Source organism: Engystomops pustulosus, chromosome 5 (assembly GCF_040894005.1).
Source record: "Engystomops pustulosus chromosome 5, aEngPut4.maternal, whole genome shotgun sequence".
NCBI classification, from domain to species: Eukaryota; Metazoa; Chordata; class Amphibia; order Anura; family Leptodactylidae; genus Engystomops; species Engystomops pustulosus.
Genome location: NC_092415.1, coordinates 165,810,598 through 165,926,905, shown reverse-complemented (window position 1 = coordinate 165,926,905; position 116,308 = coordinate 165,810,598). Strand labels below are relative to the sequence as shown.

General features: G+C 42.3%; 1 protein-coding gene across 2 annotated transcripts; it reads right to left on the bottom strand.

Moving 5' to 3' along the window:
* Positions 1–15,974: 15,974 nt before the first annotated feature.
* Positions 15,975–114,793, bottom strand: ANKRD28 (ankyrin repeat domain 28). Of its 2 annotated transcripts, none has more exons than XM_072153687.1 (28): positions 114,167–114,793; positions 80,844–80,927; positions 64,215–64,293; positions 61,110–61,180; positions 53,718–53,918; positions 51,713–51,800; positions 50,739–50,881; positions 47,586–47,798; positions 44,253–44,331; positions 42,128–42,242; positions 41,053–41,135; positions 38,245–38,308; positions 36,386–36,454; positions 33,939–34,079; positions 32,576–32,687; positions 31,985–32,011; positions 29,578–29,652; positions 26,569–26,770; positions 25,672–25,759; positions 24,333–24,450; positions 23,777–23,996; positions 23,237–23,324; positions 23,060–23,143; positions 22,755–22,900; positions 19,255–19,337; positions 18,046–18,128; positions 17,580–17,671; positions 15,975–16,781 (listed from the first exon to the last, which is right to left on the bottom strand). In XM_072153687.1, the coding sequence occupies exons 1-28, from the start codon at positions 114,191–114,193 to the stop codon at positions 16,504–16,506; spliced, it is 3,153 nt and encodes a 1,050-aa protein (XP_072009788.1). In that variant the 5' UTR covers positions 114,194–114,793; the 3' UTR covers positions 15,975–16,503. The 2 variants fall into 2 exon arrangements, with proteins under 2 accessions (XP_072009788.1, XP_072009786.1); XM_072153685.1 differs by lacking the exon at positions 114,167–114,793 and adding an exon at positions 82,902–84,092.
* Positions 114,794–116,308: the final 1,515 nt, after the last annotated feature.

Genomic DNA, 116,308 nt, shown 5'->3' with positions numbered 1-116,308 from the left:
CCCCCCGAAAACGGTTCGGGGGGGCCGATCGTGGGGGAAAGACCCCCCAGATGCTTGTTAGATGCCGCGGTCGCGCTGACCGCGGCATTTAACGGGTTAAGCACCCGCGATCGGAGACAACTCCGATCGCGGGTGTTACACTGGGGTGCCGGCTATTAGTTACAGCCGGCACCCCGTGTTTCCCGATGCCGGTTCGGCTCTGATCCAGAGCCGAGCCGGCATAAGCGCCGTGGCGGATATATCCGCCACTGAGCGCTAAGTCACTGCGCTCCGTGGCGGATATATCCGCCACGGAGCGTGAAGGGGTTAAAGGATGAAAGACTGTATGCAAATAAGGGTAAATGCCCTTTAAAGTGGTTTTCCCACCAATCAAGTTAGGCTCTATCCACTGGATTGGCCCAAACTTGCTGATCGGTGTCGGTCTCAGTGATGAGACCCCCAAAGATCACGAGAATAGGGGGTTTGTCGAGGTCCAAGGTACGTCCGTCGGACCCCTTGTCGCTCCGGGAGATGAATGGAGGAGACAGCTGCATATATCCGTTCTGCTCCATTCATCAAAGGGAGTGACGGAGAATCCAACAGAGGTACCTTGGGCCTAGTGAGTCCCCCCATACTCGTGGTCTGTGGGGGTCTCATCACTGAAACCCCCACCGATCAGCAAGTTAGGTCCTATTCTAACTTGATTAAAGGGATTTTCCCACCAAAGTTGAGCTCAGGTTAGAAAGAGTTCTAGAATCCACCAAAGAGAGTTTAGGGCTTAGAATATTAGTAGATACCGTTCATCAGATCTATCTTAATAGGTAGATTCCTGATGGTAGGTTTCTTTTAAAGGGACCCCAAGTTGAAGCTGCAGTTGATTGTACTAGTCAGTGGATTTGTAACTTTGTCATTTGGTTGCCAAGAGAAAAATCTATTTCTCAAAACAAAGCAATTATTATAAAGAGCGCTGTACTTGTGTTCTATATATATCCTGTTTGTCTCTGCACATCTCTGCGCTGTCCACACTGGCACCTAGGAGATTACAATAATGATCCTCTTCTTATGTTCTCCACAAGGCATATAATGGCGACACTCTACTACCATTATATTCCTCCACTTCTACAGGATGAATCATCAACACTTCTGCTCCATCTCTAGTTTTCTCATAATAGATATTTAGAAAGTAGTTCTCCCATAATGGATGTCTAGAAAATATTTTCTGTACTTCAGTTCTGTTTTGTGTAGCATAAAATATTTTGTTGTAGGTTACCATTCTTTTTTTCATTTCATCTTAAATTGGTTGTTCTGAGTTAAACTTGTGTTATTTATAGCATTTCTCTCTTGAAAAACATGTCTGATGGGGCTAAAACACGCGGCAAGGGTCAGTCCGCGAATCACATTGTCCCGTTTTCATGGACTGACTGCAGGGATTCTCTGCATCAAAGTAATATATGATACAGAGTCCCTGCTTCCCCCCCAAAACAGCAGCGCCAAACTGCAATCATGGTCCACCTAAGCTTTGTTATACGAATGGTTTACCTGAACCACTGCTGGTTCACATATAAACGAAACATACCGATGCAACATTATGCATGTCATTTGGGATGCTCAGGTTTTTCTTTTGCTATGCAAGTGTGAAAGTATCCATATTTGTAGCACCCATCAGTGTCAGACTGAGGTATCTAGGGCCCAGTGGAACTGATTCTAGGGGCCCAACCTAAATATTACCTGTATTGCAGGAGTCCGGATTCTTTCTCAAAATAAACTTATACCCCATTCCCTCCTGTACATTTCCTCATCTTCTACTACAACTTCACATTGCATACATATATTTCAGACCATCACCGGCCCTGGGCTGTAAAGAAATTGTAGCTTTCCCAAGGGTCTAGAGAATTTAGGGTCAATATCTTTATTAAACAGACGGTTGTACAAATCTTTTTACAGAAAATGCAAAGAACAGAATACAAAATACAATTATATTGGTGCTTATATTGGTGGATTGATTTACATGTGCGGACCAGTTCTTTTTTTTGAGCAAGAGTACATATATCAGTAGTAAAACGCATTCTTCTAATATAGGGGAAGCTGCTGAAGATTGTTGTCACACTTGCCGACTCCTCGCAACAACGGTTACAATGTATGTGTATAACAACCATAAACGTTTGAGTAACGGCTGACGTATATATGGCCGATACACTTGTATGGCCTCACGACCCTGTGCGGGACATGTCCTATCCTTTCCCGTGTAACAGCCCCGTGCGCCATATGTTCCTATGGAGAGGGGCAGGGGGTGAGCAGCGCTCACCTCCTCCTCCTCTCCCCGCATGCTACAGTACGGCGGGCAATGGCAGTGTGCATGTAGCCTAAAACAAACACAGGGGATACACATGAGGGAAGGCGGCAAGGGGAAGGAGTAACTGTAATATCCTGTTTATTTCACCTGCTGTTGAGTTCCACATTGTATGAAATATAGCTGAATTATCATCATCAATTGCTTTCAGTTCTTCCATCCTAAAGATATGATTAAGTGCACTGATCCAATCTGTCCTCAAGGGTGCTGATTCTATCCGCCATTACCTAAGGGATTGCCTGGCGCATAGCCATAAGGAAATGTCGCCACAGGCTCTTCTTGATTTTGGAGATGTGATCGATTAGCGGAAATGGTGAATTAGTACTCATGGTAATTCGGTTTCCATCTAGTATTCCATGACGGCCCACCTGGAGGATGCCCCTTGACCTCTGTAGGGACTGGAAGAAGAGAGGCTTAAAAGCCCCACTCGCATCCTCCTGCCAGTGGTCTACCAAATAACTACACCAGTGGAAGGTACAACTAGTTTTTTTCGTATGTTATAAATTCACATACATTTAAGGCAATCAAGAACAGAAAAAATAGGGAGGGAATATATAGGCCCACCTGGAGATTTACAATATAAGTAGAGTGCATTAGGGTGGGATGACCGCTTGCAGAACCTTCCTTCCGTAGGAGAGGTCCTGAGAACTTGGCAACTCCAAACGATAATGTTTGATGAAAGTAAACGGTGAAGCCCAAGTGGCTGCCTTGCAGATTTGCTCCAAAGATGTGCCTCTTCTCTTGGCCCAGGAAGCCGACATGGCCTGATTGGAGTGGGTCTTCATATAGGAGGAGCTTCTTTACCCTGTTTAGAATAGCAGGTGATAATAGCTGACTTAAGCCATCTTGCTATAGAAGTTTTTGAAGCCTTTTTCCCCTTATTTCTTCCCTGAAATTGAACAAACAAGTTATGGTCAATGCGCCAAGGACTCGTGGTCTGAAGGAAGGCTAACACTGAGCGTCTTACGTCAAGTGAATGGCACGAGGATTCCCTACTTGAGGAAGGGTTGTTGCAGAAGGATGGAAGGGTAATCTCTTGGTCTCTGTGGAACTTGGATACCACTTTGGGGGTAAAGCTTGGATCTAAAGTAAGGATGATACGGTCAGAGAGGATACACATGTAGGGTTCTCTGATGGAGATAGCCTGTAGCTCCCCCAGTCTACTGGCCGTAGTAACTGCGATAAGGAGAGTGGTCTTCAGTGTTAAATTTTTAATGCTAGCGCAGTCTAAAACTCTCTAAAGAGAGATCCAAGGTTGGAACCTTTTCAAGGCTCTGGGGTCTGATCCTGGAGGTGGCTAAGATAAATAGTTTGACCCACCTGTGCTATGCCAGGGGAAAATCAAAGAATGCGCTGAGAGCCGAAACTTGTACTTTCAGGGTACTAGTAGATAGCCCTAGTTCCAAGTTTTGGGATAAATGGCAAAAGTGACCTTCTTTCTACTTGCCTTGAGTGTGGTCACTACTGCTTTGGAGAGACCTTGAGCTGTCAAGAAATCGGACTCAGGATCCAAGCTGCCAATTGAAACTTCCCGGGGTCTGGATGGAGAAGAGGACCCTGGTGCAGAAGATCCCCCCGAAGAGGTAGCATCACAGGTTGTTGTAGGCACAAAGACTTCAACAGGGGTACCAGCTTTTCTTTGGCCAATTCGGGCAGATAAGGATCACCCTTGCCTGGTCCATGAGGATCTTTCTGAGGACCGTAGCGACCAAGGGAATAGGGGGAAAAGCGTAGGAGAGAGGCTCGTTCCATGGGTGGCTGAAGGCATCTAGACGTTCCCTCGGCTCCCTTGCTTCCAGTGAATAATACTGAAGACACATTTAATTCTCCCTTGTAGCAAAGAAATCGATCTGATGATTGCCCCAAAAACTTGTCAACTGAAGGAAGACCTCCTGGTTGATGCACAACTGTTTAGGGTTCCTCTTAGGTGAGTTGCTGATAGGGAGAGGATGTTTTTTTCTGCCCAGGCAAAAATAATGCGAGATAGGGAGGAAAGGACTGGAGATCTAGTTCCTCCCTGTCTTCTTAAGTAGGACACTGTCGTAGCATTGTCCGACAATATGTGGACGTGACGATCTTTTAGGAGAACAGTATTTGTTCTCAGGGCATCCCAGACTGCTCTCAGCTCCCGATAGTTGGACGGTCTCTTTAATTGGGAAGGGGTCCATGATCCTTGGGTGTAGTGAGACGGGAAGACTGCTCCCCAACCCACACTGCTTGCGTTGGTAAGACGCGGAAGGCAGAGCCAAGGAACCCCTTTTTCCAGATTTTCTGTCTTTAACCACCATTGTAGGTCTCTCTTTATTGAGGACAGAATGGTGACTTTTTTCTCTAGACCCAAGGTACTTAGATTCCAAGATCTGAGGATCCAGTTTAGCATGGTGCGAGAGTGGTATTGGCTCCAGGCTACCGATGGAAGGCAGGCCGTAAGGAGACCCAGGATCTTCATTGCTCCTCGGATCAAAATGGAAGTCCTTCTCCTGAAGGAATGAACTTGACGTCTTAAGTTCTCCACTTTTTCGTGGGGAAGGAAAGACATTTGGTAAGCAAAGTTCAACATTACTCCCAAAAATTTCTTGTGAGTGGAGGGGATTAAATCTGATTTCTGGGTGTTGATTAACCTCCCCAGATCTGAGATTTTCTCGATAGTAATGTCTCTTGCCGCAATTAGATTCGATCTGTCTTTCCCTATAATAAGAAGGCCACAACCTCCACCATGATTTTTGTGAAAACTCTCGGAGCTGAGGAGATACCAAAGGGAGTGCTTTAAACTGAAAATGGAGGATAGAACCCTCTGGAGAAAAAAACGAGAACCTGAGAAATTTTTGAGATGAGGAGTGAATTGGGACGTGATAGTAAGCATCCCGGAGATCTATCGTGCACATACAGTAATTGGTGTAGATGAGTTGGGTAGCGGATCTTACCGACTCCATGCGAAACTTCCTGTAGGTGATGAAGTTATTTAATGACTTTAGGTTTATGATCAGCCGGTTTGATCCGTTGGGTTTCTTGACCAGGAACAGCGGAGAATAAAATACAATCTTTTCTTGGTGTTGGGGAACCTGGATCACCACTCCCGAATGAATGAGGGAAGAGACTTCCTGGCAGATGAGAGAGTGAGTAGAAGAAGAGGTAGAGTATGAGGGGGGAAGGAATCTTGAAGGAGGGGGAGCACTGAATTCTATACTGTAGCCAGATCTGATGATGTTCAGGACCCAAGGATTTGAGGAGATACAGTATGTTCCCATCGAGACATGAACCCTAGAAGACGCCCCCCCCCCCCACTCTGACGTCACTGCTTCTTCCCCCCGACGTTGTTGGACGAACTGGAAAAAAGGAATCCCCTTCCTCTACCCCCCTTGGGATAGCTCCAGCGTCCCACAAAAGGAATCTTTGGGGTTCTTGAATGGACGAAAAGAAGGTTTCTTAGAGGCAGTTCTGTTTTCAGGAAATCCTCTTCTTCTTATCAGAGGCTTTTTCCAAAATAGGGTCCAGTTCTGGACCGAAAACAAAGTCCCCTGTGAAGGGAATGCTACAGAGCTTGGATTTTGAGCGGATGTCCCCGCCCCACTGCTTCAGCCACAAGGCCCTTCTTGTCGCATTAGTTAAGGGCCATTCTTTAACCGCAAAACGAACACCTTCGGCAGGGGCATCAGCCAAGAAGGCAGTGGCGGATCTCAGTAATGGGATGCTTTCCAGTAGAGCCGCTCTGGGAGTACCTTCCCTGATGTGTGATACAAGTTCATTCAGCCAGAAGAAGAGGGTCCTGGCTACCGAAGTAGCGGATAAATTAGACTTTAAGGTTGTCATGGAAGTTTCCCATGCTTTTTTAAGAAGGGCATCAGACTTCCTGTCCATAGGATCTCTGAGCTGCGCCGAGTCTTCAAAGGGAAGGTCCTTTTTCACTACTCTGGTCACCTGAACATCTACTTTAGGAACCGTGTCCCAAACCTTAGAGACCTCCTGGTCGAAAACAAGACGTCTTCTAAAACTTTTAGAGATCTTTTCTGGGTCCTTCCACTCTTCAGTAATTAGTCCCATCAATGTGTCATTAACTGGGAAGACCCGCTGTTTCCTGGCCCTTAGGCAACCAAAAAGCTTGTCCTCCCTAGACATTGAGGGGACCTCTTCTTCAATCTTGAGGGTCTCAAGTATAGCCTTTAATAGATTATCCAGATCTTCAACCTGGAAGAGATGACGGGAGTCAAGCTTTTGACTGAAATCCTGGGAATCCTGATCCTCTGTATCCACTAGAGAGCAGGACGGAGTCTCTGAATCATAATTTTCTTCATCCGAAGAAGAAACGGCTGTCAGTCTAGGCTTTTAGGAGGGAGAATCCCTTCTATAAAAGATTTTAATTCGTCCATAAACAATGTTTCTTCTTCCCGCATAGACCCTTCCATACAGGGTCTGCATATGGGCTTCACGTATAAGATGGGCATAGGGTGAAGACACATGTTACACTTCTTAGCAGCGGTCTTACTCTTCACAGAACGATCAGACTTGCTAGATTTTTCAGATCTTTCCGATCTATCCTCCTTTCCCCTTGACCCTTGATCCTTATCCTAAGGGGGGAAGGCAAGGAAAATACTTAGGCTACATTCACATTGCCGTTGCCCTCCCGTACCGTACCGTACCGTAGCGGGCAACGGCAGTGCACGGGGAGAGGAGGAGGAGGAGGTGAGCGCAGCTCACCCCGCCCCTCTCCATAGGGATACATGGCGCAATGCACCGTATTACGGGTAACGATAGGACAGGTCCTATCTTTTTCCCGGTTACGTCCCCCATACTGTAGTGTGAATGCAGGCTAACTGGGGTTCTAATACACAATAGTAACATAGTTAGAACATGCCATACAGCACCACTTACATGACCAGGAGGGTGGAGTAGGCCCATGTCTGGGACAGCACAGGGTACAAGCTGCACACCTATTAGACCTCAGATCAGCATGACCTGCCGCTGAGCAATTGAATAAATACCTTATTGGGGAGCCCATCCCTTGCAGGTGGCTGCTGTAACTCACCAGCGCTTCCGTCGTCACGGAGCGCAAAGGACTCCTGGGAACGGAGTCGGGCTCGCGACCTCGCGTAGGCTGCATCCGCGCGCCACCGGAGAGGAGGCAATCCGGATCCTCAAGGCCCAGGGAAGGAAGCGTCACCACCAGCTCTGACCGCGGACCCGAATCAGAGGGAAACTACAGCCTGCAATAGGCCGGCGTAACCCCGGTAAGTGAGACGTCGCTCAACCCCCCCCCCCACACACACTTGGAGGAGAGAGAGAACCTCTCTTGACCTGACCCCTGTAGGGACAGGAAGAACACTGGTGGGAGGATGCGGGTGGGGCCTATTAACCTCTCTTCTTCCTGTCCCTACAGAGGTCAAGGGGCATCCTCCAGGTGGACCGTTATGGGAGGACATTATGGAAAAGGGGGTTATAAAATTGTCTGATCTACTGCCATAGAGGGCATATGGCAGCTCCACCATGTATATACACGTAACATCAAACCCTCCTCTCCCCACATCTCCAGCAACAGCTCAGCACTTGAGAGTATATCTGGCGTAATTTCACTGGGATGCAGTAACATTGTGATAGTATTTTAAAATTACGTTCTTGGAGGTGGCATGAGAGAGACAATTTGTGGGTTAGGGTACATGCAGTGGACCATTGTTCTACTGCGAGATCCTTGCCCAATACAGTTTCCCATGCTCTGGCGTAGTAGGACTCTGAATCCTGTCTCTCCTGCCAAAAAGACCGGGTTGAGTAGTGAAAAAGTGTGTGATGGGGGGTTCCGCAGTCAAGCAAAGCTCTTCAAATGTCGTCAGGGTTTTTGTTAGAGCAGGAATAGGAGTTAAGCCATGTCTAGAGTTTTTAGATGATCTAATCGTATTACATCTCAATAGTACAAGAACCAACCTGCAGCTGGGCTTAAAAGATACGTTGCCAGAACCAAGATTACTGCATAGATGTCACCAGAACAGAGCTTACTACAGATATAAGGTAGCAAACCCAATCTTACTATATAGATACAGCACCTGAACAAAGCTTACTACATAGATACGGTACCAGAGCCAAGATAACTTCATAATATTTTCATTGCTTTGTATATCTGTTTTATGCAGTTTGACATGAAGGGGACTGTGTTCAGTTAATGAAGCAAATAATAATAATAATAAAAAATAAGATAACTATATAAATACACAACAGGGACAGAATAAGTAGACTTTTTTTTTCCAGACCTGCCTCAGTCCCCACAGATTTTTTTTTTTTTGCAGGATCCATAGAAAGCCCCTATAAAGAAAACTTACACTACCCTTGGAGAAAGCAGTGTAAACCCTTACGCCACACATACGTTTTTAGTATTTGTTCGGACATCTGCTGGATGTACAATACATTGGTCTCTTCAACATGTCATTAATGTAACAAGATAAAGTCCTGAGTGGCTCAGGATCTGTTCTGCTCTAATCTCTCCACTTTGTTAGTCATCTTATGTATGAGTACACGGTAATTACAGATAAATAAACGATTCCCGGTCTATAAAAAGAGTGAAGTGGTTCGTGCACAGTGAAAAAGAAACTATATAGTCATTTGAATGTAGAAAATCTTCTACAAGTATTATCAGGTTTGTTTTCTTAAAAGAATTTTCCAATTTTTAATACAAAAACACTTTGGCAGTGTATGTACTATGCTCTGTGGGGACTGGCGGAGTGCTAAAAATGGCTCTCCTGGTGACAGGTTCCCTTTAAGCAATTACCCAGCCTTTCCGTAAGGTGTTAAAAACCTCCTCCTGATGCAAACCAGCGCGGTGGCTGTGGGGTTGGTACACACAGGCTGTTGTCTCTGTGTGATTTGGCAGTCATGTTCCATGTGGAGGTGTTCTTATAAAGGCTGAATTTCTGTTTACATTCCACATTACACGCAGGGTAGTAGATATGTTTGCCAAATACAATTTAGAGAACCATGATGTGTGTATGAATCCCCCGTGCATCAGATCTTATTCAAATATCACAAGTTGCATATTTGTTTATGTAGCATTATTGGCAAAGACCATAGATTTTAACCCCTTCCCGCTCTGCGTCCGATATATCGGACGCCGAGCAAGGTGACATAAGATCTGAGCTGAACCGGCATAGGGAAAACTGATAGCCGGCACCCCAGTGTAACACCTGAGCGTAAGTGTAACATCGGAGGGGGCTCCGATCACGGGTGCTTAACCCGTTAAATGCCGCGGTCAGCGCTTCCATGGGATCTAACATGCCTCTGGGGGAGGTCTTTCCCCCACCCCAAATCATTGCTGTGGCATCACTGGGGTCCGATCTGGAAGAACCTGCAAGAACTGCAAGTGCATAGGCTGACACTGCTAATACCCTGCAATACATCAGTATTACAGGGTATTATCATGAACAAGCAATCAGATGATTGCTTGTTCATGTGCCATGCTAGAAAAAGTGGAAACATTTTTTTAAAAAAAGTTATTCAATAAAAAATAAATAAATTAATAAAAATGCCCAAAAGCCCCATAACATATAAAGAGATATATAACCCCCAAAAAAGTCTATATGTGGGGTTTGTGTTATCATTTATAGTATCACCGCGTCCGTAACAACCCGTAAATAACAGTAAATAATTATTGAACCCGCACGATAAAACGCCGTAAAAAAAAAACTGTTATAAACCCTCCAAAAATTATGATTTTAAGTAACAATATTATGCCACTTGGAAGACGGCAATACAAAAATGACAGATTTTTCCCCACTTTAGGGTTTTATTTGACAAATTTAGTAAAACATAAAAAATAATTCATGTCTTGTTTCCCCGTAATCGTATCGACCCGTAAAATAAAGATAACACAATTATTAGGCTAAACAGGGAACACCAAAAAAAAAAAAAAAAAGTCAAAAATCCGGTACAGAATTGATGCTTTTCTACTCCTGCCCTCAGAAAAAAAGTTCCTACATTTTTCAACAATAGGGGATACCAACCCCAAAATGGTAACACTGGAAAAAGCATCTCATCCCGCAAATAAATGCCGTCACATGGCCCCAATAACGAAAAAGCGAAAATTGTATAGCCTACAAAAGGGGCCAATGAGGAAAGTAAAATCCTGGAAGTTGCAGGGCGCTCCTTCCCTTCTGTTCCTCAACGTGCGCCCATAACACAAGTAACGGCCACATGTGGGGGGGTCTCTGGACTCAGGAGAAATTGCAGAACAAATTGTATGGTGGTCTTCTCTTTTTATCTTTTGGAAATGTGTAAATTTTAGGGCTAAATGAACGTATAACAAACTTCCTAAAAGCCATTTCTGATAGCTTGAGGGGTGCAGATTTGAAAATGGGTTGGTTATATGGGGGTTTTGATGGTAAATATGTAAACATTTCATTCAAAACTGTATTTATCCCCAAAATAGTCATTTCTGAAAATCCGGAAAAGCGATATTTGATTTGTAAGCCGCTTGACTTCAAAATAAATTATCCAGACATTTCAAAAATTATGAAAATGTAAAGACGACAAATGGGAAATGTTGTTCAGCAATTTATTTAGGTGGTAAATCTATCTGCCTGAAAACGCAATGATTTCGGATTTCAAAAATGCTAAATTTTTAAAAAAATTCACCATTTCTTTTTTTATGTAAATAAGCGCAAAACTTATCAGGCAACATTTACCACTAAAATGAAGTACAACATGTGGGGAAAAATAATCTCAGAATCGCTTTGATAAGTAACAGTGTTCAAAAGTTAGAACCCTATAAAGAGACGCAGGTCAGAATCAAAAAAAAAAAAAAAATTGGGCTGAGCCTTAAGCTACAAAATGTCTGCGTCCTTAAGGGGTTAAAGAAATCTCCCATTAAAATCCATCATGATAAACCAATGACACTTACTCATAGATCTGGGCACTGCGACTGTGGTAATCTTCTTATATTTGTTATCCATGATTCCTTCCTCTTAAAATTATGCTAATAAGCAAGTAGGGCTACTCTGTGTTTTATCTTCATAGGCTGTTACACTGCTCCCTCGTCATTTCACAACAGCAGAGAAAGACTCAGCTCACAGTAAGGAAGGAGGGGAGATCAGTGCTCTGCGACTAGAACAACGACTAAGCTGAATCACTGAATACACAACCAATCGAGGTTCCTCTACCCATCTACAACTGGTATAGTTATACTCAGTGACACCAAGTGAGATCTTATAACTTGGTCAACAAAAAACTAAACTACAATAGTACTGGTTTATGAAAATGTATGTAGGAGGTGGGGGTTACAACACATCCACATGGAGGTCATGAGTAGGAGCATGAAATGTGTTAAATTTGTACATATCTTCAGGATCTGCTGCATTAAAAGGATGGAATTTTGTCTCCAAAATTGACTTTAACGTAAGATAAAGAAGGAATTTTAAAATTCCACATTGGTGCTGGAATGGATCACTTTGGTAATTTATACCCCTACAGTATGTGCCATATCCAACTCCACCTTTTACTAATCAAGATTCAATCCAGATTTAGCAAGTGAGACTTTTCAACAAAAAGCGCAAATAACCTTCAGCCCCCTCCTCGCATAGAGAATACTTAGAAATTAGCTCCACAAAGTTTACTACTTCTTTGCATTGGATTTGAAACTTTTTGTCAAAAATGTGCCCATGAACAATCACCCTGCCAGGAACCTATGATAGTGTTCATGAATACAAGATAACAGTCCTGGCAGGGCAATTGTTCATGGACAGGAATGTCTGGCTGATAAGGTAAGAGACAGGAGGCTTCACTTTACATATCAAGAAAGCAAAGCACAACTTTTATTATTGGTAAATTACCTAAAATCCTGCCCCCACATTTACACACACATTTAAAAAAAATATGAGTGACCAACCCTTTTAACCACCCTAAGCAGTTAATTCACTATGTTAAATGATACAAAAATCTCCTAAGAGACTAAAAATACTGGCACAAGAAGCCTGTCTAATGATTAAGTTCTTGACAAATGTCAGTTTTTTTTTTTAAATAAATGCAAAGCATTTCACCCAATCCCCCACCCCCCAACTAATATTCCCACATGTAGGGACAAAAGGCAGATTTTAAATTTTAAAAGCAAAATAGAAAAACTGCCTTTACACCTTCCTGACATAGGGAAAAGTTAAGGGGTTAAAAAAAACAAACAAAATACATCGCCACGGAATCAAATCATTATTTAAACATAACTCACATTTTATTATACTCCATAAAATATACAGGAATTTCAATGTACTGAAAGAGTGCAGGTAAATACAGTATCCAAGCAGTCACTATTTCTATGTACATGCCGATATTGTCTTCAGAAGAAAAAAAAAACCTTCACAAAAAAAAAAATTTCAAAATACTGTCACATTCTGTTCATAAAACCAGCAGATCATTTACAATTTAAAAGCTTTCCAGTTTCACATTACAGAGAAAGAATTTATTTTTTTTTAGTTGGCCTGGAATTTTTTTTTTTTTTTAGTTCAACAGAACAAAGAAAATAAAAATGACATTTGCTCATAAATGCATTAAATGCTTTTTCTTTCTGCAGTTTCAATTTGTAGGTAATAAATCTTTCTTAAATTTTTTTACATTTTGCATTTTACAGCAAAACCAAATGCTTTGCGTATTTACAGGTCCTTTCTCCCCCCATTGTTCCCCCAGATTTTATGAAATTTTTTTTTTTATCTCCACCTAGAAATACAAATAAATACACAATAAATAAAGCAATAATCATGTGGTTGAAGTGAGTGACTTCTCCTGACCGCTTCCCCGGCATTATGCACCCGACACGCGACAATCTGTTGCCAGAAAACTTGGTTATAAAGGAAAGTTGACTGAAATTCCTTATACAACGACGTATCTAAGAAACGTGATGATCAATGCTGGATTATACGCACAGTCCTAATACACAGGACACGTTTGTGGCCTGAAATTGTGCAGGTTTGTGAAGATGCCCCAAGATGTAGGGGTAGGCTAGTTTGTCAAGTTGTGTTCCTATTTCTCTTATTTCTCTCCAGGGTTAAAGGGCAAATGATTATTGTGATCCTGCAGAAATTCTATTTTGTTCATCAATTAATGATTAATTAATGTGACTGGTGGCTAGAGAAGAGCAGACCTGAACTTTAGGTTCAGGTCCGGGATTCAGGTGCCCCCGATCAAACCCGGACATATTGCTAGACAATCTGACAAATTGACACTCCAAGCCATAGCTGTGATTGGTCAAGGGGACAGCCCTTGCTAGTAGTTAGGGAGGATCAATTTTCCAGATTGGCTTCGCGGTCACCAATCCCGCAATATGTCCAGTTCATGAGGGACAAAGCCAAACCAAAGTTCGCTTCAGCTCATCTCTACTAGAGATACATATTAACAAATCCCCAAATGTTACCGTGAACAATCCCACAAACAACATTTGGTCCAGCTTTGCCTCTTGCACACTGCCGTGGGCTCGTCTGCACTAGAGGAGGAGGGGGGAGCATCGCCACGGAGAGGCCGGGGAAAAGATCAAGCATTCTCCTATCTCTTTCCTGTCCGCGGATCGGTGGCAAATGTGTGTGTGCACCATACTGCGGCTGGGCGCCATATATGTCCCCACAACATCTGTGTGAAAGGCGCATAAATGGTTAAAGTCCGGCTACAGAATATTTATAGCCTCGGTTACTTGGGTCAGAGAGAAAACATGACATCTTCTAGCCACTTAGCAGGAATCATACCTCCTAGGATTGCCAATAATTAGCCCATGTAAAGGTAACATGGACTGCTGACAACTCATTGCCTAATCAGATGGGGATGATTCCTATACTCCCAGACACCAGTGAAGATTGCTGCATGAAAACCTTCTAAACTAATGGCCACAACTACGCTTTAGTAGAAAACCTTGAGAAGTGTCCATAAAGGTTTATTCATACATTGCCAATTTGTGGTAAAAAAAATTGCTGACTGAAAAATCTGCAAGTCTCAATCGAATGAGAAAACATCCTGTGGGGCATTAATAAGGGTATCCTGGTTCCTGAGAAATAGTACTACACAAAAACGGTTACATGTTATGAGGCTGGAAACACACATACACCTTTTGGTGAAATTTGCCGTAGTCACTTTGGCGCAAGAGAATTTATTCAAGAGGATTTGGAAATATAAAAGGGAGGACTTGTACTTTATCCTGAAGGCTCGACTTTTGTCTTTGGCTAAAAAAAAAAATATATATACAGGCAGCCCCCGGGATTTGTATGCAAATTCGGAACTGTATAGTTTTATAATTGTAAACCCAGAAAGACTTATTTTTGGTCTCAATTGACAATTGGATTGTAAAAATGTTGTATTGTCATAAGAACCAGAATTAACAATAAAGCTTATTTGCAGACGCCTTTTATAACTCCTATAGCTGATTATTGTAGCATGGGGCTAAAGTTCAGCAAATTACTAACATTCAAAGGTGAGTTTGTAACTAAAGGTCGCCTGTAAGTCGGGTGTTCTTAAAGAAAACCTACCACTTCCGATGGTGGTTATAAGCTGCAAATGCCATGCAGGGTGAGCTGGTGCCGGTGCTTACTTTCGTTATGTTTTTAAACCGATGTAAAGCGTTTAAACACTTTAGTAATCTTTATATACAAGTAGCTTGACCGCACTGTGGTCCACGCTCGGGGCACCGTGCGCGCGACCACTTTGTGCGCCTGAATAGGAAGTGGTCTGCGCATGGTGCGCCGAGTGCGGACCATGGTGCGGTGAAGTTACTTGTATATAAAGATTACTAAAGTGTCTAAACGCTTTACATCGGTTTAAAAAAATAACGAAAAAAAGCACCGGCACCAGCTCACCCTGAGCTGGTGCACGGCATTTGCAGCTTATAAGTAGGGGACCGCCTGTATATTTCAAACATTACATTTGCAGACACTATGGAGCCTTATGGCAGAATTCTCTTCTCCCCTCACCGCTTCCTGAATCATTTACCAATGTAAAGAACATAACAGATTCAGAAAAATCCAACCCATTGCAAGAAAGGTGCAAAATAAAAAAAGTTAATGAAGTCATCGAATCAAGGTCATTCTTTAAAGGTCATCTACCACCAGGTTGAAGGACTGTATGCAAATGAACCTGAGGGGCTCCAAACTCCATAGGTGTTAATGGAGCCTGGAGCCCCTCGGGTTGATTTGCATACAGTCTATCACCCTGGTGGTAGATGTCCTGTAACAAGAAGCCATGATGCCGGTGTGCAGTGGTTACTCGCCTTCACATTTCAGTTAAATCATAGTCCGGTTTAATGACCAATAACTAAAAATATTCATTCTAAATGGTCATAATTACATTTTTTGTTCAGATTTTATTCTAACTTAAGACCAAACAAACACGAAGAATCCTGCCACACGTGTTCATTCCTGGGTACATATCACTAGCACCACTTAAAAGCCAGAACAGAAAAACACAACAGTTATTGATTCCCCCGTAACAACATTATAACCAACATCACGATAAGAACAACCGGGAATCGCTTCCACACATCATCCTACCCGGCTCCTGCTATCCAAGAAGAAAAAGAAATCCTATTAAGGACATTGCCTCGGCATGGACAGAAAGAAACAAGACCTAGAAATAAAAGATCAGATGCACGGTTCGAGATTAACGGATTCCAGTCATCTTTCATTTAAAAAAAAAAAAAAAAAATTGGTAGAAAAAAAATTTATTTGGTCCTTTGGCAAACGGATGTACACACAATGCCAGATGTACCAAATTCATTTATTGCCATCAAAAGTGTTTCATTTTATTTATACAATGTATAGTGTTTGCTGTACAACTCTAGGAGGAGTCTGCTGACTGGTCTGCTATGCCCCGTATTATAAAAGATCCTCTCGACAGACAATAAAACTTTAAATAAAACGGTAACGACTGCTCGATAGTCCTCCCATCCTCCGGGCCCCGCCTTCTCTTTCCTTATGACAGGTTTCAAACTTGTAAAAGGACATTAATTCAGGTGAAGAAAGGAAATTTTTAACCAACAAAACGGGTCAGATTAAAACAGTTGCAAAGTTATTCATTAAATCAGTGTATATTTAAAAAAAAAAAACAAAAACAAAAACAAAAAAACATTTTGTGATAATTTAATCCCTCTATTTCTGGCCACTGTGGCAGAACAGGGAAGAGAACTCTTTCGGGTTGCACAACTGAAAGAACTTAAAAATCTGGGCTCTTGCAGAACCTCAGTAGGTCTCAGAGTCCGAGTCATTGAGCTCATCTTCCTCTGTGTACGGATACCCGTCTTCCCTGCCGATATTGTTGAAACTACAGTAAGAACTGTGCTCGCTCCTCATGATGGGCAAAGAGTCAAAAGTGACAGTCTTTGAGGGATTGGTGTAGTGATTTAAAGTTAGGGTTGGCATTGTGCTGCATGATGAGACCGGCATCATGGTGGCCAAGATGAGAGCCAGGCAGTCAGCAACGTCTTTATTCGGAGCACATGCCAATGCTGGTGTGTAGCCTGCATGGAAGAAAACAATGAATTAGAAATGTAGCATCATATAAAAACAAATATTATAAAATTAAAATGGAACCGGTCACCAGATTTTACCCAGTTAGAGGAAACCTACGACCACCTTAATAGATAGATCAGTAGTAGGTGCATCTAACATATGTAAGGATAGCCCTTTACTCCACTCTTTAATCTTTTATCGGGGTGATATGCAAATTTTCCAAAGAGTCTACTGGGGCGTGGAGTAGCCGAAGCTGAGACTACACCGCGCGGCTATTCCACGTCCAGTGTACTCTCTGATCCTCCTACCCAGAAATCTTCAGCACTCGTCCGCTAAGCCGGAGTTCTGCATGTGCACAACACAGGGTGCGCAATCTCTCCTCCGAAGCCAGATTTATTGCAAATGCGTAGAACTCTGGCTTTGCAGACGAGTGCAGCTGGAGATATCTGGGTAGGAGGATCAAAGAGGTTACTGGGCGTAGAATAGCAGAGGCGTGTAGCCATAGCTCCGGCTACTCCACGTCTCAGTAAATTTGAATATTACCCGATGAAAGATTATAAAAGATAGAGGGGAGTAAAGGATTAGCCCTAAAAAGGGCTATCCTTAAAAATGTTAGGTGCACCTACCACCGGATCTACCTTTAATAGGTAAGTCTAGTAGTTTAATGGGGTAAAATCTGCCCCCCTTTAAATCATAAGTAAGTTACAGAAAGTGATGGTGAGAGGAAAATAGAAAGAGGAGGTGCAGAAGAGACTGTATGGGAAAGAAGTAATGCTTTTTTGCAATACATTAACATAATTTGTTACCATTTTCATCGACTGCCAATACACTTGCTCCTTTGCCCAGAAGTTCTTGGACAACAACCGTTAACCCATTTCGAGCAGCTACGTGCAAAGGTCTGCAAAACATAACATGCAAATACTTAGACCCCCATACAGTTGTGCACGTGGGGTCTGTCATACAGCCCCACAATTAGTGCTCATAACACAGCCCCCACATATTACACCCTGTAAGGGGACGGTAAGATCAGTGTCTCGCAGCACTGCAACTGTGGAAAAATACAAATCGTGTCCTATATCTTCCGGTTTTTACAGTGGCGGACGCTCGACTTTCTATAGAGAGGGGAGAGGTTAGTAGCGTCCACCCTTCTGGCTGTGAGCACAAAGCCGACAAATACAAAAAGCCAATAACAGAAAAGTGGAAAAAGTTTGCATTTTGAGGTTGCCCAAAATGATACAACAGGTTCACATACAAAGTCGATAAACCACTTACGTTTGCAAAGCTGAATTTGTTGCATTGATGAGGTTTCGGTCAGTAATTTGCTCTAGTATTAACAAGGCACTGGTTTCATGACCCTACAAAGAGAAAACATAGTAAATGCATCATTTAGTCCATTTGCAAATACTTGGCCTAATTTTTTTTTTTTACTAAAGTGTAAATGCCTCCTGTTTCACAGTATTTGAAGTTTTACTTGTATTCCCAGTAACTATTCAGAATACAGAAGTAGGTTTAATATAAGAGATGCCTCCATGTAATGCAACCCAAGTGATTGCTTGAGACCCGACAAAGTAATGGGATGCAGTAGATTCGCTAAGACAATTTCAAAGAACAATAGAGACGCCAATACAGTTCAAGGACGTCCCTGCTCTAGCATTCAGCGTGGAGCATTAGGGAACCTCCCAGAATAAAATTTGCCTAAAACAATGATATACTGGAAATGTTCCTATTTTAATAAAATATGCCTAACCCTCTTATCTGCAGCCCTATCCCGGCCCCTGTGATGACCTCTCCACTAATGCATGTGACTGCCGAGCCAAGTCACACAAGTGCCATTTTTGTGCAGGCTCTTTCAATATGGCAATAGCCAAAAGCATCAGCAAACTGCTATAAGAAAAGGAATGATAATTCAGTAATAAAGACAAATTTCAGGCTTCTTTTAATTTTTATTTTTCAGCAGTTAAACTGTCCCGTTAAACCAAGGGACTAAATTATGGGTGTGGTCACACGTTGCGTTTACCACATGCGTTTAAAACCGCATTGGAATAGCTGAAGAGTGATTTTCCTAATAAAAACAGCTGTTAACACTTGCGTTCACTTTGTTAACATTGTGGTAACAAACGCGATGTTAACACATGCGTTAACGGTTGCGTTTTGCAAACACACATGTTAACAGCTGTTTAATTAGGCAAATCACTCTTCAGCTATTCAAATGCATTTTTAAACGCATGCGGTAAACGCAACGTGTGACCGCACCCTATATTTTTAGATTTTATTACCCTTTTTGGGAATCTCATTATTAAGAAATGGGGGCCCTAATTCTCAACCACTGAGCTGCCAGTGTAAGTACTGACACCTTCAATATGAATAAGATGCAGCTGTTTAGGCAATTCAAGGGCTGAGAACACTGACTAATCTGCATAATTACTAATATAATAGATGCACGGTCACCACTACTTTACTCCACCATCCATAGCAACGTACCTTACTACATGCCAAATGTAGTGCAGTATTCTTATTGTTATCCTGCAGGGTTAGATCCGCTTTAGCGCTGCTGACTAGCACCTCTAAGAAGAGGGAAAAAAATAATAATCAGTACAACACACATTATTTTGCTGCACTCAACCAGTTCACAATCGTCCATACCCTAGTTCAGTGGTGGCGAACCTATGGCACGGGTGCCAGAGGTGGCACTCAGACCTTTCTGTGGGCACCTGGGCCATCGCCTCACACACCAGACAGGACTCAGAATCTTCCTGCAGTTCCAAGCAACTTAAAAGATGCTGCTTCCAGTCATATTCTAAAGTGATACTTGCTTCTCTACTTGGGACTGCAGGAAAAGGGAGAATGAGTAGACAGGGCCGAATTATCTTTGGAGGACCTTCTGCTGCTCCACTATTCTCTGTGTACAGAGGGACACTGGAAAGAAGATAAAATGATGCAAATTTTCCATCTTTTCCTCAGGAGGCCAATATGATCGAAAGTTGTTGAAAAACGGGGAAGTTACTGCTTTAATTTTTGGTTGGCACCTCGCGATAAATAAGGGGGGTTTTGGGTTGCAGTTTGGGCACTCGGACGCTAAAAGGTTCGCCATCACTGTCCTAGTGGAAGACACATCTGGGGACGTTTATCAGGGGTTCTACACCACAAAACTGGCATATAAGCCCTGAAATAATCACAATTACAGGCAGTCCCCAGGTTACGTACAAGATGGGTTCTGTAGGTTTGTTCTTAAGTTGAATTTGTATGTAAGTCGGAACTGTATATTTTAGAGATGTAGATCCAGTCCAATTTTTTTTGGTCCCTGTGACAATTGGATTTTAAAAATGTTGGATTATCATAAGAACCAGGATTATCAATAAAATTTAATAGCAGACACCTTTGATAACTATTACAGCTGACCATTGTAGCCTAGGGTTAAAGTACAGTAAATTACCAACATCCAGAGGTCCGTTTGTAACTAGGGGTCGTCTGTAAGTCGGGTGTTCTTAAGTAGGAGACCGCCTGTACTTGTGAAACATCAGTAATTCATATTATTTTCCCCTTCAAACTATCTCCACACCAAGAAGTAGTGGAAGAGATGAGACCGGCAGACTACCTAGACCAGTGGTGGTTAACCCATGGCGTGGGTGCCAGTGGTGGCAGAGTTCACCAATCTTCCTGCAATCTCAGGCAATTTCAGAGATGATGCTCTCATGTGCTATGATAAAGCAACACATCCTTAAGCTACTTGGGACTGCAGGAAGAGTGAGAAGGGGTGGACAGAGCTGGATTATATTTGGAGGTCCTCCTGCTGGTCCCACAAGTCTTTCTGCACAGAGAGACCCTGGGGAGAAACTACTCTGACATCCAAAATTTGACCTTCATTCAACTGTGTCGGTGTCCTCAAGAGGCCGATACGATTGAAAGGTGTCAAAAAAATTAGAGCAATAAGTTACTGCTTAAATTCCTGTGTTGGTAAGTAAGTGGGTTTTGAGCTGCAGTTTGGGCACTTCTCCCCTAAAAGGTTTGCCATCACTGACCTAGTCCATGCAAACTGTCACCTAGCTGGTGTAGGCTTTGCCGCCGGCACAGTCACCGGCCTGATACACTAGGAGGGCGGAGCCTCTCGATGTATACGTCGCCACCAGAGGTGCAGGGCTTCCATCATACGCCAGCCCACAAGTGCAGTTGTATGATAAATCTACCCCTTCATCCTGGTCAGCTTCACCATGAATTATTAAGATTCCCGTTACACTATAATTCTTGGTGCAATGATATTGAGACTAACAGCAAAAAAAGTTGTAATGTTTCACTCCCAGTAGTGTATTTTCTTTAGACACAGTTTGCACAAAGTAAGCCAGTGTGTAAAACGGTATATAGCGGCGTGTGGCGCTAAAGGAATAGCGTCCGCCACAGGTGAGTGCTGGGCCCTCCGCAATTACCATGAAATCTCACGTGCAGCAAGGCTCAGGCTGTTTTTTCACTTTTTTTTATCTCTGCCAAAGGTTCATATTAAAGGGGTTGTTATTAACTCTGAAAGAGGAGAGATTATAAGGCGAATCTGTACTGGCTTTCTGACAAAATCCCAAACATTGGAAGCAGCAACCAGTGTGATTCTTGGTTGTTTTGTAGCTTAAAGGTTACAATTGCAACAATATAATTCTCAACAGATCAATTAGACAATGAAACATATGACCAGGGGCAAAACCTGAGAGTGTGCAGAGAGTGCGGTCGCAACCCGGGCCCAAGAGGTTTAGGGGGCCCATAAGGTGTCAATTTCCCATATGAGAAGACTATTACTATAAACCATACATTATATACAGACTTTGCACTGGGGCCCATCAGCTTCAAGTTACGCCACTGCATATGACTGTCAGGTCCTGTGTGAAAGTACTGTATAGGCCAGTGATAGCAAACCTTTTAGACACCGAGTGCCCAAACTACAACCAAAACCCACTTATTTTTCGCAAAGTGACAATTTGACAATTTAAGCAGTAATTTATTACTACCTGCTCTTTCACAGGTTTAAATTGTTTAGGCACCCGAGGACACCAACTCAGTAGAAAGAAGTAGAAGAAGTTTGGATTATCATTGTAGTTTCATTCTGGGGTCCTGGGCTGCCTGGGAGTACAGGAGGCCTTGAGTCCTGTCTGGCAAACTCTACCCTGGGGTGATGGCAAGGGTGCCCACAAAGAAGGCACTGAGTGCCACCTCTGGCACCCGTGTCATAGGTTCACCACCACAGGTATAGGCTGTATATGGGGTTCAACACATATTAATTTACTCTATATGGTAGTGTCCAAAAGACCAAACAAAACATTTATTACAAATAAATGGTACATGTCTAGAAATTAAAAGGTTGCTTTGGACACATAATATTTCTGATGTTTAAAATCAACTTTATAAATTTTGATGAATCTAGCTGGAAAACTTGGTCACCGATGTCCTTATTGGGCATAATATTTAATAGGTAATGGGGAAAACGCTGCAGTGGCACTGTTTTATACTGCCACCTACTGACTAAATGTGCAGTTGCAATAACTGATGGAAATAAGGCACTTTAAAGCCCATCTTCATCCTGAAAAGGTGATAATTACATATTGCAAGCACAGTATTGGGAATCATACAATCCAGAAAATAAGAGGCCATAGCATTGATTGTCCAGTTTCATTTGTGTAATGAAAAGTTAAACAATTTTCCAATATACTTTCTGCGTCAATTCCTTACAGTTTTCGAAACCTTTGCTTGCGGTCATTCTATAGGAAGCTTCATTGGTTATTTCCTGTAGATACAAATCTGTCCCTGGTCATGTGATGTCACACTAGTGCACAAGTGGGTGGCATCATATCACCAGGCAAAGATTTATATCTACAGGAAGTAAACAATAAATCTTCCTATTGAATGACAGCAAGCAGAGATTGCTGAAACTGGACAACCCCTTTAAATTTTACTTCTCGGGGCCACAAGAATTATTGTTGAATTATGTGGTCAGACATTCTTACCGACTGCATTAGTTTGCCCATTTTCGGCAGCCATCATTAGTGGAGTTTTCCCAGAAGAGTCTACGGCATTCACTTGAGCGTTATGACTGAGCAAAAGCTGCAAACATTCAACATGGTCTGTAAAGGCTGCAGCATGAAGAGGAGTCCTGCGGAGAAATAAATAATATACGCTGTAACAGTACTGGAACTGGACGGACTACAAGATGCCTGCAAGATGTGAACATCAGCTTATTTCCTTAGTGCAGAGTCGGCATTTAAGTAACAAAAAAATAAAAACCCTCTAGAATTATTATTTATCTACTTACCGTCCTTTTGAGTCCACTGCATTGACTATGCTGGTCCCTAACGTGTCTATTAACATTTCTGCAGCACCTTCATTGTCATTAATGCTATAGAAAACAAAAGGAGACAAATAATTACAATTGGAACTGGAAGTTTGTCAACAACTATACAAAGTCCTTTCTACAGGTGGATCCTCTTACACTGCACAATGCAGAGGACTGAAGGAGTTTCCTTCCATTTTCTGAAATACTTCTTGTTCCAGCAGCAGCTCTACACACGCATCATGGCCTGAGATGAAATAAAATGGGGGACAAAGTTTTATTCTTCTGCTTTTTATTACAAATATCTATTTATTTTACTATACAAAAAAAGAAAAAAAACAATTTCATACGTATAACAATGTTTCACATCACAACCAATTCCTATCACTCCACTTGTGTAAAAGAAAGAACAAGAATAATTATATCTCACAGTCTATTGAAGCAAATAGTTATGTTATTTTGTCCATTTTAGTTAACAGTAAAACAAAAAAATGTTGGATTTGCAGTTTGTTTTTTTAAATCCCCTCTCTGAAATAAATTTGATAAAAATATATTACACAGATTTTATGCACCCCCCAAATGGTAACAATATAACTGGGGCCAGTTATATTGAAGAAGCCCTCATAAGCTTTGTAGAGAAAACGATTAAAACGTTTGACCTGCATAACATTAAAAGCCAATAAAATGACGACTGCGTACCATTATAACAGGCCCAATGAAGGGATGTGTATCCGTGATTGTCTGCTATTGCTGGAACAACATCTACAGATACAGCAGTCTGAAGGAGAGCCCCCAGAACAGCTATATGACCACAAGCTGCCGCCAGATGGATAGGGGTGCGACCTCTGCAGTCCCGCAACAAGAAATTTGCGTTGTGCTGGAGCAAAGCTTCCACGCACTCCTCATGTCCGGTCACTGCCTAAAACACAAAGGGAACATTGGACTCTCGTCAGGAACCAATGTACACATATTACTGCACATTAAGAACACAAAATAGGTCTACAATAGTAATGTCATGCATGAATTATGCCCAACATCAATAGGGAACATGTATAAAATTCCCTATGGAAGATCATCATATGAAGCAAATATACTATTATTGAACTATACTAATATCAGGAACATACTGCTCTGTCCATTATGATGTAAAATTCATATCTAACATTAGAAAGCAGTACAGATACTACACTTAATGTTCTGGTGCTGCCGCAGAGACACACCCATAAATTATAGGTCTATAACAGGATAAGCATACCCCACGGTGCAGCGCTGTCCTTCCCCATTTATCTTTGGCATCCACATTGGCTCCTTTGTTCAGTAACGAATAAACGCATTCTGTGTGTCCGTTCAGTACAGAAAGCATCAATGGAGTCCTAAGCAATACAAGGTACAAATGAGAAAGACACACGGCTCTACAGGAAAATGCATCAGTCAGCAGAGCGATCCCTTTATGGCCGACATCCAGCGATGCACTTAAATAAGAGAGGAAGCAGATTCCAGCACAAGACAGACGGGTCAAGGATGTGGGAAGAGAAGTGCAGGAGAGGAAAGGGCAGCAATTACTTTGCTAACATATATTATATAACATTATTTATGCAGGACGATCAGATCAGCAGACAGAACAGCCTTCTGCATTTTCTAGATTAGTAATACTTGCTTTAAAACTTTGGCAATGCCTGTGTCACTCTTTGGTTACTTAGATTTTCCGACGATATAAATATATACAATAAGAATATGGATAACACAGTGACAATAGGTCAGGTGGTAGGTCTGGCCCCAGCCCAAATTGGGAAGGTGTTTGTTGTGTCTTTGTTGTGGGTTTCCCATTAATTCCCTCCCCACCACAAAATCCAACAATTTGTATTTATGACCCTGAATACGAAGTTTGCTAAGCGTTGATTCCACTGCTTTTCTATAGGTTCACACACATGGAAATGGTATCCAGGGCCCACATGGGAGAAGACTTCTCTACTGAGATTGGCGAGTGAGCAGACCTCACATGATGGTGCCAAAACGGTCTGTGGTCTGAGATTACACATACTATAGATCGGAGAGCCAGGGAACATGCTGGACCCATTACTCCACCCATTAGTCAGCAGCGGACTCCCGTTCTCCGAAATACTGAGGGTCCTTTCTAGTCATCGGTGGAGGTCCCAGCTGTCAGACCCTCATGTGGATAGAGGATAACTTGCACATCTACCCCCCCCCCCCCCACCATGTGACTTTCCCCTGACATTCACTTCCATGGGACTGATGAAGATCCATACTATATTACCTTGGACAGCCACATACAAGTTCATAAAGCTGCCACACATATTCAAAGCCCGACTTTTTTTTTTTTTTTAATATTTTTTTTCTCTATGTGGTTCCTCCTCCGTGCTCTTCTGTTGTCCATCAAGAGGTCCCAGACCACCAAAACCGTGTGTATAGTGTAGACCAAGAAGCTGGTAACCATGTTAGAGGAATGATGAGAGCACTGGGAATCAAGGAACTATCCCAGAATTATGTAAAATAAGAGTTTGTAGTATTATACTTTATTAACTATCGATTATGTATTTATTTTAACACAATTTACTTAAAAGGTTTCTACTTACTGTCCATTTCCATCTTGAATATCCACTGCAGTCTGAATGTCAGCATTTCCTATGAGAAGCCTCAAACACTCAGAATGTCCATTAATTGCTAAGAAACCAAAAAAAAAATTTTTATTTAATAAAAATAAACCTGAACCAAAAAATAAACCTTCTGTGATTATTAACACAAAAAATTTACAAAAAAGCGTTATAGTTATACCATGGTCAGATGGAAAAGTAGGAGTGAGGTCCTGCGTGCAAGAGATTACAATCTACGAGAGCACTTGTATAACAATGTACCGATGAAGGGTCTTTTCAACTGCAAGGTAATATGTAATACAAAAAAGGTCCTGCTGTACGTTAGAGTCCTCCTCCATTGTATCATCTGACAATGTTCTTGGCGTGTAAGATCTAATTGCATCTGTATATGTTCCCCATGACATGTAGAGTGCTGCAGAATATGATGGTGCTATATAATATAATAAAACCACGTGAAATAAAACTATATAGTCTGTTCCAGAATTATCATAGCTTCTGACACTAGATGATAGATCTGGTGTAGTTTTTGCACACAATCGTAATGGGTGCCGTGACCATGAAGGCTAATTTGTGGCCAGATCATAGCGCCTATAGAGGTCTATGACACCGATCACAGTGAGGCGAGTACACAGAGTGCCACCTCACTGTGACCTGGCCATGCAAAATATGGAAAATAAAAGTAAGTGTGTGTGGCCATTTTTGTTGAAACCTAGAGCAAGCCTTTTTACGGAGGTTCGCAAAATTGTCTGAAAACGGACTATTGATTAAAGTGCTGCAAGTCGTTTTAGAGGATTTGAATTTGGTCATAAACTGATAAACCTGCTCCAGTGGCTTTTGCTATGAAGAGATACAACTGTAGTGAATACTTGTGTTCTATACCTGCTGAATGAATAGGTGTCCTCTTAACAACATAATCCTTAACTAATATTGATGCTCCTTGATTGATGAGAACATCTACACATTCAACGTGTCCTTTGAAAGCAGCAAGATCCAGTGGAGTTCGGCCATTGTTGTTCCGTACATCGAGGTCAAGTAAAGACTGAACTAAAACCTCTAGGGCTTGATGGTGCCCGTGGTAAGCCTAGAAAACAGAAAACAATTACTGAGAAATCTACAGAAATAACACTGCATGAAATCATTGAGTTGATATCTCTTGGCACCAATGACCATGCCTTATTTGTCTCTGCTTTGCATAATAATCCAAACCCTTCAGTTAAAAGGCAAAGATGATATCAGTTTTCTTCCTTTTAGCAAGGGGGATTTGCATATAAAATGGAAATTAGACAGTCTAAAATAACTTTGCTATAGTTCTTTATGTTTCATGAAATTTCTACTACTCAGTGACACATCAGGACTATAGGGAGGTGTGCAGAGTTTGCTAGCCAAAGTAAAATTAATAGGCAAGACACAAACTAAGCCAGATACCAGTCATAATACAGGATCCATATTTAATAAAGTGATGATCAATGGGGTGTAGCAAAGAAGAAGGAACAGGTATTAGTGCGTCATCCTCTACCATTTGTAATAAAAAAAAAAATAAGCCAACCTCAAACTCCACTATGCAAGAAATTTCATTAGAAACTTAATCCACACTGATATACAAGTTAAAATAATCCTTTAGTCCCACATGTGCTAAATGCTATTAAGGCTACATTCACAACATACGACATATAACGCTTAATATATCCATTGATACTGCAGGCATGCTTCTTGCCAGCATATTTCCCATCCTGCAAGAAACAAAGGATGGTAAGGCACAGCAACTTTCCATCCTGCTTCCTTCTGCTAAGCAATGCATGGGGGATAGATGCGACTGAATTACATCCGTCCCCAGACTCCGCCAAGCATTTGCAGGGAAATGTTCTAGTACTCTATCAGGAATCAGCCCAATTTATTCTTACAGTGATGTGAAGGCAGCCTAAGGCTACTTCTTTTACACTAACATGCAAGTTTGCAGCTGGATGTACGACCCCTGCCGATCAGTGTGAAAGGGGCCTAAGGGGGTTTTTGACGAGGTTGTATCCAAATACGAGTTTCCTCCTTCACAATTTTTCCGACTCAATTATTACATTTTGTGCAATCAATCCCACGTGGTACGTCCTCAAACTCCCGCACGGCATTTGAAAATATCTGTATAAATGACCCAATCGGTAGAGGAACGGTCTCTCTGCTATACGGTCTATGCGTCCCCTGCCGGCATCAAGTCATGCTTTACCGAACAGTGGGAGTCTGACTTGGGTTTCCAGCTCTCCCTGCCAAGGTGGAGACACTGCTGGAGCACTCTAGCGAAAGACAGCCAGCAAGTTTTGTTAACAGAAACCTCTCTAAGGCCGGCGTCACACGTGGCGCTTTGTCTGCGCTTGCAAACGCAAATAAAGTCGCGCCCACCGGGGCGGGCCTCGGCCCAATCGCATCGGCGTTTCTATGGAAACGCCTGCGATCGGGAATGAGCCGCCGGTGTTTTGCGTTAATTTTACGCGAAACACCAGCGGCTCGTTCCCGATCACAGGCGTTTCCATAGAAACGCCGATGCGATCGGGCCGAGGCCCGCCCCGGTGGGCGCGACTTTATTTGCGTTTGCAAGCGCAGACAAAGCGCCACGTGTGACGCCGGCCTTAGGATACTCAATAGAACGTACTATGTTCCCACAGCTCTTACCAATATGTTCCCCCCACCTGCTCAACAGTAGCTTCCAAGGCTGCTATGCCCTGGGCGATATCGCACATATATGGTAGCACTGCCCATAGTTGCCTCCCTTTGGAAACGCGTGAAAACCCTCATCTGCTCTCTGTTGGGTAACGCAACACCTGTAACCCCAGCAGTACTCCTACTAGGAGTTAAACCAGCAAAGGTTAAAAACGGAGCCCATCGTTTAGTCCAATTTATAGCTTTAGCAATTCACATAGCAGCTAAATGGAAATCACAGAACCTATCCTTTTCCGTGGTTAAGAACAGAATCAACCTACTGATTGTTTGAGAGAATTGAGGCGACTAGGACAGACACCTTCCCACTGTTTGAAGGGATCTGGTACTGGTGGATCACTTCACAAGGCTCCCCCACCCTCTAGAGAGCTCTATCCTTGTCCCCTTAATTGTCCATTCATTATGCATCAACATGGCTCCAGCACCTCTCCACACAGTCTTGGTCTATCCATATTTTACACTATACAGATCTGGCTACCTGTATGCTTTTGAACCCCCCCCCCCTTGTGTCCTCTTCCCCATTCCTGGTTCCCCTCTTTCATAGTTTTGAACGATACAGAAGCTGGCTATGTATCAAATCGCGGGTACACCTTGACCTATTGTAAGGCATTTTCAAACAATAAAACCTTGTTGAAACCAAGATTTGGGTTTTTGGTGTATCAGCATTTTCTATTTTAAGAAATCTAGCAAACTTGTATATGGGGTAAGGTGAAGTTTCTTACATGAACTGAACAAGTGAATCACATTTAACAGGTTTAGGGTGCAGTCACATGTTGCAGTTAAAACTGCATCGCAATCAGCTTTGAGGAGGTTTAGGTGCCGTTTTGTCAATTGAACAGGGGAAAGACATGAACTGAACGAGTGAATGACATTTGTGGAGCAGGTTTCCCCTTCAAAATCAAATTCACCCATTCATTTCATGTCATTCACCTGTTCAATTGACAAAACTGCACCTAAAACCACCTCAAATTTGATTGTGATGCAGTTTTAACTGCAACGTGTGAATGCACCCTTAGGATCTACACCTAAAAACACACTGATTACGATGCAGTCAAGATGCAGTTTTAACTGCAATGTGTGAACACACCTAGAGTCTACTTTTCATTAAAACACAGCCCCTCAGCCATATTTGTTATTTATCTTTACACATTAAGTTCAGTGCAAATGACATTTAAAAATACTTACAGCTAAGTGCAAAGGACTGATTGGTGCACGAGTATCTGCATCATTCAGCATGTCTGTACCTGAAGTTTCCATAAGCTAAATAAAAATGAAAAGCACATTAATAATAAAACACATTTTCTCAGCCATAATGAAAGGGGTCATTACACAAATCCCTTTACATATGCTCTAGAGCAGCGGTTCCCAACCTGGGGGTCAAACGACCAAAACACAGGGGTAGCGGCTCTATTAAGTTTTTGCCGCGATTCGCGGCAAAAACGGAATAAAACGTGTGCAATAAGAAGCTTGAGGACCTGTGGTGATGTCATCATCACATGACCCTATGGCTTCTCCGCTACACAGACTCCCGCGGAACAGGCTGCTCTGCTCAGTGAGTAGAAACTGCAACTTGAAGCAGAACGAGGGGGGGGGGGGGGGGGGTCAGGAGGTGGTGTGAAGGCGCAGAACGGGGGGGGGGGGGGGTCAGGAGGGGTGAAGGCGCAGAACGGGGGGGGGGGTCAGGAGGGGTGAAGGCGCAGAACGGGGGGGGGGGGGGGGTCAGGAGGGGTGAAGGCGCAGAACGGGGGGGGGGGGGGGGGGGGGGTCAGGAGGGGTGAAGGCGCAGAACGGGGGGGGGGGGTCAGGAGGGGTGAAGGTGCAGAACGGGGGGGGGTCAGGAGGGGTGAAGGCGCAGAACGGGGGGGGGGGGGGTCAGGAGGGGTGAAGGCGCAGAACGGGGGGGGGGGGGCGGGTCAGGAGGGGTGAAGGCGCAGAACGGGGGGGGGGGGGTCAGGAGGGGTGAAGGCGCAGAACGGGGGGGGGGGGTCAGGAGGGGTGAAGGCGCAGAACGGGGGGGGGGGGTCAGGAGGGGTGTAGGCGCAGAACTGGGGGCAGCAAGGGGTGTAGGCGCAGAACTGGGGGCAGCAAGGGGTGAAGGCGCAGAACTGGGGGCAGCAAGGGGTGAAGGCGCAGAACTGGGGGCAGCAAGGGGTGAAGGCGCAGAACTGGGGGCAGCAAGGGGTGAAGGCGCAGAACTGGGGGCAGCAAGGGGTGAAGGCGCAGAACTGGGGGCAGCAAGGGGTGAAGGCGCAGAACTGGGGGCAGCAAGGGGTGAAGGCGCAGAACTGGGGGCAGCAAGGGGTGAAGGCGCAGAACTGGGGGCAGCAAGGGGTGAAGGCGCAGAACTGGGGGCAGCAAGGGGTGAAGGCGCAGAACTGGGGGCAGCAAGGGGTGAAGGCGCAGAACTGGGGGCAGCAAGGGGTGAAGGCGCAGAACTGGGGGCAGCAAGGGGTGAAGGCGCAGAACTGGGGGCAGCAAGGGGTGAAGGCGCAGAACTGGGGGCAGCAAGGGGTGAAGGCGCAGAACTGGGGGCAGCAAGGGGTGAAGGCGCAGAACTGGGGGCAGCAAGGGGTGAAGGCGCAGAACTGGGGGCAGCAAGGGGTGAAGGCGCAGAACTGGGGGCAGCAAGGGGTGAAGGCGCAGAACTGGGGGCAGCAAGGGGTGAAGGCGCAGAACTGGGGGCAGCAAGGGGTGAAGGCGCAGAACTGGGGGCAGCAAGGGGTGAAGGCGCAGAACTGGGGGCAGCAAGGGGTGAAGGCGCAGAACTGGGGGCAGCAAGGGGTGAAGGCGCAGAACTGGGGGCAGCAAGGGGTGAAGGCGCAGAACTGGGGGCAGCAAGGGGTGAAGGCGCAGAACTGGGGGCAGCAAGGGGTGAAGGCGCAGAACTGGGGGCAGCAAGGGGTGAACTAGACCTGGGGGCAGCAAGGTGTGGGTAAACTAGAACTGGGGGCAGCAAGGTGTGGGTAAACTAGAACTGGGAGCAGCAAGGGGTGGGTAAACTAGAACTGGGAGCAGCAAGGGGTGGGTGCCTGTAAATAGGGGGCAGTTTTATAGTAGTTATATTCTGGTACATAGGGGGCAGTATCATAGTAGTTATATTCTTGTACATGGTTTGGGGTCACTGCAACATGAGGAACTGTAATGCAGGGTCACAGCATTAGAAAGGTTGAGAACCTCTGCTCTAGAGGATGAGGTTTCCCATTCCTCCATTCTTAAGCGGCTAACAAAGTGAGACTATGATGGGCCCCGCCAGTCCTTATTAAAAGGTGCTGTCCTGAGGGTGAAACACATTACTGCTTTCTTCAAAATACAGCGGCACACCAGATTATGGCTTCTGCCACAATTGCAACTCAGCTGCATAGAGATGAACAGAGATCAGCTGCAATACCGGCACAAACCATGGTCATGTGTGGCGCTGTAATTGTAAGAACGCAGCCTCCAGAAATGAATGGGGATGGGGTATAGCCGCAAATTGCAAGTTCTCTTTATAAAGCCGAGCAAAGATCAGAGGAACCATGTGCTGCTTGTAATCTGAAAAAGGGCATAACAATCAACTTATCTTATTTCTACACAAGGAAAAGGATTTACTTACAACATCTAAAGGTGTTTCTCGTGCAATCTGTAAAAATAAAGAAGAACTAAATATAGATAAAACACATAAGCAACTATTGTTATTTTCAGTGTTAATTTAAAAATGGTAAAGAACATTTATAGGAACAGAGAATTAAGGGTGCATCCACATGTGGCGTTTGTATTGCAGTTACAAAAAGCAATGGAAACACCTGGGGGCGCGGTGAAGCCCAATGACATCTGGGTTTCCATTGAAACGCTTGCAATCGGTAAACATCAGACGGTGTATTGCGTTGTTTAAATGCAAGACACTTGGTGCTGGTTAATCATTGCAGTAGTGTCAGTGGTCAGACACCCGCCTGTCCGTCTGATGGGGCTGAGACCTGTCCCTGTCGTTTCCATTGCGTTTGTAAAGGCATTACAAACACCAATTGTGCCTGCACATTTAGAAAATAGCTTTATATAGATACATTGCATATCTTGCACAATATGGGTTGATTTAAAACAATATTCAGCAGTGATAGGAAAACCTTCCAATAAGGAATAGATCAATGGAGGATGTAACCCCTCAAGTTAAATCAATACACAAAGCGAAAATATCACATACACATACCAATTCTAGACATAAACGATGACCATAGGCAGCAGCGTAATGCACTGCATTATACCCATGCTTGTCCCTGATTCCTGGGTTTGCATCATTTCTTAATAAGTATTCCAGGCACCTAAATTGATGGGGGAAAAAAAAAAAAAACTTGTTTGCAAAAAAATACTTTGACTTTGTGAATTCAAATTCTTTTTGGTGACATCACAAGTATATCAGTATATATTTTTATTATGTTAATGTTTCAAACTAGAAAATTCATATCATAAATAAAGAACTTAATCCTTTAGTCCCCATCTCAACCACTAGATGGCAGGAGCGAGCCATTGCAATTCAAAACAGAAGCTGGGATTCACGTGGCGTTTCTGCGCCTGCGAATATTCTACAAGGTTAATAAAGTGCAGATGTAATATTCCAGATGGGTGCTGAATTGTATAATATCCTGGGTTTATAGCATAATAACTAAATTAAAAGATGATAATACACTTCATATGCTTGATATTGTTGCAGAACTATTTTTAACCACATGAACAGTACACTTCTCTGTGTAATTTTTCTTCTTTCTCCTGCAGGGAGCAGTGTATCTGAAAGTCATGTGACGCCACAATCACTTGTTGCAGTTAAACCTGCATCTCAACTGTATCACAATCAGTTTTGATGTGGTTTTAGGTGCAGTTACCTAAAGGACATCTACCATAAGTTTAGAGGTGTCCTAATAAGGATGTTCTTCAGGACTTCTGTGCATAAATTAAAATACAAGGCTCCCGGGCAACGTGAGGGTGTGGTTAGACGGACAAGTACAACTTTAGATAGGACCGTAGTGTGGCTGGATTACTTAGAAACACAAAAATCCAAGGCAATTTCAACCTTTTATGCAACTTTTATATGAAATATTCTAAAATCATCAAAAACAAGTGGAATGAGTGGATATTTAAAACTCTCAGGATAGGGATCAGACAGTTTATATGTGTCCTATAACAATCGAGACTCTTTGTGAAGATTTGCTAAAAAAGAAAAAACAAGCACAAAAGTTAAATTCTAGAAATGTAGGGCATATTTTTATGGAACCAGAATCAAGAGCTGCCTTTTAATCACAGAATTTTCCTCAGTGAGGCTGAAATTACTTTAGACAAAAAGGGCTAAGTAAGGAGCCAAAACAAGTGGTTCTTTGTGAATGTGGCAGGCAGCGTGACAGTAAGGATTGGCCTAGGGAACAAGACAAGAACACCCCTTCTTAAAAGGCTACATTCCCTGGAATTACCATAAAGAGACAAATGTTCCACCAGCCTTGGCATAGTCTTCATGAGACCACTCAATCAGATGAAATGTAACACAAAGGCATAAATCATATGGTGACTTGTACACAACTTACTTGCCATCGGTGTCTGATGTAGCTGCATAGTGCAGGGGGGAACAGCCCCTCTCGTCCAGATCATTCACACTGGCTCCAGATCCCACAAGTGCAAACAGGCACTGATAGTTACAATTGGCAGCGGCGTAGTGAAGTGGAGTTCTTCATTTCACATAGGAAGTGAACACACAGTTATTTCAATAGAAAGCATTAAACACCTTAGCAGAAAGAACACAAAACAGGGAATTTTAAAAAGTCAGATTTTGAACTTGTAAATTTCAGGAAAATCTCTGACCCACGTGAGCCCTGTATAGAAAGTTTAAGGGTTCTTTAAAGGACACCTGTCATCAGGTCTGTGTCACTAGTCCTGTCACTACTACCTGTTGGAGCAGCTCACAAGGATCCCATCCCAGCCTTTATCTAGTCAATCCATACATTATTCATTGTAAAATCATCTATGTGATTTTGACTTTTTATCATGTAAATGATGCTGGTCACATGGTCAGAGGCAGTGATGTCACCCCTGTTACCCCTCCCCTCTCCTCCCCCTGCTCATGTCTGTGTGTAATGTATAGTAAATTATTCTAAACTATGGACCTATTATCACGGCAGGGATTAAATGACCACTTTTTGCATACATACGTCCGCTCTAGGCGGCGCAAGATTACCCATATCCGGACAGGGGTCACTATTAGCCCGTCCCCTGATGAAGCCAGTTGCCTGGCGAAACATGTCGGGGGGCTAATTGTGTAGTGTTCTTTTAATAAGCAGTGTGCTAAGGGTTGCTTTGTTACCATCTGATAGCTGTAGTACTCCTTGAATGGTGCTGTGCGACAGGGCTGGTCAGGGATCGTTACACCTCTAGGTGATACAACCAGCCGTGAGCTGGGCAGGATCAGAAGTTGTCAGTGAGCACAGGGGTGATCTTTCACACAGCAACAAGTGCATATCCATCTATACTATGAACAGAGTGACAGGGACTGTGTACAATCGAGATCGTGTCTGATCTCTGATCACAGTGCCATTGGGTTTAGATGATGATAACCCTCTGCATCACACATTGGATAGGGACTGAGTAAAACTGGGATCGTGTCTGATCTCCGATCACAGTACCCAATGCACTGGGTTTAGATGATAACAACCCTTTGCATTACTTTCCAGGCATACCACATAGTCACTCTGCCTGCATAGACTCCTTGACTCTGGTCTCTGCTCTTTGACGCGATACACTTTATCATATACTTATTTGCCTGGGAATACATACTACCAGACAACCACTAAGTCTTATACCCTGCAGTCCTGACTCGCTAAGCGATGGATCAAGGGCCCATAGCTACAGCTTCAGTATACCACAAACATTAGTGGTTCTCCTACACTGCTTTCTAACCTGAGGCACCTGTGGTTTTAATATTTTCCTTTTCTCAGATTGAGCAATCAGTAGTCGCACTACTACTACTTTTTAAATAATTACATGAATAAAAGTGACGTTTTATAATCACGTTAGTTGTCCGGATATGGGTAATCTTGCGCCGCCTAGAGTGGACGTATGTATGCAAATAATGTATAGTAAAGCATGGCTAGTGTGAGTGCTGTATCTGCTGACATGCTGCATCCTCCTAATATACAGGTGAGAGACACAGACATCAGCTACACATGAATCTGACATGTTCTGCTATAACATGGCTGCCTGGAGCTGCTGTATCTCTCCTAAACACACACACACAGGCTGCAGGGGGCGCCAGCACCAGGAAGCACATCATTATACAGCCTCACACCATTATACAGGCTGTCAGTCATGCACTGGGGGTGTGGCTGTGCCTCCCACTCATGAATAGAGTGGACAGCTTGAATATGTTAATGCTTCATTGGACATTTCACAGGTCATTTGCATACAGCTTTAGGACCTCATTGCTTAGGTTTACAGGCATGTAGAGGGACAATGAAGGGATAGGGACAATGCTCTCTAATGGCAGTTTATGAAAATATAATTAGTTTAGGGGGGTTATTTTGCATGACGTGCATGACGGGTTCTCTTTAACACGAACATGTGCAATGCTCGGGCCGAGACCCTGGTGTAGCACTGCTCAACCCTCCCCTTTCCATAGGGATGCCTGGTGCCTGACTGTACTTGCGGGAAAAGCTAAAGCATGCTCTATCTTTTTCCTGGCGACGGTACAGCGGCATATGTGCGTGTTTACCACACCACAGCCACACGCCATAGGCATCTATGGGGACAGATATCCGTCACCACAAAGTTTGTGTAAAGAGAACAAACATTTTCTAAGCCCCATCATTACACCATCATTTATCACTTCAGATTAGAGGAAGCTATAGTTATCTGATAACTAGGGTCAAGGATTGATCTGAGAAAAAAAGAGATTTGTATAGATAATATAATCGTATGGATAATAAGCGGCTGCTAATCTTGCTGGGAATAGTAGTGAGAAAAGAAACAAATGAACCCTTACCTCCCAAACTTGTCCTTTTTGTTGAAGTCTGCACCGGTGTTTAACAACAAGTTCAGACACTCCAGGTTCCTAAACAGAAATACATTTTCTATTAAATAATTATAAATAAACATGACCAGTTATGTTTTATACTTTTACACTGTGGGGTAACAACTGTACATAAGAGGGCAACAAAAGATTTTTTGTTTTTGGATACATATTTTGTACAAACAATCTGGATAACAAGCTGATCACTGGGGGGTCTGCCCCCTGGGACCCCCAGTGACCAAAAGTTCTCATTAATGGTTGGAACAGCAGGAAGATCAGGCTTCCTGGAGTTTCAGAAATGGCAAAATCTGTGCTCACCAAACTTTGGCACTCACATTAAAGGTCTAGGAGTGCCACAAATAGTTAAAGGACACCTGTCATCAGGTCTGTGTCACTAGTCCTGTCACCTCTACCTGTTGGAGCAGCTCACAAGGATCCCATCACAGCCTTTATCTAGTTATTTCATACATTATTCATTGTAAAATCATCTATTTTTTATCATGTAAATGAGGCTGGTCACATGGTCAGATGCAGTGATGTCACCCCTGTTCCCCCTCCCCTCTCCTCCCCCTGCTCAGGTCTGTGTGTAATGTATAGTAAAGCATGGCTAGTGTCTGTGCTTTATCTGCTGACATGCTGCATCCTCCTAATATACAGAGACACAGACATCAGCTACACATGAATCTGACATGTTCTGCTGTAACATGGCTGCCTGGAGCTGCTGTATCTCTCCTAAACACACACACATGCACACACAGGCTGCAGGGGTTGTGGCCAGCACCAGGAAGCGCATCATTATACAGCCTCACATCATTATACAGGCTGTCAGTCAAGCACTGGGGGTGTGGCTGTGCCTCCCACTCATGAATAGAGTGGACAGCTTGAATATGCTAATGCTTCATTGGACATTTCACAGGTCATTTGCATACAGCTTTAGGACCCCATTGCTTAGGATTACAGGCATGTAGAGGGACAATGAAGGGATAGAGGCAATGCTCTCTAATGGCAGTTTATGAAAATATATTTAGTTTAGGGGGGTTATTTTGCATGACGGGTTCTCTTTAAGCGCTGTGCACTGCGATTCCCGACACTCTCATACTATTGATCAACCTGCACTTTGTGAGGCTTGAATTTTTATACTCAAAGCAAATTTTTACATCTAATCTTGTTGTTCCAGTGTGTGCCAGGGGGGTGAGCTGGCTTACCAAGTTTCATTTTGGTTTATTAAAAATAAAGGCAAACTTGGTACAACATTAAAATGGATGCAGTCACCATAAAAATGCAGCAAGAGAAGCAGCAAGGCCCGGCTATTGTCAGAAGCCCCATGGAGTTGGGAAGAAAGATGCACATATGCACAATGTCACAGCACTAAAGATAAAAGGAACCCTTCAAAATACAGGTCTAACTGCAGGAGAAGGTGATACATGGTTTTGTGGGAAAGGGTTCAAAGTAAAATCTATTTTATGCGCTTACAACTCAGATTTTTTTTTTTTTTTTAAACAAAGTTATATACCAATGTCCTTAATTTATCCTGCAGAGTACAGGATTTAAAGTTAATTTCCATGGGACTCTCAAGAATAACCAAGTCTCCCCATGTGATAAAAGGAAATTGAGAAAGCGGCACATGTCCCCTGTTCACTTATGGTGACAGCAAGAAAGTTGGAGGACTCCTGCTCGGTTTACCAAAGAGCCCCTTCAATTCAGGATGTAAGTGATTAGTGACTTAGGAGCTCATGCAAGGGACCCAGACAATAAATCACTTTAAAAAATATTTTTCTTCTTTACAGAACAGCTCTCAATTTAGCGCATAGAACAGATGAGGTAAAGCTTACCCTCCAGCCGCAGCAGCATGGAGACAGGTCCTGCCAAAGTCATCTGGTGTATCTATATCAAAACCTGAAACATATCAGACACAGCTTTACTTTCCTAGGACCAGTAAACACTTCCCCATATACTCAAACGTCTTTATATGTATTTTTCTGTTTGTTACAAATAATTTCAAGTATTCAGCATCTGCTTTTAATTGAAACAGACGGCAACGTAAATTCTAAAACACAACTCAAAATGTAGACAAATTTGTACGGGTGCATTGAGATGGAGAATTTACAAATCTGTGACACAGTCTCTGTCTGATTAACTAAACTCTGGCAGCACAATGACCCAGTGTACTAGATGGTGCCCCACATATCAGAATGAATGAGTGCGTGTTTGCTATTTACTTAAAGGGGTATTCCGGGAATATGGACGTCTGATACAAAAACCCATGATGCTATGAATAAATGAATGTAACAAAACTCATTGTAATTAGTCACAAAACGGAGCTTATCGTCAAGATGGCCACCATTGGAAACTACATGTCCCAAGATCCTTTAGTTCTCAGTAACTCCTCCTCCCTCTTATGCTCCACTCCCAGTGATGATGTAACAGGTTTTCTTGCTCTGTTGCCATAGTAATGATGTGTAACTGCCATCACCAAAACACTGGCCATACTGGATGCACTGCAGCCAATCGACTACAGCTAAACTGTAGTGGTGATCACATGACCTTCCCAGGCAGGTGCAGGACATGTGATGTGGACATGTGACCAGCGGCCATCTTCTGTCCTGTGTATGCTCTGCAACGGACCATGCGGAGGAAATTAATGGACTGATTAAAGGGCCAGTAGCATTTTAATTTTTCATTACAGTCTATGTCACCAGCATTTTTCCGCTGAGGGAAGCAAAATTTTAAATAACAACCAATTACATATCAACTTATATTTTAAGGACCCCTTTGTATATGAATTATGCCGATTCCTGGAGAACTCCTTTAACTAGTCAATGCAGGGGGTGGCACTGGACAAAATAATCACTGTAGTGCATTTCTCTAACACTGAAGTCTCTATATATGAATGCCATAAAGAAAAGTCTAGAGGAGTCTTCTGCAAGGTTAGCAGGTTAGCAGACTGGTGCTACTGTACTGAATCAAGTGACAGAGGACACGTCATCTTTCTTTACTCTTCAAACTGGGCGGATGGGCAGTAAAGTGACGCCGACTGGGTGAAATGCATACGTGTTTATGCAATGAAGAGGACTGCCAGACTCTCCTTGCTCATTAGGGATAAATGGCTTTTATAAAGGCTAATTAAATCCTAGCTGGTTGACACTGGCATCTCACCAGTGACTGGTTTTCTTGAAGGTACATACAATTATATTTCATTTACAGTTAATAAACTTTACATACCCCTGCAGAATTTGGGCTTTCTTGGTCTTTAACCCATTAAGGACCAGGCCCTTTTTCGTTTTTATTTTTCACTCCCCACCTTCAAAAATTCCATGTACAGAGCTGTGTGATGTCTTATTTTCTGCATAACAAATTGCACTTCGTAGTGATGGTATTAAATATTCCATGCCGTGTACTGGGAAGCGGGAAAAAAATTCTAAATGCAGTGAAATTGATGAAAAAACACACTGGTTTTTACAGCTTTCACTGTGCGCCCCAAGTGACAAGTCTACTTCATTCATTGGGTCAATACGATCACAGGGATACCAAATTTGTATAGGTTTTATAATGTTTTCATACATTTACAAAAATTAAAACCTCCTGTACAGAAAAAAAATCTTCATTTTACAGTGTTCTTGCGCTAATAACTTTTTCATACTTTAGTGTACAGAGATGTAGGTGGTGTCATTTTTTGCGACTTCTGATGACGGTTTCAACGCTTTTATTTTTAGGACTGTGCAACCTTTTGATCACTTTTTATAGAATTTTTTCTATTTTTCAAAATGGCTAAAAAATGCAATTTGCGACTTTGGGCGCTATTTTCCGCTACGGGGTAAAATGCAGTGAAAAACGGTTATTATATTTTGATAGATTGGGCATTTTCGGACGCGGCGATACCTAATGTGTTTATGATTTTTACTGTTTATTTATATCAGTTCTAGGGAAAGGGGGGTGATTTAAATTTTTATGTTTTTTTAATAATTTTTTTTTTTTACTTTATTTTTTTTACTATTTTTCAGACTCCCTAGGGTACTTTAACCCTAGGTTGTCTGATTGATCCTACCATACATTGCCATACTACAGTATGGCAGTATATGGGGACTTTGCATACCATTATTACAATGTGCAGATCGCACATTGTAATAGATAGCCTCGATCATGACAGCCTCGGATCTTTGTGTGATCCGAGGCTGTCATGACAACGGATCGCCGCTCCCCGGTGATGTCACGGGGAGTGACGATCGGAGCCAAGATGGCGGGTGTTAGCGACGGGCAGCCCGTGAGCCCTCTTCATACTCCCTCATGCGCAGCAAGACATAAGGGTACGTCTTATTGCCCTATGGGGTTAAGGGAATATGAATAGAACAAAAAAACTTGTGTGAAAAACTATTATGATTAAAAAAAAAAAAAAAAAAAAAAAAGCGAAAACAGAATGTCAACCAAAAACATCCCAAAAAAATGACCCTGAAAAAAATGCCATGATAGCCAAAATTCTGCAGGGGGTATATAAACCTTTGAGCACAACTGTAGGTGTACTTCTAAATGAAAGGTAATCTTGAAACTTTGTCACATATAGGAATGCATACAATATTCCGGTTTAATGATTAGTAAAATACAGAGAATATCAGTGATCTATCGTTCCCAGGTCATAAACCTACCTGAAGAAAGGAGCTTTCTGCAGCAATCCGAGAACCCGCTGAGTGCAGCCAGATGGAGTGGAAACATTCCATGGATGCCTCGCCTGAAAGAGTTAAAATTTTAACTTCAGTCAAGTTGTGACTTCAGAATTATGCCTTTATGATAAGCCATCTTTTATTATTAGATAGACAGATAATCTGCTGCTCAAATCTTTACACAGCACCCATCTTGTCTGGAACAAAGATGCCATTACAGCACAACCCATGTAGACAGCTCAACAAAACCTGCTCTTCTTTCATAAGGTAACTGTATGTCAAGGTTTTGACGGAATTGGCGTAATTTATAAAAGGGGAAGGGCAGGGGCACCTGCCATCAGGCGAGTTGAGAACTGCTGGAGAAGGGGGGCGGCATTTTGTAGGCTGCCAGGCTGCTCGCTCCCCTACTACTAACAATAGTACTTGCATCATTCAGATGCAAGGAATATTACTGACAGTGCCGTGCAGAAAGTCCAGTGCGGCGCTGCTGTGACACAGTAAGCACTTGCTAGCGCTTCCTGTGTCACTACCACAGAAGCAGCCTGGAGCCGGGAGGAGGAGTCTTTCTATGGCTCGCCTCCGGCAGCATAAAGGCTTGGTTCACCCCTGGGGAAGGGTATAAGCTCAGGCCCCTCCGTTTACAGTGGGTGGCAGCTATTCTGGCACCAAGGCTGACCCTGGTCATATAAAACCATAGGCTAGCTCTACTGGAAAGAGGCAAAAGTTGTCAGAGTAACAGCGATTTGCATCAGTTCGGACTCAGTTTTTCACCACTTCTCCAAAACTATAGTGTCAGATACATCAGGAGGCTCCAAGCCTACAAATGTATCAGGCATGGGCTGCAAGTGCAAAGGCGCCTGCTGGCAGGGACTGGTGTAGCATTGTGCCTTATCCTGCCTCTGTTCAGGCAGATAATTGACACAATGAGGGCTATTTATTTCAATGAAATAATTCACAGAGCAAACATTTTTCTGCCTTAACAGAAGAGAACAGTCAAAGACAAAGATTCTGATCCAGGTGTTGGGCTCTGTGGTCCAGAGCGCCAGGAGTGGTCTCTTACTTTGAGGTATCAGCACCATTGGTGATTAAGGTGTTGATGAGGAGCTCATGGCCGTATCTGGCCGCTATGTGCAGTGGTGTGTTCCCATTCTTGTCTTCGCAGTCTATCTCAGCTCCTAACAGAAACAGAGAAGTTGGTGAGAAAAATGAAGCAATAAACATACATGAAAAGCAAGTGTTATTAATGTCCCAAATATTCTCAGCTAGAACATTCCATAAATTGAGTGATTTTTAATCTCTATACCCAGCAGTGTACCAAAAAGTACTTGTAAACATAAAAGTATGGGAACGCCCATGTTATTTTTAAATTTATGAATTTATTTTTTCTGAGAAGTCTTATCAGTTATTTTCATGAGGTCAGTGGGGAAAGGCAAAGCTGAATTATTTATGTTATAGCCACAACAGAGACGGAAGGAGGAACAGGAGCTGGAGGAATAGGAAAAGGGCAAAGCTGTAAATAAGCACAGATCGTAAAATAAAATACTATCAGTCTCACAAGCTGCAGAAAAACCCTAAAAGACAGAACTGCAGTAGATTTTTACTGAAATCCCGTTTTAGTGCAATATATTTGCCCCTAAACAAACCAGAGTCCAAATGGTGACATATCCTACCGCAAGCATCGATGGTGCCATACAAAAGCCTCTTACATTTCCCCATCTACGATTTTCTATTAGGTCTTGGTGCACACCCTTGATCAGCCTTGCACCAATGCTCCCTCAATGCCTCCCATACTAGTTGGGTTCTAGTCAGTCATTTTTACAAACCATTGGTGTGTTTTTCTAAGATATTTTTTGCAGACCCAGTGACTTCTATGGAGATTGCGTATCCACATGCGAGAAAAACTATAAAGCTTGCTATGAATTTCTCCACAAGTCAGTGAAAAACACATCAGACCCAGCTCCAACTCCAATGGACTGAGAGAACAGCAAACCAATGTGTAAAAGGAACAGAGCATGAGACAAACAGATCTCCAGGTATTCAATTACCTGTAGTATGTGCCACGCTCAGTTTGAGTGCACTTCCTAATATGCATATAGGGGGGGACATTTATCACACACTGGCCTCTTAAGGCATCTACCGGCTGGGCTATGCAGGACATATTTCTACACCAGGACCTACCTGGTGTAAAAATATTCTGCAACTTGCGAACTTTCACTCGGGAGCAAGTGAGCAGGCAGTAATTGAGACTATTTCAGGGCTTGTATGCCAATATTCTGGCCCAGATGAATATCCCCCATAGACTTAAATTGAAAATAAATAATTATGAAGTTATTGTCGGTTTTATACATTTAGCCACTTGTCGTACATCTGCTGTTGCAGGTAGCTAAATAACTTCTTAGGGCTAGTATCTAAATCATATCCTATCGCACATCTGTGAGCAGGGAGGGAGAGAAAGAGTTTGACGGTAATACAGGCTCCTTGGTGTCATCCCTCTGGTCAATGATGCATTTATTATTCCGAACAACAAATGGCCAAAATAAAACCTCAAAACAGGAATACCAATAAGCGAATAACATGATCTGTGATTTAGCTGATGGAAAGTTTATACAATTCTCAATTCATTTAGGAGAAAAAAAAAAGTAGTCCTGAAAAGTGGTGACAGCAATAACTATGCTGAGACCTAACAACTGCTCGTATAAAATAAAAATGGGAAACTCAGGGAAACAAGGAAAACCGTGACCCCGACTTAACACTTGACTTGCAGACGACACATAGATACAAACAGACATGTCCCATCTTTTTCCTGTACACGGAACATTAAGGAGCTGCACATGACTCCGTGCGGCCATTGCTGTCTATGGGGGACAGTTATACGACCGCGAGCTTGCAGACGTACATACGTCCCCCATACGTTTGTGTGAATGTATCTGAGTGATCAGTTGCCAAGGCGTGTGTCCGCAAATACAATTAGGCTGGCAAATGAAGTCATTAGCTTGTCCCAACCTCTTGAAGGTCCACCTTATTGTGTCATCTGTCTACTGTCCAAAATTGTGGATCAGTATATGTGTAACCCCCTCATTGAAATTAACTTGTCAATGAACCAGTTACAAGGAAAAATCAGTGTGCATGCTGCCATAGACAGGAGATTCGGTGGGTCTTAAATCGAAACAAAATTAAACATTTACCATTTTGGATTATTGTTTGTGACCTGGAAAAACGACCATGAATAGCGGTCATGTGTAGAGGGGTCTTCCCATCTTTACTCTGAAAGACAACATAAAGAAAAAGTTTGACATATGAAATGAAAGATCTAGTACAGGCCAAACATTCATCACATTATACATACATATAGAAATTATAAATAAACATTTGTATCACGTTACTCCTGATCTTCAAATGAAAGGAGCACACACACGAAGGCCACATTCATCCATCATGAGACTTGTGGCAACAGCCGAGTTTGGAGAATCAGTCTCATAGAACAGGATAGGACTGATTCTTATCACCATTATAATATCGAAGAGCAGCAAGTTACCCGCTACCCTACTTTAGCGATATAGTATAGGTCCCCTTTAGACTACTACCCAAATACCATGAGACAAGTGATGGATCACATTACTGATGCCACCTTAATCCCGCTTTTCTACTGATTAATCTTTGGGTTGTACAATTTATTCTAAGGCACTGGTATATGGAAAACCAGCAGAATTGTAAGTGCATATATAGATACACATTATAAAACTGCATGACTTTTTATTCTTTACATTAAAAAAATCAAATCATGAACTAAATGTAAGTTCTCTTCCATTTAAACATTTTTGAGCAATGAAACATTAAACTTTAAGACTTGTTTTCCAGCAGATGAGAGAAGATGTGTTCGGTGAAGGATTCCTCAGATGTGGAGCAGCTCTTCTGATGTTGAAGCATATCAAGGAAGCTTGTTCAACCATAATAAATGTTCTGTATATTTAACAGCCTCCAAATGTATGCTCGAGCCGGTCAGCCATGCGCGATGTCAAGAAACTAGGTCAACTTTAGCTTAATCCGCTTCCTCTGAAAGCACTTAAGACGGAAACCTGTGCTATTAGCCAAGAATATACTCTAGTGATTTCACATGGTCTTATTGGTTTTATATTGATAGATTGTCCTCTTTACAGCCAATAATGGTTTTATATAATTTGTGTACATTTGCACAAGGGGAACAACAATGTCGGTTCTATGTAAGGCTGTACAGAACACAATGTTAAATATCACATTCCAGATGGATACAAAGGCCATCTGAAATCTGACACGACCAATCACAGACTAAATCCAAACAGAAAACTGTTCTAAAGCGGCAAACATGACAGATATTTTATTACAGCCACTATACTGCTCCCTCTAACATACATAATGGCTGGAAAAGAATGCAAAATTGTATTCATCAGGGAAACGAGAACATTTAAGTCCAAGAATTCTGACTCCCTAGTAAACAACAAATTCCACAAGGAAAATGTTACAATTTCCGCACCAACATTTTTCCCACAGTTTCAACACAAAAAATAAAACCACAACTTCTACGCTTTTAGTCCAGTCCATCTGTTTACAAACGCGTTATCGTTAACACATTAAGGCCATAACCAGTTTTGTTTTTCTTCCATGCCTCCTAAGAGTCACTACTTTTTTTCTTTATCCACTTCAGTTTCAGTAGCAGGGTTTTATTTATGCAGGGGATAAGAAACAACAAATCTCATGAGAATGGGATCCCCAGCAATCCAGAGAAGGGAGGTCCGATTCTTCATGATGGGTGGATGCTCATCTTGCAACTCCATTCAATAGTATTGGAATGGCAGTAATTGCAGAGCACAGCACTTTCTGAGTGAGAGTACCACCAAGCGGGCCTGTCACTCCATCCCTTGGTGAGAACAGGATCCCTGTTCTCTGGATTTCCGGGGGTCCCAGGAGCCAAACTCTTATTAATCAACTTGCAAACTTTTAAATATGATTATTACTTTCCTTCTGGATGTTAGAACACAAAAACACAAAATCAGTCAAGTATAATAATGGAGATACTAAACTGGGGCTCAAAGAAGTGGGAGATGACCATAAGCTGACAGATCGCAGTATGCAGTAGGTACAGTCTGAGAAGCTTATAAAACTTATACAGTGATTTTGGAGTTAGTAGACCAACTATAAAGCACCTTTGTAGTGCAAAAACGGCTAAAATTTATTTTATGTTTTACCCACAAAAAGAAATGTAATACAGGCATACCCCAACTAATAAAAGAAATGTACACATTATACATCCATCTAAAAACTTAAAATCATAAATAGAAACCATGCTGTGGGTTGGAGACGCATTTCGATGGCCGAACTAGGCTAATAAAGGGCACAATTCGGGAATCAAAATGGGTCTAAACCTCACATGCATTCATGCGAGACCCCTAATTTTACCATCAAAAACTGGGAAAACCTATTGACTCGAGTATAAGCGGAGGTAGGGAAATGCATTGGTCACAGACCCCCCCCAGTATGTAGCCAGCCTGCCCCCAGTAGTATACAGCACAGCCCCCAGTAGTATACAGCACAGCCCCCAGTAGTATACAGCACAGCCCCCAGTAGTATACAGCACAGCCCCCAGTAGTATACAGCACAGCCCAGCCTGCCCCCAGTAGTATACAGCATGCCGACAGTAATATACAGCCTGCCCAACCTAAAAAAAAATAAAAATAAACTTATATACTCACCCTCCGGTGGGCCCGGCGTGCAGTGCTGCTCCCCCGATGTCCGCGCGGGTCCTCTTCTGGCTTCCGCGCCCGTCTTCTTGCTTCTCTAACTTCGTGCTGCGCGATGCCATTGTTCTCCCCCGGACGGCGCTTAGTATGTCGCGCCGCTGCAGACGACATACTAGGCCCGCCTGTAGGAAAAATATGGCGGCGCCCGTCACAAAGTTAGAGAAGCAAGAATACGGGCGCGGAAGCCAGAAGAGGACTCGCGCGGATATCGGGGGAGCAGTGCTGCACGCCGGGGCCACCGGAGGGTGAGTATATAAGTTTATTTTTTAAATATTTTTAAAGTATATATATTAAGTATTGACTCGTGTATAAGCCGAGGGGACGTTTTTCATCACATTTTTTGTGCTGAAAAACTCGGCTTATACACGAGTATATACGGTATGTTTTAGGAACCAAACATTGCTCATTTTCTATATTGGATATAGGAAAACTCCCTCCGGATTCCGGCGATCATCCTTTTTCCACAGGGCTATAGATATCCCATTGGCAACTGGTTTCTGATGAAGGTCTTGAGAATAGACAAAAACGTTATTCTGGATATCAAAAAATCAGCTGTCATTTTTTTTTTCAATCAATAAAAGGAGATTACATCGCATTTGAGTGCCGAGTACTATATTATTGATATGATTAGGGATGGTTCCCCAACTTGTGCACCAACTATAACCATATATTTCCAGGAGTGACATGTATTTAGCCATTAAAATGTTTTCAAATCTATGCCCAATGTACTTTAATGTCTCTCACCTTAATATTTACATCTGCACCATTGCAAACCAAAAGTTCCAGGCACAGAGCTCCATGTGTCGATGCAGCAGCAAAATGTAAAGGAGAAAACCCGCGCTCATTGACTTGATTCACATTAGCACCACAATCTAGAAGTTCATTCACTACCACATCTTGACCGTTGTAGCAGGCCACATGCAGAGGGGTATTGCCATATGCATTTGATTCATTCATCTAATTGAAGCGGAAAAAAGAGAAGAGGGTCATAAATATCTACTGTTTAACAATAGCAAAAAAAAAGTAAATTGTTCGAAATAGCAACACAGATTTAAAGGGGTATTCCCATTTCAGAAAATTAATGTTATTGTTTGTATAATGAAACGTTATACAAATTACTCACCATTTTATAGATCTCTGTTTGCTGTCCTTCCAAAGAAATCTATGTTTACTTCCAGTGGATAGGAATCTGACCATGGTTACACAGACGGATAGCTTGTTAGTATCAGGGTGTAATTAGAGCTGTGGGTGTGACCATGGTCAGATTCTGTCCTCTAGAAATAAACAATGTAGCTTTCTATAGAAGGACAGCAAGCAGGGATCTGGAAAAATGATAGTAATTGACACAGAAAGTATATTGGAAAATTGTTTAACTTTTCATTATACAAACAATAACATTTATTTACTGAAATGGGAACGTCCCCTTTAAGCACTAACTATTGTGCAGAACTGGCTTGCACATCATGTGAAGTTCTAATATGTGTATAACAAATAAGCACAAAAAAAGCGCACAAAAAACTTTTATTCAATCAATCATCTGAAAGCTCGCCCACCACTAAATCCCACTTCCTGCACATCTCAGCCCTCTGATCTCTCAGGGCCTCTAGCATCATTCTATACAACAGAGATATAAGCCCTTGACACAGTGGCTTGGACCACCCTTGTCATCTCCCCTATTGAAAAGAAAGTGACCTGAAAAATGTATCCCTTTTTACTACTTAAAATGCAACTAAACTTATGACAATTAATATACAGGCAGTTCCCAGGTTACATACAAGATGGGTTCCGTAGGTTTGTTCTTAAGTTGAATTTGTATGCAAGTCAAAACTATATATTTTATCATTGAAGATCCAGACAAAAAATTTTTTTTGCCCCGCTGACAATTGAAATTTTAATTTTTTTTTTTTGCTGTAATGGGACTAAGGATTATCAATAAAGCTTCATTGCAGACACCTTACAGCTGATCTTTGCAGTGTGGGACTATAGTAAAGCATCCAGAGAGCTTCACCAGAGGTCAAAGTGAGCAGAGGGGTCCGTCTTTAACTAGGGGTCCTTAAGTAGGGGACCGCCTGTACTATATTAACCCCCTTAAGGACGCAGGGTTTTGTCGCTCATTTCTTGCTCTCCACCTTCAAAAACTCATAACTTTCATTTTTCCGTGTATAGAGCTTTGTGAGGGTTTATTTTGTATTTTACTTCATCACATTATTTATTATTCCATATCATGTACTGGAAAGCTGAGAAAAATTCTAAATATGGAAAAATTGGGGGGGGGGGGGTGGGAATGACGTTTGCAGCACGTTCTAGTGGACTCAGTTTTTACGGTTTTCACTCTGCGCTCCATATAACACTTCTACTTTATTCTTTGGTTCGGTACGATCACAGTGATACCACATTTATACAGGTTTTATTGTGTTTTTAACACATTTTCAAAAATTAAATAAATGTGTACGAAAAAGAAAACTTTTTTGCCATCTTCTGACGCTAATAACTTTTCCATGCTATGGTGTACAGAGCTGTGTTAGGAGTCATTTCTTGCGAAATGAGCCAACGTTTTCATTGCTACCATTGTGAGGTCTGTGCGACATTTTGGTTACTTTTTATGTGAAGTAAAATGGTGTAAAAGTCGAGTTTCATACATTTGGGAGCTATTTTCTGTTATGGGGGTCACCGCAAGTAATAACTATTGTGTCTGACTTTTACTGTTTATTGTGTTTTATATCAGTTCTAGGGAAAGGGGGGTGATTTGAACTTTTAGATTTTTACCATTTTTAAAAAACTTTTTTTTTTTTTTTTTTTTTTTACCGTTTATTAGACTCTCTAGGGTACATCAATCCTAGATGGTCTGATCATTCCTATTATATACTGCTGTATAGCAGTACATGGCATTTCTGCACAGTATACATTACAATGGCTCATTGTAACGAAACTGCATAAACCATGCAGCCTCTGACGAAGAAACGTGGCAGTCATGGCAAACGATCGCTGATGTTCCCCCACCTGTGTATGAGGAGGGCAAAGCCCGTGAGCACTCTTCATACACCCCCACCGCCGAGCTTTAAGGGGTTAAAGAAATATGTCCTCCTTTTTTCCTTAAAGAGTAACTTCCCCACATATCAATAGCTCTTGGGATGTAAAACAACTTTGCCTATTATCTTTGTTACCTATATGCAGCAGTTTCTTTGCTATACCCCTTCAGATTACCTCAGTGCTGCAATGGCTGCTTACTCTGCCTGTGCTGTTAAGTACTGCAAGTCCGTAGATTTATTTAGCTGTTTATCTGTGGGTTTCATGGAAGGAGAAAGGCTGCTGCTCCCTGCTCACAGAGGAGGTGGTCATGTGACAGAGCTCTCCATGTATGTAGCAGAGCTGGATGTGTTCCAAGACTGTGGATACAGATGTCTCCTGCACAGAATAGGGAGGTACAAGATCTCTCTGGTTCCCTATCAGTTCCACCATCAGAGTCTGATTCTACAGAACTTTCTCTGTCTCTGCAGCTCATGCTACAGACATTTCCTGCCTTGTCATCAGCAGTATCCTGCCTTTGCAGATAAGCTATAAACCCTCAGTGATCACACAGCACAGGCTATAGACTGCATGTAACTGGTTAACTTGGATTTCTTCCACTTATTACATATTTCCTGCTCCTCCAAGTGACTTTCTGTTCTTTTCCCCTGAAGATGCAATTGAAGCTGCTTTACTTAATGATATTTATTACAAAAGTTTACTATTATCCCTAACTCTATTCATTTTTGAAAAAAAATGTTATTAAAAGCTCAACTAAACCTGACAAATGAAATATAATAGATGTTTTTATGACACTGAACAAGTTTAGACAAAATGAAGAATTAAGGCCTTGAGGCACAGGATATATAAGGAGACATTTCCTTGACTTACATCTACTTCCATGTCTAAGAGATGCTTTACTACACTGATCATCCCACTGGAGGCGGCAGCATGCAGAGGTGTGTAGGATTTCTTGTCTTTGCACATAACCTCTGCTCCATGATTCACAAGTAATTTGACAACTTCAATGTGACCTAAAGGAGGAAAGTATAACATACAACTGATCAGTATGTGGACTGAACTTCTATAAATCAAGAATGTCTGCCGTTTCATTAGGGGTACATTCACACAAAATGTGTGCCAGCCCGGCCGTAGCGGTGCTAGAGATGAGGCACTGGTCTCCCCTCCGCTCTCAAAGCAGCAGGGCCGGTGCCGTAACAGGGCAATAAATAAGAACATGTCTTGTATTTCAGAACCGGTGAGACGTGCTCACCGCACAGTGATCGGGGGACATAGATGTCAATAGGGACCGATGTGCGGCTGCAAATTGGTTCCCATTATGTTCATGTGAAAGAGCCCAAAGACCATGAAACCAAAAGTAAGAACATGTTTTAGACAAGAAATCTGGGGGACCATGACTTGGATTTTTACACCAAAGCATCAGATGCCAAACATCTTTACTGAAGGATACAGATCTGCCAATAATCTAGATGCAGTGTTCTGACCTGCATAGAACTTCTTCATGCTGGCTGGTACAAGGACCTGTCTGGAGGTCCCTGTCCAAAAGACATAATAAAGCACTATTTATGTGTCAGATTTCAGGGGTCAGTCTCAGGGATTTTATTTGATTTTACCCTGGTACAATTTTGTTTTATACTCTCAACGTGTTGAGCTAGAAAAGGTGGGTTATTAGATCAGGGAGGTATCCAACGTAGGAGCTTCGAGCTGTGCCAACTTTGTATTCCAGAATGTTTCTGGCCCTTCTATTAGTATTGTGAAAGGTCTCATATTCATTCTAGTAGCACACAGCTAGATATTAGGAGGGCACACTTATTCAAACATAAGATACAATGAAATAAACTTACCCATGTATGCTGCCCAATGTATCGCTCGCCTGTCTTTCTTGTCAAAAGCATTTATATTGGCACCTCGTGATAGTAGTAAACTGACCATCTGCAACATAAAGAAATCTTTAGTTTGTCAGAAACTATGGCAACTACTTCCAAGATGTGGAAACCATTACAAAAAAAGTTCTCCATAACATGTTCACTGATATCTATGCATTCTTCAAATTATGCAGGAGAGAACATACAGACATATGGGGAGATTTAACATCAAGCTCTGACTGCTCAGCTCTTGGCCCCCACCTTTGTGCTCCTGTACAGCTCCTCCCTCTCCCACCAATGTCATCTCAACAGGCTGTGAAGGAGCAGGAGGGGGGAGCTGTACAGGGGCACAAAGGTTGGGCCAAGAACTGAGCAGTCTGCATCACAGACAAGACATATGTTTTTTGAAGTGCATCCAAACCAAAGCCCAACCCCTGGGACTACACAGATGATTTGGTCAGGGTGCAAGGTAAGTTATAACACACAATTATATTGTAATACAAATGCTTAGAGAAAGCAGAAAGGCATATGTGCAATGTAGCTGTAATGGGCTTCTGTAACCTGTCTTTAGTAAAAAAATGTGGTTCCTGGTGACTCTGGTGGAGATATATAAATGTGTCGGCCTTTAGACCAGTGACACATTAATGCTGGATGATGAATCTGGTGTATAAGACACAAGAGTTGTACTTTGCAACTCCTATTAGTTAGTCTAGTTTGCTGTGCCACAATACTGAAATTTTGGGTGCACCGTCTATTTTCTGTCTGGTCTCGTATCCTAGTTACTGGGAACCCGTCCCTTTTTTTGGACAGGTCTGCTTATAATTGGTCTAAAACCTTCAATAAATATGGTGCACAAGTGTCATTTTTTTCCTGGCATAGAAGGATCCCCTATAGCAGGGGTGGCGAACCTCTGGCACGGGTGCCAGAGGTGGCACTTGGAGCCCTTTCTGTTGGCACCTAGGCCTTCAGCCCAACACAGAGTTTGCCAGCTAGGACTCAAGGCTTTCCCCTGTGGTACAATACAACCCAGGACGTGCCATGCTCTGCTCTATTTTAAAGCAACATCCTTAGCTGCCAGGACTACAGGAGGAGCGGGAAAGTGTGGATAGATATGGATTATCATTGGAGCTCCTGCTCTGGGTCCCCTGATTCTTCTTCAGGGGACCCTGAAGGGAAACTACAATCCAACTTTCTCCATCCTTCTATTGTTTTGGTGAACTCAGGACACCAATACGAATAAAACCTGTTATACAACAGGGATCAATAAGTTACTGCTTAAATTGTCATGTTGGCACTTTGCGACATACAAGTAGATTTTGGTTGTAGATTGGGCACTCTGTCTCCAAAAGGTTCGCCATCACTGCCCTATAGCATGAAAACCCCTTATTGTCGTCTCTTCTAGCAGAGAATATGGACAATTCATTAAAAAAGTTTTCCTTCAACACATATTCACAACTTGTGAAAACACAGCAGGACAGCGGGGAAACTAAAAATATCGAGCAGCTTTCACAGCTAAGAGTAATATGAGCGAAATATCTACCAACCTTTATGAATGTACACAAAATTAACAGTAAGAGTGATAAGTAAGTCTTAATGCAAAATCACTTCAATTCATAGGAAATGTAGGCTTAAAATATCATTACCAATGCACACAGGGCAGAGAGGAGGCACAAAAGAACGAATATTCAATTCAATTGAGTGCCACAGGGGAACCTGCCACTTACAGCAAAGCCTATGTGACGGGGAGGGGTGAGCTGAATAGACTGAGCACATTCAAGCAGTGCTTCTAAATTTGGACAGCAGATGTCTCTAAAGAACATTGCTGTGCGTGAATAAGACCGCCGCTTACAGGCATCAGCCTCCCCGCAGCCTAACAAAATAATTGCTCAAAAGACTAAGTGCTGGAGCTCAGGCATTACCCCGCTAACACAACATACAATGCTGCCGGTTATACACTGAGGACGCATTACATAAGCTTTTGTACCTCCACGTGTCCGCTGAAGGCTGCATGGTGTAATGCTGTTCTCCCTGCCCTGTCCGAAACGTTAACATTGCTAAGAAGAGGCACCAGTGCTTCCGCACACGACACCGCTTTGTTCGCTGCAGCTATGTGCAAGGGGGTCTGCCAGTTTTTGTCACGAGCGTTGACATCAGCTGAATGTTTTAACAGCATCTTAACAGCATCCTAAAAAGAGAAGGGGAAAAAAAAAAAAACATAAGCCATAATTTTTCCCTACTTATCATTTTTCTCCATTTTTGTTTTACAAGAAAAGAGTGAAAGTTCCTCTACAATTGCGCCCTTCTCCTCCTCCATGTAAACAATTCAAAACTGGGTGCTCTTTACCGATCCCAATGGAAGCCAAGTCCCGCCCACGTACATTAGCACTGCGTATCTATATGCATTGCAAAAGCAACGTGTGATGCAGCAGGCTTTGCCTTAAGCAGTGCAGCTGAGACTTGGCCAGTAAAGAAAAAGGTTATATTGTTTATCACTTCTATTCACCATGTGTAAAAAATTAAAACAATTAAAGGGAACCTGTCACCAGGGACCTAATTTTTCACTAAAGACAGATTGTAAGAGCCCATGACACCTGCAGTGCAAATCTGCCTGCCTTTTCTAAGCATTGGCATTACAATATAATTGTGTATTATAGCTTACTCTTGCTCCCTGACAAAATCTTGGGGTAGTCACAGGGGCTGGACTTTGGTTTGGATGCATTTCAAAAAACAACATGTGACTTGTCTGAGCTGCAGGCTGCCTCCATGTTTGTGCTCCTGTACAGCTTGTCCCTCCCCCACTGATGTCAGGTTGACCAGGCTGTAACCTCTGAGAAGAAGCAGGAGGTGGAGCTAGACATGAGCACAAAGGTGGGGGCCAAGCTCTGAGGAGTGGGTAACACAGACAAGCCACATGTTGTTTTTTGAAATGCATCCAAACCAGTGTTACCCACTCCTCAGAGCTTGGCCCCCACCTTTGTGCTCATGTCTAGCTCCACCTCCTGCTTCTTCTCAGAGGTTACAGCCTGGTCAACCGGAAATCAGTGGGGGAGGGACAAGCTGTACAGGAGCACAAACATGGAGGACAGCCTGCAGCTCAAACAGGTCACATGTTTTTTGAAATGCATCCAAACCAAAGTCCAGCCCCTGTGACTACCCCAAGATTTTGTCATGGAGCAAGAGTAAGTTATAACACACAATTATATTGTAATGCAAATGCTTAGAAAAGGCAGAAAGGCAGATTTGCACTGCAGGTGTCATGGGCTTTTACAATCTGTCTTTAGTGAAAAATGAGGTCCCTGGTGACAGGTTCCCTTTAAGGAAATTAGGAAATGGGTATCCTGTTTGCACACGTCGGTGGGAGCAGCTAAACATGGCACTTTGCACGGCTTTCTCTAGCCGATCCCATAAATAAAGAAACGGAGCAAATGGTGCATGCTCGGCCTAATGCTCCAACTATTAGCGAGAATGAGAACACCAGTCTCCTAATTGATGGGGTCATGTTCTCATGACTGGTGGGGACCCCGAAAGACCCTCACAAATTAAAATGTTCCCCTCCATAACGTGGATTGAGGATAACTTCCCAAGTCGAGACAAACCCTATAACTTTCTAGTAATAAAGACAAATGGGGAAAATTTATCATAACTGTCTGTCTGAGAGCAAAGCGGTTTTGCTCTGAGACAGTTGTATGAACTACCAGTAGGCAAATTGGGGAGATTTATCACATCTATCCCAGGATACACACTAGGCGCATGTGATGGGTTTCCATTGCACAGTAATTTGAGGCATATTCATGACCACACAGAACCTAAGGATTTATTCAATAATATGAAAACCATAGAAATATATTTCTATTCCATGTTCTTCAGTGTATAAGGACATGTGAACATAGGTTCTTTTTTTCCCTCGTAATTTGCAAACTCTCTTTAGACATTTTCGACTGCAGAAGGGGTAAAAAAAAAAAAAATACACATCACTTATATTTGGCGTTTCCACGTTGGGTGATGACTCATTGTAAGACGTGGGACAAATTTAGTCTCAAATGAAATGCTGAAACCGGTAATTACTCACCGGTAATTGTGTTTCCTTGAACCACGACAGCACCCAACCAGAGAGAGGGATCCGCCCCCAGGGACAGGAAACCCAGACTTCAAATTCTGCGGTACGCCCCATCTCCTTCAGTGGATTACAGAGACTGTATGGGACTTAATGTTCTTGATTAATTCTGACCACCGTGTCATTCAGTATCACTTTCAATGAGAGAATCTCACACCTCTGTGACACACACATAACACTGAACACCCAAGTGTGAAAAAGAATTTACAAGGGAGGGAATAACCAGGGTGCTGTCGTGGTTCAAGGAAACACAATTACCGGTGAGTAATTACCGGTTTCCCCCTCTCACCACGACAGCACCCAACCAGAGAGAATAACATAGATGAAATCCTTAGGGAGGGATAACCGAAGAAAGAACCCTTCGCCCAAAGGAAAGCTCCTGTGCACCTGCTACATCTAGCCTATAGTGCCTATAGAAAGTGTGTGGAGAAGACCAGGTGGCAGCCTGACAAATCTGATTAACCGACACCTCTCTAAATTCTGCCCATGAGGAAGAAACTGCTCTAGTGGAATGGGCTTTTAGACCTTCTGGTATCGGCTGACCGGCTGCTAAATAAGCGGAGCTAATGGCTTGCCTAATCCATCTAGCTATAACTACCGCTGAGGCCTTCTGCCCCCTGTTCTTGCCACCAAAAAGAACAAAAAGACTATCAGATTTTCTCCAATCTCTAGTCCTATCCAAATAAAGCTCAATGGCCCTCTTAACATCCAACTTGTTAAACTCTCTCTCCCTATCCGTAGAAGGGTTACTACAGAAGGATGGGAGCCTGATCTCCTGGGATCTATGGAATCTAGAGACTACCTTTGGTAAAAAGGCCGGGTCTGTCATCAGAACTACCCTGTCATCCAAGATCTTGAGAAAAGGCGCTCTACATGACAGAGACGATATCTCTCCAACCCTACGGGCTGAAGTGATAGCTACCAAAAATACAACTTTAATGGTCAGCCATTTTAGTGAACAAGACTCCAGGGGCTCAAAAGGGTCTCTTATCAGATAATTTAATACCAGAGTGAGGTCCCAGGGGGGCACCGTACATCTCCTAAAGGGGGTCATACGAGATGCCGCTTTTATGAACCGAGCTATCCAGGGATGAGAGGCTAAAGGAGACTCAAACAGGGAGCTAAGAGCAGAGATCTGAACTTTAAGGGTGGCAGGTTTTAGGCCCTTATCTAATCCTGCTTGCAGGAAATCTAATATCTTAGCTATATTTGGATGAGCTAAGTCTATTTTATCTGGGGCACAAAAATCTGAGAATACTCTCCAGACCCTGAAATAGATTTTAGAGGTAACTACTTTTCTACTCTTCTGCAGGGTTGTAATTACCTTGTCCGAGAGGCCTTTTTCCCTCAAGATGCGCCTCTCAAATTCCAGGCCGTCAGATGGAGGTTCGTAATCTGCGGGTGGAATACTGGGCCCTGGGAGAGGAGATCGTGACTCTCTGGGAGGATCCAAGGGTCTGATATCGATAGCTCTCTCAGTACCGAGAACCATGCCCTCCTGGGCCAGAAGGGGGCTATAAGAATAACTCTGGCTTGGTCTTGCCGTATCTTCTTCAGAACCCTTGGAAGAATAGACAGGGGTGGAAATGCATATGCTAGGCTGAAGTTCCACCTGATTGAGAAGGCATCCAGACTTAAAGATCGGTCTCTCGGGTCTAGGGAGCAGAAGAGCCTGACCTGTCTGTTCTTTCTTGTGGCGAATAAATCCACTTCTGGTTGACCCCAAAGCCTGGTTATCTTGGAGAACACCCTCCGATTCAGGGACCACTCTCCTTGACGTAAGAGATGACGACTTAGGAAGTCTGCCTGCAGGTTGTCCTTGCCCCTTATATGAACCGCCGATATTGATCTTAGATTGGCTTCCGCTAGTTCTAGAATCTGATGCGAGAGGTTCATTAAGGACCCGCTTCGGGTACCTCCCTGGCGATTCACGAACGCCACCGCTGTGACATTGTCCGAGGCAATCTTCAGGTCTGTCCCCCGAATCATCGGCAGAGCTTGTCTGATCGCCTGCAGGATGGCCTCTAGTTCTCTGTGATTTGAGGACTTTTTCCTGGAATCTTCGTTCCATGATCCCTGGAATAAGAGGCCCCTGACCTGGGCTCCCCAACCCGTAGAGCTTGCATCCGTAATCATGGATAGAGGGTTCTCCTCTCTCCAAGGCCGGCCTGCCTGGAGGTTCTCCTCTCTTAGCCACCATCTCAGGGAATCCAGGATCTGTTGAGGAAGTGTAATCCTCTGGTCCAAGGAGGACTGGTCCCCCCTCCAGTTCTCCAACATGAAGAGCTGTAAGGGCCTTGCGTGATACATCGCCCAAGACACCGCTGGGATTGCCGCTGTAAAGAGACCCAGAGTCCTCATAATGTCCCTTATGGTAGGGGATGGCTGTCTGTACAGCCTCTCCACCGAGGTTACTATCTTCACCACCTTGTCCTGAGGAAGGAAAGATCTCTGCTGAGTGGAATCTAATGTGATGCCGAGAAATATCTTTGATCTGGCCGGAGTGAGGGAGGACTTTTTCAGATTTACCATCCAGCCCAGGCGATGTAGGATCTTCATCACCACCTTTATTAAGATCTGCAACTCTTCTGCCGAACCTGCTATCAGCAGGAAGTCGTCCAGATATGGCACAAAGATGCCCTGATATTTCCGTATGTAGGCTCCCACCTCCGATATTAGTTTTGTGAAAACTCTCGGTGCTATCGCCACTCCAAAGGGCAGAGCCCTGAATTGGAAGTGCTCTATCTTGCCGTCCATCCTCACCGCCACTCTCAGGAATCTCTGACTGTCCGGATGAATAGGGACGTGGTAATAGGCATCCGCTAAGTCTATGGAAGCCATAAAACAATCTTGAAAGAGCAGGTTTACGGTTGACCTTATCGATTCCATCTTGAACTTTTCCACTTTTAGGTAGCAGTTTAGTGGTTTTAAATTTATAATGGTCCGGAATGTTCCGTCCGGTTTCTTTATAAGGAACAGGGTTGAATAAAATCCTGTCCCTCGATCCTGCAGTGGCACCTGCCGTAGCACCTCCTTTTCCAATAGGGATCTTACTTCGGTCTCTAGAGCCTGTCTTTCTGCTCTTCCGGCCACTGAGGTTATCTTGAAACGCTGTGGGGGAGGGGATAGAAAAGGTAATTTTAGGCCATCTTGTATGATCCCCAAAATCCACTTGCTCCCTGAAATCTTGCTCCACTCCGCCTTGAACAGGGAGAGCCTTCCCCCCACAGGACCCCTGGCGTCATTGCTGACCGGGACGTTTACTGGAATCCTGAGGCCGGGAAAACATGAATCCCTTAGACCTCCTAGAGGGTCGCCACCCCTCCTTCTTGTCTCCGGATCTCTGAGGAGATCTAAATCGTCGTGAGGGGCGAAAAAACTTCCTCTCTTGAGGCCTTGTACTAGGAAAACCTCTCTTCCTGTCAGCTGCCTTTTCCAAGATGTTGTCTAGTGCAGACCCAAACAAGAATTCCCCTTCACAAGGAATACTACATAGATGACTTTTAGATGGGAGGTCACCTGTCCAGTTCTTCAGCCATAAGGCTCTTCTGGCAGAATTAGATAAGGCTACCGATCTTGCCGATAACCTTAAGGCGTCCACCGAGGCATCGGCTAAGAAGGCAGAGGCCTTCTGTGCAGTGGTAACCTCCGAGATGAGATGTGACCTGGATGCACCAGCCTTAATCTTCTCCTCTAGCTGGGAAAGCCACACAAAAAGAGACCTAGAAACGCATGTAGCTGCGACATTGGGTTTGAATGCGCCCGCTGCTGCCTCCCAGGAACGCCTTAAGAAGCCATCTGCCTTCTTATCCATAGGATCTTTAAGCACACCTGAATCCTCCACTGGAAGCGCACTCTTTCTAGACACTTTAGACACGGCAACATCTACCTTTGGCGCCTTGTCCCAAATCTCTGTCTCCTTCTCAGGAAAGGGATACTTCCGCTTCATAGCTCTAGGGATAAAAACCTTCTTGTCTGCCTTGCGCCATTCTGCCTGGATAAGGGAGGAAATATTCTCATGGATAGGAAAAACCTTTCTCTTCTTTTCTCCTAGACCCTGGAACATAACGTCTGTTACAGAGCGTTCTTCTTTTTCATCTTCTAATTCCATAGTTGATCTTACTAATTTTATTAGATGATCAATATCCTCTATAGGAAATAGGGGTCTGCCTGACCTGTCCTCCTCCTCTGACTCAGATGATTCTCCCGAACTAGGGCCAGAATCTTCAAGTTGCCTGGAAGTGCCTGGGGAATTCTCTGACCTGAGGGACCTCCTTATTTCTTGCACAGAACTACGCACCTCCTGCTGGATTAGCATACGCATGGATTCAAACAAGGTAGACTGCTCTTGTGCTAACAGGCGCTGAACACACTGGTCACAGTTAGGTTTTAAATAAGAGTCAGGCAGATTATCTCCACAGATTCTACATGCATGATGTTTAGACTTTACAGTGGCTTTCCCCTTACGAGATTCTTCCCTCTAAAATAAGAATCACATAAGACATCATCAGAACCAGTTTAAAGGCATGGTAAGGCCACACTCACCAATCAGCGGACCATCCCCCTACTCAAACTTTACCGTAGCGGTGTCCACCGACTCTCTACCACCTTCATTGGAACTCATCCTATTCAGTGGTGAGGATACAGCTCCGTTTCCATCCACGACTGGAGCAACTCCTGTGGCTGGCTGTGGGTGCTAGAAACAACACACAGGACTCCTGTGTGGGATCTCCTTTTAAAATCACCGCGTCTGACGTCATCTCCCATGTGGACGCTGGGCGGCGCGTCACTTCCGGTCCTCACCGGAAGTGGAGTCGGCGCCATTTTGGGGAAGACCATCGCAGAGGAAGAGGCCAGCGCTCAGCCGCCCTTCCACACACACGCCTCCACTTCGGATCGGAGGCGTGCCGGAGTCCGCCCGCACCCACAGACTGCGCTGCACCTCGCAGCATTCACTTCTCCACCGCCGCCGAGTGACCACCCTCCGGTAAGCCTCGGCGGGGGACCTGTGCAGCCACCTGGGGGTACCTGGGACTCCCATTCCCCCCTTTCACCGCGACTCCTGAGCCTCACCGAGACTCACTGGATCCCCCGTCAGGGACAGGAAACCACTGAAGGAGATGGGGCGTACCGCAGAATTTGAAGTCTGGGTTTCCTGTCCCTGGGGGCGGATCCCTCTCTCTGGTTGGGTGCTGTCGTGGTGAGAGGGGGAAATGTCATTTTATTACCATTATCTATATATGTGTAATATTCAATTCTTACCTCACTACAGGGGGCTACAGCTCTGTGTAGAGGCGTTAACCATTTGCTGTCTTTGGCATTTACTCGGGCTCCTGTAATACAGATTGTGCTCATAAACACAGAGAATATATAGAAACACAGTTAATAGTAACAAGATGCATAAAAGAAAAAAAAAACTTTTTAAATTAATTCAGGAAATCATTCAGGAACTTCGGTGCCCACAGTCTTCTTGGCACCACTCAACCTCTGACATCTCATGTATCTGGAGTAATATTTGATAATACAGTCAACTATTGGTTGGACAATGATCTGTCCACCCTTAGAAGGGTTGTCTACCGTCAGAAAATAATTGATATTGTTTGTGCAATGAAATGTCATACAATTTTCCTATATACTTTCTGCATTAATGCCATATGTCAAAGCATATGCCATTAGCAACAAAAATTACCTATTTCCCATTCATTGCAAATGAAAAATTCCATTAAAAACTATGAAAAATATAATAAAGGTACAAAAAAACATTATATACACATTAAAAGTAAAAATAATTTCTTGCATTACAAATGTGTAAAGATTTTGAGGTTTTATACACTGTAATTGTATAAAGTTATATGCTCTATAGTAGTACACAAGGCCCCGCAGTGGAGACATCTTCTGGAGCTAGATGAATTTGAAATTTATTTTGATCATATTTTGCTGTTAATTTAATTTATTGTCCTTCTTAGCGTCTTGAAGAATTTTTGAGTAGGTTAAGAGCCCATATTGCACAGTATAGGAATCCTTTAGAGAAAGGTCACACCACAGTACTGAGCAGCCATAAGAAGGACGCAATGCTCTGCAGAATTCCAGAATTTCATCTGCATTAAAAAGTCACTTGAATAAGGAGGCAAAATAATGAGTCACAGCTCACAGCAGAAACTGTACGAACATGTAACCACAGCAACAGGCGCTGACATTAAACAGACCAAATTAGAAAAAAAGAATATAAGGTAGTAAGTATAGAAAATCAGGAAGTCTGAGATAATCTTCCTCCCGGTTACTCAGCAGCCATGAGTCGGGCTCTCCAGCACTTCCTTTCTCACCACTCGTCTCCAATACGTTGTAAAACCTGTTAATGCGGTTACACGGACGGGACCCATGTATGTTTATGTTCTTGTGCGTCTTATTGTAACGCCATCAGTCAGAAGCGGAAACAGCTGCAATACGCTCACACTATGATCAGATCTCTATCAGACTTTTCCTTTTACACTTATCTAACATTTCACAAGTCTTGCTAAAAGTTGTCACTTGAAGGGGGGGAAAAAAAGAAAACTATTCACAATCACATTTGGTGCAAATTTAAGCCACATTATATTTATACAGTATGAAAATAGTGAATGGGCTTAACTAAACCTAACAGACTAGTATACATGGGTGCACCCCATGTAATGGGTTGGATCAGGTTTACACACAATCACCTAGGTGTATAGGTGCAAGTATACGATTGGTGGAGTCCTCAGCGACCTACACTGATCTATAGAACAAGGGTCACAGGTCGCTTTGAAGGAAAAAAATAAAATAAAATAAAAAATGTGTTGAATACATCTACTACTCCATTCACTGCAGAACGTGGTGGACCGAGACTCTTCTGCAGCCTCTCTTCTGCATCACCACCCATGGTCTCTGGTTACAAAGTGTGGAAAACAGCCCTTACTTGAATGAAAACCCATTTTAAGTTTGAGACTTTACAATGTAACAATTAATGTTGAAAAATAATTGTGGCTAAAATGAAGTTCGTGATACAGTTGTACTTTTTCTTTGTATAAGTAGAAAGTGCCATTCCATTTCCATCCATTAAACAAACGACATTTAGTGTATATGCGCACATTGCTGATTACGTGTGGGGAAAAAGTAATGTAGGCAGCGTTTATTTGTGCGGAAATTGTTGATTAGTGCGAACAATGTAATAATGCTCATGTCACTTTTCTTGTGTGTCATCGCAGATTTTTACATTGTAGTCAATGGTCATGTGAAATTCTGCAGAGGTTACAATGCGTTAACGGTTGCGTTTTAATTGGGAAAATCACTCTTCAGCTGTTGCAATGCGTTTTTAAGGGCGACTGCACCCTTAAAGGGCTTGTCCCGCTATTAACATTAATCAGCTCATAATGGGGAGGGGATTACGCAATTGGATCCCACTGATCAATAGGACAGGGGTCCTAAGCCGACCATTTCTTCCTTTTGCCCTACCTCAAGGAAAAGGAGCTTGGACAAAACTATAAATTGTGCGTCTCTCTGCACGACCAATGAAATGCATATTGATCAGGGCACAAGGACCTCTCACTTAAGACTACACGTCACATGAAGAGTTATACTCGTATACACAAACTGGAACAGTGATTTTTGCAAACTTAGCTGAAGGGATATAAAGAGCCACTTTTTGTACAAAGTATCGCAGTTGGAGGGTGTTTTTTTCTAATCCTAGTTGTAGGGAGCCTGCACAAATCCTGCAGAGGTTTCCATTTACTGTAATTTTAGAGGTCTTGTGCTGCCCAGGCCCTAAGGGTGCAAGATCTGCAATAGTCAGTGGGCAATAAAGCAACAAAAAGATAAGGGGGGACCAAAAGAGTAAAGTCTCGCTCAGCGTCCGGACAGCAGTGTAGAACAGTTTCCTGACTTGTTTCAATAAAAAAATACTAATATAAAATAAAAAAAAACAAAAAACTGTTGTCTAAATATAGCCTTCGGATTACAGTTTCCAGAAGGAGGAAAATGTTGATATAGGAAACTTTCATCCACACGTGGACATAAGAAGCAGAATCCTGGCCATCTGCCATGTTACACATCTCCCCTGGTTTATACAATAAAGCCAGAAGCTGTTCTGTTGCTTGTGAAACAGGTGTCACATACCGTCCTGGTAGTCGCCTCATAAATCAGCAGGGATGGGGGTGGAGGACGGGAACTTATATCAAAAACCGTGCAAGTATAAATGAAATGGTCAGTGCACACAAAATGCAACCTATTTATTGTAAGCCGCAGCCTACACAGTGCCAATGCAGGAAGCAGCACTTTATAAATCTGACCCAATTTTTCTCAACCAAGCAATGAAGGCATAATAGATATTCCTTATATGCAAAGCATACATACCAGCCAAAATGAGGAGCTCTATTATTTCAGCGTCTCCTAGATAGGCGGCTGCATGGAGAGGGGTTCTCTTTTCATTGTCCTGCAGGGATAAAGGAATACAATAAATGTTAACAAGTAAAAATGATCACTATATTAAGACTATGCACAGACTTACTTCTGCTGCCCAAAACTGTCAGGTTTATCACAGGTATACAAGGTCAACATCTTTTTAGTCCCCCCCCTCACATTCATTCAGTTTCACCTTTAAAACTACAAGTGGAGTTTATAATCGTAAAACGACTGCCGCATATGGATACTTTTCCCATTTATTACTCATAATTTGAGGATTGTGAAAAAGTATTGTGAATATGACCGTAGCACACTGATCACCAGATTTCAGACCATAAAACCCCTAGCCCCTCGGGTGGGGTATGAAATGTCCTTTCTAGAATTCCCCAATTTCACCAGTTTGCCTAAACAAAAAAAAAAAAAAAACCAGTTTGCAAATGATCAGATAATAATGAGAGGAGTCAGGTTTATAGGCTGCAAGGGGAAAGTCACTTCCCTTTCCACTATCTTGATTATATAGTACATGGAATCTATACATTTTTCATGTCCTACTTGATGGGGAGGTTTATTAATGGAAATCTACAAAATCAAGCATGATATACCAAAGACACTTACTTTTAGATCAGGCACTGTGACTAAGGTGAAAATCTATTTCCTATCCATGACTGCCCTTCTTTTTACTTAAAACTATTCTAATGGGTCTGAACTGCTTTTCCCTTTCCACTACAGCAAAGTTTCAGCACACAGTGCTTTTACAATAAAAAGGTTTTAAATTATGAAAATGAGCCTGAGGGGCTGTGGGCACCATAGGTTGTTAATGTTCCTGAAGCCCCTCAGGCTCATTTGGATAATTTTTAAAGCTTTTTTTTTTTAAACAAAAAAAGGGCGTAAGAAGCCTTAACAAATAGCGGATCCTGCCAGAGAGGACACACACCGGTATGTCAGTGTGCTTCATTTACAATCTAGATCTCCTTTAAAGTGATATTCCCTCAAAACACAAGTTTCTTAAATGTAAGCAGAATAACAAAAACACATTCTCTAATTCACAGTTATTAACAAAAATGCAGCATTTCACAGATATTATTCCAACCTGTCTCCATCAGTCCTGGTGTACACAATTTCAGTTGCCCCTAGCCACAACCCTGTAACTTCTGACTTGGGGTCAGGGAAGCCATCTTGCTTTACTGTCTGAGGCTGTATGCACTGAGCGCTCCCAGCAGTGGCCCCCACCCTTGTATTCCACAAAGCTCACAGACACTCACTTCCTGCCGGCAAACACATCACATCATTAGTAAAGGAGAGCTACAAGCTACAGGCAGATAAGTTCTGGGGGAGGGGGAGAGGAACATCTGATTACCCTGGAATTTTGCACTGACCATCACTGAGTGGGAGCTAAAACAGCAGTAAAACCGAGTAAAATTGTAATGTAAGGGGTTAAAATTATCCTTTATTGTGTAAACATCGCCAGGGAATTGAGATTTGAGAAGTTTCTTGCATGGGAAAACCCCTTTAAGGCTGGAGTGTATTTGGTTTTTTAACAGTTACTGTAGCAGTCCTTTGCCGTCATTTAATGTCCAAATGTAGTGCAGTAGATCATGTCCACTACTGAAGGGTTAAAATGAGATTTTTATGTTAGGTTGCAACAATTGTTAGCTTTCCTGCAGAATAACAGGCTGGGATAGGTTGGTGGCTCAGCATGCTTTGGGATGAGTTCTGCAAGAATCTATAAAACAGGAGCTCAATCTAAGGTTCTCTTTTTGGCTTGTTAGAGAAATACATCTCTCTGCATCTAGGTTGCTGCCCAAGCAGTAGAGCCAAGCATGCTCCTAATGCCAGCCTTCTGACCAGCCTTCTTCCGCAATGGAAGCATTACCACAGCCAACCAATCCACCACGTTGTGCGTCTCTGAAGGAAGGACCGTTATCAGCTCGTTACCTGCTATGTGGACGCGTAACCACACACCAGGAGTGCCCCTGGGGGATCCCTTATATGTATCCTGGCCGCCCTTTCTAATTGGCCTTGGCCTGCTGGGTGTGCACAAGGCCTATTCCTGTAGGCCAAGCCCCCACAAATACAGCCGCTCTGGTTCTTGAGATTCCAGATGGTTATGCCCCGGTGGGGTAATACTGGAGATTTTAGTTTTTTATGCAGTGACTTGGTTGCACCATTAGTTATGAATACTGTAATAACAAACATGAGGGATGAGGCTTGGGATATGTGGGAATCAGCAGCTGATGTTTATCTGCATTGCATATATGGAGCGCTTCTCACACTCTGCCTCTGCATTCAGCATGGACGGCTGCCGGAAAACAAAGCTGTAACACATCATACAGCAGCTGCCCAGATGATCCGCACTGGCACAAACTCTCCACAATGTGACGGGCCAGCACATTAGGTAGGTTTACATTCGGACGATAATAAAAAAAACTCGTTGTAGCTCTTTCTGATGCTTTAGAAAACTATGGGCATGCGCCATGCTGATCCCACATTATGCAAGGTCTCATCGCTATCCTGATCAAATAGGATTTAATATTTAATACAGATCTGATGTTATTACCCCTTCCTATTTTAATTAAATACATATACACATATAGAAATACACACACACACCTATAGTCTTTACAGACCATAGACTATAATTATTGTTTTTTAGACTATGGATATACCGTGTAAACACAAAAAAACTGGGGAAACATGTTGAATCAGGTATAAGGCCAGGGTGGGATATGCAGCAGCTAATCGAAAATGTCCAGCAGAGTGCCCCCATTAATAAAATGTAAGTCTTCGGGTTCCAAGCCAGGTCATCAGATGCACGTCTATGTGATCTGTCGGCACACAAACTATGGTGGCGACACTGCCGCGTCATGGTCTCTCTGCCGGCTCAGCCGGGAACTCGAAAATGAGCTGCGGGGAGAAGAGGATGCTGGGGAAAGTACCAACTTTATTTTTTTTTATATACCCGAGTATAAGCCAAAATGTGCCTTGTTCAGCACAAAAATATACGGTATATGGGAGTATATATGGTAAATGGAAGTTCATTACAAAAAGGGTTTGTTGTTCATAAAACGTCCATGTCTCCTGATATACTGGGAAGTGAAGCAGCGCTGAGCTTGTCAAGTCAGTAGAAACATTATCCTGGCCCTAAGCCCGGATGTGCTTCTTAAAGGATGGGACACATTTATCAATAATGAAGGAGGATGTCAAATAACCTCCGACTAAACAAATTTGAGATTAATTCCTGAAAATACCAAAATGCTATATTTTTCTCTGGTTACTAATAGCAGGTATACTAACAATACACTAAAAGTGTAACTAAACCTCGGAAGCTAAAGATTGTAATATAATTCATGAAATGAAATCAAGTATGATAAACCAGGGAAAGGCTCTGGAAACACCTCCCTCCCCAGAGCCCTTATAGCGGATTAGCAGGATATTGAAAGTTGTTTTTAGAAGGAAGGAGGTCACGGATAAAATATAAAAAGATAAGTAGGATCTATGAGTAACCTAATGTGGGCTGGTGCTACGGCTGCACAATTTTCAGCCACATTACGGCCCCAAATGAGGTCTATGCCACCTGTTTGCAGTGTGATGAGCACTCGCCTAGCTGCTGAACTAAAAGGCGGCTGTAGTTCAAAATATAGGGATATGTCATATATTTTGCCATTTTTGACGCCGCTTTCAATTGAGAGGGAAAGGGTGAGGAGCACTCACTCCCTCTCTTTTCCACCCACCCATGTGCCCCTGGTTTATCATGCATGATTTTGATGGTACATTTTCTTTAAAAGAAAACAGCTTCTCTGTGCCAATTTCCAGCTCCTTTCTCCTGCAGTGAGCAGTGTACCTGAAAGATTTCTCAGGCCCCTTCACATCAGATAGATAAGGTGGTTAACTTTTTCAATACCTAGAGCATATTTTGCTGGAGGATTCATCTCTCTAAGTAGATAAGACTACCCAGGGACTGTTTGTAAAGAGGAAGATTCTCTCAAATGTCAGTTGATACTGGATAGAAAGCGGAATTACATAAACTGATAAATAAGGAAGAAAGGCAGAGAAAAAGAAAGGAACAAGTTTAATTAAAGTTTGTAGTAAGTCGGAACCATAGTTTATTATTGTAGCCCCAGTCAAAATTTTTTTGGTCTCTGTGACAATTGGATTTTAAAAATGTTGGATTGTCATAAGGATAGAACAAGGATAAACAATAAATCTTAATTACAGACACCTGTGATAACCGTTATAGCTGTTTATTGTAGCCTAGGACTAAAGTACAGTAAATTACCAAAATCCAGAGGTCCGTTTGTAACTAGGGGTCATATGTAAGTCAGGTGTTCTTAAGTAGGTGGACCGCCTGTATTCATTTATGCAATTTTTTTGGAAAATTTTGTTATGCTTTAAAGGGGTCACCTGGAGTTTGAAAAACATGGAGGCTGTATAGAGACAAAACTCCATTTATTTGTATACAGCCGAGCTGCAATAACACCACATACCGTGGTCAGGTGTGGTATGGTGTTTGGAAGAAAGCAGCCATGTTTGGCAGGCTCTGGGAAACCCCTTTAAATCACCCAAATGTACAGTTTCACTGGGGGTTTCTGTAATTTGGATAGACACTGGTTATAGCAGGGCTGTCCGGAAAGAGAACCACCATCCAGTACAAAGGGCATCCACTGTGCCGCTTGTCCGCACTCCCCTTTGAAGTCTACAGTAAGTCATGTCAGATGTCCAAAGCTTGATGATATGGCCTTGGTGCATACACTGGACCATCTACCTGAGCCCAGTCTGCATCGTTCATGCAAAACTGCAATATTCAGATTTGAAGGTAGAGGAGTCAAATTAAACAATAAGGATGTTGTGGTGCCTAGCTGAGCAATGTGGCCCATTGAAGTTGTGATCGCGGTGGTCGTTGAGAGTAAGACCACACCATTCATTTTTATATTCTACTGATAAGCCATCAATATTCTGATTGAAAACAGATTACTGAAATAATATAAGGTAAAGAAAACAATTAATAAAGTTCACTAGACCCAAATCATGAATCGTGACCAGATCAACACTCGAAACTAATATTTACAGGGCCTCCCATGGACCCGGTTTTCAATAGATTCAGAGAAATGAAGTCTTTATTTAGAAAGCGCCTGTGTTCTGCTGATACAGAGAGCTGAAGCAGCGGGTAGATTGTTATTTACAGCACAATCAGCTCCGGCACACAAATACCTTCACATCACCAAATGTGTTCCAGAACTTTTGAGGGTTTTGTTTCCCCTGCAAGGGGCGATTAAACGTTTAGTTTTTATTAATGTGTTTTTTTTAAAGCCAAAATCAGGTTTATACAAGAAAAGGGAAACAACATAAAAAAGGCAGATGATATGTCTCTTGCTCTTGTCTTTGGGGAAAAAATATATTGTTTAACAAAAAAAAAAAAAAAAAAAATGAATATATAACCCACATATACTTATTTTTATTTTCTGTGATGATTTTTTCTGATTAGGCTACATTTACACCTTGTTTTTTGACACTGTCAGCATATACCTCAGGAAAGCTCCCAGTGTATACAATGAATGTGTACATATTCTAAACAGGCAGGTGGACGCATCCTTTTTGCTTAGTATATACGGTGTCGAGAAGGAAACACAAACAAAAAGCACAGAAGACTGCGATTTTTCATCCTGCTTCTTGCTGGAAAGAGTATGGAGTGCTCTGTGAAGGCCATTAGAGGCTACAAGGGATGGATTTCACAGTATGGCATCCATCCCCTTCCTCCACTGAGATTCCTCATTCGGGGGAGACACTTGGAACATTGGAAAGAACAAATCACTGGTAACTTCCAATGTTCCCCCCTTCTACTTTCATGGAGAAGAGCAGAACCTGAAGATGTATCTCACTTTATGAGCATACAATGGGATACGAGTAATTACTGGCAAAAACCTATTACAGGCAGTCCCCGGGTTACGTACAAGATAGGTTCTGCAGATTTGTTCTTAAGTTGAGTTTTAATGTAAGTCGGAACGGTATATTTTATCATTGTAAACCCTGCAAAAAATTTTTTTGGTCTCTATGATTAACAATAACACTTCGGCTACATGCACACTGCTGTGTGCCCGGCCGCACCGTAGCACGGCGGGCACACGGCAGCGCGGGGAGAGGAGGAGGTGAGCGCAGCTCACCCCCGCCCCTCTCCATAGCGATATATGGCTGCGGCGCCGTAATACGGGAAAAGATAGGACATGTCCCATCTTTTCCCGGGCTACGGTGTTGCACGTGTGCTGCACCGTACCGCTCCCGTAGGGCGCCGTGAGCCCATAGAAGTGTATGGGGGACGTATATCGGCCGTATATACGTCCCCCATACATGTGTGTGAATGCAGCCTTACTTGCAGACATCTTTGATAACTGTTACAACTGTTTATTGTATCCTAGGACTAAAGTACAGTAAATTACCAAAATCCAGAGGTCCGTTTGTAACTAGGGGTCGTCTGTAAGTTAGGTGATCTTAAGTAGGGTACTGCCTATATCCTGCATATACAATCTTTTCATACCATGAGTAAAACACAAAGGCGGCAGAGAAGTTATCAACCAAATTAAATAGGGGCTACAGAAGTCCATGACTTTGAATGACAAAATCTACAAGGGTGCCTGCGATTCCCTTCAGTAGTTCCTAATGGATTCATTAAATAAAAAAAACCAAAAAAAAAAAAAACCTTAACATGCCCCACATCCTTAGCATTGGAAAAAGTTACATTCCGCACCCAGAACCTGGTGGAATAATTGACGTGGCACAGTATTCTGATCTTTTCCTGCCAAGCACATTCCCATTTTTGATCTGTGGAAACCTTCTCCTTATGCCATCATAGATGTGCCAAGTGAAGTCAAACATGATAGTGATTGGACCACCGTACACGCACAGTGGTCTTTAGAGCTGGTGTATTGCACATGCTCGGCCCTAACAAAATACCGTTTATGTGGTCAGGTGACTCGTGGAGTTTCTGAGGTGCAGTTATCCATTTTGCATAAATTTCCCCAAGTGCTTAGTTTACATCCATATTACCCAATACTTTGGTGAAGCTGCTCATAAGTATATTAACAAGCAGAAACTCCTGATTTCTCCATGTGCATTAAACAATATGGACAATTAAACGATATTAACGATATAGACGACAGAAATGTACATGTCAAGTACTAGCCATACATATACTAGCCAAGAGGGTGATAATACTACACCAGAAGAAATTAAATGCGGCCAAGATTATCCAAGCCATAAATACACTCACCGGCCACTTTATTAGGTACACCTGTCCAACTGCTCGTAAACACTTATTTTCTAATCAGCCAATCACATGGCGGCAACTCAGTGCATTTAGGCATGTACACATGGTCAAGACAATCTCCTGCAGTTCAAACCGAGCATCAGTATGGAGAAGAAAGGTGATTTGAGTGCCTTTGAATGTGGCATGGTTGTTGGTGCCAGAAGGGCTGGTCTGAGTATTTCAGAAACTGCTGATCTACTGGCATTTTCACGCACAACCATCTCTAGGGTTTACAGAGAATGGTCCAAAAAAGAAAAAACATCCAGTGAGCGGCAGTTCTGTGGGCGGAAATGCCTTGTTGATGCCAGAGGTCAGAGGAGAATGGGCAGACTGGTTCGAGCTGATAGAAAGGCAACAGTGACTCAAATCACCACCCGTTACAACCAAGGTAGGCAGAAGAGCATCTCTGAACGCACAGTACGTCGAACTTTGAGGCAGATGGGCTACAGCAGCAGAAGACCACACCGGGTGCCACTCCTTTCAGCTAAGAACAGGAAACTGAGGCTACAATTTGCACAAGCTCATCGAAATTGGACAGTAGAAGATTGGAAAAACGTTGCCTGGTCTGAGGAGTCTCGATTTCTGCTGCGACATTCGGATGGTAGGGTCAGAATTTGGTGTCAACAACATGAAAGCATGGATCTATCCTGCCTTGTATCAACGGTTCAGGCTGGTGGTGGTGGTGTCATGGTGTGGGGAATATTTTCTTGGCACTCTTTGGGCCCCTTGGTACAACGCCACAGCCTACCTGAGTATTGTTGCTGACCATGTCCATCCCTTGATGACCACAAGGTACCCAACATCTGATGCCTACTTTCAGCAGGATAATGTGCCATGTCATAAAGCTGGAATCATCTCAGACTGGTTTCTTGAACATGACAATGAGGTCACTGTACTCAAATGGCCTCCACAGTCACCAGATCTCAATCCAATAGAGCATATTTGGGATGTGCTGGAACGTGAGATTCGCATCATGGATGTGCAGCCGACAAATCTGCGGCAACTGTGTGATGCCATCATGTCAATATGGACCAAAATCTCTGAGGAATGCTTCCAGCACCTTGTTGAATCTATGCCACGAAGAATTGAGGCAGTTCTGAAGGCAAAATGGGGTCCAAACCGTTACTAGCATGGTGTACCTAATAAAGTGGCCGGTGAGTGTATATTTCTTGGACCATTTCAGTACCAAATAAATCAGGGGACCAGAAACACTCACATGAGGCAAGTAATTTTAAGGATGGAAACGTCAGAGGAAAATGGGGGTGGGGGGACCAAGTACAAGTCATGCAGTGGGCAGTATAGTGTTGTCTGTCAAGTTTAAGTTAAAAAATCTCTTGCAAGTAGTGGTGGGTCCTCTATGTTACTGGTGTGGCCATTCCTAGGATTCTGCATTATTTCATGAAGCTTTTTATTACCGAATGGTAAAATAGTCCTGAGAGATGACATACGCTTCTCAGTAACACAAAGAAAACTTATAAAATAACAAACACGGCTGCAAAACTTCACACCAACAGATTTTTTTATTTTCACAATTGCACCCAGGGTGTTAAAACAAGTTAGGAATGCACAGCCGAAGCTGTAACATCTCTGCGATGGGAAGACCACCTCCAGATACATGACCTTTCAGACAGTTCTTCGGGCAACTGGAAATCAAGACCACATTAACACTTTATGGTCTGCGGTGTATTGTTAGAGAGAGCACTGCTCATATCCTTCCTGGCATTGTTGTGGCTTGTATTCCTCACATATCACCACTACAGCTATGCATTGTAACCAACTCTGTCTTGTCAAACCAAGACTGACAATGTTTCTGTGATTTGGAATAATGCAAAAAAAAAAAACAAAAAAACCAAACACTTAATATTTGTTTTTTTTCTTTTAACACTGTATACCAGTGATGGCGAACCTTTTTGAGCCTCAGTGCCCAAACTTCAACCAAAAGCCACTTATTTATTGGAAAGTGCCAGCGAAGCAATTTAAGCAGCAATTTATTTCTCCTTGTTCATTGACAACTTTCAATTCATCAGCCTCCCAAGGACACCAATGCAGCTGAAAGGAGGAGGGAAAATGCACCTATCATTGTAGGAAGATTCTGCAGGCAGATACTTTGAGTCCTGTCTGGTGAACCTCATTCTGGGGTGATGGCCTGGATGCCCACAGAGAGGGCTCTGAGTGCCGCCTCTGGCACCAGTGCCATAGGTTCGCCACCCCTGCTGTATACTTTAATTATAGGTTTAAATCTATTTCCAATTTTGTTGTAATCTGGCTTGTGATCTCTACAGAACAGGAAGTGTTAGCCAATGATAGACCTTAATGGTTGAAGAGATAAGAGCAAAAATTATAAAAAAAAAAAAAAAAAAAAAAAAAAAAGATTATGACAAAAATTATGCAAGATGTCAATTCTGACTGCCCCCCCCCTTTGAAATAACTATAGTGATAGGGCCTCAAAAGGGGATTCTAACGTATAGTATCAGCAGGATAGGTCAATAAATACATGATAGATGTAGGTTCTACCTCTCTCAAACACAGAGGGTCCCTTCAGCAGACCAGCTTCAAGCAGAAAGTTTCCTTTCACGGCACATTCTAGAAGGGGCTGGAAGGATTAAATAAAACCTTGTTTGTGTTAAAGGTGCAAGTCCCAGAGGTGAGACCCCACATCTATCATATATTTATGGCAGATAAGTAATAAATACTATACATTGGAATACCTTGGTGATAAAAAAAGATCATAACATGACCTGTGCTTATAAGTGAAAGGCTCCAAAAGTGATCAGAAGAAGTGCGAGCTTCTGGAACCCCACTAATCTGACCATAAGAAACATCTACACACCCCTCTCTAATGTGTGTACATTACCCCCATATGGGGACATTACAGTGTGTGTATTATCTCCGTACTGCGACAGCACTGCGTGTATCATCTCAGTACTGTGACATCACCAGGTATATTATATCTGTATTTTAACACCACTGGGTTTATCATCTCAGTACTGTAGCATCACTGGGTGTATAACACCGGTACTGTGACATGGCTGTGTATTAACACTTTACTATTACTTCATTCTGTATTATAAGTTTTCTTTAATAGCTGGGGTGGGTTATGAGGTTCTGCATCAGCTATGGTGTCTATACTTGGATGGTGAGAAGCAGCGGAGGTGTGTATGCCAAGGTTCTACAGTTAATAAGTTGTGATTTTTATTCAGCATCAGTTTAAGGGCAATTCTGTTAGCTGGGATCTCTGGAGATGCAATATTATTTGCTGGGAGCAACTTTTACTTTGTTGAAAAAAAATGAGATAAAAGGGCCCTCATCTACCACTATAACATTAGATAGGACTCTTGGCACATCAGTGTAGAAGTAAATGGTCTCCTGTACCACCACTGAGTCCTAAAAAGAAGCAGATTTGTAATTTGATGTAAACTGAACATGTTTTTTCTGTCTGTTCTGGTCCTACTCCCAATCATTCAATTACCTAACAGACAAGGAGTTATGCTGAGAGAGCAGCCCATTAGTACATGATGTCCATTCAACACATACAGTGCAGAGACACTAATGACCCGAAATTAGAACAGCGTGCATTCACTCCACCCAGCAGCAGGGCCAGCGAGCTAGAATACTGAGTATTCAGAGGCTTCTACAAGGAAATAACGCTTCAGACCTCCATAAACTGTCCAATCCAAAGAAATTCAGCTCTAGGCATTAGTGCAAATGCCAATTATTGGTAAATGCACCAAATCTCTCTGACAAAAAAGGTGTTTACAGTAAAACACAAGTCTGATATAAATCTGTGCCATTTTTATATCATGTAATGTGATGGGGGCAGTGAATGGAACCTCCAACATAATAGGTTTATTTTGGGCTTATACTGAAAACATTAAAATGTATGTACTGTATGGGTTCTATGGGCAACAAGGTCATTCTGTTGTGACCAAAAGGGGTAACCCCCCCCCCCCCCCAAACTGATATTTTGTTAGTTTTGGTCCCATTACACAGAATAGGCCAATTCAAGATTACTATTGAACTTGAAGTAAATACAGGCAGTCCCCGGGTTACATACAAGATAGGGTCTGTAGGTTTGTTCTTAAGTTGAATTTGTATGTAAGTCGGAACTGTATATTTTATCATTGTAATCCCAGCCAGAACTTTTTTGGTCTCTGTGACAATTGGATTTAAAAAACGTTGGGTTGTCATAAAAATCAAGATTAACACCAAATCTTCATTACAGACACATTTGGTAACTGTTACAGCTGATCATTGTAGCCTAGGACTAAAGTACAATAAATTACCAATATCCAGTGGTCTGTTTGTAAGTCGAGTGTTCTTAAGTAGGGGACTGCCTGTATATTATATATCCCTCAGACTGCATAATAATAATAGGATATTGAGTATCTAACAAAATAATGCGGTGTGATGTGTGTGAAATCTGCATTTAGCACCACTGCTATATTTAGGTCAGCACACTCATCAAATTGTTAACAAAATTATTTTAACTCCTTTTGTCATCATCCCCATGTGTCCTAGGAAAACAGTAGAAAACATTTCAGAACAAATGCAGCTAAAGGGTTGGACACATACTGTACCAAGTCAGAACTGTACATAGATGTTTAGTCCTTGGGACACCTTCCAATATCCTTGAACCATTATCTTGGCTCATTATATAAATGAGTCAAATACAAAGGTCTGTACCCATCAAATATTATCACTTATGATCACAAACTCTATGCAGTTTCACCTTTACAAAGACCATGCTGTTGAGGTCCAAAACACAGACAATTATTTATATATGGACCTTTGAGGGAATAGTATTAAAAAACACACAACCTACACACTAATGTGTGGATGTCTCTTGGTCGTTGACTAAAGTCAGAGAAAGTTTGTTACACTGGAACTAGGATGTGGAATAGTAAATGATTGGAAAGTGTTCTGTGTGATCAGACCATCAGGGTAGAGAGTAGGACGCAAGCGCCGTTCTTAAGGTGTCTGATCATTTCTGCAACTACATAAAAACTGGAGAGAATTTACTACTTTTCAGAATTTATACTCAAAAGTAATTATCTACTACTTGCTTTCGCAGCACTTTCCAGATGCAGTCAATATGCACTACACAAGGCATTGCTCTCTTAACTCCATGTCCTAGGAAATTAAAATGTGTTTTGCATGGGTTTCCTCGCTCATTAAACTTGAAGGGGAAGGCTAGAATTTTTTGAATTGATCACATTCCATCATTATAGGTGACCCGAGGGGAGGCAACAACCAGCAAAGGCACTGACCTTCTTTTCATTAATTACTGAACAGCGCTGTACACACTTCAGTGGCTTTGCTTGGTTTTGCAGCTTGGCCACAGTCACTTAAATGGAGCCAAGCTGTAAACCGACGTGACAAAAGGATATGACATTCCCTGCCTGTGAACTAGAAATGCTCATCCTACCCGAAAACACAGTAAATGATAAAAAAAAAAAGTCCTGAAAATCCTTTTAATAAAAAATCTCATGTTTGATGCAGAATGGTTAAACACCCTCACGTTCTGTTCTGTGAATGTGTGAACTATGCAGTTGCTCTATTTCATGGGCCCCCCATTACAGTTGGGCGCTGTGGTTATGTGGGGAAGAATGGACTCTCTGCATTACATATCGCTACAATGCTTCGCGTCGTGTGCCCAGACTGTGGTTGGGGTTAGACAGTAGGTTTTCTCCTTAAGGAGAGATTGACAATTAAGGCCACCTTAAAGGCGTGTGGAGACTTAAAGCCATAATGCTCCACTGGGGAATTCTGGGAAGAATGCAAATAAGTTTTCCAAGGTTACCCTAGTCAATAGCCTCTCACACAGCCAAATCAGTTCCCTACGCTGTACTGAGGAGACCCAACAAGGTCGGAACAGCGCTGTCTACAGTTGGGAGACTGTTCCTTATGGAATAGATATACTGGTTTGGCTTAATCCCGCACCATGTTTTTACACTTCTTGTAGGTCATACTTGTTGTTAAGGGGGCTGCCTTTCAAGGCAGCAATAGCAGACTGTGGTTGGTCAGTGAAATCGGGCCTCTGTATGGCGATTCATGACTGTGTGTAGCTCTAAAGCCTCTACAGCCCTTATGATGTAAACACCAACGGCTTTCTATAAGACTTAAAATTATGGTGCTTCCTTCATCAAGAGCCAGGACAACATTCACTTTGATGAACGGAGAGTTGCCGAGAAGCTACATGCCATGAGGGTTTAGCATTACAGAAGTTTCTTCTTCTCATACCAGCAGCCAATTTAGAGAAGGCTTTAGGCACTTATGACAAAGTCAACCTATAATTTATAGGTTATTGGAGAATGCTGGGTCTGTATAACATCCGTAAACTACTCAGTGCAAATATGGCAGATGTAAGGCACATTTACTATGCAAGGGTCAGAGCCTCTTGTGAACGACACATTAACAGTTTATGTAAATGAATGGAATATATACATGGAATCCCTCCATATACTGTCATTCCTGTTCACGTGAATGTCTGCCTTACAGTACTACCACTTCCCTATCAGTGAGTGCAGAATACAGAACCCTTACAAACTGGATGGGGAACCACTACAGGGGGAAACGACTGACCGTTCTGGAATAGCAGAACCTACATGTCTATACATATACATATGTAGTGCATTTTATTCCATCGTGTACGGAAATAATCTAAGTAGTAAACAGAGTGGTGCACACACGGCCGTCAAACCTTCCCCACAAGGCTACTTGTTGCAATGTCCGCCTCGAGTGGAAAGATAAATTAGATAGTAATAACGAATGAGTAATAAATTATATTAGATAAAATTGCCCTTAGTGAAGGTCACAAGAGGGGGTCAAGCAAGCAGGACTGCCAAAGACTATAAGGTTAGTCGCACCATTTACCCCATACTTTGTTCTTTCTGCATAGGCAGCGCCCGGAGAAATGTACTACTTTTTCAAATGGAACTTTACCAGGGCTTTCCATTGGGAACACCTGGGAGGGAGCGGGTCCAACGGAGTGCTACTGCTAAACAGAGCCTCATGGAGGAGGGTTCTAGAGTTTTATACTGACTATACTGCATTGATATTGGCCTTGTGTCATTAGGTTTCCTAAAATTCATGCTTGATATTAAGCAAGCTGCCTTCCAAGGTAACCAAAAGAAACATTCACTCAGCCAAACCCAGTTCCTTACACAGAAGCGTCAATGATAGTGTTCTCTATGCATCTGGATGCAGGCCTTGTAATAGTTTGTTATGGTCTCCTTTCCTTAAAAAAAGGCTTTAAAATATGCTAATTAGCTGTGAGTGCTCCTGGGGAAGTGTAATTGCCTGTAGGGGTTCTGGTGACGCCCCCTGAAGCACTTACAGCATTTTAGTACATTTTCAAAATAACTTTTCTAGGAAAATGAGACCAGAAAATACCATAACACCGGATCCTGCATCAGGGTGCAAAGTGGATTCAGTCAGTGACACTGCTATATAAATCAGTGCCTTCAGGGCAAGGAACTCTGGGTACTGCATATAAGACTTCACCAGCCCCTCTCCTCTGGACAATGTCTTTAGCGGGCTCCTAATTTCGATAAAAGAGATACATAGGCACAGGAGACATTTAAGGAACCTTTGATTGAAGGAATGCCGACATTATATGTATTTCACCGATCATATAACATTTACAATACTTGTCCTTAATAAGGTTTTCCATCAAAACAAGTTAGGCCCTATCCACAGGATAGAGCCCAACTCTCTGATTGTGGGGGTCTCGGTGATGGGAACGGGGGTCCAATGTATCCCAGTTGGACTTCTTGTCACTCCATGAAATGATTGGGGGAGACTGTTGCGCATGGTTGGGCTTCCCCATTCATCTCTATGGAGCTGATGGGGCAGTACAACCATGAGGAATGCAGCTACTCTGGTCATCTCTTGGACGTTCTCATGCTCCCATCACAGAGACCCCCGTGATCATCAAGTTGGGCACTATCCGGTGCATAGGACCTAACCTGTTTCATGGGAAACCCCTTTAACATTAAAACAGTGTCAATACATTTCAAGAGTGAAAACTAATAAAGGCCTCCCTTTTGACCTTTGCAAACTCCTGCTGTCTGCTACACAATACTCCACAAAACAGGACATCCAGCAGGATCTTATTTGGAGGACAACGTCTAATCCTCTCCTGTATTCGGTCTATTAACATTCCACCTTATAGCGCAGAGAATCAGAACTGCTGTGCTGTCAGAAATCCAGTAAAATCCTATTAATCTGCTAACACAATACATTGTAATAAGCCATAAATCACTCATCATCCCCAGAAGCTTTTAATTTGTGCCGTCTGTAGTTACATTAGTTTTCCAGAAATATACAATACCCATCGCGGATCCCACTCCATCTGCCTACTACCTACTGTCAGCCTCAAACAGAAATGTTTCATTTTACAAAAAGATTTTTTTTTTTAATAGCTAAACTGCTCACTTATAAAAATGAATCACGTTGCAGGTGACTCCACAATTTGTCACCGGCCTGCCTTCAGAGTACACATTTTCCATCTGCTTCCCGACTTTCCTTCACAGCGCACCCAGGCTCTGCCTTAAAAATTATATAGCCTCTGTAAAGGTCAGGTAAGGTTAATTCAGCGGAAAATTAACACAATCCCCACAAGCTTGGAATGACGTTTTACCAACAAGGGACACTGGTTACTATACCGAACCGCGCTCTGTGCTGTAGTGTTCTGGAATGCAGTGGGAAGTGAACGTGTTCTAATACTAAGCTCTAACAATACCCCCAATGGACGTGTTTCAACAGGAGGATAAGGCTACAGAACAGGTGAAAGTGGTGACCTTGAAGTAGTTATAGTGGAAACCCTTACAGGAAATGGCATGCAGTTCCCTTGGTTTCTAAAATAGCTAAAATTCTGTCAAGGTTACACAAGCCCGCAAGGGGGAAACCTCCCATTGAGCAAAACAGATGCAACAAACTATTGAAAGCAGTTTAGAACGTCTTTATTACACTTGATTCACCAAGGTTTATCAGCTATATATATAGGTGATAAGGGTCACAGAGATGGTGTGCTGCTGCTCTACATTGTACTCTGCCATGACAGTCTGCACCAAGATACTTGTTACCCAACAGTAGGATCGCTCCACATATTACACAAAAAAAAAAGTATATAACGTGGTAGTGGACTTATGAATTTTCAGTTGGGAGAAATATATATATATATATACACACACACATATACACACATATACACATACACACATATACATATATATATATATACAAATACTTTGAATAAACAATAAAAGGAATAAAACACTTACCTGAAAGTTAACATCTTCCTTCTTGAATATGAGTGCCTGAACTTCCTCTGGATCACCATTGAAAATCGCCTGAACCAAGGGAGGCTGGAAAAGAAAAAAAAAAAAATAGAAATTTAACTACTGATAGAAAGTAAAACTAATCCTGCAGAAATACATACAAGCGGTGGAAATTATTGAGAAGCGGCGAGGGGTCCAGGTCCGGCGACGAGGTATAAGAAAGATGGGGGAAAAAAAAAAAAAAAAAATGACAAAGAAATTTACAGTCTGGTCAGATTTGTTACCTGTGCAGAGGTAAAGGGGTTGGCCAGTAATGTTAAAAGGTTGTTCCCATTTCAGCAAATATTATTGATTGCGTAACGAAAAGTGACAATTTTCTAATATACTTTGAGACTTCTCTAATATACTTTCTGTATAGCAATGTCATTGGGTGAAAAGCTTAACATTTAAAAGGAAACCTGATTCATACCTTATACAGCAGTGTCAATAAGCTTCCTATAGAATGAAAGCAAGTAGAGATCCAGAAAACCATGAGGAATTAAAAGTTTTATCACTTTTCTTCATACAAACACTAACACAGTGGTGGCGAACCCATGGCACGGGTGCCAGAGGTGGCACTCAGAGACCTCTCTGTGGGCACCTAGGCTATCACCCAGCACAAAGTTCACCATTAAGGACTCAAGACCTCCTCCTGCAGTCACAGGCAGCCCAGGACGTGCCAAGTTCAGCGTTATTTTAAATTGACTTAAAGTGCTGGAGGAGCAAGGAGGTGTGGACAGAGCTGGAATATGATTGTAGACCCTTCTCCGGACCTGTTATTCATCCTGTTAATGGGACCTTAGCAGAAAACTACAATAATATATATATATTGGCTACAACTTGCCAGTTTCATGAATGAGACGCCCAATGAAAAATTTATGGCAAAGAAGGACCACAGCTGCTGGATATCAACATGCCCAATCCTTTGCCCTGATTAAAGATAACAGACAGTACATCATTACATTTCAATGGAACTATTCACACCCCCTTTTTATGTAACATCTAAACTAGGACAACTCAGACTATAAAAGAATCCCATCCCTAATTTTACACAGACATGTCAATGTAGCCTTATTCCCATCTGCAAATTTGAGACACATGCATGGTCTACGTAGCCGAGTATGCAAGTCTATGAGGACGTCACAAGGGACAGAAATCCCAATAATAGCAGTCAGCGTTTTATGGATACTGGTTTCTAAAGTAGAAGAATAAGTTCTGACCCAAGGCTGTAGTGCGCTTCATTCCTCTGAAGTCAGTTAAAGTCTTCTACTTTTTATGCAACATTTTTTTTTTCCCTCCAAGTTATTTACTACACAGTTACTTATGCCTAGAGCACGCAGAGTAAGATGCCAAAGGTTGTGAGTGTAAAGGCTCCTGTTGTATAATAAGACCTGCCCTAATACCCTCTGACTTCTTAAAAGAAAGTCTTGATGGTTGTAAACAATTTACACTAAAGCTCTACAACACTCAAGTCTTTAGCGAATTCTTGCACCTACCTATCTAATCCAAAACTGTGTGATCACAGTAATATTCAGTACTGTACATGAATATGTATCTATGGAGACCAAGTACAGGCGTGCAAATATTTATATAGCCTTGAAGAAGATGTACAATATATACAGCTGTAGCCAACCAAACGTCTAATAAGCAAGAAGAAAAAAAGCGCTTATTTTGTGGTTTGCCGTGGAGCTTATAGGCCTCATGGAAAAATTCTTTCCGCCCCAGAACACAAGATTTTACAGCAGAAGTTCTGAAGTGTGACATGGTTTCCATGGCTATAAATGTTACACAGGCTTCTATCCAATGCTCTTCTTACAGAAGTATGGTAAAGGCATCAATTAGAGGCAACACATAGCATAAAGAGCAATACTAACAGATCTCATGCAACGAGAAGTAGAGAGATCAATAGGAAATTTGCCTTAATATGAAATAATTGAACTACCCAACTAACTGCACAATTTGTCAGTTCTATCCATTTCATGTTTGGAGTAAATGGTTAATAAGAAAAGTCCAAAGACTTACCATAACAGGCTTAGGGGGTGGAGGACGATAGGGATTTCCATAGCCTGGCAACTTTGAGGGAAAATCCAGGGTCTCATCCTCCCCCTCCTCCAAGACCACAATACACACGCGGCTCATTCGATCTCGCTTTCTATTTCATGTACTACTAAAACGGTGACATGATGGCATGATGCCCGCTCATGTCTTCACTCTATTCTACGAGCACCCATGCTCCAAAATCATAGTATATAAGAAAAAAGTAAGAAACCTCTTCAATGACATTTCTGGTGACAGAATCAAAGCATCAAAAAAAATAAATGAAAAATCAGCAACACTAATACAAAACAGCAGAAATCCACGGTTATCTTGTACCACTGCAATGCCACAGAGCAAGCAAACATCCAGCAGATTCCTGCCCTGTTTATGAGATAATCTAGGGAACAACTCAATAAGCTGCCGTAAAAATCTTCTTTACTTATTTATTACAAGAAGACGGTAAAAAAAAAAAAAAAAAAAAAAAGCCGGAGCTCCCTGCAAGGTCAGGAGCTAAAATACTCTACTCAGCTGTTTCATGGCTGTAAACAATGGCAACCTTCTAAATCTATACCAGATTGCTCAAATGATCCAAAAAATGGGTTTTCATTCATTGTAAATCGCCTTCACATGGGTTAATCCAGGAATGTAATCCAAAATTCAGGTCACACACAAAGAAAAAATAAAATCTATAAAGTGTAAAAAGTGGACGGCTCATTCACCAGTGATGACTCAGACCACAGGGGAGCTGCCGGAGAAATCCCAAAAGTGCCACATGACCGAAATCCAGAAGCTGTGTTTACTTCATTATGCCGGCTACAATGAGGAGAAGCGATTCATCTCCCTGACACAGAACCTGAGCTGCTTTCAGGACTCCGAGCCAGGAGGGAGATTGCAGCCCTTCATTCACAAGGAGTTAGCAAAGTAGCACCCAAAGGCAACGGCATCCATTGTAATCCCCAGCCACAGCGGGCATCCCTCCATCCTTTTAAGATGCAAGCGTCTTCCTTCTTCCCAGAAGCATCACGCACTATGTAATAGGCTTCCTTTCACCGGCGGAGAATACGTCCTTTGTTGGAGAGATGCTTGTGAGAGCTGCAGAGCCCCGGGCGGAGAGGTCGCTTGTAAGAGAGCACACAGCCTACAAACACACTGCAGAGCTGCAGAATGAAATGCCTAGTAATGCTCACATGTAACCAGCCGCACTGGGTGAACCACTAACTTCCTGCCACCAGGAGGGGCTTGGGTGCCCGTTCTGCAGCAGTCCCTCTCAGTATTGGAGGTTTAGTGACTAATCTGCATTCAGTGGGAGGGGAAACGCTTTACAAGTCAAGTTTCAACATTTTTTCCACCAGGATAATGGTACATTTACTCCGCTAACCAGGACCAGCTTCAGCCAGAGCAAAAAGTGCCACATCTGAAAAGAGTTACATGCCATCCATAGAGACCATCATCTCCCAACATCCTCAGATTCTTCTACAATAGTAAGAACATCAAGAAGGGAGAAGATATTGCTGGCACTGTGAGGACCTAGTGATCCTATTCACAAGCAGTTCTCACAAGCTTGTAATACATTCTCTTTTTCATTTTTGTTCCCCGAGAAGCCGAAACTCCACTTTCCCAGACACCAGAATGGCAACTCTGCAAAGCCACAACTTCAGAAACAGCAGGACGACGCAACAGTGAAAATCGTGCGGTCTGGATGCCAAATGGCTGCGCTAAACGCAATACTTCATAATGGATCAGTGTCCATGGCCGTATTTTTAAAGGACCATGCGAGCAATCTGTGTAAAGCATGTCCTAATCAGAATCGTTTTTTAATGGATCAGGCTACAATTTAGGAGGATTTGTGAAAAATGGATGCCAAACTGATGAAAATCGCCAGTGAAAGAAACCTGACATTTACAACCGTTTTTCACAGCAACATTTGCGCTCTGGAAGCCTCTCAGTAGGAGTGGATGCACTCACTGGTGGCATCACTTTCATAGTGTTTGAGGCATTTAAAGCCGCCACCTTACTAATCGAGTATACCAAATTAAAGGCTTAAAGGGGTGGTCTAAGACTTGTCACTTATTTTGTTACCTGCCACCCCTGGATCTAAAGACAGCTCTGCACGCTGTAAGGATGTGTTCTATAAGCAACTAAGTCTTGGACAATCCCTTTGAGTAGGACATTGCTCCATGAAAATATCTGTTCTGTAGAACATGTTTCATTTTCGGTGGAGAAGTACTTAATAATTTGCAGTAACCTTTTCAGACAGTTAAATATCCATGAAGCCACTGACTACTTAAGTTTCAGTAAATAGGTCATTCACATGATGGAGGGCAGCAGAATGTACAATACATGTAACAAATATCATCATTATTATCATTTCCATTGCCGACACTCTTCCATCACCTTACAGCCTGATCAATACAATCCCAAAGACAGGGATACTCGGGCTGACAAAATTAAGATCTCAGTCAACCCTACAAAAATAGGTGGTCACACATTTACCTCAGCTCTTGTAAGTGCTGGGTCTCCTAGTGGTCAGACACCTTTACCCCTATCATTTCTAAGTGGAAGAACCCCATTAGGGCCACCACTGGGCATTACAGGGCAAGTGTCGGGGCCCAGGGCTCCAGGGGGGTCCCCACATTAGGCTGTACATGAGGAATCCATGGGGTAAGAGGACTGTATTTAATGAATTCATAGGGGTGAGGGAGGCTTTATATAAAATAACCATGAGGGGGGCTGTTTGGGATGATAAACTAGGGAGAATTTTAGGGAACAGGAGACTTAGTTTTTGATGCCGCCATGCAAGTTCACTGCAAAGGGGCCTACTGAGGCTGTCGGCAAAGGGCCTACTTAGACCTGGGGCCAACCCTGAAGCACATTAATACAAATTAATAACAACCTCAAATAATGTATTGATAATATATATATTGTATGATAGTGTTTTTTTATTGTTTAAACCTTATAACTTCCATGGTACTTGCCTAGTGGTGGCACTGGCATTTCTCTCTGCATACTTTACATAGTGTATTACATGGAAACTGAAATCACTTCTATTATTAGAAAGGAGATCCCCTCTGGAAGCTCAGGTTTGACATCAGCAGTCAGTCATCTGGATACTCAGCTCTTGGAGATACCCCTGGCATCATAACTTGGAAATATTTTATTAATGCCAAGGAGTAAGAGCCAACATTGCCAAACATTTATTCGTTATACACAGTCACCAGCCAACTAACTTTTACCAGATAAATTACCATTGGGAGATGTTTATAGATGTATCCAAAAGTATACCGTACTAGCACCCTAAATTTACCACAAGGGGAAAAATCTCACACATTAGTGATGCAAGTCAAGCTACAATCCTGGAATATAAATCTATTTTTCACACAGTCCTGGAGCACCTAACAACACTCCAAAGCGTGGTCACAAAGATCTCTAGAGCCACTACCCAACACTCAATGCAGGTTTACACGGTCAGAAGAGCTGGAAGGCAAGTGGAATGATAATGCCCAGTTGTTGCCAGTTCATTTATATATTTCTTGGAGAAGACCTTTGCAGAGGTCCAGTACCGCCCCTGCATTAGAATGTCATCTCTCATATCCATCTTATGGTAAACAGTTGTACAAGTTCTCTCTTCCACATTAGCCGACATGTCCATGTAACCCCAACGTCAGTAACAGTTCACACATCCAATACAGCAGAGACATGGTGTAAAACTGATTATTTATCACACCATCGCTTCAGTCTCTGCCCACTACATTTACAGCAGTTTACAAACCCAAAGTATTTATGGGGAAACAAAAGGCATCTGCAAGGATCTGTTTTATAGCTGCACTGAGGTTACACACGGCTAAACATTTCTCAGCTGACGTATCAGATCCTTTACATATTAATAAAATGGTTGAGCTTCTGACGTAGGACGAGGGGAGGGAATACAGAGCTCATAGAAACGTCACACTGCCCTCCATCACATTCTTGTGCTTCAGCTGTCACAAGGGATTGGCCCCTATTCTGCTAAAGGGTAATCTCAGTCTGAGGACATAATAACTGTATGATCATGACAGACTGAAAAGATTTTATAGCCTTCAAGATGAAGATTTTACATTACAGATTCCAAATTTTTAATTCTTTTCCCCACAACAATGAATGAATACATTTAAAATAATTAGGATTCTGCACCTCAAGGAACTTGGTCACCAGATTTTACGAGCCCCTACGGGTAGGGTATGAAATGTCCTTTCTAGAATTCCCTCTCAAACATTTACCTTTAAATAATGTCATGTAAAAATGAGCAGAGTCATATTTGCCTGAGATAAATCACTGTGTGACTGCAGGGCAGTGTCACTTCAAACGCCTCTATCTTGGGCTCAATAGCATCTTAAATCATGCATTGGTGTCATAATAAAGAATCCCATCTTTGAGATCAAAATCAGAACCAGAGATCTGGCCAGTTAAAAAATGTAGTTGGAAATGTGAGAAGCAAATAAAGATCCAATTACTGCCCGGTTTTAACTTTCAGCATCTCTAACTTGTCTTTCAGATCACATCAGGCTCATGGTTCTGGGAGCTACGAGATCCACATCTATAATATGACACCACGTGCATGATAGGTGCTAGAGAACCTAAAGGCACCAAAAAGTAACACTCCAATAGTGACGCATCTAAGGCTAAAACTACTTTCAACTCATTCTCACATGAGTTTGGATGTGATATTTCTATATGTTATATGTCATAATGACCCACTGTAAATACTAGAGCATGAAAGATTAATATACTACAACCCCACATCTTCTTGAGCGTGGAAAGAAGGTCTCCTCACCAATGTTGTACGGGCAGGTTAAGACTCATAGCTGAAAGGTAGTTCCCACTAGTAATGTCTGATGGCACAATAATAAGAAATGGACCCTGCAGCCAAGTATCTTATGCATACATAGTACTATCAAAAGTATATTAAGAAGCTGTACCATTCTGTTTCGGAAGTTGTGTGGAACCATTTATGAAGCAGTCAGAATGAATCCAGCCCATCACACTGGAAAAAATACCTAACTGACCCTGTGCAAAACACGGACTGCAAATAGAGCAAGGCCTCATTCAGAAGACTGTCTGGGTTGGTGAATCCCGTGGCAAGACAGCAAATGCAGCCCGGCAGCATTATAGTGGCACACGTGTGGCACTGTTCTGCGCAGTACATGGGGAAAAGATAGAGCACGCTCTTTCCCCGTATGTGCAGCGCTGTTTTCTATGTAGAGGGTAAGGTTGAGCTCATCCCTTCCCATCTCCAGCGCACCACCGTATGCCTGCCCGGCTGCATACATCCGTTTGAATGTCCCTAATGTTTGCGGCCTTGTGGAGATGGGCTCTCTTCACCCCTCATCTCCATAGCAGTTTGGCAGCTGCACCAAGTCCAGGTCAGTATGGGGCCTGACCTCTCATATGTTGCACCAGGCTGTGCGGTAAGAACCGATCTGCTCACCATGACCGTGCATTATGGAAGCTAATGTCGCAGTTCTCACAGCTCACGGTCGCCTGCATGAGGCCTTACATTGTATTTAACCCCTTCCCGCCGCGGCCCTTTTTCGATTTTGCGTTTTCATTTTTCACTCCCCACATTCAAAAATCTGTAACTTTTTTATTTTTCCATGTACAGAGCTGTGTGATGGCTTATTTTCTGCGTAACAAATTACGCTTCAAAATGGTGGTATTTAATATTCCATGCCTTTTACCGGGAAAAAAATTCCAAATGCAGTGAAATTGGTAAAAAACCGCATTTGTGCCGTATTCTTGTGGGCTTGGATTTTACAGATTTCACTGTGCACCCCAAATGACATGTCTACTTTATTCTTTGGGTCGGTACGATTACGGGGATAACAAATTTATATAGGTTTTATAATGTTATCATACATTTAAAAAAATTAAAACCTGTACAAAATTTTTTGGGGGGATTTTGCCATCTTCTGGTGTTAATAACTTTTTCATACTTTGGCGTATGGAGCTGTGGGTGGTGTAGTTTTTTGCGGATTTTGATGACGTTTACAATGTTATCATTTTTAGGACTGTACGACCTTTTGAGCACTTTTTATAGAATTTTACATTTTTTTTCAAATGGCAAAAAAGTGCCATTTTTGCCATTGGCGCGATTTTCCGTTACGGGGTTAAGCGCAGTGAAAAAATCATATTTTGATAGATCGGGCATTTTCGGACGCGGGAATGTGTTTATGATTTTTACTGTTTATTTATATTTATATCAATTCTAGGGAAAGGGGGGTGATTTGAATTTTAGGTTTTTTTATTATAAATTTATTTTAACTTTTTTTAAATTTTTATTTTTACTATTTTCCAGACTCCCTAGGGAACTTTAACCCTAGGGTGTCTGTACGATCCTATCATATACTGCCATACTAGTGTATGGCAGTATATGGGGATTTTACTACTCATACATTACCATGTGCTGACAGCACATGGTAATGAATGGGTTAACCCGAAGTAGCTTCGGGTCTTTGTGAGACCCGAGGCTACCATGGCGACGGATCGCCGCTCCCCGATGAAGTCACGGGGAGCGATGATGCACGGAAAGATGGGGGCACCCGCGCGCAGCCGTCTTTTTGAAGCTTCCGGCACCGATCGCGGGTGTTACCGGTAAGCCTTTGCTGAAATATGCAGCAAAGACTTACCGACTATGGAGAGGGCTCGGCCCGTGAGCCCTCTCCATGTACCAGGACCCGACATGTGACGTACTATTACGTCACATGTCGGTAAGGGGTTAATCTAAACTACTGAACATTTTGGCATTTGAAAATGCTCAGACGTTGGAGCGTATGATGACTCAGTGTAACACAATCCAGGACCATGAGAGCCACTGCTCCACCCAATATTCAAAACTTACATTGCCGCCAATAGCAACGGAAACCAAGATTAAGGTTGCGAAAGAAACAGTCTCCTATTATGTGCCGAGAAGTCTGACTAAAATTAAGGAATGGAAATTTGTGTCATCTCCAAGGATTCCCATGTGCAGGGCTTAGAGCACAAGGCTTGCTGAGAAAATGGAAGGAAGAAATGAGAGGTTTTACATCTGGGGAAGCCCTAAGATGTATGATTCACAATATGGGTCTAGCTGGGTGGAGGCAGTGGCTGTAGCTATAATAGTCCACAGAGATGAGTCACAGGAGCGCCGGACCTAACCACATCACATATACTGATTCAGAGCCATGACAGAAAAATTATTCATTTATGCTCTTGTCCGTGTGACTGGAAATTTTGAAAAGAAAAAAGCAAAAATTCCCTCCGAGACGCAAGCAAAACCGAAGAGTACAGTACACATTTCAGAAACCTGCTGATGGTCACATCTATACTATAGATCACCAGTAAATAAACTGGCTAATCAGATAGAGAAAATATAACGCACAACAGGAATCATGTAGGAAACCTCAGAACAAACAAAGGGGCAACTTTTTTTTCTTTTTTAAAAACTCTTGAACAACACCTCCTACCCCCACCATGGTGTAGTTGGTGCACAAATGTCCAGGTCATATTTTGCAGTTCCGCTCTTTTTTTTACATGACAATATCTTGAGATCCACTTTACATATCATAACAATGTTTACTTTTATACACGAGTCAACATATATACTTTAAAAATATCTTGTATACTCACCCCCCGGTGGCCCCGATGTGCAGCGCTGCTCCCACGATGTCCGTGCCAGTCTTCTTTCTTCTCCAACTTGCTGGGCACCGCCATGGTTTTCTCCCAGGCGGTGCCTAGTATGACGTCAGCAGCAGCGTGTCACACTATGCGCCTGCCGTCCGTGGGAGAGCAATGGTGGCGCCCAGCACGAAGTTAAAGAAGACAGGCGCGGAAGCCAGAAGAGGACCCGCGCGGACATCGGGGCCACCGGAGGGCGAGTATATAAGTTATTTTTTTTTTAATGCTGGGCAGGCTGTATACTATTGGGGGCTGGCTGGCTACATACTTGGGGGGGGAGGGGTCTGACCAATGCATTTCCCACCCTCTGCTTATACTGGAGTCAATAGGTTTTCCCAGTTTTTGATGGTAAAATTAGGGGTCTCGACTTATACCCGAGTATATACGGTATGCTTCTGCATTAGTGTAGATACAGCATTCTCAAGGTATGTTTGGTTCATAATACAGGAATTCGAATGGTAGGTTTTCTTTAAATACACTCAGGATAAAATAACATTCTCTATTTCAGAGTTATTAACAAAAATACAGCATTTCACAGATATAATTCCAACCTATCTCCATCGGTTGTCCCTACATCTGACTGTAAATCTTATGACTATGGTCAAATTCTTCTCATGAATAGCTTTTCTAGCCTGCACGGTGCAGTGCTCTCTGCCTCCTGCCACTCCCCCTGCATTACCAGCTCAGACACACGAACGTCCTGCCAGCAAGCAGTGCGCAGAGACACTATAAGCTACACATAAAATAAGGAAACATAATACCTTTAAAATAATAAATCCTGTATTTATATAGCGCCTACAGATTACACAGCTCTGCACAGACTTTGCCAAATAGTTCCATAGCAGAGATGTTATAGGTGAGATAGCTGAGTATTTCTTTGAGTCTTACATCCATCTTAGGGTAAGGTAGCTTGGGCATCAATAGATATATTTTTTAGGAGAATGGTGGCTCTAATCACAAGGCTAAAGGCATCAGTACAGTAGAACATGTATAAAAACGGTACTTGTGTGGCTTGGAGGGTGGGGTTCGCTGGTGACAGGTTCTCATTACATGTACTTTGGGGGGGGGGGGTGTCAAATTAATAGAGCTGGCAAAAAAAAAAAAAAAGACCCGTAGCCCCAAACAAGCATGGTAAACACCGGGCATCGAGCCACATCAGTTTACTGGATGTGCTGCCAACTCCGTGAGAAATCTGCCTCCAAAAGGAAAGAAGCTCCAGAATGAGGGATACTAAAACACGCAACAGAAAGGGGCTCAGAGAAAAAAATATACAACAGAAAGGACAATGATTTGCCGTTTTTGGTGTGTCGTACAGGAAACCATAGGATGACTCAGATGTGCTTTCTATGTACCAGCAATGCTTTTAGAATTTGTGGTAACAGAAACAAATGTCTAATAGAGCGGAGTCCTGGCAATGCAAACAACATTCCATTTCAGCTGGAAAGGAGGTATATGGCCGTAACACATGGGAGCCCAACTCAGAATAAATGGAAAATGCTTCCAGGGCTTCGAAATATGAATTCCCAAGAAATATTAGGAAATATGTATAAACATCCAAACCATTAATAAAACGTGGAGCCAAACAAACAATCTAGGATACTTATCAGTATATGAAAGTTGTGTTCAGCACTGCTTAACTCCGCAACATACCCCATTCATACAGAAGAGTCAACATGGATGAAGTTTTATGGCCTCCAGGATATGGATGACAAGAGCGTAGAGGAAGAAGAGGAACAAAAAGCTTCTGCAGTTTTGTAATATGTCAAATTAAGCAAGTCAAGAGAACGCAAAGGACACAAGATGAATGCCGGCTCGCCCATAAAGACTATTATTCTCCTGGAGCAGAGATCCGATCCCTGGTGTGGTCATGGAACATAATTAGTTACATAAAACAGAGTCTCTCTTTATATTTTTAAGTGGGAACACTGGTCTAGTATTCCGAGCCTCTCAAGCCCGTAACCATATAGTAGTACAAATATTACTCAGACCATATGTATATAATATTCAAACATAAGGCATGGATACTTTACCAATCTTCGGCTATAGCATGCCGTAGTCCATATGCAAGTCCAAACTTAGACCTCTATGGCTTCCACTGAGATGAGCACACCAGGCGTTCAGCGTCTGAGTGGAAGCCATGAAGATCTAAGTGTGGACTTGCATATGGACTACGGCATGCTATAGGCGAAGATAGGTAAAGTACCCATGCCTTATGTCTTTTGAACTGTTCTCAGGTCACAAGTAAAAGGTCACAAGTAAAGGTACTGTGGTCTGTTTTTGCAGTCTGTATGTGATCAGCACGTAGTCTTTTGGAGAGTAACAAAAAAAAAAAAAAAAAAAAAAAAAAAAAGAAAGTCTACATGTCAACTGTTTTAGTAGATCCGCAAAGAAAAAGGAAAGGCCGGCAAATAATATCACAAGCTTAGCCCAACCTCTTGAATGGTCACACAATCAGGTTACCTATAATCTCATCCGTAAATATGGACAACACACGGATGGTGTATATTTTTCACTTTCCCATACAGTGCTATGGGAAGGTGTGAGCCAGGACAGGAATAAGATCTGCTCTTAGTTTTCTACAGCCTCCATGCACATTCATATGAGGTGTCAGTGTGCCACGGGTAGCACATGAGTGCAGCCCGAATAGGTGGACATCCACCGTAACACCACTTTCTCTCCATACAGATCTCTAGTCATACATGTTATTCATGACAAAAAGATCGATGTACAGAACATCAAAATGCCATAACTCGAAAATTTCTTAACCCCTTCATGACCAGTCTTTTATGCCCAAATGTACAGGTCAAGTTTATATGTTCTGCTTTGCATTTTTACCCTTACAAGAGTCAGTCCTTTTTTGTTTTTGAGTTTGCCGTTTACTCTCCTCATACTGGAAAGCTGGAAAAAAATTCCAAGTGCAGTGAAATTGACACAAAAAATTTTAAAAAAAAAACCTAACTGGCGACGTTTTCTTGTGGGCTTTTATGGCTTTCATTCTGCTCCCCAAATTTGAGTCGATACAGTTACAGGGATACTGAATGTATATAGGTTACATTTTTTAATTTACTAATTTGTAAAAAAAAAAAAAAATTTGCCATTTTGCCAATAACTTTTTTACACTTTGGTGCTATTGCTATTTTTTTCGGTACATGCTGGCGTTTTAACTTATATCAATTTGGGACCTTTATGACAGTTTGATCATTTTTTACTCATAATATTCATGGATAAAAAAGTGACAATTCAACATTTAGGCATTTAATTTTTTGTTATGGTGTTCACGTACATGAAAAACTTTTTATATTTTAATAAAATGGCATTTTGGGACAAATCAATACCCAATATCTTTATCTTTTACAGTTTATTTTCATATGTGTTCTAGGGAAAGGGTAAGGATTTAATGCAATGTTAGGTGCCATGGTCAGGTTTGACCGCGGCATTAAATGGCGGGAGTCACCTGTGTTATACAGCTAACACCTGCTGTGTATGTAGAGAGCTCAGCCTGTAAACTCTCTCCATAACCCCCCTGCAGCACCAAAGGGGTCAAATGACGATATCCTTGGAAAATCTTTTAAGGGAACCTGTAACCAGGAGACACATTTTAGCATCCATACACACTCCTTATATCAAAATCGTGTTTCTAGGTGCCAGGGTTCAGGAGATATAGTCGTTTCAAATTGTTCACTTTTTAAACGCCTTTTCTGCACGGGGCATGTGCAAATAGGATGTATATAGCCATATGGCAGTCCTGAAGATGATAAAGAACAAAATTATCGCTTTAGCTATGGCTGACATGCAAAACAACGCTCATGACTCAACTACATAGGGGCACAATATAACATGGGTGCTGAATGTATGATATGCAAAAAGTGTATTGCCCACCCATTGTAGACAGATATGTATACAACATCTAAAGCTTTCACTAAACTAATGTTTCATATTTATTCCAAAGATCAAGCTTAAATGGGAACGGGTTCAAAATAGAAGGTAAAAAAGTTTACTTGAATTGCTCTAAACTGCTGTAAATTATCTAGGGAGATAAACAACTCACTGACAGCAACACTATACACAGCAGACGCTCTTTATTACACCATATCGGAGAGATACAAACCAGACTCTCAGCAGCAACACAACTGTATCCAAAGATTCTAAGATAGAAAAATCAAAACAAGGATTGGTTTGCCATTTCACAAGCATCACCACATAACCCAGGTAGGTTGTAATGTAGCTGCCTTTAAAAGTACTGACCGAGTAACCCTAAACCATGTATGCACACCCCACACAATGGCCCTGTGATCCTGACTATTTACAGAGCGTATGCCGGCGCGAATGTTATATCCATACAGCGAGATTACAACAAACACAGAGAAACTGCTGCAGGTGCTGGAGCTATAAACCACTTCATCCGATACAGTCATATGAAAAAGTTTGGGCACCCCTACTAATCTTAATCATTTTTAGTTATCAAAATTTGGGGTTTTGCAACACCTATTTCAGTTTGATATATCTAATAACTGATTGACACAGTAATATTCCAGGATTGAAATGAGGTTGTACTAACAGAAAATGTGCCATTTGCATTAAAATTAAATTTGACAGGTGAAGAAGTATGGGCTCCTGAACAGGAGGTGTCGCTTCCTGTAAATTTTAAAGAGTTCCTGGATCCTGGATGAAGGTATTTTTGACCATCCTTCTTTACAAACAATTCCAATTCAGTTAAGTTTGATGGTTGCCGAACATGGACAGCCCACTTCACATCATCCCACAGATGCTCAATGATATTCAGGTCTGTGGATTGGGATGGCCATTCCAGAACATTGTAATTGTTCCTCTGTATGAATGCCTGGGTAGATTTGGAGCAGTGTTTCGGATCATTGACTTGCCGAAATATCCATCCCCGACGTAACTTCAACTTGGTGACCGATTCTCAAGAATCTGCTGACACCGAGAGGAGTCCATGCGACCATCAACTTTAACAAGATTCCAGGTGCCGGCAGTGGCCAAACAGCCCCAAAGCATGATGGAACCTCCACCAAATTTTACAGTGGGTAGCAAGTGTTTTTCTTGGCCGCCATGCAGAATGCATTTTGTATGACCAAACAACTCAATATATTGTTTCATCAGTCCACAGGACCTTCTTCCAATTGCTTGCAGAAACGGCTTGTTACGCATCACTCTCCCATACAGCTTCTCCTTGTGCAAAGTGCGCTGTATTGCTGACCGATGCACAGTGACACCATCTGCAGCAAGACGATGCTGCAGGTCTTTGGAGGTGTCTGTGGATTGTCCTTGACTCTTCTCATCATTCTTCTTCTCTGCCTTTCTGATATTTTTCTTGGCCTGCCACTTCTGGGCTTAACAAGAACTGTCCCTGTGGTCTTACATTTCCTTACCATGTTCCTCACAGTGGAAACTGACAGGTTAAATCCCTGAGACAACTTTTTGTATCCTTGCCCTGAACAACTATGTTGAACAATCTTTGTTTTCAGATCATGTGAGAGTTGTTTTGTGGAGCTCAGGATGCCTCCTCAGAGGAGATTCACATAGATACCTTTTCTCACGATTGGATACACCTCGCTATGAAGTTCAAAGCTCAATGAGGTTACCAAACCAATTTAGTGCTTCAGTAAGTCAGTAAAAAGTAGGAGTATTCAAATCAAGCAAATGATAAGGGGTACTTTTGCACCTGTCAAATTTGGTTTTAATGCATATTGCACATTTTCTGTACAATAAACCTGATTTCAATCCTGAAATATTTCTGTGTCCATCAGTTATTAGATATATCAAACTGAAATAGGTGTTGCAAAAACCCACAATTTGCTAACTAAAAAAGATTAATAGGGGTGCCCAAACTTTTTCATATCTTTGACATATCTTCAGCTTTAATAATTTAGAGATATGATTCATGTATATATGAAGCTTTGCTACTTTCACTCATAAATTAAGTTTGGGAACTTGGGATCATCCAGTGTTCCTAGCACAATGTCCTCATTCAGGGAAAGGCTCCTACTTGTTTTTCAGGTTTTGCTGCCACCTAGTGGCGAAATAGTATAGCCATTCATTCACACAAAAATTTCATTCACAGAACTTCCTCAATGCATATTTTAGAATTCATAGTTTATTTGTTTTGTTTTTTTAATATGATCAGGCATAGGATCACCTCCTATTCACTTATCACGGCTTGGGGCAGGGATGGCATTTAGATGTGTCAGTAACTTGGCACTCCAAATACGATTTCTTACATCATCTGATTGGTCTTAAGAATAGGATGTGCAATCCATATATACAATTTTTAAGTTTTGGTCAACCTGTGACCTTCCCCGGAAACTGTACAAGGTATAAATCAAAATACAAAATCAGAGTATTGTAGGATATAGTAAACAGCTAAATGTATACTGGATACAAAAATAGCACAGAAAGTTTGACAAGATATATGTAATTATATACTATATTGCCTACATGATAGATATAGAACATGTATTATAGATGTTAAGTGTCATGTGGGGACAAATGCAGTATAGTACCACGTAGCCAAGTTGTATAAAACAATATAAAGCTATATAAATTATTCCAGTGCTATAGCCGGACTCAGATTGTTGGAGGGTAGTAAGCAAAGAGCAAAAAAGTAGACCAGCCGGTGGCTACATTGGATGACGGCGTCTAAGGTAAAGCAGTATGTATTGCCATTACCCAACGTAGCCACAGGCTGGCCGTGTTTGTGTTGGTGTCGTCCTGGTTCTCCGGTTTCCTCCCACACTCCAAAACATACTGGTAGGTTGATTAGATTGTGAGACCCATTGGGGACAGGGACTGATTTGGCAAACTCTGTGCAGTGCTGTGTAATCTGTGTGCACTATATAAATCAAGGAATTATTATTCTCGTTGCTTACTACCCTCCAGCAATCCGGTGAGTCCGGCTATAGCACTCGAATAGTTTATAGAGCTTTATACAAATTGGCTATGTGGTACTATATTGCATATGTCCCCACTTGGCACCTATCATCTATAATACATATTCTATATCAAGTTTGCAATATGCCACATTATTACATATATACTGAAAAAAAATAGCATAGAAGGGTTTTATGACAGACTAGATATATTTTGCCGTTTACTGTATTCTGCTATACTCCGATTTACATTTGGGTTGATATCTTGTACAGGTTGAGTCAAAAATTCTATAGATAGATTGCACATCATATTCTTAGGAATAAATACCATTTATTGCATCATCTGATTGGAACGCCAAGACTGGCATCCTAACTGTGCACCTGTAGCTCCCAAGGAGTGACCTGTATCCCTATTTAGTATCTAGTGTGTACAGAGGCAGCCAGATACAAATATCATAGAGAACAGAGATATGACAGTTGTGAAATAATGGCTCCGCATGCAAAGCAGAATTTCTTAATTAAAGGCTTTTATAATTATGAAATGAGCCTGATGGGCTCCAGGCTGCATGGGTGCTAATGGAGCCTGGAGCACCTTGGATTTGGATAATTTTTAAAGCCTTTTTTTTCTTAAAAACAAGGGCATAAGAATCTTAAAGAAGAGCAGGCACTGCCAGAGGGGGCACACAGCAGTATCTCAGCGTGCTTGCTTTACAGTCCTTCATCCTGGAGGTAGATGTCCTTTAAAGCTTTCTAACCCATAATAACCTACCCCTTATTTAGGATTTAAAGGAACCGGTCACCAGAGTGCCATTCTTCCTACGGCCTGATCACTTTGGCTCACTGCAGCAAACTACACTTGCGCGGTGAGCCCTCTCCCTCGGGCATGTGTACCGAGCGGTGCACACAGCTCACTGTGGCTCCATTCTCCATTCACATGCATCGTATCCCTCCCGTATCAAACTCGGCTGGTGAGTGAGGCGCATTTCTACAAGTGGGGTAAAGCTTGGGCTTAAAAAAAAAAAAAAAAAAAAAAAAAAAAAAATAGCTCTACACAGTCCCGCGTTGGCCAAATATTAAGAAAAGAATATATGATTGAATATAGTCCTTTAGCACTAGGGTTTCCAATGGAGTCCAAACCATAGGCCACCCTATCACTTCTAGAACTTGCAGCAGCCCTGACACAGCTAAGCTCTCAAAGAGCAAGGTGGGTGAGAAATACCATTTACCAAAAACCTCCTAGTGCCAGAGATGTGTTATATAGAGACGACAAGAACTCTTAATTCTCATCTGCAAATATATCAGGCAGTATTGGAAAGATGACTCGACAGACAAAGAAGCCTCACATTACCAACTTCGCTTTCTCTCAGTTATATATATAAGCACTAAGAACATGGATGAGTCAAGGCTCAGAAAAATAAAGCCTTGAAACTCCTGCGTGTGACTAAATCACAGAGGGAACTTTGCATATCATTACAGAAACACCAAAATGGTTTAAGGAAGGGATTTTTTTTTTTTTATCCCTGCAAAGACGCTCTACAGAATTCAAATAATTATAATAATTAAAACAGGACACACATCTAGATTTAATTATATTCAATAAGGCCTTGAATGAGAAAAACAGGACACACAATATGAATGGATCAATACTTTACTAATGATCAACAATAGGCAATAAAATACACTGTATATACTCAAGTATAAGCCGAGTTTTTTAGCACTAAAAATTTACTTGGCTTCTACTCTGTCTATAGTATTAATATATATAATATTAATAATAGTCTATAAAAACAAAAGATGAAAATGCAGCTCTGTCGCTCCTGTGGCTCCTCCAGTGCTTCTCCGCTGACCCCAATTATGCACTACTCCAGTATTCACTGTGCTGACCCCGCCAGGCAGAGGTAACCAATCGCTGCTTCTTCCCCCAGCTGCTGTGTATTAGTGATCAAACTCAGGTTTATTAGTTATGTCTGGAGAGTTCAGGAAGCTACGTGTAACATGTTTATGTACGGCAGCCAGTTTGCACACAGCTTTCCCAAGATCCCGAATTTTATATATATATTTTTTTTTAGCTAAATCACTCGGTTCAGGGATTAAACAAGAGGTTTCCGCATCAGCGTCACTACAGCTTTCTCAAGGAATGTTTGGTTCACAATAAAACATGTAGCTTTCCATTAAAGTTTTACAATACGACAGGGGTGAAAAATCTTGTTTCCAAAAGGTTGTAGCAAAATGTCATGCAGAAAACCCAGAAATAGCATCTGCAAAAATATCATCTAAGATTTAAATAGAAACTAAAAATGTATGAAAATGTTACCATTTATAAAACCGGATTCACAGTAGATTCATCCCCGACATCTGACAGATGGGTAAAATATTATACATGATCATATATGAGAATATTTAGAACAGGACTGCGTCAGCACAATATGAAGAGGAAAAAAAAAAAAATTTAAAAAACAATAAGAGTCAAAGACCGCAAGGAAAAGGATATGTCATAGCTACAAGCCTAACAGGAAGTATTTCTTGAGGAGACTTCAAGACATCATACAGATAAGGTCAGGGAGGAAGACCACCCTTCAACATCGCTACTACAAAACACACGACGGCATTTTTGTTTAACATGACATCTCCTGCACATAGAACCATTGCACAAACATCATTGTCATGTAACCAGTGCAGTAGAACAAATAATTACATTACAGATAAACTAAACCCTGCACAAAGACATTACATACAGTGAAACTAATTTGTATAAACAGATTGCATATATGAACACAACACTATATCATAGGAGTGTAAGGGGGGAAAAATACCCATCTTTCCCTGTTCCTGCAACACATCCCTGCAGATAAATAAAAAAACAGTCCCTGGTCATGTGATGCAACACAGGTGCATGGCTCTTATTACCCTCGGTGATATGAGCCATGCACCTGTGTGACATCACATGACCTTGGACTGATGTTTATCCACAGGAAGTAAATTATGAAACTTCCTAAAGAATCGCAGCAAGCAGAGATATAGAAACAGCAAGGAAAAATGTATAACCTTTCATCACACAAACCATATCAATTAGTGCTGAATGCGGACAACCCCTTTGAAGGACCATGGGACAGGAACAGAGACGAGGACATGTAATATTTTTTGCAGGTCCTTTTTGCTCACCTAGGAATTTTGTATTATAAGGTTATTCTAATCTAATAAAAGTGATTATGTGTCTTGTAATCAAGTCCTTCACCAGGAAGTTTGTAAATCACCAGTATGTGTACCAATCCAGGAGGTCAAAGACTTGGAACAAAGGGGCCAAAATATTAGGTTTGTACAAGTCTTGATTCTAAAAATCATTGGGAAACCCCAACCAATCAAAGCGATGGTTGATTATAGTAATATCCAATTCACTTTCTCAAATGGAAATACCCAAGTAAAGGACTGGCGGCAATCCCAGAGGTAAAATGACTAATTTGCAGAAGTTAAAAAGCCGAAATATCAGGAACTAACCATCCATTTGAAAACTTTTTTGGATCGGGATTCTCATTCTAACATGGACACTTCCTATTGTTTTCGAAAGATAAAAAAGGGGAGATTTGAATCGTTGCCATAATAGTTGCTTAAATGAAAACTAAACAATAGCACGCTCCGAAAATGTTAGTTTTGGCAAGAGAAGTCATACAAGTTGACCTCTCATACTAAATCACCACTACTATATCGTAGCCTTCAGGATATGAGAGAGAATAAAATGTGTGCGTTTAAAAAAAAACAAAAAAAAAAACGCTAGTGACATATTCCAATAGAGTCCTTTTAACGGACACCCTTCTGTTTGCTAAAAATTATTTCCCCAAGGGTGCTGTCACAAATTGGCGTTTTCATTCCGTTATGTAATGGAATCGAAACGCACCGAGGTGGCCTACGGCATACAAACCCACATGTAATCGGCCGTGGGCATGTGTCACGTGTGACAGCACCCTTACACCTCCATAAATCAACTTGATGTTATATCACCCTTTAATCAGATGGGAGGATAAGCTTAGCAGGGAACACCCCTATTACTCCTCCACATGTCCCATGCCTCTTCTCAACCCAAGATAAATTTTAAAGATGGTATCCTTCTGTCCACATTGTTTCCAAGAACTTTTCCCAAGTCTTTGATACCTTCAAATGGCATATTTCCTTCAATTCTGGAGCAGTCTAAATTACTTCTCTAGTCCATGCTCTTCCCAAGCACTGTTCCCATCACAAGGGCTGATACAAAGCTGGCACTGATTGTGGCTGTTAGCCTGTTACTTGCTGCGGTCGAATCCCAACTGTGGCACCTAACTTACCATCTTGGATGGCCAATCGGAAAAAAATATTCCAATTGCAGTGAAAATGGTGAAAACCGCATTTGTGTCGTTTCCTTGTTTGCTTGGATTTTACGGATTTCACTGTGCGCCCCAAGTAACACATCTACTTTATTCTTTGGGTCGGTATGATCATGGAGATATCCAAATTTGTATAAGTTTTATAATAAATTTCCAAAAATTAAAAACTCTTACAATTTTTTTTATTTTGACATCTTCTGGAGCTAATAACTATTTAATACTTCAGTGTACGGGGCTGTGGGAGGTGTCATTTTGTGTGACTTTTGATAAGGTTTTCGATGCTACCATTTTTAGGACTGCACAACCTTTTGATCACCATTTGATTTTTTTTTTTATATTTTTCAAAATGGCAAACAAGTGCCATTTTCAAATTTGGGCGCCATTTTCCATAACAGGGTTAAGTGCAGTGAAAAGCCGTTATTTTATTTTGATAGAGAGGCCATTTTCAGACACGGCAATACCCAAAGTGTTTATGATTGTTACTGTTTAGGAACTGTAAGTTCTAGGAAAAAGGGGGGGGGGGGCGTTTGATTTGAATTTGGTTTTTTTTAATTCTAATTTTTTACATTTTTACTTTAGCCCTAGGTTGTCTGATCGATCCTAATACAGTATGGCGGTATATGGGGATTTTCTACCTCATTCATTAAAACGTGCAAATTGCACAATGTATTGAATGGGTTAAAACGAGATAGCCTCGGGTCTTCGGAAGACCTAAGGCTGTCATGGCGATCGATCGCAGCTCTACGATGACGTCACAGGGAGCAGCGATCGTCACCAGGATGGTGGCGCCCATGAGCCACCATCTTTTTGAAGCCGCCAGGCTGTTACTAGCAAGTCTGTGGTAAGTTTTTGCTGAGCCCTCTCCATGTACCCGCACCCGATGTGCGCCGTACTATTACGGCATGCATTGGGAAGGGGTTAAGAGGATGTCAACGTGGCAGAATTTACCACATTTTCTGAGGCAGTATCAGTGTCAAAATCCACTTTGATCATATGCTAGCTGTTGTTAAAAGGTCAAGCACATGGCCCCATGTATTTCTATGGGCATGTACATATGGCCTGTGCATGAGCAAAGGGCAGTCATTTTATAACATCTACGGAAAGTCCGCGGAACTCACATGCCAATGACACAATGACCTTAGGTCCATTGTTTGTGGTCTGATATTACACAGATGTCATGTACATGCAGACTAAAGGAGATGCAAAAATAAACAGTACACTAGTACGAGTTGTACTCAGTATTCTTTCAAAGTTATTATGTTCTTCACACGAATGTATTAAAACGGCTGTGTGCTACCCATGAAGTACCACTTTAATGCGGCCACATTCACTACACTGGGCAATATGGTCCACCACAGCGTACCGTACAGAGACATTTTAAAAAACAAAAAACACATCCTATCTTCTCTAGTATTTCTACTCCATACACCCCAATAGAAGTCTATGGGAAAGTTTAAAATACATATGGATATGCTGCCGTATATATTTGTAGTGTCCAGGAATTTGGGGGTTGAACAAGCTAGTAAAATCATTTGCCAACCAATATGGTTAAAATTGTCATGTATATTCGGCTAAACACAGCACTTACAAATACATGACTGAAAAAACAATGTGTGAAAGGGGCCCCAACACTGACATCATCCGTTATAATGATTTGATGCTGAAATTACTTTCTCCGGCAGTAAAGACATAAAGCCACTTCCATGCGGTTCAGCTATTTGACTCTCAACGGTAAAAATGTGCAGATATGAAAAACATGGCTATTTTAAGGATAGATCGGGCTGCAAATCTCAAAAGAAAGTGAAGTTCATGAAAAGGCCATCACAACTGCCTTCCAAATATAACAATATGTGCAAAGATCTGCAGTGCAACAACGTCTATTCCCACAAGGCCTCTACGGCTAATGTGAGCACTTCAGCAATACTTTCTACTGAAAGGCAGCTACACCCCGCGCCAGAAGTTTTCCACTCATCCTGGATTACCCATTAACCAACGCTGCCGAGAACACTTCACCTTGGTCAATCTCAAAATCATAAACTTGCAGGAATGAAAATGCAGAGCAGAAGGTAGAAGCATCCAGAATGTATTAAAAGAGTTTCACGTTATAGGGCCAAAACCAACCTGGGAGCAAACAGCAAATAACCAAAGGCCGGGGTCACATAGTTTCGAACTCGTTTGCTCCTACAACAAAAACTAGCAGATAACCCACAACAATTTACTGTTGTAGCATAGCAAAGGAGGATTCTGCTTAAAAACCTGCCCCAAAAATATCATTTATACTTTTCCTTTACTTTCAACCCAACACACACAGCAAAACAGGCGTAATGACAGCACCCCACTTTATGGCAACATACTGTTAGGTAATAAGTTTGATAGAAGACTGCAGGGCTAACAAAGAGAAGGCCTTAAAGCCATGCTTTCTAACACGAAGTCATAATAATGTTATACAAGAGATTAATAAACCAATTTTTAAAAAAATTCCAATTGCAGGATGCGGCCTTTGTACAATCCTTGCACATTTAGGGGGCAGGAGGTGCCCCCAGGCGATGTATTCCACAGTACAGGCATATAGTGGGATAAATCTTTGCCATACGTTGCAAGGACACGTCAGAATGCCCCCCCCCCCCCCCCCCGTGTCCTTAAAATGGCACAAATTGTAATGTGGACCCAGCCTAACATTGATATGTATCCTCTAATGGGCCTTGGTTATGGCAGGGCAGAATAAAAGCACAAAACTGACTCATGTGCAGGCAGCTGAGGAGAGGAAAACCTTGGTCAATCTGCAATAACATGCTGAAGATATAGTCTCATCGAAAATAAAGCAGGTGGCCGGGAGTACTTCTTTACAGTATGTCAGAAAAGGGTTAAAAGTAAAATACATGGAATGTTTTAAAATGTTTACATTCCTTTAACCAAGTCCTTATTTTCAGTGGTAACAAACGACCCGCATTGAAATAGTTCTGTGTTTGTTTTATGATCAGAAAAATTTGAAGTATTATATCTAGTGTCGTCTTGTGTGCAAAGGTGTCCAGAGGTACAACTTGTCCCCAATGAATAACATCGGCAGACCGGTTAGTTCACTGGTTTCACCGGAGCTCTATCATACCCCCCAAAGTATGTTTCCAAAAACCATACGTATCACATACAGATACATTGCTACACCCCAGTTTATACATTGTTTATGGGTTTACGCCAATTTATCATACGTTTAAAAACATCAGGATAGGGAAACAATTATGTGAAAAGGACAGAGAAATGATGTATGTTCAACAATAGATACAAAGAGAAATCTATACATCAAGGTACAATGCAATGTTTACATGTCAACGTAAACCAGTGGTTATTTTACATCACCCCAAGCTCCCGGCCAAAATCTAATCTGTACAACAGTTTAAAGAAGGGATCATCAAGGGTTGAAGTTCATCACCGGCTATTGGCCAGTGCACCCAGTGTTCCCAAGGTCCTGAATTTAATAATTGTTTTTTGAGCAAAAACACTGAGCTCAAAGATTAAACAAGATATGTTTCTGCATCAGTGTTGCTACAGAATTCTCAAGGTATGTTGGGTTCACAATGCATAACAAATGGTAAATTTGCTTTAAATTACAGTCTGTATTCTGACCAACATGGCAGGGGGAAATACAGTGCCCCCTTTGAAAATGCATTGACTATGTCCGTTTTGTTCTCTTAGACTTTCTTACAGCGTAGAGTTGCCTATAGTAACAGCTCAGGTTGCTACAATGGTCCATGTCTCAGTCTCCTAGGCCCTCATTCCTTAAAGGGAACCTCTCACCAGGGACCACATTTTCACTAAAGGCGGCTTGCAGAAGCCCATTACAGCTGCATTACACATCTACCTTTCTGCTTTCTCTAAGCATTTGCATTACCATAGAATTGTGTGTTTAACTTACCTGACAGAATCCTCTGTGTAGTTCTAGTGGTTGGTCTTTGGTTTGAATGCATCTCAAAAAACAACATGTGACTTATCTGTCCTGCAGACTGCTCAGCTCTCAGCCCCCAAATCTATGGAAAATATCTTGTTTGTAATCCAGAAACTGCCTGTATATGCCAGGTACGGCACTGAACAGGTGAACAAGCCCTGCCTCTGTAAACACAGCAGGACAATGGGAGCAACGGAATAGGCAAGTATAACTTGTAGATTTGTTTTTACAGTCTTCCCAGGCTGGTTATCTTGATTTTGCCAAGCCCGAACTGTCCCTTTAAAGGTAAACTTATTAATTTTTAGTGACATAAATTTAGACCTAATTCACAATATTAAATTGTTATTGCAGACAGTTTTTTTTATTACCAACGAGAATGCTGAAACTTTAATAGAAAGAAGATGAGCCAATCTTAACATTTTGGATACAGATGTCCACATTCTGTGTTCAGGAAGACAGTAGTTATAGAACAATTTGCCTGGATTCCCACAGTAAAGCTATTTATATAAACTTGTTGAGATCTTGCAGCTTACGCAACATTAAATGGGTTTGCCAGGGCAAAGAAAATTACTTTGTATACTGTTAAATAGGACAGAAGAAAATAACTATGAAACTCAACTTCCACCAATGATCGAGCCGCAAAGGAAGTGGGTCATCGCTGAGGCAACTGGTTGGCTGAGAATTAACTTCCTGTATTTAATCACATAGAAAGCAACAGGGACCAATAAGCATAAGGGATTGGTGAAGGTGAGGAGCACTTATATTTACCATTCCTCTGGAAGGCCCATTAAATTGTCAAGAAATCATAGTTTAAACGGTTGAAAAAGACATGTCCAAGGGATTTAGGGGAAACAATTCTATATGACATAACCATCAATGGTATTTAGGTGTAAAAAGGCATCTAGGCTTTTCTTGAAGCTCTCTGCTGTCCCTGCTGTGACCAGCGCCTCAGGCAGGCTATTCCACAGATTGACAGTTCTCATAGTAAAAAAGCCCTGTCGCCTCTGGTGATTAAACTTTGATTTCCCTAGACGGAGAAAGTGCCCCCTTGTCTTTTGATTTAATCACAACTTACCACCATATTTTTTGTATGGACCATTCATATATTTATATAAATTAATCATGTCCCCTCGTAGTCGTCACTTTTCCATACTAAATAAATCTAGTTGTTTTAATCTTTCCTCATAACTAAGACCCTCCATACCCCTTATCATTTTTGTGGCTCTACGTTGAACCCTCTCCAGCTCCAGGGCCTCCTTTTTATGGAGCGGAGCTCAGAACTGGAAAGCATATTTCAGGTGAGGCCGAACCAATGCCTTGTACAGTGGTAATATTACATCCCTATCACGAGAGTCAATGAAAGCAGTGGGCTTCATGCTCCGTGTAGTGACCACAAGCTGTATCATCAGTTTGTCTCCTGCAGATAGGCCATCAGTGTAAATTTCAAGGAAGCTCCTAAAAGGGGTTGAGTTAAGTTTGAAAGTTATCCTCTAGCCACATGATAGAAATAACAAGCTAATTGCCGAGGGTGTAACTGCTTTGGTCAAACCAATCATGAGAAAAGGACCCCCAACAATCTGGAGAAAGCATCACTAGACAGGGCAGGAGGTAGCTGCGCGTTGCGCCCAACAATTTTTGACACTCTCATACTAATTAATGGAGCAGTAGGGTATATGCTCCTCCTGTTGCTCTACCCTTTAATGAGAACAGGACCCTGTACTCCGTAATGCTTACTATCCCCATCTGAACTATAGGGAAAAACAGACGTTTTAAAGACTACTTCCTGCCACTTTCACCAACTGCAACTCTTTGTACCTTTTAATAGACATTGTTCCACTAATTGCCTGAGTAGTTGGAATTTCCTCTTCCAATCGTTGTCAGTATTTTCAGCCGTGGGCAGTCCCAAGCTGTCTGCAACAGCGTAGAACACCACATCTTGCATTCAGTACCCAATATTTGATCAATAGCAGTTTGGCTCCACCCATATGACTGTAGAGATCCGAGAATAATGACACTGATTACACAGATAGAAAATGACACCTACTCTAGAATCAGTGAAGCAGCGCCTATTCAAGTATACAAAGAAATGGGGTTCCTGGAGGTGGTGAAAAATGACACAAATATCTTAAATAATTTATTTTTTTTATTGCATAAAGAGGACCCGTCACCCATAGTAAAAGCACAAGTAGCTGCTTACTAAAGTAAGTAGCTCTGAGCGCTACTTACACTGCTAGCTTTATCTGAACCGTTTGGAGCACAGCCCGGCGTATTCATAAGGCGGCGGGCTAGGGGCCGTGTATATAACTTATTAAGTTAGGCCTATTGCCCACAAGCGAATGTGATGAGATTTACTCGCATTGTGTGCCGTCTGTGGGGGACCATATATACGTTGTTCGTATATACATGCCCATACGTTTGTCTGAATATAGCCCAAGGCAGACTTGCCATAAAACACACCCCATTTGTTTGTCAATAGCTTTTCACATCTAGTTGCTTAATCTCTCCAATAAATATTATGGATCAGTAATTTACGGTCAACAACAAATCATTTCCATTCTTCTTCCTGTAGAATCCCAGGAACGTAACTTTTTATTGTGGTTTGGAGTGTCACAGAGAGGATCATAGTGTGGCAACCATGTGTCACATATGGCCTTCATTAGATATGGAACATGAAGAACCGCAACCACACGATAAATAGAAGCTTAGCGCCATACCAGGGAAACCTGGAATTTTCATTAATGCACCAGGCTGTTCTAATGCCGCATTGAAATGCAACAACGTTATCACGTTTAGAGCTTTTATCTCCTGATCTGAACCACAAAGTTAGTGGTCACCCATTCTTCACAGAACAGATGTGCTATAGGATCAATCCTACTCACCTGATGAGAAGAGACTTTCAATAAATCTGCCACCTGCAAAAAATACCCAAATATACAACTAATCTGGAATGTATCACATGGCATCAATGGAAGGGCAAGAGGTCTCCCGATTCCCCCATGGCTCATCTGGCACTTCTATACTACAACATGCAGATAACACCTTCCGCCAGGCACTCTACCTTACATTCTCCACTTCACCTGATTCTACACCAGGATAGTTGAATATTAAAAGGTGACAGTCTTAGAGGGGTTGTACAAAATTTGCATGTTTATTTATCCACAGATTATCCACATGTCTATCCCTATCCACAGATTTTTGAATTTTTTTTTTTTTTTTTGGGGGGGGGGGGCGCGTTGGTAGATGTTCTTTAACCAATTTGTTGCTTTCCATTGCCACAATGTTTTAAAAACTACACTTTTTCTTGTAGCTATTTAAAAGGGTTCTATAGTAAATAGATGGGTTCTTAAGGGAACCCATCACCATATTTTCACAAATGCAACTAGTGTCAGACTCCTGTAAGAACCCGATTAACTAACCTTCTCCATCCTTCTTTTAGCCAAAAATAGTTTCCCTTAAATGCCCATAAATCAACTTTATCTTATATTACATCGCATAAGAAGGGGCGTTTACTGCTCGATTAGCCCCTTCGACCTACACAGCCCAATGTCTCTTCCCAGTATGCCATGTGACCAGGATGATGTCATACAAGGTCCTTTGCCAGTTACATATGCAACGTCTACCCCATGTATGTATCAATTCACATGGCAGTATCATGGTACGATCACAGCAGCGTCAATTGACTTCTTCTCCTCCCCATCCCCCATTGAGGCTGCTGTGACTTCATGTAATCAAATACATACAGAACATGGGGTAGACTGCGCACGTGTAACATGACCTTAGATTACGTCACCCTGGTCACATGACATCAAGTAGCCAATGATGTAACAGAGCTCTCCCTCAATGTTCCATATAGCAACATGTTCGGTAGCAGTGAGACCTGTCAATCAGGAGGCAGGGTAATGCAGTAACCCGAGTTCTCAATGGACTCAAGCAGTGTGATGGACTTGCATCAGGTGAGTTGCATGTAATTTTAAACAAACTGATTTGTGGAAGATTGCAGCCAAGATGAAACATTTAGGGATAAGGGCAACACTTTAGTTTTTAATGAAGTATTTATTTTGGAAGTATTTTTTTGTATGACTGTTTCTCTTTGAAAGATTAGAATCTCATCTTTCAGATCCCATCAAGCTTATGGTTCTGTGGGCTTATGTACTGGACATACAGACAGATAGGCTGGAACTGGATATTTATCTGCACTTTGTATATCTGGCTCCTTAGTACACAAAGTCTCAAGTATGATGTGAGGAAAAATGGAGATCTGGTAAATATCCCTTACATAGAGCTAAAGGAGCGTTATTAAAATGTAACTTTTATGAACGCATTAAAATATAGTGGGCACTTGTAGATGTAGCAGAATATTATATGCGAGTAGAACAGTTTGCCTGCTACAAATGTAAAAGGATGTGTGGTGGGGTCATAGAACCTCTCCATAGTGTGCAGACCATCACATTTCCGCTCAGTAGATTCTGCAATCAGTAGTCAAAATATTGTGAGATCTGGGATCACCCTAAAACGGTTATTGAGTGCATTGCTCCTCTGAGACATACAATCACAGCCTCACTGTATCTCACTATGAGGAGCCAGTCACACTAGTGCTGGAGGCCATGCTGCACGTCAGATAGCTCAGTCCTCCATCCAAATACAGATCTACATAGTTGGATGGCTGCAGTTTCTAGGGGGGCGATGGGCTGTGTGTATTTGGGCTGATGGTTAGATGGGACATATGTTTGTTTTTACACCTGTGATGAGCATAAATGCGTCAGGTGTTAACTCATAGGTCTGAACTCATATTTTGACTGCCGCTTGCATAATACACTGAGCAGCAATGTGACGCTCTGCACACTAAGGAGAGATTCTGTGACCAAACTACACATCCTTTTACATTTGTAGCAGGCGAATTATCCTACTCAATTCACCGCTACATGTACAAGTACCCACTTTATTTTAATGTGTTAATAAAAGTTACATTTTAATATCTCACAATTTTTCTTAAGTCCTTACCTATGACACAAAAAGCATGTTTCTAAATACAACAGAATAATAATAATTCCTTTATTTATAAAGCCCACACAGATTACACAGCGCTGCACAGAGCTCCCTTTCCCCAATGGGGCTCACAATCTAATCAACCTACTGGTATGTTTTGGAGTGTGGGAGAAAAACAGAGGACCCGGAGGCAACCCACTCTTAGGTATTAACTCTTAGAAGATGTTGGCCTGGGTGGAACTTAGAGGCAACCAATCACATATCTACCTATAAAGGTAGATTGTGTGGTAGGTACATCTATAGGATGTGAGGATAGCCCTTTTAAGGGCTAAACCTCACGTCCCCACAATCTTTTGATAACTTTTATTCGCCAATACATAAATTTTCTAAAGAGGCTACTGGGGTGTGGAGTAGCTGGATCTGAGACTACACGGCGCACCAGTAACCTCTTTGTTCACACTACCAGAAATCTTCAATGCGCAGCTCGTCTGCGCATGTGCAGTGGCTCCCGCCTCGGAGCAGTGAACGCACAGCCGCAGGCCTGCTGTTCTGCGCATGGCTCAGTGGATGAGGGAGCACTCCTAAAAGGAGCTACCCGCCGAAGATTTCTGGTAGGAGGATTAAAGAGGCTACTGGGGCGTGGAGTAGCTGCGTCGTGTAGCCTCAGCTCTGGCTACTCCACACCCCAGTAGCCTCTTTAGAAAATTTACATATTAACAAAATAAAAGTTATCCAAAGATTGTGGGGACGTGAGGATTAGCCCTTAACACTCAATCTACCTTTATAGGTAGATATGTAGTGGTAGGTTCACTTTAAACCCAGGACCCCAGTGCTGCAAGGCTGTAGTTCTAACCACAGAGCCAACTTATTGCTTAAAATGCAACTGCACTGCAACCATTAAACTTGACTCACCATACAACAGACAATACAACGAAACATAATTGTCCATAATTGTGTAAAACACTCTTAGTCTAACTTCTGCTTTCTTACATACAAACTTTATATTTTTTAAGTAGATTATCTTAAATTAAAAATAGCTGACCTTTCTATGATACTACCATACTGCTCAAATAGGTCTCTTAATGGTGTTGTTCACATGACTATGGATAGGAAAAAAGTGGCAGCTATAGGAAAATGCCACACCAACTGTGTGCCCTGTAAGCTATGCTGGCAGGCCATGCACTCACCCAGAGGAAGCCTTGATTAGGAAACTGAAGACAATGTGGCAAAACGTTTCCTAGAGCTGCTGCCGCATTGTTCTGGCAATTGGCAGGGGTCACAGCACAAACATGAGTATACAGTATACAATGCGTTTACAACAACTACAGAACCAGAATGAAAAACAGGCAGAGAATTTCTGAAGAAAAATGTGTGTGTGTGCATCACCATGTAACAAATAATCAGACTATACATCACATCAGCTGCATAGAAATTCCCTCACCTTACATAATGTATCAGAGTAGCAAAACATAAACGAGGCCTAAAATGCTTTCGATGCCCATGAGGAAAATTATAAAGAATTATTCTGGACTGTGTACATAAAAGAAAACTGAAAATCTGGTGGTTAATTTACAGAAAAATCTAAAATTTGTTCAAAACCGAAGGTGTTGTGTTCCAATTCTAAAGCTGCAAGGTCACTTTATCTTTTCAAGGTACACCCCTTTACCCACACACTAATACATAAATATAAATTGGTGGATAATATCACTTCAAAGACGATACTATACACAAGACTTTCATGTCGATGACTTAATGTCAAGGCGGATCGAATGAGGGTTGTGGATGAAAACACAGGAGATCAAAGATCAAGACTTGTGGCGCACCTGCCAAGAGCTGCATCACATACAATGACTTACATTACCGATGCAGCAAGCAAACACACATTGTAAATGTTATAATGAGACATCACATTGGTAAAGGATTACAACCAGATCTGAAACTTGGAGATCACATATGGAACTAGTCCAAATGCTACTGCTAATGAAAAAGCTAAAAATAACCCAAGGTAAAGCACAAAGAGCAGAGGTGGAGGTGAGGGACTGGCATGGAGCTCACACTTAAACCGAGTGACTTAACTCAGCGGAAATGTACCTGTCACAGCACAGGCATGAACTCGAGCAAAAACTAGAACAAACAGGTAGTAATTTAATGAAATGTATGCACCCGGAACCAGATCATCTGGATGCCACGACACATAATATCTACAGAGGTGTCATAAACACTAAGACTATTCGCCCGTACAGTCGGGCACAGTGACGTCGCATCCATGTATTCATCAGACTCGGCTAATTCTGGCCTTCTCACATTGGCCCAAAATAAATGTGAGATTGTCTCACTAGTCATCTGAGGTTGTGCCAACATTGCCAGTGGATACACTCCCCTCTATATATACTCCCTGGATACCCACAAGCACTGAAGGTAAAGTAACTGTACAAGCAGGAGAAGTTTCCAAAAATGCCCATTACACAAAAGGGCAAAGCTACACATCTTCAGTATGACAAATGTTAATTTATTTTTTAGGTGACAAATCACACGGAGCTTTTAAATGGATTCATAGAGGCAGAGAATATATTCATCTTTATCTTCTATAAGCTCCCCTAAAATAATGAAAATAGGACTAAGGACCTGTTACACCTCCTGGCATCTCCGCTTTAGTACCCACCTATATTTCCTGTAGAATTGACCATCTCCTTATATCTCAGCTTACTGCTATAACTCTCTTATACTTCCAAAATATTTAAGAATGACAACTCTCACAAAGTCAGGGATGATTGTACAATGACAAACCCCCAACTAGTAAGACCCAGTTGTCAATTCTAAATATCTAAGAGGAACGGCACATCACTGAGTTATAAGAGAAGGTTTACTATAAGCACTTGCTGACCCAGCAGGAGGTGTGACGTGTGCTTCCATGCCAACAACACGAAGGATCTATGAAAGATGGCGCAATGTATAATAATTTATACCTCGTTCCATGAGTTTGTCTCTCTGTAATGACTTCAGGTGCTGACATTTCTCCTGAACCATCATAGACGAGCAAGTAGCACCCATCAAATCTATATTCAGAGATGGCATTACCCATGACATATCAGTGATGATACCTGGGCCTAGAAGACACATTATACGGTGACATGGGCACCACTGGCCATGCAGTGGCACTGGGAAAAGCATGATCCAGGTTATTGAGCCATGCCCCCCTATAGCAATGGATGCCATATTTGTTGGTGACACTTGTACAGCCCTGTGCACACCTGTCACACCAGACATGAATGACACATGGATTGTAGCAGCCATAACATAAGAGCTCATGCAATGTTCTGCTATAGACCCCCCCCCCTGCAGCATCACCCACAGGAGACGCATGGGCTCCGGGTGACCTGGGCCGCCTCTCACCTGCTCCCGCAGCTTGAGGAACACCATGGTGCGCAGCGCGTTGCTGGGTGTCAGGCTGCCTCCTCCCCCCGCATGCAGCGGCTCCAGCCTCAGGGGAGGGTGTCAGTGTCCGGCCTGTTCCCGCGGGTCACACACCGCACCGGGCGGCCGATGGAGGGTGTAGGAGCGGGTGTACTCTCCAGCTCGTTGTGCCGTCTCCTTCCTTGATATCCAGCCACAGAGCGCAGCTCCCCGGTCACCTCCTTCCACAGCGTAACCGCCAAACCCCGGGCAAACGCTGCGCGGATTGGCTGCGTGTAAGGGGCGTGTCCCCGGGCCGTCACACGTCATTGCGACAAGTCATATTCTGAGGAAGCGGTTTAGCGCGCTAATCCCCCGCCGGGTGGCGCCCGTCCACTCACTACAGACGTTCTAGCCCTGCTTATCGTCTCTATGACTTTTTTTTAAAAAATTGTTTTATGAAAGGAAATGAAGGGGATAAACAGTCCTGAGCGCACGTAACCGTTAGGCGACAGGGGGCGGAGCGTGTGGGGAACCGATGGATGACGTGTGATGACGCGGAGGGTTAGTGGGTGGGGCTGCTCAGGTGAGCGCTTGGTACAGGTAACATGGCAGTCTGGCGCTGTGAGATGCGGGCGGTGTTCAGGCTCTGAATGTAGGGCACTGGGTGTGTGACGGACTGCACGGTTCTCATGGCGATCTCCTCATAAACCCTGATGACTCTGCTGTGTGCATTTATATACATGACCCGGAAGTGAGACGTTAACCCCTTACAGAAGGGAAGATGGGCGGCAGAGACCTGTGGTAACTGCACTGCCTGCGCCTCCATCTCCCGCCACTAGCGCTGGCACCACCTGCTGGCACGTAATGTTTCAAAAAATAAATTTAAAATTAATAGAACATTTCAAATTGGTTATTATTTATGAGTTGCATGGTCCCCACAGAAATTCTGCAGATTATTTTTTTAGCAGCAGCGTTGCAGTCCTGTATGTTATTACCCAAAAGTAACCAGAGAGATAAAACACTTAAAGGGCTTTTCCCACAAAAGAAAATTCCCCCATTTTCAATTTCCCAGTGATGTTGACACAATAAAGATCATTTAAACCCGTTACTTTACAATTTTACTCAGTTTTATTGCTGTTTTAGCTCCTATCACTCCCTAGGCTACTCAGTGCAAAATCCCAGGGTGTGGGGGCGGGGCCTCTCTAAGGAGACACATTATGACCCATCTAGTTTTGTGGGGTGACAATGTGGTTAGATTATAAGTTTCATTTGGCTTCTGACATTGTGCTAACACACACATTGGGGGAGATTTATCATTAGTCCTATGCAGCTTCTTGGCGTATAATTGTCACAAACTTTTGCAAAAAACCGACTGTTGGAAACCTGCCAGTCTAACACATAGACAACTGCTAATAATGCTGCCTAATGATAAATCTCCCCCATAGAGAGAGATGAGACAGATCAGAGATGCATAAGATCCATTAGATTACACACACAGCACTGCTACATCTGTGTTCTCACAGATATGTGCCTGCATTCCCCTTCCCCCACATCACTTATCTCCTTGTAGTTTGTGACTTGTCTCTACTCACAATCTCCTGCCAGGAAGTGAATCTGTGTGTCTGTGAGCTCCATGTTAGGACTGCAGGGGCCATGGCTACAGGCACAAGACACAGAAATCTCATCTGCACGATCTCACACAGAAATCAAAGATGGCTGCCACCGACCTTAAGGGTGATGTCAGACGTGGCGCTTTGTCTGCGCTTGCAAACGCAGACAAATCCGCGCCCACCGGGGCAGGCCCAGCCCGATCACTTCAGCGTTTCTATGGAAACGCCTGCGATCGGGAACGAGCCACCGGTGTTTCACATTAAATTAACGCAAAACACTGACGGCTCATTCCCGATCGCAGGCGTTTCCATAGAAACGCCAATGCGATTAGGCCGCGGCCCGCCCCAGTGGGCACGGCTTTGTCTGCGTTTGCAAGTGCAGACAAATCGCCAACTCTGACATCACCCTAAGGGTGGTGACACACATGGCGTTTTTGGGGCATTTTAGTAGTGTGTTTTCAGATTGAGAAAAAACGCATGCGTTTTTGACCAGTTTGAATTAAGATAATTGGTCAAACCTTAAAAAAAT

Coding starts and splice junctions, on each gene's coding strand:
- ANKRD28 (XM_072153685.1), bottom strand. CDS start 83,018: ATGAGCCGCGTGTGTATTGTGGTCTTGGAGGAGGGGGAGGATGAGACC. Junction 42,243..44,252: donor ACAAACAATAATCCAAAATG/GTAAATGTTTAA, acceptor TGTTTCTGTTAG/GAGCTGAGATAGACTGCGAA. Junction 24,451..25,671: donor ATTCAAGATGGAAATGGACA/GTAAGTAGAAAC, acceptor TGTATTGCTTAG/GACTCCATTGATGCTTTCTG.